Source organism: Sinohyriopsis cumingii, chromosome 12 (genome assembly GCF_028554795.1).
Source record: "Sinohyriopsis cumingii isolate HCF-2022 chromosome 12, ASM2855479v2, whole genome shotgun sequence".
Lineage (NCBI taxonomy): Eukaryota > Metazoa > Mollusca > Bivalvia > Unionida > Unionidae > Sinohyriopsis > Sinohyriopsis cumingii.
Window position 1 is genome coordinate 90,352,772 of NC_142972.1, and position 124,358 is coordinate 90,477,129.

Consider the following 124,358-nt stretch of genomic DNA (forward strand, 5'->3'; position numbering starts at 1 on the left):
ATCTCTGCAAAATCCAAATATATGAGACAGCGGAATCACACATGAGAACTGACCATCACCATTTAACATGGCTTTACGTGCTGCAAATCCTAGATTAAGATTCGGGTTTGGAAAATATAAATCTTCAACATCAGCATCAGCGGCTCCAAGATTGTTGCGTGGTTGTCTAAAAATATAAGGAGTTTGATCAGCAATATCCTGGGCATCCTTTGCAAACATCATTGACGGTCCAGCTGATCTAGTATAATCATCAGAATATCTTGCCAAACCGATAATTGTTGTGGCAACGTCGATATTATCATGAATTGTTTCAATTTCTTTTCCATCTATCATGTATATGGCGCTCTTAAATAACGCCATGATGCCGTTGTTAACAAAACCAACTTTATCAGCTGCGTTATAAAGGGTGTTATCATTTTTTGTTAATCTACCTTCGACTTCTATAAAAGCCTCAGCGGGTAAGAAATATCTATTTGTATCCTGGACTTGCAGTTCAACTCGCCCACGCTGATCAGGAGTACGAGCATCATAAGAATAATATTGAAAATCACGTAAAGAATCATCCCTAAGTATTGGTTTGGACATATCAAACCCGTCATTGGATTTGTGTGCAAACATTTTATTATGAATACAACGGTCTAAATAAAAAATGTTGTCATCGTCGGAAACCACTACCGGCTATCAAATTAGCGGTTAAATTATCTTGCAGCGCTTTGGAGGTAATTCCCGTTGTTGCGAGCTCAGTTAATTTCTGATTTACAGCCTTATTTACTACGCTACTAACATTTGCCGGCATAGCTTCGGTGGATGGTAGTTTTACTGGCGGTTGAACCACACGTGGTTTTCTTCGTATCAGTTGTGCTATTCTATCTTTGATTGATTGAAATGCTTTCCCGGCAAGATTACCAACAGCGCCAATGGATTTATCCTTGACAACATCAACAGCTTTCATTGCGAATTGTTTTGCTAACGGTCCTGCCTTTGGAGCAATCCTTGTGACTAAATCTCTGACAACATCACCGACTCCATCTCCGTAAACAACCTCGTATACTGGTAATCGTGAGTTTACTACTCTAACCATTCTTGGTCTGCGAAAAGAATCGTGTAGTATCATTTTATTTAATTATTGTTTCTCTAACTAAAATTATTAGTCGCTGTAATAACCGTCTGCGAGTTCGTTAATAAGTTCTCGATAGATGTGAGAATCCATGATGCCGCCGCGAAATAGTCGCTGACAGATATCAGCAGCTTCATTAATTATTTCCGGAGAGTTATTTCCGGCACGTTTTCCTCCGATGAGAACTTCTAGCCGCGATACATCATCGATAACATTATCAGGGCAAACAGCTAGACCAGATCCGGTTTTTGGTTGTTGTTCTGCAATTCTTGGGGCTAAAACATCTTGCGGTAAACCTTCAGGAGACGTTGTTAAACCAATTATCGGCGACCTAGTTGGCTTGGATTTTTGACCACGTGGACCTTGTTCAGATGCAACCTCATATTCACTTAATGGGACTAGGTCAGTATCTGCTATCCTCCGCCGTTGTTGTTGTAAAGGTGTAGAAGATTTCTGCTGGGAGGATTCTAGTTGTTTTACCTGTTTGTTATAAGCTTCTCTTACTTCTTCAAGGAGACCTCTGTATTCTAAATCATCGTCTCTGGCTTGTTTTTTGTTTTTATATATGCGATATATCCATTTGATAAAATTATCATCATTCACGGTTTCAGAACCGTGTCTTAATATACTAGGTTTATAAAACATACCAATTAATATTTTTCTGGGCAATTCTCTTCTTGGAGTATTTCTGATATCTTCAACAAACCCTTCTCTAAATTTTGCAATCAGTCCAGTATTTTCCGCTATTGGTTTGGACGCGAGTTCAGTACAAATTTCCCCAATACCTTCAAGTATTTCTCCGACGGCGGATGGAGGTTGAGTTGTTGGATCTCGTAAAATCTTTTTTATTTGTTTGGTTCTTCTAGCAATTTTTTCAGTCCGCGCAGCAGTTTGTTTTATCGTTGGAAGAATACCTTGTTTTCGTTGTTCTTCTTGTTCTCGCAGCCTCCGCTCCCGTTCTGCAACATCCGCCACCTCTTCAAAAGTCTTGGGTTCTCCCAGTAAAGCTCGCTCAGTGGCCACCGCAGCTTTTTCAGTGGCTGTTGTAACGGGTTTAAATAATTGTTCTGTACCTGTTGCAAATTCAACTTGTGCTAGCTGCCGTGCTTGTAATTTTTCTCTGACACTATCACGAACAGGAAGAAATTTTTTTATTGCTTCTAATCGCTCTCGAGCTAGTTTAGCGGAATGTGCTTCTCCGATGTTGGCCATTATTGTTAACCCAAATTTTTAATTCCACTGATACGTTATTTTGTTAAGAGCAGCAGGGAGGGCGCCACCCCGAGTTGGTTTTATTACGTAACCGACGCAGCAATAACATTTCCAAGATCAGATTACACGTTTAAACCCGTTATTTGCCAAAGAGACACCCTGTGTGTCATGGGTGCCAAAATAACGGGTTTGTTTGTCAAAATAAGAGTTAGGGTTGTGAAAATTATTGATGGAAGGGTTTTTTTTGCCTAAAAACTTGTGAGATTCGCCCTCCCTGCTGCTTTCTGTGTTCTCGTTAAATAAAACACCCACATTTGTCATTCTATTTCTTTATACATTTTAAAAAATTTCATGTTCAAACATAAAAGAATGTGAAGATTTCTAATGAAATAACAGTCCGACTGTATAGAAGACTGACCTTGAACTCTTGCTATGTAAACACTGTTCACAACTTACAACCATGGATAAAAGTTAAATGCAATATAAATTAAATACACACAACAATCAAGAGTGAAAAACTGTATTTTTACCCACAAGGCCAAACAAATAAATATGCTTGCTCCCAGTTGGTCAACCAAACCCTGTCTCTCAACACCAAACCAAGTACTGTATCCCCATGGTAGAAAGAAAATATAAATAGAGTTTTAAAAAATCATATAATATATATATATATATATATATAGAGAGAGAGAGAGAGAGAGAGAGAGAATCAATAACAGGAAAAGGAAACTAAACAAAAACTGCCAGAAGATTTTTTTAATATAATTCAGCTTTTACAATATCTATTGTTTGTGCACAATGCCTACTGTATGTTGAAATTTCAGAACTGAACATTACATTGTTACGATATTTTTTTGAAAAGAAGATTACTGAATGCAGAAATACACATATTTACTGTAATGTATTTGTGACTGGATATTTGCAGTATTTGATTTGGAACAGTAGACTATACAGAAGACATAAACAAATCTCTGAGTTGGAATTGCACCACATATTTACCGCATAAATATACTGTGGTTGGACAAAGTTTGTCGGTTGGGGAAAATGGTTTATATCTACAGTCTTCTGTGAACAAAGGTGAGTTTATTTACTTCTGTAAGTTCATGTTTGAACCAAGCTTGTATATAGGGTGCGTTCCATGCTACAGCTATACCCAGCCATCCATCCCGACCCTCATTATCATCCAAGCAATACCGGTAGTTTTACTTATCATTATTCTTGTCTTGGGGTTTATGCCATTTTTCGTGTTATGATATGTTAGACATGAAATAACAAACCCCTGTGGGGGATAAATTGGCAATATTGAAACAGATGAGACCATTTCTCCCCAATTCCCTTTTGTGAGTCAATTCAATATATCAAGGCCGAAAATATTCAATGAAAACAAAATATTCCAGCAGGCGGAGTTAAAAAAGCTTTCCCACGATCTCAGCCAAACAGTAAAGAGAATACTGCACAATAATTTCAAGGGCTTATTTGGACCAATCAGAATCGCATAAAGTGATATGTTCACATGTATAATATCAAAAATATTAAACTGCACACACTATAGGCAAAGTGTACAGACTATGTGATAAATATTAATAATGATAATAAATTATATATACTTTTTTAATTAAAAAAATACCTACCTACCCTAATCTTAGAAAAAGTGCAATAGGAAGCAATTTATTGCCTAACACTGATAAAAATTGTGAAAGCATGGCAAATGCATTAAAAAACATTTTCCTCTCCCTCTCCCTCTCTCTCTATATATATATATATGGTCTGAGGTTTTGCCTAGCATTTTCATGAAAATATTATCATAACGGCTTTGAGACGCCCCCTCAAAATAAGAAAACATGCATTTCATATTTTTCTTTTTTTTTTTAAGTTTTTTCCCTGGAGGAAAAAGTGCCTTTTTTGTTTTCTTTAGCCTGACCATTATACTTTTGTCGTTGGTCCCAGTCACAAGTCTAGACCAGTCTGTGTCATCTAGTTTGATACTCAAACAGCACAAAAAATAGTGGCATTATCGCAGTTAAAGATTTTAAGAATGATGAACATAATGTTTTCTTCAAGTTAAAAGAAACAACTGTTCAACTAATGCTCCTATAAGGCGCTCCTCTGAAAAATAAATTTTTGGTCCGTTTTTCGTTGCCGACCCTAACAAGCCCCCCTCCACAATTCCTGAAATTCGAGTTCTGCATCTAATTTAACCGGTTTTGCCCAGTACTTGGAGCACTTTGTACATTATATATACTAATGTTAGTACACTGTACCCTAATTTTGAAACCAGTGTAACCTCTCCACTGGCCTAGTGGTTTAGAGTCCACCTCAAATGCAAGAGGTTGTGGGTTTGAACCCTGACCAAATCATACCAAAGACTGACAAAATGTTGCTACCAGCTGCCTCACTTGGCGTGCAGCATTAAGAGGTTAGTGTTAGGACTGGTCAGCCTGGTGTCAGCATAATGTGACTGGGTGGGGACATCATGCTACATGTCTGCGGCATGATGCCCCAGTGCTATGCATCACTACAAATTGGTATACTGCAGTCATCATAGCAATGTGGCTAAAAAATTGTTAAAGCTCCGTGAAATATCCAAATCACACACACATTCACACACACAAAGAGTGCAATAGGAATAGGAAACATGCATATTTTGAGGTGGTGGGCATTGCATAATTAAACTAATCATCACCATCAATTCATCTGTTTACGGAGATTTATACAGTTTTTTTTTTTTACAATTCACCTATCAATCATACACATATGAATGAACGAGGCATCGATAAGAGAGTCTCTGTCTGTGTAATACTTTGTTTCATTAGTACGTCTTTAATTGCAAACAACTGTGAGCTCATTTGGCCCTCAATTTGCAAAGCTGATCAATGTCACTAGAAATAGAGCGCTTGTCGTCATTTTTTAATGTACTTAATTTAATAACCATTCTAGAGCACAAAATATAATGCTGACTTTAAACAGCTTTGTTATTTGTATAAGCATATAATAAAGTCTCTATTAAGAAATCAAGCTTTTAGAGGACTTATGGAAAGTTTAACTCAAGCTTTTAGAGGATTTACGGAAAGTTTAAATGAAGATACTGACTCTCAACAAGTTCTCTTTAATACTGCGTTAATCATCATTAACTCTTTACGCAATATTTAGGCCTATTGTGAAAACAAAATCTACATGCAATAATGCAAAATCCATTTTGTTCCCATTGTGGCCAGATATGTACAAAGCATTACCTGAAGTAAATTTAAGAGATGAAAATCAAACTTTACAAATCCACCACAATTTAATCTTTCATGCTTGCACTGAAAATGTCAATTCGGTAGCCATTTACTTACATTACTTTGTACTCTTTCTGTCATCATTTCAGTCGAGTAATTAGGTCAGGTTTATAGATGGCTTTTAAAATTTCAAACTAACAATGCCACTAAATGGCAAGAGATATTAAGTGAACTAAACCGACTTTGTTAAAAATTAATAAAAGTTCAACATTTTATAAAACAAAATTAGCTATTACATGAAAGAGAAACAACAATGAACAGGATGTAATGTGTTTATAACTTCTCTTTTATAAGGAAAAAAAAAACACTAAAGAATTTAGAAACAGACTATAGGCCACAAAATAATGTTGAGAATCCCATAATAGTGGCAAGCTGACATGTTATAACGGATGATAAAATACGTGGGACAACTTGCAAAAATAGAAACTTGGATTAATATGCAATATGTTTCTATGGTAACCATTTCCATCTCCTAAATATTATGTTTATTTGTATGATTTTAGAAGATAAATATTAAATAGATTTTTCTGGGATACAAGTTCAAGGTCATGGAGTGGGTTTTCACGCTGACATTTTGAAACCACATTTTCATATGCATTTAAAGTACAAATGTGGGCCATTCTTGTAGTTTATGAGTATCACTTTCCTTAATTAAAGGACTCTCGTTCTTTCTTGATACAAATTGGATTTTCGACCACAAACAACACATGATCCAGTGTTTACAGAATGAACGTATCATTGCGGAAAATTAACCGATGCGCAGAATTACCCAACACAGTGTCATATATAATGGTCAACATGTATAATGATTTTACAATAAATAAATTATAGCAAGATTTTGAAATGATTATTTTAATAATTATTAAATTATATACAAATTTAGCTTGCTTATCTAAATTTTTAGGAACGATTTATGTTGCATTCCAATACTACAACCAATAATAATAATAATACCTAAATTGTGGATTTTTTTAATCTGATCCTACTGTTAATCTATATTGCTCATTTTTAAATGTTAATCCACTCTTGTGGAATCCAAAATGCCATCAAAATATAAATTAAACAAATTCAACAGTATAGAAACTTCCATTTTAGATGGCCAGAGTTTTTGTTTGTTTTATATTTGGCCATTTATGTTAGGATGTGAGGTCCCTACACCCCAACTTGTCCAAATACCAAAAATGGGTTGGGAAGGGTCAGAGAAAACTCGGCTTACATTTCAGACATCATTCATAATAAAATGAAATAAAAAATTCCAATCCCCCCAAAAACACAAAAAAAAAAAAATTGCTGTTTGTTCAAGGAGACAAGACATTAATAATAATAATGATTTTTTTTTTCTTCAGTTTTTATTTTGTCCAATTTATTATATGCCAAAAATTTCATAATGTAGTCGGAATATTTCAAATTCACACTTTAGTAGTATTTAATTACATAAATTATTATTATTATTATTATTATTATTATTTTAGACGTCGAAAAAACGTAATTACAAATTAAAATTAAAATCATAAAACGATATTTTAAAAACAGTGCAATTAGAAAATAAATATATATATCGAATAATGGTCAACATATATAATAATTTTACAATCAAGAAATTAATCAAGATTTTGAAATCAAATATATTAATAATAATTATTATTTATATACTAATTTAGCTTTCTTGTATAAATTTTAGGAACGATTTCTGTTGCATTTCAATACTACAACCACTAATAATAATAAATAATAGTGATAATAATACCACCTAGATAGCGGATTTTAAAACGTTAAGTCAATTGTTAATCTACATTGCGTATTTTTAAATGTTAATCAAAGCTCGCGGGATCTTACATGCCACCCTAAATAGAAATCAAGCACATTCAAAAGCAGCGATTTCAGACAGTCCGAGCATCCTCAGAAATTTCCCAATCTATTTTTTGTTGTTTTGTTCTTGTAATTTTTGGATGTTTATGTTGGCGTGTGGGGTCACTACACCCCAACATAAATGTCCAAACATCAAAAATGGGGAGGGAAGGGTCAGAGGAAACTGCTTTTATTTTAGACTGCATTCTACATAATGAAATGAAATTTTAAAAAGGTCCATGAAGAAAAACAAACAGTAAATGATATAATTCTACGTCTGTTCCTTAGGCACGACATAAATAATAATAATAATAATAATAATAATAATAATTACTGTATGGATATTATTATTATTATTTGAATCTGTAGTTATTTAGATTTGTAATATTTTCACTTAATTTTGGAGCAGGGTAATTCTGAGAAGAGCGATAAATAACGTAATAATCGAGCAAAATTTCTTTTTAAAAAAATAGCGCTCAATATGTAAACCGAATGCGTGAAATTACTGTAAAGCCCTGCCTTGCTTTATTTCTTAATTCAATCTTTCCGTTGACCATGAAGTTATTATCCATCCTTTGTTGTGTCTATTTTGCCAATATATTCAGAAAATTCTCCCGATCTCAAACGGAGTGCCGAGATCCCTATCCACCGAACCAGTTCAATAAAATACCCAGATAGGTAAGTTTATACTCTACTAGTCCGATAAATCCACCCCACCCCCCCAATCTTTGTTGATACTTGTGGACGATAACTCGGTGAAGAGCTGATTTATCGGCATAATACTCTACTTGCAAGGTATAATTAGAATTACAGTGGACTGCATATGTACGTGGAATCCGAAGATAATCTACATAACGACATGCTGCCTTTGTCCGCACTTACCTCACGTGTTTTAAAATTTGTATTCCATACAAAAACTTTGGAATGTGCCCCGCTTAGTGGCCATCCATTTAGTAAGTAGGCTCAATTCTGGCAAAACTTTACCTCTCCACTTTTTTTACCCTCCCACCCCACCTGGGTACTTAAGCTTGATGTACACACACACACGCAGACACACACCAACGGCATATATTTAATCCACGCAGAAACGATCAAGGATTAATAATATTAATGTGTTTCATAAAACAGTCAACCGACACTGAATGTCTGGCTACATCAAAGAAATAAGCTGCGTAACTTGAAAAAGTTTGACTAGTGTCCGCTAAAATTTAAACGCCGACTGAACCCAGTCGAACTGGTGGCGTATTAGACAAATTATTATCGACGTTTCACCCCCACCCACATGTGTCAGTAGACCCACACACACAAACACACACACACAAAATAAGCAAGCGTATGCATTTGGGTTAAACCCTCCTCCATGCTTACGTACTAAATGGACACCCCTTAGGTCCAATCAAGGTCGCCTCTGATCATAAAAACTTACTTGATTGTGAAATGCTGTCGCTGAAACTCAAATATTCGTGAGATGGTTTGTAATCCGTATAAGCCATTTTTTTTCCGTTAATCCGCTTTGACTTGCAGAAGAATGTTACAGACGACTAAATATCTCTTGGCCAGTCTCGAAGTCTTCTTATCTGGGTTTGGTTAGGTTTCACGTATAATACAGGTAACAAGCCGAACTTTTTGTTCTTAACATCTCGGATTTAATCGGAAATGATTTCTTCATATGTTATCACATTAATAAATTACACACCACAACAATGGAATCTATGTTACTGACCTTAATGCGAGTAACTGTTTAAAGTCAGTGTTATAAAACTATCATCCGGCGACCCCTATCAACAAATGGAACTTTCCAGAGGGTTACAGTCCAGCAAACTCGTGTATACGCTGTCCTACAAAGTAATAATATTTAAAGGAAGTCAAACATTCAGCCGACCCAATTGTGTCCGACACAAAGGCGCTGAATACACGAGTATTGTTTTTGTCGGTGTCCTCGTCATGAAGCAGTTAACAAGTAAAACACATCAAACGTGGGGTCACTCCGCACTTATAGTGTGATTTTTTATTATAAAAAAATTATGTACGTTAACCCTGTTGCTCCCACATTTATGACCTCTGACACAAATAAAACCTACTTCTGGTTAAAATAATAATAATAATAATAATAATAATAATAATGATAATAAGAGAACTCACAACCTACTAAAGTACTTTCAACCTCAGAAAGCCGAATACTCACGAACATTTACGAGCAAATAATTATGAACACGATTTACTGACCTGAAAATAAATTCTAAACTCAGGATAGAGTGGTTATATCATTCTCCGTAAGGAAGATGGCACGCCAAAACGAAACTGACCGCTCTTGTGATTAATCTGAATTATTTAAATATGTATAAAACTAAACTCATAAAAAGACAAACTAAATAATCCACACATTTTAATGTAAAAACATTTATAAATCAAATAAATATCATAATTAAAATGCATAATTTCCTTTTCATAGATTCAATAAATAAAAAATAAAAAAGTTCCTTTCAGGACGAATAACATAATTTATTTACCTTTCATGCTACTTGAAAGTGATATACTCACACAAACCTAATAACGAAATTAATTAAATTACGTTTATCTTAACCGCATTTGCGTAGAAATGTTACTATTATGATATATTGCAAATTGCATTGATAGGTACGTTTTGACCTTGGTACCTTTCGCCGGTCAAGGTAGCTTTAGACTGGTACCTGGTCGTTCCGTACCCAAGTCGTTTCGTACCCAGTGGAAATTGGTCGTTTCGTACCCAAGGTGCTGGTCGTTTCGTACCCGAGGTGCTTGTCCTTTCGCATCAATTAATTTACAAGTGTACAAGTATTTTCATATTTACAGCTCCCTTTTCCTAACTTAAACAAAGCATATCCGGGCAAAAAATTTACCAAACACAGATAATTACAGTAATTGTATTGTTTTCATTGTATAATAGCATCTATATACAAAACGGAATTATAAAAATATTCACATTGCCAGTATGAAAAAAAATAAACGTTGGCCAGGTTTAAATAACTGGATAAGTCCATTATTTTTTTATAGTTCCAATTAACAATTACTTGTCATATTTCTTGGTATTATTTAGTAATGACTAACGTGTCCGATAAATTACAAATGGTTATCCCCTCAAAACAACTATACATTTGGCGATCTTTGATAATGGGGCTGAATGCAGATACAGTAGTGTCGTTTGTGTAACTTTCTCTTCTCCAAGACCCAATACTGGTGTTAATTTCAATTTTTGTCGCCTGCTTTTAAAGGGGCACGAAACGACCAGCACCATGGGTACGAAGCGACCATTGTTTTGGGTACGAAACGACTAATTTGGGTACGAATCGACTTGGGTACGGAACGACCATGAGCCCTTTAGACTTGGGTACGTTTTGAGTGTAAATTCTCTGGCTTTAGAGCCGGCCTTTATGTATTGGAAAACTTTACGAGGTGATTCCTTTACACTCATTGGTCATAGGATGGACCATGTGTAAACCGCTTCATCAATTTATTTCAGGTTAAATCTCTACAGTCCAACCTGCAACGAATCTGAATTCAATGTGATCAGAAAGATATATTCCGGAGAAAAACCAGTCAGGTGTGAAGTTCGTAATAAAATGTGCTCCAAAAGTTCAGACCTGAAGGAGCACCTACAGGTACACGCAGCTGAAACGACATTCTTGTCTGAAGTTTTTAATTAAATCATTTCTGGCTTAAAAGGGCACAAGAGATTACGTGGTTATGAAAAGCCATTCAGTGTGAAGTTTGTGATGTAACGTTCCACAATGATATTCCATATGAGGGTAACTACTGGTGTGAAGTATGTACTAAAATGTTTAGTAGGAGCTCAGATTTGAATGCCTGCATGTAGATACATACTGGAGTAAACAACATTCATTTGTGAATTTTGTGATAAACTGTTTAGAGATAAATGACACATTCAAGAAGTAGATGAGAACAAATTTTTGAGGAAAACCATTCAAATGTGATGTTCGTGATAAAATGTTTAGTGCAAGTGATGAGTTCTGGGTGCACTTCAAGATACATACTGGAGAAAAAAACATTAAATTGAGAAGTTTGCAATAAACTGTTTAGTAGGCATTACAAGTTGAAGGAACACACGAGGTTACATATTGGGGAAAGATCATTCAAATGTGAAGTTTGCTATGAAATGTGCAGCTATTGTTTTAATGTGAAAGAGCACAGGAGGGTACATACTGGAGACAAAACATTCTTCCAGTGTGAAGTTTATGACAAAATGTTTAGCCACAGTTTTAGCATCAATGCTCACAAGAGGTTACATACTTGAGAAACAACATTCAAGTGTGAAACTTGCAATAAAATTTTCAGCGAGGTTACAACCTTGAACAGGCACATGTGGATACATACTGGAGAAAAACCATTTTAAGTGTAAAGTTTGTAATATAATGTTTAGCCAGAGTTCTAGTCTAAATATACATGTGAAAATGCTTACTTGAGAAAAAACATTTATATGCAGTGTTTATGATAAAATGTTTAGATAGAGTTGTGATTCGATGAAACACATGGAGGTACATACTGGAGAGAAACCATTCAAGTGTGAAGTTTAGTAGAATTGATCCATAGAAGAAGACCACAATGACACATGCAAGTAAAACAAACAAAGATGCGTATGATACAATCGTGATAAAATGTTTGAGCAGTGTCCTTGCATGGTCCTCATGAAATATCTAACATGCAGCATGGATGACAAAAGTACCCCCCATGAATAAAGTCGACCTTTTGAACACATATTAAGTTGTGTAGCCAGTCCTAGAAATGATTACTGGATGCACTATGGAGTTGGTTTTCACGGTTTTCAAAATTCATTTGAGAATATGGCTGGAGTAGAAATTGTGTATATGAAAATAATTACTAGAACTACAAAGAGACACTGTACAATAGAACAACATCAATCTCTAGTTTTATATGCCTGTTTTGATCATTAAATCATGAATGTAGTCCACCTTGACTTCATATCAGCAGAACAGAAACTATGCAATGTTATTATAATATATATATATATATATGCAGACACACACACACACACACACACACACATATGCATGTACACACGCACCTGAGCATCCATTCAAGTTTCTTTCCCATTTTATAACTTTTTAACTTTAACTTTTAACTTTTTATTTTCTTTTCCATTTGATACTTTTTGTAGACTCTGTGAAGTGAAACAATGCTTTATGTTGGGGCATGTTACTATGCCACAAGTATTAAATCAAATTCAGCATTTTTGTCAAAACTAGACAGCAGTAGTTGCTACACAGTTTAACAGCACATCAGCACAACCCTGGTTTAACAGTGGGAAATTTAGGTGTCCTCGGAAATATAAGAAAGAAATCGTAATGGGTTATATCATTAAAATACAAAGTCTATTGTTTGTAATGGGTATCATTAAAATACAAAGTCTATTGTCTGTAATGGGTAATATCATTAAAATACAAAGTCTGTTGTTTGTAATGGGTAATATCATTAAAATACAAAGTCTATTGTTTGTAATGGGCAATATCATTAAAATACAAAGTCTATTGTTTGTAATGGGTAATATCATTAAAATACAAAGTCTATTGTTTGTAATGGGTAATATCATTAAAATACAAGTCTGTTGTTTGTAATGGGTAATATCATTAAAATACAAAGTCTGTTGTTTGTAATGGGTAATATCATTAAAATACAAAGTCTATTGTTTGTAATGGGTAATATCATTAAAATACAAAGCTTATTGTTTGTTCCATTTAAGCTTTACTCTTGAAAGGCAAAGTCCAAGACTTTCGCATTTGTAACATCATCCAGAATAATGAATAGATGCATATCCTTGTACATTGTATTTTGACAATTGGAATTTAAATGTGACCCATTTCTAATGCATGGAAAATCCAGTGTGTACAATGATTTGATCCAGAACATTAGTCTTAATTACTCATGGTATTCCAGCATAATTTCATATTGAGTTTGTGTTCTCCATTGCAAATTTACTGTACATGCCCATGATCAACATTTGCTAGACTGCTGTTTACTTTTTATTGGCCAATAATATACCAGTTTAAAATCATTATGAACATGGCAGAGCTAACATTTCAGTGATGTTACACATAATTTAATCAAGGTCAGTTTATGACTTGATTGCATTAATATTTCATCTGATATCAGCATTTGTGTGATTGTCCATTAAATTATAAGCAATTAGACCAAACTGGAATATATGAAGGATCATAAAGTCAGTTGTCAAAGTAAAGTCGATGAATTTTTCAATCCCAAGCTGGTTTCCAATGCTGAATATAACGTTGAGTTATGGTAATGAATGGCATATCTTATTTTTTATTTATGAGGGTGAACAATGGAATTAGACTGGTGATTTTGTAACTTTGTTATCAGCTGTTAATTTCTTGTTTTAACTTTGCTAAATCACCTTCTTGGGGGATTAATTTGTCTAGTGCTAATAGATGCACTTTAAATGGGTCATGCAAATATTTGAATAGTTCATGATCCATTTCTAAAATAAAACCAAAGATTGTCAATTTGTTTGTTACTTTTCTATGTTCTTCATTTGTGCTCCTAATCCCTTTTAGCATGTATTGGCACATTACCCACCATGTAATAATTACAATAAAAAAGATATTAAAGGATTCAGACAGAGGCCTTTGAAACTCTATCACCATTGTAAGAGAATATCAGAAAATATGAGAAAAATACAAATTTTATAGGACTTCGTATTGTGATGCACTCAATTCGGAACATCTGTGACCCTCATCCTGGTTCTACTTTTATGTCAGTTTTTTTATAATTATATTTACTAAACAAATTATTCAGCCTTGCTATAACATTTGAAGCATAATCATATGGATTGTTGTTTTCAGTGTATGACTTGGATATATTCAAATTGTTATTCACTGAATTGCAATGTTTAATAATATTTTTTGAGATGAACATTTATTTGGAATTATAGTAAATTCAGACAAGGACACATTTGGATTATATTAGTGGGATACATCAAAAGACTGGTAGTACATAGTTACACTACAGGTTACTGGCACATTATCATATTCGAGATGACAGGCACACCGATGTATTTAAAGCTGGAACTTGTTTGGAATACCACTAAAATTCAGTTGAAACTTTATACATTTGGACTTGTGATAAATCTCTTAGGAATATTTGAGATTTAATTCACAATACATTAAGTCATTGTTTTATAATTACATTGTATTATATGTAGGAAAATAAATTATTTGTTGAATTTTACAAAACTTGTTGGTTTTGTCTCTTTTCTGTTACTTAGTTTAAAACCATAGAATCGTAACATTATCTTCATAGTAATTATGCTAGGGTTCTGTGTATTTGCCAAAGATATATGTACTTCCAATCACAGTACCTATTCCATCAAGTGAAAGTCTTTCAACATAACAAAAATGTAAACTGACTTGAAAGATTCAAATCACAGAAGGAATGATACAGGAACAACGGACAAATTGGATGGATAGATTGCCCGGTCGCTCTTTTTCTTAAAGAACGCAGTATGTGGTCATGAAACATAACCAGAAGAGAAACATTTAAAGTTCAATTTTAGTTATTTATTTCACGGTTGTGTGCATATAACAATGGTGTACAATGAAACTGAAGAATATAAGCACTTATGTTCGACCCATCAGTCGAAAGTGAGATATAAATAAATATACAGAGAGAGAGAGAAAGTGAGGGAGATACAGAGAGAGGGGGAAGGGAGATACAGATAAGACAGAGAGATGGGATTGGTGGTTTTTCAAATGTGTTCATATTTAGCTTGTAATACATTAAAACATAATGCAATCTAAGTAAAATATCCACACAAAAATAAAAACGATTGATGACTGAAGGAGGGTTACATGCATATAGCAATGGTGTACAAACAGACTGATGAATATAAGCACTTACATGCGATCGTGAGTGAGAGACAAGAGATGCAAAAAGGAGGGGGGAAGAAAGATGGGACTAATCGTTTTTTCAAATATGTTCATATTTCGCTAGAAATACATTAAAACATGATGAAATCTAACTCAAACATCCACACAAAAACTATGATTGATGACTGAAGGAGGGAATGTGAAATCATGATTTAATAATCAGTCATAATGCCTTCTTCTCCACCAGTCTGTGCATTACAACAATTCTTTATCAAGCAGGTAAAATACAATTGGACGGAATAAATCCACCTATTTTCTTCCTCATGATCCTTGACCTCCTCCGTCCATACACCATTCCCATGGAGTTGGGAGGTGTCAGCTGCTCCACCAAGTCACCTAGGGATAGATAGATGGATGGACACCGTAACACACAGTGAACCCAGCATAATAGCGACATCAACATATGCAAATGCAAAAAATTGACAACATTGCTACTTCCCATCAGAGGCGTAGCTGGGGGGGGGGGGCAGGGGGTACATATGTCCCGGGGCGCCAAGGTACAGGGGCGCCAAAATGAGGCTTACAACGTTACATTATAATAAGTAAACAAGGGTAATATTCAAAAATGTGATTAAACGGGGAGGGGGCTGAGGCGCCAATTATATAGTTCGTCCCCGGGCGCAAAATATCATAGCTACGCCTCTGCTTCCCATTGGCGAAAAGATTTTCAGAGAATATAGTTCGGCAACATTTTCAAAGCTTCTACTAGCTGAAATGTTAGGATTCAAGTTGATGTATGTGTTGCTGCAGAATGTGCAATGATAATAAATTTGATAATATAAACGACAGTTAGGGATACCTTAAAATAACTGACCCTTATGGGAAGTACTGTATAATCTACTATAACCGATCTTCTTCAGGAAATATTGATTTTGAAATATTGTTTTAAGGAAAAGTAAAAGAAGAAGTAAAAATTAAAATAGGAAAATGTTAATATCTTCACCAGGTTTGATATCCATTTCCAGACATTCAATATTTTATGCTCATTAATAGACACGGCCTTTACACATCGATTCAGTCTTCTCTCACCTAAAAACAAATGGTTGAGTCAATGAAGAAAGGTAACAGATTGTAAAGTACATTGGACGTATCTATAACATAGGGTGTTGTTCATTTATTATTTGGATTGGATGTTTTCAATAGAAAGAAGTAACCTTAACAGAAATATCTAAACTTGAACGTATTTATGCATCGTTATTGATACTTCTTTTGTTCATATACAAACAAAGCACAATCACATGTTCGAGGAGTAGGAGCTCAAATTTCCATATACTAAACAATCCCGTGTTCAAGGTATAAGATGTCCAAGTCCCATGATAGAAACAATCCCGTGCTCGAGGATTAAGATCGATGAACTTTTGAAATACTTTACAGACCTTATTTAATTGGGGCCCTGAGTGGCCAAGTGGTTTTCGTTTTTTTCCGCAGAAGAAGTTGTAGAAATGGTCCAAGGTCATATACGCTAAATATAGACATTTGACCTTTCAACCATGAATACATTCGGATGCAATAATGTCGGCTTTTTACATATTAAAGCGGAAGAAGTACCGGGTGTAATGAGGTTGACGTTTTGAGAAAACGTTAATCTTGATCGCCAGTGCCCTCTAGCGGCGTCCCCTGTTGCTAATAAGAGACATTTATGAATGAATGTGATAAACACCAACGCTGCTGTGTTATGGAGCAGATCAAATGCAACACACAAGCCTGTTTGCCTGAATTGCAATTTCCAGCAAAAGTCACAATCAGATTTTATCAAGGTTAAGTTTTCCAAGCCATCGCCGACATTGTTACATATAATCATCCCTGAGCATAATCGAAACACCTATGACATCTATGTAACTCCGCAGTATGCAGGGATCCGGAAATTCATCCACAACAACGACTGCGCCAATATGCTAATGATGTTTAACGGACACACGCATTAACAACATCTATAACACTCTGGCGCATGAATCAAAGTCGTTTCCAACACTTCTTCGCATATACACTGGCGATCTCAAACTTATTTTTCGCCATAAATTAATCTGATGTACGCGTTGCAAACTTCAGTGCTGCTGATAATACCTACGTGAGAAATCAGCAATGTTGTTACTTAGCTTGGCATGATAAAGGATATCCTTGGCGATGTTACTTCCCTGTTGGGTGTCGTCCTCGATTTCACTGCTGAAATACAATGGCACACAACCATATATTGGTGTTATTGAGATCTGTAGAGAATATATATATATATATATATATATATATATATATATAGATATAGATATCCACGTGTTATTCACGTTGTCATACACACCTGGTCGAGAAAAGCGAGTGACAAGAATTTTAATTAACAGATCAAAAGAGAAAAGAGAATTGCGTTTACAGAATCAAGATGATGTTCATGTCGTGATTAATATCAAATATAGGAAACATTCACCATGAAGTAAGCGTTTGTTAATGAACCACCCACTGGTCATTTTTTTGTGTGGTCAGCTTTTATATAGCAAATCAAGTATGTAATTATAATATCACTATAAAACGTATCATCTCATGTATGATCTTCAACACAATTTCTAGCAAAATTCACAATCAGATTCTATCACGGTTAAGGCAGTTCATAGCAGAAATCCAGTTCAAGGTAAAAAGCATATCACTGGCTTGGCTTTTGATAAGCGCGTACCATAAAACAACTACTGCAGAAGCTAAGTCTGTCCATCAAAGTCACTCTCTTGTGCACTTAGATCAGAATGAGATTGAAGCTATTGTTTCTTTCAGCATGACTAACCGATTAATCTTAATCTCTTACCATGCAAACTGAGACCTGCAAAAAGAAAAGAAACCAGTGATATTGATGTACTTTTAACATTCAGTGAAAACATAAGACTTTCAGAGGAGAAACTGTATGTGCATTGTCAAATGCATGAAGCTGCCACTTAATTTTAAGCTTTTCCCCCTTTGTTAACTGAACCTAGACATTTCAGGATATATACATAACACTGAAACATTTTCTATTATCACCCAAGTGTGAGATATGAATCTCTTATGTCAACTTCAGAGTGGGATCACGAAGGTAGAAACTATGTCAGAGTGCTAAAACTTTCATTCTTTTCACCAAAATATAGCAAGTAATATGCCATATGCATCATTATTTCTAAGACCGTTCAACTGGTGACATTCAATATTCACAACAGTATGTTTATGTATGATTCCTTTGAATTCTATCTGCTCCTGTGGAGTTAAATTACTTCAAAGAATACATGTTGACATGCTATGCAATTGTTTCGGTGTGTCTGTATTGAAATGTGAATATTATTCATAAAAACAGGGGTGCAAAACCTTGACAGCTACAGAAAATGCAAAACAATAGATTATGCTTACCATTTTGTTCCCATATTTAGTAAGTTAAGTCCAAAATATGCTACTTTGTCATGATGTAAACAGTTCTCACATGGAGGTACAAAACACAGTTCCCTCCCTCTCCAAAGAGCATTACGTACAACACTAAGTGATATATGGAAAAAGGAAGGAGATATAATAAAGTTAATGCATACAAATTATTTAAATAAACACAAAGATACCAAAAAGTATAACAGATGTGGCTGACTGCACCATCAAAAAATTATCAATTTTCCTTAATTAAGAATTTGGCTAAAAATGGTTTATGTCAAAAATTGTGTACATATCACATATTTAGGCATGATCTAGTACAATGGCATAAAGGAAAACTTTTTGTGCACAAAACTAAAAATGGTATTATGCTTTTGAAAAAGTTACCTCTTTGCGGCAAAAAGCACTGCATTATTTACATTGTGAATTATGACTGACTGCATTTCTTGAAAGATTTCAAATTGTTTGCAACCTACAATGCTTTTGGTCTTTGTTTACCACCATAGCATCAGTACAAAATCAAAATTCCTTTACAATGTTTCATGAATGTCAAGAAGAGATCTGGAAGTTATAAATTTTAGGAGGGAATAACAGAAATGCTATGTTAGGTGTCAGTGACAGAAGTGAAAAGTTTCTCTAAACTCTTCTTGCAACCTTAAAGAAATAACACATTTAAGTAAATCATGTGCTTTAGAAGTACTCTTAGACTGATATAAAAGAAGCGGTTCCTAACTTTTCATTATCATTCTGGAGATGCTAATAGCAACATCAGTGTTGTGTCAGTGTATATTGTTGGGGGGGGGGGTAATCGCAACACAAGTCTAGCTAGTTTGGAAAAGTCAAAGTCTAATCAATTAACATTAGACAATGCTGAAATATTGATATACTGATGTGTGGGACCCTAAAACTTACAAAGTGACATATCAAATAAATTCATTGATACATAGCCAATTAAATTGACTATACATATACAAATTACTCAATACAATATTAACAGAGAAATTTCTTCTCAGACACCAATTTACTTACAACTGACTTTAATGTTTTCTGGAGTTTACAAAATCATAGTAAATAATAAGATAAGGTATAGAACAAATATTTAAAGTGGAAAATCCAGTTCAAGGTAAAAATCATTTCACTGGCTTGGCTTTTGGTAAGCACGTACCATAAAACAACTCCTGCAGAAGCAAAATCTGTCTGTCAAAGTCACTCTCTTGTGCACTTAGATCAGAATGAGTATCTGGATGAGATTGAAGCTATTGTTTCTTTCAGCATGACTAGCCGATTAGTCCTAATCTCCAACCATGCAAACTGAGACCTGCAAAAAGAAAAGAAACCAGTAATATTGATGTACTCTTAACATTCAGTGAAAACATAAAACTTTCAGAGGAGAAACTGTATGTGCATTGTCAAATGCATGAAGCTGCCACTTAATTTTAAGTTTTTTCCCCTTTGTTAACTGAACCGAGAAATTTCAAGATATATACATAACACTGAAACATTTTCTATTATCACCCAAGTGTGAGATATGAATCTCTTATGTCAACTTCAGAGTGGGATCATGAAGGTAGAAGTAACTATGTCAGTGTGCTAAAACTTTCATTCTTTTCACCAAAATATAGCAAGTAATATGCCATATGCATCATTATTTCTAAGACCGTTCAACTGGTGACATTCAATATTCACAACAGTATGTTTATATATGATTCCTTTGAATTCTATCTGCTCCTGTGGAGTTAAATTACTTTAAAGAATACATGTTGACATGCTATGCAATTGTTTCGGTGTGTCTGTATTGAAATGTGAATAGTATTCATAAAAATAGGGGTGCAAAACCTTGACAGCTACAGAAAATGCAAGACAATACATTATGGTTACCATTTTGTTCCCATATTTAGTAAGTTATGTCCAAAAAATGCTACTTTGTCATGATGTAAACAGTTCTCACATGGAGGTACAAAACACAATTACCTCCCTCTCCAAAGAGCATTACATACAACACTAAGTAATACATGGAAAAAGGAAGGAGATATAATAAAGCTAATTCATAAAAATTATTTAAATATACACAAAGAAACAGAAAAGTATAATAGATGTGGCTGACTGCACCATCAAAAACTGATCAATTTTCCTTAAGGGGGCAGGGTCCAGTTTTTATGTACAAATTTAATGCCGCTATCAGTGACCTAGTATAAAAAAATCATAAAAAATCAAATACACAAGTGAGGTCAAAAAAGTCCATATTTTTAGATACCTATATTAAAACAAAGCATAAGAATGGTATTCATTTGACCAGAGAAGTCAATGGCAGTTCATAGCAGAAGAAGTTTATGCACCCCAACCCCTATTTTATATATGCATTTTTCACATCTAAATGCCATTTTTGACAGCATGTAGTGCTCACAGTGCAAATGCAAGCCCTTTCCTGGATGAAAATTTTGAAAAACATTGTCTACTAAATAGTTTGATGCAATTCAGAAAAGTTGTCATCCAATCCGTTTTAGAGATACTCTAGTTGCCTTGAACCCACGTGTCTACTGCTATGGGAGGCTAGCTCTTCTTCCTAGCCAGCTATTGGTATTTCACTATCAACACACTGCAGAGCAACTATGGAAGGTGTACATGCCTGACATCAATTTCAAGAACAACACAAGCCCAAAACATCATTATTTCTAAGACCGTTCAACTGGTGACATTCAATATTCACAACAGTATGTTTATGTATGATTCCTTTGAATTCTATCTGCTCCTGTGGTGTTAAATTACTTTAAAGAATACATTCATAAAAATAGGGGTGCAAAACCTTGACAGCTACAGAAGATACAAGAGAATACATTATGGTTACCATTTTGTTCCCATATTTAGTAAGTTAAGTCCAAAATATGCTACTTTGTCATGATGTAAACAGTTCTCACATGGAGGTACAAAACACAGTTACCTCCCTCTCCAAAGAGCATTACATACAATACTAAGTGATATATGGAAAAAGGAAGGAGATATAATAAAGTTAATGCATACAAATTATTTAAATAAACACAAAGAAACCAAAAAGTATAACAGATGTGGCTGACTGCACCATCAAAAAATTATCAATTTTCCTTAATTAGGAATTTGGCTAAAAATGGTTTATGTCAAAAGTTGTGTACATATCACATATTTAGACAAGATCTAGTACAATAGTATAAAGGAAAACCTTTTGTGCACAAAACTAAATATGGTATTATGCTTTTGAAAAAGTTACCTCTTTGCGGCAAAAAGCACTGCATTATTTACATTGTGAATTATGACTGACTGCATTTCTTGAAAGATTTCAAATTGTTTGCAATCTACAATGCTTTTGGTCTTTGTTTACCACCATAGCATCAGTACAAAATCAAAATTCCTTTACAATGTTTCATGAATGTCAAGAAGAGATCTGGAAGTTATAAATTTTAGGAGGGAATAACAGAAATGCTATGTTAGGTGTCAGTGACAGAAGTGAAAAGTTTCTCTAAACTCTTCTAGCAAACTTAAAGAAATCACACATTTAAGTAAATCATGTGCTTTAGAAGTACTCTTAGACTGATATAAAAGAAGTGGTTCCTAACTTTTCATTATCATTCTGGAGATGCTAATAGCAACAGTGTTATGTCAGTGTATATTGTGTGTGTGTGTGTGTGTGGGGTAATCGCAACACAAGTCTAGCTAGTCTGGAAAAGTAAAAGTTTAATCTATTAACATTAGACAATGCTGAAATATTGATATACTGATGTGCTGGACCCTAAAACTTACAAAGAGTGACATATCAAATAAATTCATTGATACATAGCCAATTAAATTGACCATACATATACAAATTACTCAATACAATTTAAAAGAGAAATTTCTTCTCAGATACCAATTTACTTACAACTGACTTCTGTTTTCTGGAGTTCGTAAAATCATAGTAAATAATAAGATAAGGTATAGAACAAATATTTAAAGTGGAAAATCCAGTTCAAGGTAAAAATCATTTCACCGGCTTGGCTTTTGATAAGCACGTACCATAAAACAACTCCTGCAGAAGCAAAATCTGTCTGTCAAAGTCACTCTCTTGTGCACTTAGATCAGAATGAGTATCTGGATGAGATTGAAGCTATTGTTTCTTTCAGAATGACTAACCGATTAATCCTAATCTCTTACCATGCAAACTGACACCTGCAGAAAGAAAAGAAGCAAGTGATATTGATGTACTTTTAACATTCAGTGAAAACAATAAGACTATCAGAGGAGAAACTGTATGTGCATTGTCAAATGCATGAAGCTGCCACTTAATTTTAAGCTTTTCCCCCTTTGTTAACTGAACCTAGAAATTTCAAGATATATACATAACATTGAAACATTTTCTATTATCACCCAAGTGTGAGATATGAATCTCTTATGTCAACTTCACAGTGGGGTCATGAAGGTAGAATCTATGTCAGTGTGCTAAAACTTTCATTCTTTTCAACAAAATATAGCAAGTAATATGCCATATGCATCATTATTTCTAAGACCGTTCAACTGGTGACATTCAATATTCACAACAGTATGTTTATGTATGATTCCTCTGAATTCTATCTGCTCCTGTGGAGTTAAATTACTTTAAAGAATACATGTTGAAGCAGCTATGCAATTGTTTAGATGTGTCTGTATTGAAATGTGAATAGTATTCATAAAAATAGAGGTGCAAAACCTTGACAGCTACAGAAAGTGCAAGACAATACATTACGGTTACCATTTTGTTCCCATATTTAGTAAGTTATATCCAAAATATGCTGCTTTGTCATGATGTAAACAGTTCTCACATGGAGATACAAAACACAATTACCTCCCTCTCCAAAGAGCATCACATACAACACTAAGTAATATATGGAAAAAGGAAGGAGATATAATAAAGCTAATGCATAAAAATTATTTAAATATACACAAAGAAACAGAAAAGTATAATAGATGTGGCTGTCTGCACCATCAAAAAATGATCAATTTTCCTTAAGGGGGCAGGGTCCAGTTTTTATGTACAAATTTAATGCCGCAATCAGCGACCTAGTATAAAAAAAATCATAAAAAATCAAATACACAAGTGAGGTCAAAAAGGTCCATATTTTTAGATACCTATATTAAAATAAAGCATAAAAATAGTATTCACTTTCAAGAGCAACGTGCTGAGCGTCCTTTTGTACGGGTCAGAGTGTTGGAAAACAAGCTCGACGTCTTCCAGATCAAATGCCTGCGACGGATCATGAGGATCTTCTGGCCAAACATGATCTCGAATGAGGAACTCCGGTACAGAGCGGGCGTAGACACCATCGCTGAGACCATTGCAATTCGTCGATGGAGATGGCTCGGCCACGTCTGCAGAATGCCCCCTGACTCACTACCAAGTGTGGCACTGAGATGGACTCCACAGGGGAAAAGGAACCGTGGCAGACCCAAAGAGACCTGGCGCCGTACCGTGGAGCGAGAACTCAAGACCAGAGGCCTCACCCTGCAGACCGCCCCCATAACAGCAGCCGACAGACCAAAATGGTGCTCCCTTGCTGTCGCCTCAAGCACCAGACGGCGCAGAAAGGATTGATTGATTGATTGATTGTAGTGCTCACAGTGCAAATGCAAGCCCTTGCCCTGGATGAAAATTTTGAAAAACATTGTCTACTAAATAGTTTGAATAAACACCCTAGGCTGTGAAATATAACCCTATGGGGCAACAGTAATAGTCTCTTGAGATGTTTAATATGTTCCAGATTTTAATTTTGTGCTACATCTCCACTTGAGACATTTTCTACATTTATATCCATCTTTCCAGTATTAAATTCCAAAATGTTGCATGCAAGCATCATGCAACAACTTGGAATAACTCCAATAAGTTCAGTGGCACAACAATAACAAGATCCTTAGACCTTTAATATGTTGCAAATATTGTTTCTGCAACAATTCCGTTGAAGACTTTTCCTATATTTACAATATAATTTTAAAGGATTAATTTTTTTAAAAATTGCATGTATGCATCACACAACATTCACTGAAATAACCCCCATAACTGTGAAATACAAGTCTATAAGTCAATAGTAATAGATACTTTGGACATTTAATATCTTCCTACTATTAATGTTATGCAACATCTCCCCTCTAGGTATCTCCTACCTTGAAATTAGTCTTTTCAGAACTAAAATTTAAAAAAAAAAGTATGGCGGCATGATGCAACAACTTAGAATAAACACCCTAGGCTGTGAAATATAACCCTATATGGGAACAGTAATAGTCTCTTGAGATGTTTAATATGTTCCAGATTTTAATTTTGTGCTACATCTCCACTTGAGACATTTTCTACATTTAAATCCATCTTTCCAGGACAAAATTCCAAAAATGTTGCATGCAAGCATCATGCAACAACTTGGAATAACTCCAATAGGTTCAGTGGGACAATAGTAATAGTCCCTTGAGATGTTTAATATGTTTCAAGACCTTTCCTAGAGTTACAATAGTATTTAAAAGGATTAATTTGTAAAAAATGGCAGAAGACAGAAAGAAACAAAGAATACAAAATACATCTAAATTTAAATATATTATTATTTTATTAAAATATTTTTACAAGCATATATTTTAAGCACAAATATTTTTTGGAAACATATTTAACATATTAAAAAAATGCCTTGGAAACAAAAATCAGATTAAATAAATATAAAGATTTTAAACAAATAAATAAATCATTGAAAACTAATATGAAATAATTAAATAGCAGACTAGTGCTTAGAATTTACAAAAGTAAAGACGCCGATTAATGTGGAATTCCAAGTTGTTGCACGCAATTTCTCGAGAAATGGCTATTCCAAGTTAGAGACAACTACCCCGCAATTTCTCGAGAAAGAGCGCAACAATTAGAAATTCCAAGTTGTTGCTCGTAATTTCTCGAGAAATGGCGTATTCCAAGTTGGAGCCCAATACCTGCACTTCAGAGGTAAATTCTTAGGGAAAAAAATACCTTTTTTACGTGTCATATATTTGGTAATTCATTCATTGTACTTTCATAAGTTAATATTGCCTACTCTGGAAAAATTCGTTTTTCTATTTTAATAACTCGTAGAGATAGTGTACTTTTGACTAGGTTTCATATTTTTAGCGCAAGGGAGCAGTCATTACAGAAGTGGAGTGCTTACATCATTTATGATTTCCACGAGTACGATATCCAAAGAAATGTCAGCAACAGGACATGAAAGTAGAATAGACTTATACTAACATTTTCTATATTGTGCATGTTGCTAATATAAAGAACTTTACCTTACACCCGCCACTGTCGGAAGTTCATAATAAATGTAGAGCGCCACCTATTTGGGACTATATAAGACACCGCCCATGACCGCTTCGGTAGATGAGCGAATCTGAGAGGTGGGTGATGGTCGGTTAGTTAGTTCTGATGATGATGATTACTGATTAAGGATAAATGCACATGTATTTAAATGTTTTCCGTATATATATGGGTGTACACACATGAATCATTATTTGTTTATCTTTGAATAATAATATAAAGCAACATAAAATATGATTTGTGTTTTTGATATGAATTATTTTGTATTCCTATTTTATTGGTAAATTCATGTACACAGTAATGGCGTCACTCGGTCGTACATGATTCGACAGAAAAATAGATAATCGTTACAATACATGCACAGAATGAGAGCGAAAATAATCGAACGTTTTCGCCGACATTATGTTATATATTTACTTTAACGTTTTGAGCAGTATGAATTAAACCGACATGCACCGTCTGTTCTAGAGATTACTATTAATACTGGCCGCCATGTATAGCCTGTCGTGTGCTGCAAAATGGCGTTAAACCCTACAAGAACAACAAAACATGCTGAGAATATTTAAGGTAGGAAACATTATTAGGTCTTTAAGTTTGTTCTTGCAGTTGAAATAAGTGAGTTTTGAGAGCCCTCTTGAATGAGCAGCAGGGAAGTCGTACAGACCAGGTGGCACAGACTAAAATAACCCTCCCAAACAAACTTTCTCCGTAGAAGCCTCAGAAAACAAAAATAAACCTTCCTGCGCAAATTAATCCGCGAAAATTCGACCCGAAGTGCATTTTCGGACATAAAAAAAAACAGCATTTTTTTGGGGGGGGTATTGTAAAATTTGTTTGTGATTGCAAATTCGGACTGCAATTTTATGAGTAAATTTGATCAAGACCAACTCGATACCTACTACGAGGATCATGAAGATTAATCGTGATAAAACCGTGTGGTGTTGCCTGAGCGTTACTGAAAAAATTTTTGAATTTATTTATATCCATATCGCCGTTGCACCAAGTTTGATGAATATTCCTCAGCGTATGAGTATCAACGCCATTAAAAACTGATAAGATATTACAATTATCTCTGATCACCTTCGGAATTTGCGTATATCGCTGCGTCACGTAAATCACATCGGTATTCTTGTGTCGGCCACGCGAGAATATCCTAGCTGGGTTAGTTTGTTTATCCAGCATCACATCATCGAAAACAACAAGATTATTAGCATCGCCGTCTAAACTTTCCACTGATGGAGCTTCATTGATATCCGTTATAAATTCTATCGTGCCATCCTCAGTATTATCGCTAAATTCCTTTAGTACTTGATAACATCGCTGATCGTCAACGGATGGCGCAACCAAATACAATTTGTCCCATTTTAACCATCGCATAATCAAATTTAGCAACAATTGCGTTTTTCCAGAACCAGATGGTCCAATGATTATCATTCTAATCGAATTTGGTAATGCCGCGGTGTGTTTTACTTGCTCGCGTTTCTTTGTGGCTGAAAAATCAATTACATTCATGTTATTAGAATATTATGGATTCATATTGTGTTAAGTGTCGCACTCGAACTGCTACGATAAATCCAATCGAAGTCGTTACACGCAACAACAGGAATGCAATTAAGGGAGAATGTGAAGTTTGTAAGACAATTAAGTTTAGATTTGTAAAAAAAAAAGTAGAACCGGAGGAGATATTGCCGCCTCCTTAACAAATCTACCTGGAGCTCCTTGGGCGAAATATCCCGGAGAGAAACATTTACCAGGATATAATTACTGCGGACCTGGTACAAGGCTAGATATAAGACTTAACGATAATAATCAACCAAATCCTGGCGAGGATCCAGTAAACGCTATCGATAACGCATGCTACTATCACGATCTTGCATATCGCAGCGGAGATTTACAACAAAGACATCTCGCTGATATTAAATTAATTCACGCAATAGATGCTATTCCTGATAAAAATTTCAAAGAGAAATTGGCAACTTGGTTAATAAAAGGAGCAATGAAAGGTAAATTAGTACTAGGTGCTGGTAATTTATAATGGAGCAAATATATTATTCTCCGCGAGGATTTTGGCGAGGAAAATCAGCAATTGCCAAACTTGCTAAGGCAGCAAAAGTAAAGCAATCTGTCGCTGAATCGTGGCTATCGAGACAAGCAGTCTGGCAAATTTATCTTCCTCCGCCTAAGAAAATATCATATGCGAGTTTCTCTGTCAGCGTCCCTAATGAAGTCCATCAGGCTGATCTTATGTTTCTTCCTTACGATACCGTCGACGGAGTCACATATAAATATGTTCTGACGGTTGTTGATATTGCAAGTAGGTACAAGGAAGCAGAACCATTATCGAATAAAACAGCAACGGAAATAGCAAAAGCATTTGAGAAAATTTATTCACGATCTCCATTAACATGGCCGAAGCTTCTCCAGGTTGATCCAGGTCGAGAATTTCTTGGCGCGGTTACTTCACTGATGAAAAAGAATAATGTTAAAATCCGTCGCGGTATTGTAGGTGTTCATCACAATCAAGCTATCGTTGAAAGATTCAATAAAACTCTTGCAGAACGATTATTCGGATATCAGTACGCGAGAGAATTTATCCAGGATAAACGATCTCACGATTGGGTAACAAGATTACCTCACGTGATTAATGCGCTAAATAACGAAGTAACACGAACAATATCAATGAAACCCGCAATTGCAATTACAAAGACAAAAATACCACTAAAGCGAGATTCTACTATTCCACCTGTGCTAGGTAGCGTTATTGTAAGGTATTTGTATAAGGAAGGAGAAGCCGAGGGTGGCAGAAAAAGAGCAACCGATCCAAACTGGAGTGTTACAACGCATAAAATATCGGCCGTAACAAGATCATCAGGAAGGCCAGCGATTTATTTTCTAGATTCACTAGCGCCACAACGCGGATTTACCAAAGAAGAATTACAAATAATACCAAAGGATACTCAATTACCACCATCGTCGTTAATGTGAAATTTAATTCTACCTAACTGAGATAATTTTCTTACTCGAGACACGGCCAGATAAACTAAATTTGACCAGGAAATTCTATCATCGACAATCCAGACTTGACCATCTACTGTTAATCCTTGTGATGAATGTATCGTTGCTGCGTATCCGAGTTTCCATGGTGATTTTTCGGCATTTATCGCATCATTGACAAGATTAATATCAACGAAAATAATATCATTTAAAACCATTATTTTTTCTTCTCCACATGGCAAAGTAACATTAATATTTTGTTTCCTAGTATCAGCTGGCCTGTAGCACAACGGAACCTGCAATGTTGGAAATTTCTCACAATGAAGTTTGAATAGTATTTCCTGAATAGTATCGCGAATAATTTTTCTGCTAGCAACAATCAAATGATCTGGACGCCACAAAGTTAGAAAATTATCCATCGGAGTCTCATCAATTATTTTTCTCATCACATCACATTGAAACTTATTAGGTTGCAACCGAATCATTTTTTTAAACTCGGTCAGTAAAATATCATTAGATCTATAATCAGCATCAATCTCTTCATAATAATCCACAAAATTTCTAAGCCATCTATGAGGAGATTCGCCATCAATAGGATCAGGTTGGCCGTGATCGCCGCACATTATTACTGCGGTGTTTTTCTCTTCCAACCAACTTAGGAATGATTTTAGTATAACTAAATTTACTGTGCAAATTTCATCAAATATTATAATCTTGTTGATATATTTATTTCCCATTCGAGCTGAATCCCACAATCCACCGCTATACTTGAAATAACTATGATACGTACAAGAATTAACGCCACGCTGTTTTATTTCTCGCGCTAATCTATGAGTTGGAGTCAACACGATCATATCAGAGTTTGAAAATAAGTTTATCGCTCGTGTTGTTTTACCGCTACCGCCAGGACCATTTAGGTAAACGAATTTGTTTCGTGAAATCGGATCAAACACTGATACTGCTGTTGATACTTCATCGCATTTATCTTTATGAAATTTATCGCAATCTTCCACATCAGCATCTTCGCAATAATCTAGAATATCCTCGTTTTTTATTCTCCAGGTTCCCCAAGTCCCATCGGTGATTAAATTTTCCAATCTGCATTGATATTTTTTATCGATATAAAACGAATCCGTTGCAACTCTTACCGCGATATCAGCAAATTTATTTATCATCGACAGTAAATTAATACTGACATAAGCTAGCATTGACGATCTCAAATGCGTATATTGTGCTGACTCTCCATCAAGATAACTAATCACGGTACCCAATTTTTCTCCATCAATAATAATATTTTCTCTGTTGCAAAATATTCCACGCGATACTGTATCAGCAATAATAAAATCCATCTCGGCATCATTGATAAATAACCTAGCGTGGCGATGTTTATGATCAACTGATCCTCCTTGAGTAAATTTACCAATTATTTTTCTTCCAATATCTTTCGCATTTTCACAATCTGTCGGCAACCATACCTCGGTTTGCTTTCTATACGATATAATTGCTTCACTTACCGTCAACGATATCAACATCGACGAATCCAGCATATATCTCAACAATACCGTAGGGACCCATCTTCGCTGAGATAAATGCCGACCAAACCAAATATAGCAAATCTTATGCAAATTTTCAGCGAGTTCGAACGAAGTAACATGAGCGAATCCTGTCATGACAAAATCAGGTAACGGTCCGTTAATTGCAACTCTAGTCATCTCGCTGGTAGGATGGCCGAATTTAGCAAAGTAATCCGCACAATCGCCATATCCGAGAAAACTTCCAGGATAGCAAGCGCTCATATCAACGGAAATCATATCCTCGAAATAATATTTGGTATTCCATAATCCTCCATGGCCGTATTCGATACAACTAAGTTGAATATCATTGAGAAACTCATTCCTCGTAGGTTTCCACGAATTTCTCTCTCTAGCAGCGTGAGCCGCAACAGACGGAACAGTAAAGCAGTTTGTTAATAATCGATCTGGATCTGACGAATATTTCTCCGCGATATTTTTCATCGATTCGTGTAATATTTCATCTCGGTAAATATCTCCGCGTGGCAATATAAATTGATCATATCTTTCTTCGCTAGAAAATAACCAAACCGATATTGGATCGGACTTGGTTAATAATTTGATATACCTGAACATTGCATCAGAATTGTCTTTGGATTCTTCCACGGGATAAAATTTAACAACACGATCTCGTGGAAATATCATCACTGACTGAGTCCACGCATGTGAATTATGATCAACAATTTCGATTGGTGTTCCTCGAGAATTATACGGCGACGAATATAATATTTCACCCGATAACGTTTTTACTGTGATAGGAAATTTAAGTTTTTTACTCAACGCAGCAACATCGTCAATTGATGCGCCATCAGTAACCGTCCTTGCCCATAAATTAATTTTATCCAGTCTTAATTGAGTCAGACCAGATCCACGACGAGCGTTTTTCATATGCTCGATAACGCGTTCAGCCACGCAATTTATCATCGGAGATTCTTTCATCGCAGGTAAATTTTTCGCATCAGGATTATTATTCAGCCGATAAATTCCATACACTACAGCACTAGAAGGATAAGCTCTAACGTAATAAGGACCATCAATCCCCAGTAACAATCCCGGATTCGAATTTTTATCAAGAACAACATTTTTCTTACCGCCGCGTACTGGATCTCTTTTATCGCGAATAATCCAAGTGTCATCGGGCATTTGTGCGATAAATTTTATTCCAAAGATAAATCGCTCCTCTTTGTGTTCAGATTTTATATGTTCGATTATCTTCTTCGCTCGCTCCAGATTCATCGTAGCATCAACAAAATTAGTTTTCCATGTCGACCAGGTATGAATCGCTCCATCATCGAAAAATTCTTTCTTTGCACGATCTACTTCAGGAATGATATATTCTGCCTCATCAAGATCAAATAAATCCATTATTATATTTTAGACAAATGTTTAAATTATAATATGCAATGCAAATGGATAATAGTCGGATCAACAAAGTCATGTGACAAATCCTGCAGAGGTGAATATTGCGGCGCTCATATATACGAAGTTCGACGAGGTAACAAAGGACCACAACGATGCTTAGTTTGCCAAGTTGGCATTCGAGGAAAGACTCGATTGTGTTTTTCTTGTGGTGGAAAGAAATATCGTGAGTTACGAAGATATTATGAAAAGAAATCTTTATCAGTAATTTCTTGTGAAGAAGATTATATTAATCGTTTCAAAGCAAATTATGATTTAGACTTATAAAATATTATATATGGAAATGAAATCAACGATTCCCATGAGTGAATATAAATCACATCCCATCATTGATGGTTACGAAGCATCCAAGGATGGAAATGTCAGACACATCAGAACAAAGAATCTTGTTGGTTTTGTTGATATGAATGGATATCTCAGATTTACAATCAATAAAAATAATATACGAAGAAGCACACATTACTTCGTTCATCGATTTACATTCGAATGTTTTCATGGACTCATCAATGATAATTTGGTTATAGACCATATCGATGGAAATAAACTCAACAACAAACTTTCCAATCTTCGAGCTGTGACTCAAAGTGAAAATTGTTCCTCAGGTAATTCTGGAAGGCATCCGAAATATGCCAAATCAGTTGAGTCGATAAATCTAGAAACAAATGAAAAAATTATATTTGAGTCGATAAATGCTGCTGCAAAGTATTATGAAATTAATGTAATATCGGTGTGGCGAGCAGCGGAGGGAATAATTCACAGAACATTTTCCTACAATCTCGGCGAGTGGATCAGATTCTCTTATGTACCAATAATATTCAATGATGACGAAGATCATTATGACGAAGATCATGATGATGACGACGACGAAGAATAATTAAATACTACAAAATTAATATAATGGACGAAGAAATAATAAACGACATCATTGCAGCGATTGATGATCTGAAGAAAAAGATAAATCTTCCATCGGAGTTAGACACAAATAAAATTCGATCTGAATTTGAAACGATTGTTCAAGGAAAACTTGAATATAAATATACGCTGCCGTCGGAATATAAATTAATAAAGAAAATCCAAATCGCGATATATCAATCACTTGCGACAGTCAGCGATGATCGCATCGAGGATTTTGTTAAATTATCGATGCTAGTAGAAAATGCTAGATTGATTTTATCAGACGCTTATGAATCACGAAAAATTACAAGTTCGCGTGTCAGGCAACTGAAAAAACTTGTCGATGAAAGTAAAATTAGGGAATCATCTATATCCTGAATAATTTCTGCAAAACAAAAAAAAAGATTAATTTTGAACATTCCCCTGGTTTTTATTTATTTTTTTCGCCTATTTTTCCCACGGATACAGATTTGAAAATCTCACTCACGATTTCACCAAAAGATTGATACTCACAGTTTCCCCGCGTATATCAAGTAAATTTCCTTTCTGATCCGTTAGTTTGAAATTTATTCTTGACAAAAATCGATTATGACATCGCAGGTAAAACGGATTCATTGGTTCCTTGATTATCAAATAACCAGGAGATGCGCTAGGTGAAAATGAATACAATATAAAACCCTGATGGGCTTGATTTGACTCTGACGCATCAACATTGTAACTACCCTCGACAACATCCGCGTGAAGATAAATCGCGATAACTTCCGTTATATTAACGATACCCGGCGAGATATGTCGTCCAAGTTTGGAAGGATCATTATTGTGTTTGAGAATCAATTCCGATTGTATTTTTTTAGTCCATGTGGCATGTAATTTCGGAAATAAATCATCAATGGTATCAGTGACGGATTTTCTCATCGCATCAAAATCAGAATTGGGGAATTTGAAATTTGGCAGTGTTTCCTCGGTTAAAACAAATACTCTCATGAATTTTTGTTTCTCACCTGAGTTCTTGATCAACTCGAATTTGCTAATAGGAAGAACATACTCGGCAATTGATATATCGTCGACTATCGCCTGAATAAACATATCATGATAATATTCAATATCATTCGCAAGTTGATTTAAAATTTTCACGTGCTTTATAATTTCGCTACATGAACCAGATTTATTTAGGATGCATTCATGAAATGATCCGCGCAATAAATTTAATTGTAATTCGTGTTCTTGAATAAACTCGTCGAGGGTTCTTCTTACCAAGATACCGTCTATGGGGGCTATTATCCTGTTAATGTGGGTAGCGTCGAAGATTTTCACATCTGGGGGGATTTTAGGAAGAGGCAGCCATGAGAGAATTCTTTCGTTAATAAAAGTGAAAGCGAACATTACTAGGTTAAATTTGTGATTATTCATGAGATTGATGGCGCTGTGGATCAAAGATTTGTGTTTGATATCTCCATACCATCCTTCGTTGGTTGTAAAATCCGATTTTTTTGGTTCCGGTAGTTCTGGAAGGGTTTCATCATACCAACCTGGAATAATAACATCCGATTTCTTTGGTTTTATCAGAGGTGCGACCTCGGGCCAACCTAATATATTTCTGATCGATGATTGGTAAATATCTACCATGTACGGTGATTTTACTTCGATGATCGATGACAATGTTGGTTCGTGCGCAGATATCTTTATTCCCGGAGTAGCATCGCCGGTTAAATTTGATATTCTGGTAGTAAACTCATTATTCAGCTGATCAATTTCATAACTGCCTGTTGGTATTCCGACATATGTCCAATCGGGAGTTCCATCGGGTTTATTTTTATTTGCAAAAACAAGTGAATTATTTGACATCAAATTACCAAATGATTTTGATCTAACATTAGGCCAGCTATTGTAGACGCGCAATTGTGTTAACGCAATTTCATTAACGCTAATTGGTGTTGAGAAATTAATACTAAACTCGGGTTTCGTTGAACTTAGCGATATTAACGTTGTTGTCGGCGGCGTCGTGTTTGTCACGATCTTGGCTAACTCGGACATTATTAATATTCATTTGTTCAATCTCCGAGTAGATACTGATCATTGTAGAAAATTCTAGATCGGATATAATACCATCGTTGAGACTCTCCGAAAGTAACGATGATAATTTTGAGTACGCGTCATTGATCTTAGTTAGTTTACTTTTGTACGAAGATAATTTTTCACTTGTGCACGATGATATTTTTTTCGCGATGATATTAAGAACACCCGCGATTGTTGTTGTTGACGAGATTATTATTGTTGCTACGATTGGCGCTATCATTGTTACCGCGGATAGAATTATTCCTGCACCAGCGACCACAGCAGATACCGCGTACACTGCAACATCAATGATAACTAATTTGCGCTGGTATTTATTTATTTTTATCTGATAATCGTCAAGTTGTTTTCGCAACGAATCCTGCCATGATCGCGCCTGATTGTAGCGGTAATCCGATGCGGTCATTTATTAATCTACGATATCAATTGCGGAATTGCCTATATTCGTATAAAAATTCGAAAATTATAACATAACCGTATGGATCCATGTTGGTTCTATCTGGTTGTTCTAGCACAAATGTGACCTCGTAACCTTCTGGCATAAAGTAATTAAAATATTCGTCGTGGGTGCCACGTGGGGCTTTTATTTTAAATTTTGTCGAGGCGAAGAAAAATATTCGATATATTCCAGTAATTGGCGGTTTAAATCTAAATGTGTTACTCTCGGGTGTCCATATCCCCTCTTGTGTCTCTACCACAAATGGTACATGGCAGGATAGATTTTTTGTTTCTACCTCCGCTGGTATCGAAATTCGCGATAATCTTCCAAGGTTCATTGACGATATTTTTGTGTTGATATTGTTAATTTTTGTGGTTGTTTCGATAATTTCCCTACCTAATTGTTTTACGTCAGTGGCGTGACCAGTTTTATCGGCGGATTGATCAATTTTTGCTGTTGCAGCAAGAAGTTTCGTGTTTAAATCTCGAATTTCTCCGTCGTACGTTGATGTATCGACTTTTTGACGCGCTAATTCACGTACCACGTTAATTTCATCGTTGATGGATTTTATTTGTCCTTGCATCACGTTAATCCCCTTGGTAAATTCAGGAACAACAACATTACCGAGTTTAATAATTTCCTCGTTGATTTTTTTGTTGAGATCGTCGATTGATGGTTTCTGACCCATCGAGATATTTACTTCGTTAATTTCGGCAAGAATATTAGTAATTTCCTCGTTGATTTTTTTTATTTTTTTGTTGAGATCGTCGATTGATGTTTTATCGATTTTCTGACTCATCGAGATATTTACTTCGTTAATTTCGGTAAGAATATTAGTAATTTCCTCGTTGATTTTTTTTATTTTCTCGCTAAGATCGTCATGTGTTGCTTGATCGGCTTTTTTATCTGATGCGGAGGAAGTATCACTGGATGTTTTTATATTCTCGTCAAATTTTTTGCTAAATTTATCTAAAGCATCGTCAAGTTTTTTAAGGTCGTTATTTAGCCTGTTAAGTCTTTTTGTCATTCTATCCTGAAGATCGTCGTGTAATGCTTTATCGGCCTTCAGGGGTAACTTTGCTATAATATCGGCGATATCAGCAATAGATTTTAATACCATCTCCGATTGTGGAGTAAATTGACTAATGTGATCGCGGTATTCGTCTCGCTTGATTATATCAGTTATTTTGACGTTGCTAGTTTGTAATCGCCCTTCTGCATTTTGAAATACAGCAACTTCGCCAGGATCCACCTCTGACAGCGATAAAAGATTGTTAATATCGCTCTTGGTTGCAAACTTTGATGTATCGATGTCGACTGCGTCTTTTTTTTCTTTCCTAAAGAGAGACCTACCGTAAATGTCAACCATGATATTTATCTACGGTATATTCAAATAAAATTTTGCGATAAGGATTGGATGATTTTGAAATTGCATCAAGGACATTAATTGACTCCGGGCCGCATATTGGTGGATCTGCTAATGTTTGTGTTGGAAGCGTTGAATACCAAACCGGAAGTTTTAGTTTTGACACGTATTTGATAAATTCATTTGGTGGTGCTAATCCGTATGAGTCGAAGTAAATAACTTCGCGAGGATTAATCGCGTAAGCAACCCAGTGAGTGCCAGGACCAGAATTTTTATCAAGATTTATTATTCCTGTCTCGGTGAGATTTGGTTTATCTGGTAGTTGATCTCGCATAAATACGCCCCTGAAAAATTTTATTTTCTTTTTTTTTGCTTCACTTATTAAATCTAAATTTGAGGCTGGTAGGCTCGACTTAGACCGGATCCGTACGGGGGACGTCTTAGGTAAAGTCCTAATCCTTGTTGCGGTTGCATCAATTTTGTGAGAAGGGGGAGAAGAGGGAATATCCCTCCCTTTTTTTTGCGATATCTTCCTCCGACGATCTTTTTTCCTAATACGGTACCCATCCCACCAAGTGCACCTAATCCTACTGCCTTTGCAATCATGGGAGCCGCTGCAGCTATTAATCCTGGAATAGCGGCGAATAAAGGAAAAATACCACCTACTTTGATCATATCTCTGATTGCTCCTATTGAGAGATTCAGGCGAATACCAGTATTTGCTGATCTGGCTCTGGTGAAATGTCCGTGTTGATTTTTAGTTAACGATAGTTTGTTAGGTCCACCGTGAAGTTGATTATTTTTTAAGGTTAAACTTAAACCTCGTCGCGCTGTTGTTGCCGATTGAAGCTTTTTCACCTGACCGGGGGTCAGAGTTACACTGACGTGATCGTATGGCATATTAATAATCACTTTATCTAAATTTAGAATTTATCACATGTTTTCTACGGGCGCGTCGATGACTCTCATTCTTCCACTAATACCTTCTAGGATCATCGTTCTATCACTAAGAATAACCGCGATTGCTCTTGCTGGTCCTCCTGTGTTAATTCTGGCTTTGAAATGAATATCGACAACCGACTGCTTTACCAAATCAAGATGTTCCAGGGAAAAATAATAGATAGGATAGAGTGTATTAAAATCTAGTTGTGATATTTGCAATCCGGTATCAATATTTTGATCGCGTCCCATAAAACTTAGTAATCGATGATATGCACGTGCCGTAGAATTGGTGGCATAATCGATGGCTATTTGCTCGGATGGCTCTTGTTGGCCGTTTATTCTCAACGATACGTTTGTTGCCCCAAATCGATCAAATATCATGTGACTATGCAGTTGATCATTTCTATCTACAGATTGAAGGGCAACAAAGATATGTCTAGGTGCGGAAGAACCTTGTTGTGAAGCAATTCGCCAGGTAAATATTCCGTTAATATCAATATCGTAGGAGTCAGTCATAGTTGTCAGCCAGGACATAACGGATTTTCCACCTTGATTCATAAATGATAATAATTTTTCTTCAATGATCATCGATGGTGTTATTGCTGGCATCCACAAGGTAATTCTTTCAAGGACAACTTTGCCGATATCAAGGGGATCTGCACTTAAACCTCGCCAGATGGCTCTGTCATCATTGACATCTCGAACGAAAGATATCGTATGCTTCGCTCCGTAAATAACTTTTCTGAAATGTCTGCAAAATCCAAAAATATGAGATAACGGAATTGCGCAGGAAAATCTTAAACTCGGACCAACCAACATAAGTTTTCGCGTGGCAAATCCGAGATTGTAATTGTCATTGACGCCAGTTATTAAAGCCATCTGGGTGGCTGGATTAGCACCAGCTGCATCCATTGGTATAGCGATGTTATACCGATTATGTTCAGCTTCATTAGAATTATCCTTGGCAAACATCATACTAGGACCGGCTGATCTGGTAAAATCATCCGAGTATCTTGCTAATCCTATGATCGTCGTTGCTATATCAACATTATTCGTGATTGACTCAATCTCTTTTCCATCGATCATGTAAGTGGCACTCTTGAATAATGACATAATGCCGTTATTGACAAATCCAACTTTAAAATCTGCTCCAAAGTTGGTATCGTTGGCTCTAACAATTTTACCAACAAATTCGATATACGCCTCAGATGGAAGAAAATATCTTGTTGTATCGTGGACTTGAATTTCCTTCCGATTTCTTGAATCTGGCTCAACTACCTCGTACGAGAAATACTGGAAATCTCGCACTGATGTATCCCTACCTACTGGCTCGTCCATATCAAATACTTCATTTGACACTTGTGCAAACATTTATTATTAATAATATCGTCTAAAACGAAGACCGCTGCCTGAAATGAAACTTGTATTTACAAGATTTTTCTTAGCAACATCCTGTGCTAGATTTGTATTAGCAACTTCCTGCGCTAGATTTGTTATAGCAGCTTCCTGTGCTAGATCATTTATTTTTTTATTTGCCGCATCATTTATAGCCTTACTGACTTCAGGTGGCATTTCGCTGGTAATGGGTAATTTGACGGGTTGTTTTTTACGTACTAAACTTAATATTTTATTTTTGATAGCGTTGAAGCCTTTACTAGCCAAATTACCAATACCAGAAACAGCAGTCTCACCTATCTTTCCTATTGCTTTTAATCCTAGTTGTTTTACCATTGGTCCAATTTTAGGTATTACTCGCGTGACAAGACTTCCAATGATATCGCCAAATCCATTACCGTGAATATATTTGTATACTGGCAATCGAGAGTTTATTATGCGGACCTGATTAGGTCTGCGTTGATGTTTATGAACAATCATATTATTTCAATTGTGTTGATTTAATCGATGAGTTCATCGACAAACTCTTTATAAATGTGAGAATTAATGATACCACCACGAAATAATCGCTGACAAATATCTGATGCTTCGTTGACTATCTCACGGGAGTTATTTCCGGCTCGTTTTCCTCCGATTAATACTTCGAGGCGAGATACATCATTGACAACACTGTCAGGGCAAACTGAATATCCGCTTCCTGTTTTTTTTTCTGGATCCTCAAATACTTCTCCTGACGAACTAGACGACGACGTCAGTGGTAAATATATTTCTGGTGGAGGTGAAGGAGAACCGCCCCTAAGTGTTTTACCCTCCCCGGGGTCAATTCCCCATCTTAATGGTTTTTCAGTGGGACCCCTGTAGTTTGACGCTGTTGGTTCCACAGGTGGGGGTCGCCAAGAGGGGAATGCAGAAGGTTCCCTTGGATATAATGTGGGAGAGAGAAGAGGAGAGTGGTGAGGTTCAAAAGGGAATGATTCAGGACTATCACTTTTAGGCGGTGAACCTTTATCTTTAGGTGACGAACTTTTACTTTTGGGTGACGAACTTTTACTTTTAGGTGGCGAAATTGTCTTTCTCGCACTCGAAAATCTGTATTTAATAACATCTGATGAAAATTTTCCAAAATTTTCATCATCATATATTATTGGTTTTTCTAAACTACCAAAATACATTATTGCTAGCCAATCAATTTCTTCAATTTTATCAACATCAATATCTTTTCGCAAAAGTAATCTTTTATTTTCCGGAGAATTATCCGCAGCCATCTGAACTACTGAATCATAGTTGCGGGTTAAATGCAGCATTTTTTCATCCAAATAATTTCTAGCAGATATTTTAGGATTAATTGTAAACAAACTACTAGCCGGTGATAATATATGTTCGGGAACAATTATCGGTTCATCACTCTGATCTTTTTTCTTTTTCGATTTTCTTTCTTTTTTCTGTGGTGGAATATCTTCCTTTGGTCTAGCTCCTAATTCCTCTGGTTGAATTATTGGTTCCTGCGGTTGAATATCTTCCTGTGGTGCTGCTTTTCTTCCTCGTTTTTTAGTTTTTTCCTTCTTCTCCTGTTGTTTTCTTTCTTTCTCTAGATTTTTTTCTTCCTTCTCCTGTTGTTTTCTTTCTTCCGCCACTTGCTTATTAAATCTTTGTGTATCTCTTGCCGCTTCTAAAAATCTTCTGTAACGTGGATCCGTTACTACACTCACATGTGTTTTTCCCGTATAAACTTTATATACCATGCTGTACCAATTATCACGAGTCCCATATCTTTTTTTTCCTATTGGAGTCAAATATTCATTTCGATCGCTAAAATAATTTTCCGCAAAATCACCAATTTGTTCTATAGTATACAGTGCCGAGAGAGGTCGCGATATCATCTCCCATCCCTCCTCGGTAAAATTTTCTCTTAAATTCTCAATATTAAACTTTCCTTTTATCATTAAAGGTTTTCCTCCTCCAGGTTTTTTTCCTCCAGGTTGTCCTCCATCAGCAATTGCAAGTTGTTGCGCCGCTGCTGCTATTGCTAATCGCTCGGGTAATGTTCGTGATTGCTCCTCAATACCTTTCAACATAGGAAAGATTCCGCGTTTCCTGGTATCTGGATCTTTTTCGTCGCCATATACAACTTGTTCAATTGTTCCGGTCACTGGCTTCAACCATTTTGCCGAAGTTTCGGAAATTCCATGTTGCATATCTTCGTAACCACGAACATTTCTCTTAAATAATCGCTTCGTCGGAATGAACTTCTTTAATGCCGCTAATTGCTCTCGCGCTAATCTAGCAGAATGAGGTTCTCCAACTGTGCTAGTTTTCCGGCTCATCTTATTTTCAAAGATATTGTTTTATTGTGAAATAAAATTAATATCCGCAGTCCGAATTTGCAATCACAAACAAATTTTACAATACCCCCCCCCCCAAAAAAAAATGCTGTTTTTTTTATGTCCGAAAATGCACTTCGGGTCGAATTTTCGTGGATTAATTTGCGCAGGAAGGTTTATTTTTGTTTTCTGAGGCTTCTACGGAGAAAGTTTGTTTGGGAGGGTTATTTTAGTCTGTGCCACCTGGTCTGTACGACTTCCCTGCTGCTTGAATGTAATCACTGTGTCTTTGTGTCTAAGTTCAGTGGGCAATTCATTCCACGTTGCTGGGCCCTGGTATGCAAAAGAACACTGTCCATATGACTTTGTTTTCATAGTGGGAAAATTGAGTATACGATTGTCAGAAGAGGAACATAAGTATCTTGCTGGTGTGTACACATGGGTGAGGTCAGATAGGTATGTTGGACTAGAGTCAGACAGTGAAACGTAGTACAGAGAACAAATTTTGTGTTTGATTCTGGATCAAATGGATAGCCAGTGTAGGGTACAGAGCAGCGGGGAGGTGTGCTCTGATCGTGGTACTTTAAGTATGATCCGCGTGGCTGTGTTTTGAAGTTAATGGAGCAGATATTGATATGAACCAGACAGAATTGAGTTACAATAGTCCAGTCTTGAAAGTACTAATGAAATCACAAGTGTTTTAGCGGCATCAACTGAAAGATATTTGCGAATGAAGCTGATGCGTCTCAGCTCAAGATATGCTGCCTTGCATATGTTCATGACATGTTGGTGCAATGTGAGAGTACTGTCCAGAGTAACACCTAGGTTTTGTACTGATTGTGTGAATTTAATGTTGGTGTTGCTGATGTTTATTCTTTGTGTTGTGATCAGAATGGCCTCAGTTTTATCATCATTCATCTGCAGCTTGTTACATGTCATCCATGATTTCACATCAGAAATGCACCTCTCTACGCCTTGGATGGTAGCATCAATTTCAGTTGGGTGGCTAGATTTGTATATTTCGGTGTCATCAGCGTACAATTGGTGAGACACAGGATGATGATCTATGACACTTGAGAGTGGCTGAGTGTATAGATTCAAAGATCCAAGAACAGACCCCTGTGGAACACCACAACAGAGATCAACTGGGCTGGAGTGTATTCCATTTGCAGACACGATTTATGTCCCATTGACCAAGTAGGACTCGAACCACAATAAGGCTGTATCATGAATGCCAAATACATACTGGAGACGGTGAAGTAATATATCATGGTCTGTTGTGTCAAATGCTGCAGATAAGTCAAGGAGGGTGAGGACTAATCTTTCCACTATCCAACGCAGAGAGCATATCATTAACTACTTTTAGAAGAGTAATTTCAATACTGTGGCAAGGGCGATATGCAGATTGTACATTGCTAAAAAGGCTGTTTGAATTCAGATGAGATACAAGCTGGGATAGAACAACCTTTTCAAAGATTTTTTGTATGAACAGGAGATTAGAAACTGGGCAGTAGTTCTTTAACTCGTTATAGTGTAATGTTGGTTTCTTCAGCAGAGGCTTTACAATGGTAGTTTTGAAAAATGATGGGAATTCCCCGGATGAGAGAGAGGTATTAATAACATCAGTTAATGAAGGCAATACTGGATCTAAGCACTCAAGCAGCAGTGATATTGGAATTGGATCAAGTTCACATGACTTTGGTGCACTCTTCATCAGGATTGTATGTACGAAATCCGTAGAGACAGGTTCAAATGCTGCTAATGGTTGCCGCTCAGATTCTGTATCCCAACTGTATGGGACGTCGAGTCGGTTGAAATTGTGGTGTCAAGCTTATCTGTAATGGTTTGTACTTTGTCATGGAAGTAATTTGCAAACAGATCCGGAAGGTCGACTGGAGAGAAAGTAGTTGGAAGTGGTGTAGATTTGTTCCTTGACATTAGCTTGTTAGTAATCTTGAAGAGCTCTTTGCAGCTGGAACATTGCATGATCTTAGTAGTGCAATGGGCTGATTTCACTGCATGGACTATATTTGTGACATTCTTCTTAGCAGCTTTATAGATTTGCTTATGAATAGTGAGTCTGGTGGAAAGCCAAAGCCTCCCCATAGCTGCCAACCCTCAGGAATTTGGTGTGAATTTTACGACTTTTTCAGCGATTCAAGGATTCACGCCGTAAGCTAAAAATTCACGAATTTTCCAATCCTCAATTATTTTAAATCTTAATAAAATAACCGATTTCCCGTTAAGCACTAGTCGTGATATTCGCAGTTGCCGAAATGGTCTGGTACTGCTGGTCACCACATTAGTAGATCTACAGCCGATTATTACATTTGGCCCGGTAGCAAGCATTTTAGCCTATTTTAATCATTATGTATAAGAGTAGTTTTTCAAATGCTTTAGAGAGAAACTGGGGCCTGACCGGAAATTTGCACCGCGCATGCGTCAAAACACTGATTTTAGTTACTGTTCAGCATCGCATGTAAGATCTTGAAAATGTCTTCACCAAGGAAAAAGAATTGTATTACTCAAAAAGTGATGTTTAATTTGGAATATATCAAAAATTGGCCGTGCATTCTGCCATTAAACATTGATATTCATTCATACTTTTTGCACTCAGTGTGCCATAACAGAGACGATGTGAGGAAGAATGTTGGTTGCAAAAAACACACAGAAGTTGGGAAAATTAAGAATTCGCATATTTCAGCTCTGGAATATTTTAAACCATTGGCGGAAGACCTGCAGGCTACCAACGCTGAAGCATTATTTGTGAGTTTTCTTGTCGAACACAATCTACCTTTATCAGCTGGAGACCATGCTAAACATTTGTTCTGACAGACGTTCCCGGACTCGAAAATCACTTCCATATTTTCCCGTGGAAGAACAAAAAATGCTGCAGCTCCTGTGCATTCCTCACAGCAACAGTGACAACGAAAGAGTATTTTCTTTAGTGAGGAAAAATAAGACAGACTTTAGGGCCTCCTTAGCTGCAGAAAATTTGTCAGCAATTTTAGTCCCCAAGAAGTCGGAACTGTTTAGAAAACAAATTTACGATCAAGCAGTTGAGGAAGTTCAAGTCTGCCACATTATCATGTCTTGATAAATAAATATTTCTGCATATATGTAGTGTTTTATTTTTATTTTGCAAACTTGATATAGTATAGTATTGATGGTCGGAGTGGATGGAGTTATTGTCATGGTATTTTTCACGAATTCATGTCCAAATTCACGACTTTTTATCCCTATTTTCACTAATTGTGAGCCTGGAAGGTTGGCAGCTATGCCTCTCAGCTTTATGGCGGTCTCTTTTAGCAGTGCGAAGCTGGTACCTAACACTGTATACCATTGAGAACACTTTTGAATTGATACTCTGCACTTGGTAGCTGGTGCATGTTTGTCAAGCAGTGAACGCAGTCAGGTATCGAGTTGTTGTGTGGTAGGAGGTAAGCAAATTGTTAGGTTAGCTTGGATGTCATGCATTAGTTTGGTTCTATTTATCATACAGAGGTTTCTCTTAGTAGCAGATAAAGGTGGAGGGTTAGGGTCTGATACATCAAGATGGCATATAATGCAGAGGTGATCTGATGCAAGGTCATGGGATACCAGGGAGGACCGTAGAATGTTATCGTCAGGTCTGTGAAGAACCCAGTCTAAAATGTGACCATATTTATGGGTAGGTTGATTAACTGACTGTTTGAGGTTGAAAACATTAATGGAATCTGAGTTTTGATGTATTTGGGTTTCCGGGACAGTCAGAGTGAAAGTTGAAATCTCCAAGAATAATCAGGCTGCCACCTATCAAATTTCTGTTGTCCAGGAGATTCGGAAACTGCTCCAAAAAGAGAGTCAGCCAGCTTGTTTTTTCTACTAGGAGGAGGGTGGTATAGGCAGAAACAATGGACTGACCTTTTCTCCAGTGTGAGTGTGGTTTGGACTAGTTCAAATGATGTGTGGTCGAAATTGAATGTTGTGGTGTGTTTAAGATGTTTTATCCTGGAGTTCTTTGTGATGACAGCAATTCCACTTCCGCGAGAATTACGGGTGAACGACTTAATGGAGTAACCAGTGGGTGTTAGATCCGCCCACTTGGGCTCATCGCCTGATGTTTGTAGCTGTGTTTCTGTCAGGAAAAAGACGTCATTATTCTGGTCGTTAATAAAATTAACTATTTCTGTGTTTTTCCTGTGGTCCTACTGACTGGGCATTGAATAATGCAATACGCAGAGGTATCTCCTGGATAGTTGACACAAAAGTTGACGAATTAATAGGGATTTGAATTAGGTTATCTAAAGTAATGGTCAAATTTGTTTAAAAATTGTTGAGTCGAAATAAGGGAGATAACTGGAATTCTTCCTGTTCTACGCCGGCCAGCTTTGAAACGTTTCTTTTTTCACTTCTGTTTACATTTCGGTAATGATGAATGTAGTCCCAGTTCATTTAGTCTTGAGCACAGTGTGTGGAGAGCCAAGGAGTGATCATTTAAAGCAATTAATGAGGGTCCATCATAGCATAAACGGGTTGAAAGGTGAGTATCACATGATGGCGGTTTGTTCAAAAACAGTGGAGCAAGACAGCTGAGAAAAAGTCTAATTGTTCTCATTTCCAAAACAAGGAGATGAAGAAACATGTACGAACTGAACAGCCCGTACATAATGAACACAATAATGTAGATTAAAACAGGCAACAAGCACAAATATCATGAAAACGGCAATAAAAATGGAACAGCTGCTTCAAGCCGGTTAAGCGATAGTGGCCATCTTGTCTTGTTAATGGCAGTGAACCATAACGGAGAGCGCTTTTGACCACTTGGTAACTCGGGGCCTCCCAATAATAAAGTCTTTATGAAGGCAAGATATTATTGTCATGCTGTTATAGTTTCATTTCCCTGCTAGTTCAGTGACTGATGGTAAAAATACTGCACCTGAATGAGTCAGCTCATTTCATTGATGAATTGCAAGGGTTTGATATCTGATTCAAGATGAAATAATACAAATTAAAACACTCTTCATGTTTCATAGATGTTAATAAAAGGAATAGAAATTTATGCTTCATTAAAAGTACCTAAAAATACCTGATTCATTTTAAATACTACATGTGAAACAAATCAGGTACTTTTAAATACATTTTGTGATGTGTACCTAAAAATATAGCGAGTAACAAATACAATTCATGATGCTGTGTGGAAAGAACTATAGTGTCATGGTGTTTACTAGTGAGACACTGGCTATTACAAATGCATCCCCTGTAAAGCCTTTGGCTAGAAACTCGTTCATTTATTCATTTATGTGCCTTTAAGAAATGTTTACAATATATGTTTTGGAGTTGATGCAAGTGATGAACCATGCATTGATGAGATCGGTTGATTAAATTTTTACCATCACAATTTTGTCTTCTATATACTTTAGCACAACCCTAGTGGAAGCAGTGCTGATAAAGATTTTATTTGGATTTAATGATTAGAAAAAATTTGTGAAATTGAGTATTTTTTTTTCATTGCATGCCTGTTTCATTCACAAATGATAATGATGTGATTTCGATGTTTTTTTGTTGTTGTGTGTCAGACATGTTCAATGTAAACTAAAGTTCTGGTTATGACTTTATTGAGAGGTGAGTTCTCCCGATAACCTAGCCGAAAGAGGGCATGGGTTTACTGTCAGCTTTGTGCTCACCCTTGATGTGTAAACCATGTTTGTGGCAACCTCATAGACTTGCACTGCTCCGGTGGCCTAGTGGTTAGAGCGTCCGCCTCGGATGCGGGAGGTCGTAGGTTCGTTCCCTGGCCGAGTCATACCAAAGACTTAAAAAAACGTTACTAACAGCTGCCTCGCTTGGCGCTCGGCATTAAGAGGTTAGTGTTAGGACTGGTCGGCCTGGTGTCAGGATAATGTGACTGGGTGGGACATCATGCTACATGTTTGCGGCATGATGCCCCAGTGCTAGACATCACTATAAACTGCCACATTGCAGACATCATGGTGATATGACTGAAAAATTTTTAAAGCTACGTTAAAAACAAAGACCCAAATCCAAATCCAAATCATACACTTGCTTTAAAATTATGTCATCAACTGGGTCAATAGTGTTCATTGACAGTGACAGTGAGTTGCGATTAAGAAATATTGAAATAAGATTTGAATATGTACTATAATTCAGATCAGAGAAAACATATTGCAAATGCCAAATTTAGCTGATGTTATATTAGACCAACAAGATTTTTTTGCACAATTGGGAAGCGTGCTATCACAGGTTTCTCCCTGAATTGAGTGCCTGTGTTTTTCCACCAATGGTTTCTGACATTACTTTAGAATTAAAAGTATTAAATGAAGGACAACAACCTTATTATGTTAATGTTTCTTCATTACATCATAAAGCAGTTCAGCAAAGTAAAGTTAAATTTTTTATCTCGCAATTGAAACAACTTGCCAATTTATGAATTTTCATTAGTTGCACTTGCTTCCTGTGATAATCTTGCATTTTGGTCTTGTCTGATTCAGATATTGTGGAAGGTTATTTCAATAAACAGCCAAATGCACTTTAAAAAGAAGGAATATCATCCTGGAAAATTTGTTGAGGCTTTCTTGTAGTAATACAGCTATTTGTAATGTTTATTCTAGTGAGGCCAATCTAGTTATTACCGGTGGAAATCCGGATGTAAACCTGTGGCATAGGCATCGTTTTCTAAAGCAGCCATGTCATTTTTTCTCATGACACAGTGTGACACAACCCAAACCAAGGTTAAAAGTTCGCATCTGGGAAATGTAATTTGATTGCAGTTTACACTTGTGTAACTTTCTTTTACCATTCTACTATTAATTTCAGAAATTATGCTTCTTTTCTTTGTAGCTTAAATACCAGTTTACTCAAATATGGGGTACTGTACAACTATATTTTACATTTCAGAGATGATGATGCAGACTATCACAGTGACCCCACTCTTACAGGCCAAGTAAGAGCTGGGGTGAACTTGCAAGTGAGTAATAATTATGTAAGCAAGTTGCAAAAAAGCTGAATCACTTAACACATTAACCCCTGATCCAAACAGACATTCCCCTGCAGCATACTTGCAGAGATCACCTACAGCAGTGTTAACCTTACCAGTGCCTGTATCCCTGAGACTTGATGAGAGCACTTGGCTTGCAGATTTTTATAGAGGGGGTTACTTGCAATAACTTTGTTAATATTTTATTTGTATTCGTTTAATTAAGCTGAAATTTGGTACAGCAGTTCTCAATAGAATTACATACATAATGGTATAAATTTCATGCTACATGCAGAAATAAAAGTGAAAACAAATGATGTATTTGCCAATTTGCTTCTGTTGCCATGAATAATCCATAAAATCCATTATGAATTTACACAGAATTATTAACATATTCAACACATGAAATGATTCTTTTTTATGTACACAGAAATTCCACTTGTCATCTCTTGCAAACTTAACATCCTGTGAATACTGTACACAGATGGGCATATTTCCTTGCTCTTTACTTACTTTTCTTCCTTATAATTCTCACTGAAATTTTAAAAATTAATAAAACACTTAACAAACCTTGAATTATGAACACTCATGCTAATAAAATTCATTTTCCAAACATTTTTTAACGATTCTTCAAAAGAACTAACGGTCCAAAAAATTAAATTCATTTACATCAGGGTCTAAATCCGTTGTTGGTCCCATGTATGGCGTCCTGTCAATGTGTGTTTTGTCATTTACGATCGATCGATCAGCTCTTTTCCTATTTTCTTCTTCTTCTCCATCCTCTTTAACATTCGCATTCTCATCACTACCGCTGTTATCTCCAGTAGCTATTTTGATGTCACTATCAATCTCGTCTGATTAAAATCCTGAAAATTCTCCGTCAGAGTCTGCCAAGTAAACTTCTGCTCCCAGTGGCTTATTTTCCTTAATTTGCATCATTTTGAGATCTATATATTTTCACTATTCCTGCTATCAAAGTCAAATTTTTTTCTCTTTCTTTAGCAATGTTCACTCTATATATGTAAGTTAAAATTGTATTGGTTAAACTGCCTGCATAATTAGGAAGTGGCTTCAAATCAACCAATGGTTTGCGCCAATTTAACTCGTGTGGGATACAGGCCTAGACAAATACTGCCACTCAAACTTGGCGCACAGGATAGAAGCTGGGTAAACAAGGCCACGTTATCGAGGCACTCGGGAGATGAGGGAGGTAAAGTACGATAAATTATCGAGGCAGCAGGGGTTAATGTGTTAATAATGCTTGGCTAGTAAATTTTCGTTTCATCCACTTATCCCAAAATGTCAATCTCTTGCCTAGGTTGGATAAGCGGTATGCATTTTAGTCCATATTAAAAAGGAAAGAAACCTATTTATTTCTTTAAAGGGCTTATTTGTTTACTTTTTAAATGTCAATATATCTTGTTTACTTTTTTCTCTAATATGACAGCACTAGTACTTGTACCAAGAATGGAAAAAAAAACCTGGAATTCAGAACCTTCCAACTTCTTCTTTCAAGACTTGGTCATTTGATAGAAGAAAGTCACTTGCCCCAAGTCTGTTCCTTTAATTAACACAGAAGTTTATGTCTGTTCTCCATTAATGCACAGCAATTACATTTCAGAAAGTGGTTTTCCATACTGGGCTAGGGTTTGGACTTTAGTAAAGAGAGCTCTCGTTTTACTTTATTTTTTCATTTAGTTCTCATTTTGTTTTAAAATGACCTTTTCTAGAGTAGTGTCAGCAACTTTAGCTTCATTGATTTTCTACACCCGGTTTACAAGGTCCAAAACGGCAGTTAGACTTGCTTCATTTAATCATGAATGCGTTAGTTCCAGATACCCTGACTGAATTTCCAACCAGTGCCAGTTTGGGATATTGTTTGCAAGAAATGCAAAACATTTCCTTAAAGTCTGTGAATTCAAGCCATGGTTTAACATCTGTCTCGTCATATTTGATATTTTTTGTAGGAAATGCATTTTGAAAGCTATTTCTGAATAGATCCGAAAACACCAAATCCCATGTGATCTGTCATTAACATACTGCCTAGTTGTGTTAGAAACATTGTTTTTCATTGGCTATTTGGCTCGCGCATGAGCAGAAGGTTAAAAGTTGGAGTTATTTATTTTTGCTAAATGGAGCCATTATATTTGTATCGAGACCACTCTTTATTCCAAATCCCCATATTATCCTATCATATAATAAAAGGTCGCATCATCAGATTAAAACTTTAGAGTTCTGTGACATAGTGTTTGAATTTTTAAAATTGTTTTCCCTTTATCATTAAAATGTCTTGATTTTCTGATTGTATCACATGTGCAGCATTATTTGTTGCACAACATTAATCCGTTAATTCTGAGAAATGCAGCCATGCATTTTATATTAGTTCTTGACTGAGGTTATGGGTACCTCTGCTACTAACTGAATTTAGAGTGAAACAATTATGATAACAGTTTATAATAGTATTAATTAAAATACCTCCATCATGCACCATCAGCTATCATTATTTTTGCTTCTGTTGATGAGAGCAAAATAAATTTTTAAAAATTGTCTATTTGTATACCACCATTTTGTTAGCCATCATCTTCACCTACCTTGAAGCAGCTATTTGTAATTTAGCAAAGTTAAGAGCAACAAAATGCATCATTAAGAACATATTAGAGACAAAATAACATATAATCAAAGGCTAGAAAAATATGCCTTTAAAAGTTTGCAAACTTTAAGACCCTGAAATATTAGGTCACTTGTATAACTCGTATCCACCAAACTTTGTACTATTTATTCTCTTGTATAGTTGCAACAAAGACACTGTGAATAAAATAATAGCTCACATATAATAAGCAATGCTATTATTACACATATACAGCTCATAATAAAGGTTCATAGTTCTGAAACGACAAGCCATAAAATGTACTGAATTCTGTGTCCACAGAGTTATGTGAAATTCATTGGTTCACATGGGGACCTTTTCTGTGGCACTCAAATAGTTCTCTAAACATCACCACTGGGGCACATGACAATACCTTACATCATTAAAACATGAACAGAAATCGCCATTTGACCACAAGCACTTGTGTGTTTGGTAACATGTGTTACTCCAGACAAAAACAGTCTTCAACATCGGAGTCTCAAAATTTGTGCAATGCTTCTGCCAGTCTAGGAATTCCTTAGGAAAGTAGTTAAACATTCCACCTTTTGGAATGCTGTGCCAAAATATTATGGATAGTATTGGAGAGAATGATGATCACTGTCAAAGGAACCAAAACTCTGATTTGGATAACATCCTTTTTTTTAGCTGTTCTTCTAGTATATTCTCTCCTGCTCAAACTATGGCACCTTCCTTCATGCATGTTTACAGAACCATACATACCATATAATTTTTGTGAACTCTTTCAAAGACATTTTACATAATTGGTATATCAGGACATTCAAGTCTTTGAAACTCATTCTGTATTATTGGACTTGTAAAAGGACATTTAGAATTACACCTCTCACTCGATAACTCGTGCACAATGGGATCCCAAAACATAGACTGCTCTATATGTGAGGGTGTGAGTTACCGAGGGACCTAAACAAATCTGATAAACATTGAGAAAACTGCGTGGGGTGGGTGGGTAGGGACTTGGTTGTTTGATGCAGAATCCTTGTTTTGCAAGCATGTCGATAATAATTGTTAATAAAGCACATTTTCTAATGAAGTTGTTTGTTTCAATGCATGAATTACATTTAGTTTCAAATTGTCCAACATCTAAAAGATCGTTAACTTTATTCGAACTGTTTTCAACAACCATCACATGTACGTGAAAACATTAGTGTATTATGTCACTGCTTTTTGATTCATTGATTAGTCTGGTTCATTGAGTGGTATGTAATAGTGTAGTGTGAAGCATGGGGTCTATGAAGCAGGGAACCAGACTAACTGTTGATACACTATCTAACAAAGTTCTTTTTTCCCCCAAAACTAGCAACATTTATTTTGTGAGACAATTGTCAATGTCGAAACTCAATTTTTGTATTGTTCAGTTAGTACAATATTGATGCCATGATTTCATTTCGAGTAATAGTGAAAATGCTTAAGGATATCTCTAAGTGCCAATTCAGGAATTCTTTGAAACTTGTTTGCCCACATAGGTCCATATCAGTGAAACAAAGCTCTTTAGTTTATGAAGTATTAATTTCACTTGGTTGCCTTGCTGTCTATGATCAGTTATGAATGAGTCTTTAAGTACACAATAGCATTTGTAACAGTGATCAATTGATCAACTGACATAAGATCAGCTCCACTAGATCTTAAGCATGTAGGATTTACATGACTTTAACTTTTCTTTTATTCAACCTCAAGGATATCATAATTCAAAAAGGAGGCCAGTTTTTTATTCAGCAATACAACAAATACTTCTGCAAGTCAGAAATCAAAATGGTTGGCGATTTAATTAGGTTCTCAGAGAAACGCTCGTGGACATAGTTGTTACGGTAGATTGACACATTTTACCTTTAAATACATATTGAATTTATGATGATTACACTTAAAAGGAAATTAAAGATAAAACTAAAATAATTTGTCTAATGTCAAATTGGTCATATAATACAAAGTTAAATATTTAAAGGAACTTGGATTATTGACAATTAAATCCCAAATAGACCTAAAAGTTATACCACAAATCCAAAGGTATGGAGTGTTCTGAATGATTTCCAGTATTGAATGTGCTACTGTGCCAATAGTCTTGGATGATGAACATAAGTACATGTACTTATCTTAATTTCGATAATTTTTATTTGAAGGCACTGAAGTTTTGTCAAGTTTATGCTATTTCAGAAATACAGAGATTTCTTGTTTAAAGCAAAAGACTTTCATGTCCATTGGACCGAAAAAGACTTTTTAAAAGCAAAATCTCTAATGGAAATGAACCAGAGTGGCATGGTTCATTGTAATTTCATCGCACTGAAGGGGCAGATGGATGAAAACTTGTCACCTGATGCCATGAAGATTAAATCGACCCCAAATGCAGGGGGCAGCTCTGTGGTATCAGAAACAATGGCATTTACAGTACTTCATGAGTCTTTCCAGGCCAGATTGATAAAGGTACATAGTTTCTGTATCACTGTTCCTCTTTATCTCTTATTTCTTGTCTATGTTATGCAATTTGTTGTTTTAATCTTGATGCCTCTATGTTTGTCTATCTCCCTTGTTGATATTCAAAACTGTTAAGACTCTATGGTCTTAAACTAAGTAACAAAAAAGTGAAAACCAACAAGTCTTGTAAAGTTTAAAAATATAATTTATTTCCCTAATGTACTCTTATGTATATTTAATTTTCATTGTTAGATTCTTTTTAAATTCATTAGATGATGTGGTTTATGTAAAATTATGCCTTTTCCTTGATTTTGGACATTATCTACCTCACCAAGATAACTGGTAGTTTTTAAAATTCTGTAAACGACTATGCATAGTTTATATTTCACTGCGAGTGCATGTTAAATCTTAGGATTATTATCTTAGTATGAGTCATGAACACTATGTTTATCATGTTCTTTATTATAATTTGATTAATAGATCTGGTTATAACTTAAATTGTTATAGACATTAACTTTTAGCCCTCATCAGGATTATTATTTTGTGTTATTTTTTATATATATAATATTGTTTACTGGAACAATTATTTATTCCTGTGAAAACATCTGGGCAGAAATCATTGTTGTGTTCAGTAGTTTGATTTGGGTGAAATTATTTAATTCAAATTATTCTTTTCTGGAAATACAAAGTGCTCTAACATTCTTGGAAAGAGACATGAACTTGGAAATAGAGTGAATTCAAACAAGGAAACCTTGGATTATATTATTTTTCAAAAAAGACTGTTGGCACATAATTACAATTCAGGCAATTGGTACTTTAGTATATTGGAGACTACAGGCACATCAGAACCTTCAGTGTTGGACATTATGTGGAATACCATTACAATTTATTCAAAACTATATTCATTTGGACTTGAATTGGTCATTCTAGGATTATTTGGGATTTAATTTACAATACCTTACATTCTTTGTACATCTTCACTATGTATTCAAGGAAAGTTGATTAGTTGTTGAATTTACAGATCTTGTTGCTTCTCACTCTTTTTTATTACTTATTTTAAGACCATAGAGTCGTAATAATACAAAGTGAAAAATTGAAAATGAATTATAGGATGGTGAGTTCAATCCGAAATAGCAATAAATGTTCTATCAAAAGTATTGAGTAATCCAAATGAGATCCAGCGTGTTACGAATTAAGTTGAATCTATTGTACTAATGTGCCCATAGCATTGATGAATCACAATGATTTAATCCTAATGTATTTAAATCACTTTACAGTAATTTCGAAACAGCTGTTAAATGCAAACCTGAGCACTTTATAATTCCAATGAATAATTGAATTAAATAAAATCCTCCAGCTGGAACACATATTATTCTGGAGACTGATTATTATGCTAGGAATACATAATTTCCATCAAATCATCTCTCGTATAGAAAGCTAGGATGCAACAGCTAAAATAGAAAGACGGTCAACGATTCATTTATATACTCAAACTTATAAACAATGACAGGTAAATTATCCAATAGCCAATCAGGAATTAGCCTTTTTGTTTTGAGAAAACATGTGACCTGGAATTGCATCATAATTTTTATATAAATAAGAGTACATATATCTTCATTGAAGCTTCTGTGTTTATGAATATGTCCTCATCTTAAATTACAATCATAAAGGATAGTAGTATTTAATATTGTAATTAGTAAATGACTCTTACAATTAATAAACATGAAATTTAACACACATGGTGTAAATATATACAACAACTACATGTGACAAAATACTGATGATAGCTCTGATATTGAAGGAATATGTTCATATATCACATCCAATGTCTTATCTCTTTATATTTCTGTGACTTTTTAATGACAGTTTCAAAACCACACAATACGGGGAAAAACATGGATCCATGTCTTCTATTTTACACCAGGATAGCTCTTGATGAATAGAATTCCATAGAAGACTGGAACACAATTTAGTCTTTGATAAGTTCTTGTATTCTTATTGTGACCTAAGATGTGGCATGCCTTTAAATTTAAACCTCTAAGTGGGATGGCAGAAAGGGGGATAATCAATACTAATTTACTACACTGAGTCAAAAAACTGTGAAAACAGTCTTTACCTAATTCATGTTGATGGAATTAAATTTTCCCATTTTTGTTTATATTCTAAAAACAGAAATTGTCCCAGCTTGCATTGTCTTTGTGCAAGCTTTTCTTATGGCAGTAGCATGAAGGCCTTCTCAAATTAAGCAATTGAAAGCAATTTGTGGACAAAAACAGTTGCAGTCCTGCCAACCCTTATGATTTTGCCATAAGTCTTACGAAAATTACCCTTAAAATTTGGACTTACGGAATTAAAGTATAAACTACGGAAAAATGATTGTTGCCGAAAAATCCAGATGGTTCATCTGTATTCTATTTGGTTCTGGGTGTTTTATTAGAATTAGTGGAATTAGTCAGGGAACCAGACTAACTTTACGGAAATGCCTCAGATGCTTTAAACTACACATATTTTTTCATGCGAAACGTCTGATTATAGAATTTTTAAAAATGGTGTCCAGCATGCAGTACACGTTGGAGACGAAACAGAACTAGGCCTCTTAAAAAATGTTAATAATCAGCACAGAAGAAAAAAAGGTATATTCAGATTCTTGTGAATAAAAGCTGGAAGGACACAATTATGTTTATTGGACATGATGTGTCAATTTGAGATATGATTGTTGCATGAAATGGAGAAAAAAATATGAGTCTGACATCAGGTTGAGGAATAGCAACAAACCATTGAGCTGCACAGGGTTTGGAACTGAAGTTTATGGAACTAGCGGTAAATAAGGCTTACATGTACTTTGCAAACTTTTCAGTTGAACATAATGTTTACCGTTGCTGCAGGTTTCAAATAATGAACTTTTAAAGACGTTTTTCAGTTTTACAATAGCAGTTTATGCTGCTTTGTTACACCTTACTGAAAACTGGTAAAACTTACGGACACAAATCAACTGCCTTACTGAAATGGTCTCATCAGGGTTGGCAGGTCTGCAGATATTTAAATATGTTAAATTCCCATCAAGCTACATGTGCCCAATACCAGCAGAGGGTGTGACCAGACCATTGTTTATAAGGTCCATTTTGGAAAACTAAGGCTTCCATACAAAAATGAAAAGAAAAAAAAACGCTGATAATGTGAAACCAAAGCATCTAACTTTCCGAAAGTGTGTCTCTCACTGGGTTAGTTGTTTTTGTTACGTTTCTTTTTGTGTTAGTGTTTTTCAAAAAGGTACGCGCCCGAGTTTACCCACCATGACACATATCTGTGGCTGCACCTCCTCTGCTGCTGTCAGTTAAAATAAAATTTCATAATGCCACCAGCGTTTGAATCTCATACATCTAGATTAGCTCGAGAGCAACTAGAAACAATTAAGAAACATATTCCATTATTTGATTCTGTTAAACAGAAATTACAAGTGAGACAAAAATCCAAAGGTGAGTTTGCACGAGGTGCAGAACAGTTATTTAGACCCGTTACAAAAGTTACTGAAAGAGTCGCAATGGCTACGGAAGGTCTTCTTCCAGCATTAAAACAAACTGCCGAACAAACTGGAAAAATAGCAGCGAGAACTAAAAAAAACAAAAAAGATTATACGAGATCTTCCAACTGAATTAGCTGTCGCACAAGCTCCACCCATCGATGAAGAAATACTTGAAGGTGTTGGCAAAATTTGTACTGAAATAAGTGATATCAAAGATCGTATAACAGAAACATAAGAACAAGCAAGGGCCAAAGTTGATATAAACGATACATTTACCAAAGTCAGTATTAACAACATAAGAGTAATTGAGAACGTAGATTTAGCGGAGTTTGCGGTGAGAAGTTATGATACCCGAGAACAAATTTTAAAACCCGAGTATATCGATGATCATGTAAGTCGTGATAACCAGTACAAATGGATATTTCGTATATACTATGATGCTGATCAGGCCCGTGCCAATGATTCAAGATACATCAAATATCTCGATAACATAAAAAGATACAACATATTGTTACAAACTAAAAAATATCCCTCCTCCCTATTCACCATCACAATTACTTCCTCCTCAGCAGCAACAGATAAAACGACCACAGTCTCCAGAAGAATTTTACGATGCACCTGACACCGGTGTTACTGGCAGTGGTATTACAGGAAGTGGTCTTGCTACTTGTCCTAACAATATTCTTGATGATGTGTAACGATTAGAAATTCTCATAGGAGGAATACGAGCCAGTAATAATTCTCCAGAAATAATCAATGAAGCAGCTGGTATTTGTCGACGATTATTTCAAGATGGTATGATGTATATTAATGTTTATCGTGAATGTATTGATGAACTCGTTGATGACTATCATACTGACTAGTTGTTACCATGATTAAACAAATAAATAACAAATAAGATGATCATACACAACAACGGTCACCATAGTTTCCCAAAATGGTCTTCGAAGGTCTATGCGATCGTGAATTAAAAAAATGAGCAGTATAATAAAGGTGTTATAACATTTATCCGGCACAGCATCCAGTATGGATGAACCAGTTCACAAAAATTAATCCGTACGCAATTTCCAATTTTATTCTTATGATACAAGACAACCAAATCAACGAAGACGAATTAAATTGCATGTCCATGATACAAGCAGATATTTTCTACCCTCCGAGGCATTTATTGAGGTAAAAGATGAACTTGTAACAGATGTTTCTTTCAATACAGCATACAGAGTTGATGCCATAGCTGGTTTTGTTAATAATGGTATTATGGCGGTATTTGACAGCACCACATATATGATTGACTGTAAAAAAACATCGAGACAGTTCAAAAGGAAGATGTTTCCACAACATTAGTAGGGTTAGCAAGATACTCCGACGATTATACAAGATCAATTACTAATCATCCTGGTCACAAGCAATTTCTTCACGTACAATACTGCGACTGACCCACAACCAACTACAGTGATAGATAGACCTGGTGCTGAATTTTCGATGTTACAGAGCACCAACAACAATTACAATTATGGATCTGCTGCACGTAAATTAATGTTAAAAGGTGACCATAGAAGATTTTCATGTGCGATTCTCTGTCACATATCTTTGGATTTTGCAGACATGTCAGAAAAGTTATCTTTGGAGCGAAACACACAGTTGTGCTTGTACGAAAAGGTGATGACAATGATGCTATTTGGCGGTCAGCTGCAGCTGCTGCTGTTAAAGTAATACTGTTTACACTTTCGCTATGGATGCCAGTAATGACTCCATCGATCGCTGAAGAACAACGAATACTTTCTTTCATGAATACGGGTGGTAAGTCGTTGCTGTTATGGTTTACAACAACCACAGATAGTATTCAGATTAATGTTTCCGGGTTATTTACATGGCAAATAGTGACTCAGCAGGGTGTTTCTGCATCGAGACATGTATTTGTTGCACTGCAAAATGTTGATCGGACAAATAAGAATGCAGTCACGTTTTTTGACAACCTTGCAGTCAGTGAGGTTTCTTTACAAATAAATGGACACCATGAACCATCCGAGGACATAACTTTAAATTTTGAGAACAATCGTGTTGCGCGCATGTATCATCGATTGTTATCGTATATGGGACGTGGTCAAAACGTAGACACTGGTTTACAAGTCAGATTTTGCAACACTGTAGCCGATCTATTGCTTTTCACTGGAACATTTAGATTTATTTAGGCAATCTGTCATTGATATACACTTCAGAGCCAACTTGAATTCAGGTGGTGTTAATTACAGAGCAATCGCGTCATACTTAGTGACAAAGAAATGCTGCTTGAAGGTGCTGGTGACCGAATGAAAGTCATTGATGCACCAGTGGAAAACGTGTAATTGTTTTCCAAACATGTAACCGCGCGATGAATTAAAAATACGAGTATAATCATAAATGTCATCATACCATCATGTTAGTGTCAATATGACTCCTGGCCAGATTAAAAACCTACAATCCACATCAATAAAAAAAATGGAACCACAATAACGTTAACAAACAGTCAAACCACAGGCATTGAAAATAAACTGTCATTGACGGAATGCCAGCGAAAACATCTTAATAAACGTAAACAATCCAAGACTGGAATACAACTTGAACTTTTGGCCGATGCCATTAAAGATACTGCTAAAACAGGCAGGATATTTCCACTTCTCACAGCAGTACCAGCATTGAAAGCCACTGCAGCACCAGCCATTGCAAAAGCAGCCGTGCTAGATGCTGTTGGAACAGCTGCTGGAATGTCATTAAAAAAAGCGACAGGAAATGGCTTAAGGCTTCCAGGAACTCATCCTCGGGGAAAGGGTCTAAGACTTCCAGGAACACTTCGTTGATTTCACCGTTGACAAATTTTGATTTACTTGATGCTGCTAAACAATGAAAAATAAAAAACAACTTTTAAGAGGTGTTGTTATGTACGATCAGTTACTGCAGCGACCAAACAATGCCGAGACAGGTATTATTAATCTCGATAATAGTACTGGTGCAGGAACTCACTGGGTAGCATATGCAATTGATCAACGTGGAATTGTTTATTTCAATTCGTATGGGCTAGCTCCACCGCAGGAATTCATCAACTATGTTACGCCAAGCAACTTCCCGGTTTGGTACTCAACTCTACCAACACAAACACTAACCGATCCACCAATATGCGGCCATGAAGCAATTGCTGTACTTGACACTATTTCAAAGGCGCCATCGTTACCACCTCACAAAGTCATGCACAATTATACAAGTGTGTCGTTCATGAATAATGGTTGATATTTATGGAAGATCTTGCGGCTATATGTCTAAGAATTAAAAAATGTTTGACGAAATAGTTTTGTCAAATTCCGCGACTGAAGATGAACTTGCTGATATCATGAACCTCTCTGGAGTTGACTGAGATGAAGCTGTTTTTCAGGATAAATATGGCATTTTGAAAACGAGCAATATCAAATAGAATGATATAATTCGTAGATTTCTCGGTGCTGCCATGGATAATATCCCTGTGTTTACTGACGGAGGTAGAATCAGAGACTTAAATATATCATTTATATCCAACATCCGATGAAGATGTTACAACAACAACAAAAAATGGATTACGAAGGTGGTAAATTATCCAAGTTGCAGGCTGAGTGTGACTTTCACATGGGTATGTTTACAAATCTCCATAGAAACTTTAGAAAACCTAATGAAATCGCAGATGTTTTCTTTGGCACCCCATTGACCACTGACTTGAAACTCACTGATGTCAAGACGAGCATTGAAACAATTAAAAAAAGACTAGAATATGTCGAATTCCTGATATCGTTAACAAAATTAATCTGATTAAAATCCCCCACAAACAGATCATCAACGTAGTATACACAGTGTCATCGGGATTCTTAACATGTTCGCAGCAAAATAGTAGTATCAAATATACCGCGAAAGTGACTGGTGTGTATATATTGTCTGTGTTCAGCGCTACAAAATTTAGTATATACACTACATATCCCTGGCGGCATTGAACCAATACGTTTTCCAGAGTTGTGTCTATCGTGTTAAATAGTGAAGATGAAGAAACATTTATACTGGAATCAGCTGATAAGAAATTAACCACAGTATCTTACTAGTGATGTCTGGAATTTGTTGCTGAAATGCCTCAATTGGTTACTGTGTAAAATATAATGTCCGTTAAAAAATTTTGATATGATCAAGTACGTGAATGGCAAACAGCACTAAAAACCATCGTTGACAAGTAAACAACAAAAGTAAAATAATATCGAAGACGTGCAGTTCTCATTGATGTTGTTGTATACTCAGTATCCGCGCTCACTACTGGTACTGGCATAGTGTTATCAGTGCTAACACCAGCGACAGCAGCAGTAGCAGTGACAATATGGGTTTCATCATTGGCGACAATTGCTGGTGTTTTTAGTATTATCGCAAAAAGATATCCACGTGCACAAGCACAAAACTGCATGATTACTCTGTAAAATTACACATGGCAACAAATGCGTACTCGAAATTATCGTCGCTGATATCATCAAGCCATAACGATTCAACGATATCAGATTCTGAATTTGACCCAATGCTTAAGACATACAGTGAAGTAATTGATTTAGAAAACCATATGGGTTTAAATAATGACAGAACTACTTCAGCAGATAGTCGCAAATACAAGTTTGCTGAAAACCGCGATGATATCAGCAAGCTCAACCAACCTTGAATTCAATATTAATTTTCCAACCACGATTCCAGTTAAAGAAATTGCCCTTGTGCAGTTGCGTGTATACTACAGTTGGCCCAATATCCTGTCAAAATCGTTTGGTGGATTGCCACCAAATAATTTGTTGGTATTTGCAAATAAAAATAAACCAGATGGAACACCCAGTTGGCAGTTATTGAAATAGCCACAGGGCATTATCAAATCGAGCAGATCAATAATAAATTCCAGCGTAGTATTAATCTGTTACGGGCCTGGAATCTAAGATAGCCATAACAGTCCATGAACCAACGCTATCATCCGTGATGGAGATAAATTCACCAGATATATGCAGCTGATATATATCAATCATCGATTAGATCAGTGCTAGGATGACCTGAAGTAGCTCCACCAGTGCCTCCACCAATACCTGAACCAACTCTGACTGATTTTACTTCAGTGGATCATTCATACAGGGTTATTGTTTCAAAATATTTAGATAAATATTATAAAGCATTGATTCTTATGGTATTGGTAAATTATTGCTCAGTGGAGGTAATTTATTATGGGAGTATAGTTATTTTACCATTGGAGTTGGTACTACACAAGTGGGTACCTCAGCAAGCAGTATTATTAATTTACTTGATAAAATTAAAAAAAACCACAATACCGAGAAAAATTAAAGTAAAAATTTTACAGAATATCTTCTTGATTTGTCATCGCCGAGGGAAGAAATCATTAAACAAATAGATATTAAATCAGATTTTATTTGATTTTAGATTTATTCATGAAATTTTTGTAAAAACTGTAGTTGATGCAGAGGAAGAACCGAAGCTAGAGTTTCTTAGGCATTATTCGATAACAGAAGTTAATTTACCAAAATTTAAACACCTGGGTATAATCCAGATGAGTAAAAGAAATCAGTCAACGATATCATTGATGAGTTTTATCCTAAAATACTTGCTGAATGGAGAAAAATATCCCTGCCATCAAGTATTCTCAGATAAAACAATAATCCACTCTGGGAATTGTAAATATAACCTCAACGATCGTGGTCAATCTTGTATGTGACGTAATTGATGGCAGCTATCAGACAAACACAGAAATATCAAGTCAAGCACAGCACGGATATATTCGGTGTACTTTTACACCACAAGTACCACCCAGATATCTGATTGTGCAAGAACCGATCAATCCGGTCCAAAATTAAATTGATGCTGATCTGACATCCAATATAGCCACAGGCAGCCATTTTGAATCACTATTGCTCTTGAGTGGATGGACACATCAACGTAATAAATAACACCTGTGAAGTCTAGTTGGTCCTTTATAAAAATGGTGCCTATTGGACATCCAATATGGCCAACACAATTTTGAAAATCTTATCACTACTCTACCTGAAAAATGGTCATATCAGTATACAAATTTTCACAAAGTTTTATGGTGATGTTGGTCTACGATGAATGGACCAGAAGAGCTTTTCTGGTGGTCTTTTCTCCATTGTGACTGTTAGCACAAGTTTATCCCTACTCCTAAAATACTTAATGTTGCATTGAGACTTGTTACATCTTGTTCCTCCTAAATGAAATCTTTTGCAGCTTAGACCAAAGTGCCATCTTGATAACCATGTTGCTACTCCATCTAACTGGATGATCATATGGGCAAGGGGTTCTCACTAAAAAAGACATGTTATGATGTCTGGCTAATAGAAAATTATTACTGAAGACTTTCACAGATAGTTTTAACACAAGACAAGACAGCTAAAAGAAAGAAAATGCTTTATCTTTCATTCATAGATTTTTTTTCCAGTAGTGCATCAGTCCTTTTCCAGGGACTCTTGCTGTTGTAGCTTTTATTATTAATATTATTATTATAATTTTAGACCGAGATGGAGATTAAATATTCAATAGAAGGACCAAAACGGGAAGGACCAAAACTGGACTTTGTTTGCAATATATTTAACAAAATATCTGGAGTCTCGGTCACAAGGGCAGGTGACTTCTCCAGAAATCAAACAAGAAAGAAAGCCAAGAAGACCCAGAAGACCCCGAAGACCCCAAAGACGAAATTGGAAGGTACGTAAACACTCCAACTTCTGCCATCTTAACCCCAACCATCGTTTGTGCTTGCAGGATTCCCACGCTATCAGGAAAAAGTCAGGAGAAATTATAATTTTTTTCCCGACTGTGAAAAATCCTTCAATTTTGCAAATATTGATGAAAGTTAGGAAAAACCTGGGAATTTTCTGCCAGCACCTGACAGCCGAAACAGTAACTTATTTGAGTCATAACTAAACTGATTTTGAGTTAAATTTATCGAGTTCTAACCAGAATTTTCGGAGGGTGCAGTATGGATTATTTGGGTGCTCGCAATAAACATATATGCTGAGTAAATCCAAACACTCATTGGATTAGATTCGTCTAGTAGACTTATATTTTCAAAGTCAGCTCAATATCCGTATCTTTTCTTGCATGGAAGGTATGAAAACCAGTGTAGCATCACAAGAGACCAACGTGGTGGTGGTAAAGCGTAGCCACTTACCGAATTTCCTAGCAAACATTGAACTATGTTAGATCGAGTGATACATGCATGAAATCGATATGAAAAGTACCTATTTTCTCAGAAATTGTGATATTATAATCTTTGTCTTTAATCTGCTGAAGGACGAGATAAAATTACGCCGTTGATGAACTCTGACCTGTGATTTGCATTGTTAGTCGCTTGAGTATACAAATCTAACAACCCACATTTTTAAATGTTGTAGAGAATTTTTTTTAAAAGAGTATTACATGAAAGTGGTATACTGGTTGTAATAAAAATATAAAAATGAAAGAACACAAAATTTTTCATATTTATATATTCCGAAAATAACTTATGGAGTTTTGTTGTAAAAACGTGACTACCATGTTGACATGTGCTCTCTGCTTGATAAATCAGACTGGACAGATTGCTGGTTTGTACAAAAATGATCAGACTCTCATTTAATATAATTGAATTTCTGTACAACAACATTAAAAAGGAATTTGTTGTTGATATCACATCACTATTGGACTTCGATGTCGTTGTTTGAGATTTATGAAGTCATGTGACTAGTTATGCAAATGGTGAGTACAGGATCAGGTTTTATCTGTGCCGTAGTTTTGTCTAGTCTGTCAGCGGATTCTGCCAATGTGGGTATGTGAAAAAGCTTGCCAGTAGCTTCTCGTGGGTCAGTGGTTCTTTCTGGGGTTTTCCTTATTACTGGCTGTCATGTATAGCCTATCGTATGCTGAAAAATTGCATTAAACCATACCATAACAACTGTCAGCGGATTAAAAACATAACGATTATAATACTTGCCATTTTTGAGAAAATAAATCATTTTCCTATCGATTTCTTACAGGTGTAAATTGGTATAACAAACATTTAAATTTTATAGGCCCGCTAGTAAGCAACTGCCATATGACGCTACCGCATGGTGGTAGTAAATTCCAAATTGTCTATATGCAGTTGCAATGACCCCACACCCCAATGTCCAGATATGAAAAATGAGTTGGGAGTATTCGGAAGAAACCCATATAGCTAATGGACTGCTATTCGCTTTAAGCCAAATATGTAGTCCAAATTGTTGAATTTCGGAGCTGAAATGAGAAATTGTCGTCCCTTGTATTATATATTAAAAACGATACGAGCCTCTGTATCAAAACAGGCTTGGGGACTGGTTTAATGAGTTACAAGAAGACAAATTGCTTTTACAGAAAATTCAGTCCTTGTTTATACAACAGTATATAATTTGAAGGTCTTTTGTCAAAATTTAAGTCAACCCTTTTGAAAATGTTTTTTAAATGATGGATTTTTAACCAGATCATCTTAAGGAGATTAGGTTGTTTGAAAAATATATATGTATATTGCTATAGGATTAGGTTTGAAAGGAAACAAAACTAATTTATGTTCATTATGTTGTTCCCACTTTGCAAGATAATGCAGGTCAGCAAAATCAAGTTAGAATTTTTATTCTGTACATTGAAATGACTACATGCCAGTTTATAGGAGTATAATCAAACTCCTTTTGTGTGATACATTTTGTGGTTTTGTATATGATCATCTTTTCTGACTTTGATGTTTTGGAGAGTCCTGAAAGAGAAAACATATTTAGATTTAGAAAATGCTTGCTTTATAATATAAAATGTTCTTTAATTCCATTCAGTGATGGTCATTTGTGAAATCTTGAAAAAATTAATTTCATCCTGGAAATTTATCTTTAGAAAAAGTTTGGGAACGATGCGCATGATTGTGACACGATATCTTTTAAACTGTTGTCATTGGCACTTTAGAGAGATACTCCTATACTTTATGCTGTCAAGACTTGGAATTTTGGCCATTTTATATACATAGACACAATATGCAGCATTATGATTAGTTGGACTTAGCTATGTGGCTGGATTATCAAAGTTACATAGTTTTATGTACTGTTGATGTTTATGGCCACTAAGTATCGGTCTTTTACTGACAAAGCATAATAAGCTATAATGACTTGTAACGCAGGTGTAGATAGATAGCAGTAAATGAAAAGCTTCCCCCTGCGGGTCCGGGGTTGTAGAATTGGCCCGACGTGCCTCGCTACATGTCGTAAAAGGCGACTAAGTAGAGGCAACCTGTTTGCTGTGGGTTGCGTCCCGTGTCGGGGGAGGAAAGGATCCTGGTAGTTGAGCAGTGGCTTTCCCTGCAATACACTACTTTGGCCTCTACTTCTCTTAGACGGGTGGTCGGGATGGGCCCGGTTCCGACAAATCGGCTGGTCACGCCGAGCCCTAGGAGGTCTTTATTAACTTTCTCACCTTCTTTCTCTCTCTCCTTGTATCTCTCTTGATACCACCGTTGCCCCTATATTCTTTTCCTTTATATTTCCCTTTTCCAAGTCTTAGAAGGCGGTGGCTTAACGGGTCAATCGGGGGGTAATTTTACCGACCTTAGAAACTGGCGACTTCAAGGTCAATCAAAGGTAATTGTATCAACTGAGTATGGCATTTGTGTATCCCTGGCACTTGAAAAGTGTCCCCTTGTTGGGCTCCTTGGTGGGTGGGGAGCACGGGTGCTGAATTTTTAATCTAGCCATCATGGATAATTCCAAAAAAAATCAAAATAAAAGATCGAAACCCTTATCAGAGTCTGACGATGGACCATGTAGTGTGGAGTCATTTCCACGCTTCATGATCATACAGTCAAAAGATACCACGAAACCGCTTGCCGCACTATCTCCATTTGTCATCGAAAAGACTATCACAGGATCGATTGGCACACCTAAAAGTGTTAAAAAGTTGAAATCGGGTTGTCTTCTTATTGAGTGTGAGCGACGAGGTCAATCAGACAATATCAGGAAAATGAAAACGTTCTTTGATATCCCAGTAACCTCATTCGCTCACACCACACTGAATACGTCCAAAGGCGTGATTCGCTGCCGTGACTTGGCTGGAGTCACCGACGCTGACATCATCGAAGGAATGAAAGATGAAGGTGTCACTGCAGTCCGACGAATACGTATTAAACGTAATAACAATCTGCAGGACACCAACACCATTGTACTCACCTTCAACAGGCCAACTGTACCCAAAGTGGTAAAAGTTGGCTTTTTGCAAGTAAAGGTAGAGATTTACATTCCCAACCCCCTTCGGTGTTATAAGTGTCAAAAATACGGCCATCACGAAGACCGCTGCTCCAAGAGCCAAATATGTGGCCGATGCGGAGACAATGCTCATCTGGAATCTGATTGTAGAGCAACTCCGCATTGTGTCAACTGCGGAAAAGAGCACCACGCAAATTCCAAGGATTGCGATACCTGGAAACAGGAGAAGGAAATTCAGAGGGTAAAATACACAAATAATATTCCCTATCCAGAAGCCAGAAAAATTGTACAGGCAAAAACAGCCCATCCTGGCCCATCCTTCTCCACTGTAGTGAAGAGCAATCCTAAAACAACGAAGGACGCTCAAACACAAACAGAAGCACCCGATTCAACACCAAATTCGAACACCCCCCATTACCAAGCACAGAAAAACACGGCATCTACTCAGACTACATTTAATAATACCCAACAACCTAAATCACCAAAGAGTAAAAAATCTCACGGAAACAGGCAACAAAAGGGGTCAGATGACCCCATCAAACTTTATAACAGGTTTGGAGACATCGAGAGCATGGATGCAGAAGAATCTGCTCCATGTAAATAGAAGACTTCATTTCCAGACACGATTTGTGTCTATATAATACCAAATCACCGACATATTTACACCCAGGAACTGGTACATACACGTGTATTGATTTGACAATTTGTACCCCATCGCTGCTTTTGGACTATGAATGGAAGGTCGCTGATGACCTTCACAGCAGTGATCACTTTCCAATCTCTCTTAACAATACCAACGTTACAACTGACGAAGCAGTTCCACATTGGAATTTAAAGAAGGCCGGCTGGGCCAAATTTGAAACACTTTGTACAACTAGACTTAATAGGGATACTGTCTTAAACGACAATGACCCTTTTCAATATTTTACTTCTGTTTTAATCGACAATGCAGAAGAATCCATTCCCAAGTCCTCACCAAACGGTAAAAAACTCTCAAAACCATGGTTCACAAAAGAATGTAAAGAGGCCATTAGACAACGCCGAGAAGCACTGAAAAATTTTAATAATCGTCCAACACCCGAAAATTTAACTAAGTACCGTATTGTTCGGGCCAATGCTCGCCGCACGATTAAACAAAGTAAAAGAACATCATGGAAAAAATATGTTTCAACTCTAAACTCTCGTTCCTCTGTAAAGAAAGTTTGGGACACGATCCGCAAAATCAATGGAAATAGGAAATACAATTCCTTTCGACATCTCAAAGTAAACAACAAGAATATCAATTCCAAACATGACATTGTTAACATACTTGCTGATGGCTTCTCAAAAAATTCCTCATCCTCTAATTACTCAGAAGCATTCAGAAGATTAAAAACTCACAAAGAAAAGACACGGTTGAAATTCACATCGAATAACTCAGAAAGTTATAATCAACCGTTTACAATGTATGAGCTGAAGGAATCTCTGAATAAGGCCCACGATACATCCATTGGGCCTGACGAAATACATTCCCAGTTTTTGAAACATCTCCCAGAACCTTCATTAACAGCCCTTCTAGAAATTTTCAACAATTTATGGATTACTGGTAATGTACCTAAAATCTGGAAAGAGGCAACAGTAATACCAGTTCCCAAACCCGGTAAAGATAGCGCAGATCCTAACAGCTATCGACCAATTGCACTTACAAGCTGTGTGTGCAAAACAATGGAACGAATGATCAATTCTCGGCTTGTATGGTACTTGGAAACTAATAATTTAATATCTCCTTTCCAAAGTGGCTTTCGATATGGCCGGAGCACCAACGATCATCTGGTTAGACTAGAAACATTTATTTGAGATGCATTTATCAAGAAAGAACACTTAGTAGCGGTTTTCTTTGATTTATAAAAGGCCTATGACACGACATGGAAGTATGGGATACTAAATGACCTGCACGATCTAGGTCTAAAAGGCCGTCTGCCCTCTTTCATATCCAACTTTCTCTCCGACAGAGAATTCAAAGTACGAGTGGGCTCTACCCTCTCAGATCTGCACGAGCAAGAGATGGGTGTGCCCCAGGGCAGTATTTTATCTGTGACGCTCTTTAACATCAAAATTAATAGCATCACCAAGTGTTTGACTCCTGGTGTGGATTGCTCCTTATACGTTGATGATTTTCTAATATGTTATCGGTCAAAGCACATGCATACAATTGAAAGACAACTGCAGCAAAATATAAACAAAATTCAAAATTGGGCCAATGCAAACGGTTTCAAATTCTCGAAATCAAAAACGGTATGCATGCATTTCTGTCAGTTACGAAAACATCATGATGAACCGAACCTCACGCTGGATGGAACACCTATTCCAGTTGTTGAGGAAACCAAATTTTTAGGTATAATCTTTGACAGAAAACTGACCTTTATTCCACACCTAAAGAACTTAAAAGCTAAATGCTTAAAAGCACTTAACCTACTTAAAGTAGTAGCGCACACTGACTGGGGTGCTGATAGAAAAGTCATCCTAAATTTATACAGAACGTTTATTCGCTCCAAACTAGACTATGGTTGCGTTGTGTATGGTTCAGCCAGAAAATCGTATCTTAAAATGTTTGATCCAATTCATCATCAGGGAATAAGACTGGCTCTGGGAGCATTTAAAACATCCCCGTGTGAAAGCCTTCTAGCTGAGGCGAATGAACCACCGTTATCGCATTGTAGAGAAATGCTTTCCGCACAGTATGCTCTGAAATTAAAATCAAACCCTCTGAATCCTGCTTTTTCGGCTGTTTTTCAACCCAAATACAAAACTTTATACGAAAATAAACCAAACGCCATACCTTCCTTTGGCATTAGAATATCATCCAGCCTTGACACTACAAATATAGATCTTTCTAAAATTCAGAAAACATCCATCTCCGAAACACCACCCTGGCTAATTAAACAACCAAAAGTACGTTTTACGCTACACGATGGAAAAAAATCCGAAACAAACCCTTCTATCTTCCACAACTCTTACCACGAACTCCTCACCGAATTTAAAAACTACACCAGAATTTATACTGATGGATCAAAGGATGAGGAAAAGGCTGCTGCAGCCTCTGTTTCTGGAAATCACACAACGCAAGTTCGCTTACCAAATGGAGCATCAATTTTTACAGCCGAAATCAGAGCAATAGACCTTGCTCTGCAACATATAGAAAAGAACCCTATTTCAAACTGTATCATCTTCTCCGACTCGCTATCAGTACTCCAGTCACTACACAATAGAAAACTGGAGAACCCATTATTGAAAAACATACTTGTAAAAAATGCCGAGCTGAGTGTCTCCCACAATATAATATACTGTTGGTTACCTAGCCACATTGGTATTAAAGGTAACGAAAAAGCAGATCTCGCTGCTAAAATGGCCCTTTCTCAAGAAGCATCTAATTTTAAAATACCATATACTGATTTTAAACCTTGTATCAGAAAGTTCTTACGTCAGAAGTGGCAGGCATCATGGAATGATGCTGTAAATAACAAACTTCACGCAATCAAGCCAACTCTAGGAGAATGGACTCCTTCCTACAGAACCATTCGTAGGGAGGAGGTAGTCATTGCAAGAATTCGAATTGGTCATACTTATATCGCCCACACCCACATACTAAAAGGTGAAGACCCACCAGCGTGCGTTTCTTGCAGTGAACCATTCACTGTCAAGCACTTTATGATAGAGTGCTTTGACCTACAACCTACGCGCGATCGTTATTACATTGTGCATGACATGAAAGAACTTTTTGATAATATAAATATCACTCGTATTATAGAGTTCTTGAAAGCCGTAAATATTTACTCTAAACTCTGACTTTTATGCTATCACCTTGTGCAGTTTTATGCAATATATATACCGTCCCATTTTAATACCTATTCATCATTTTTACATCTCCTGTTGATCGGGAAGCTTTATTTTGCACCGTTATCATCTTACCGTTTTTTAATTTATACCATTTGTTCTTTTATATCGCTGGTCGATATAGGACCTTTTATAAGTTTTAAAAGATTATAGAAATAACACTTTGTTTGGCGCTAAATAGCCTAACTGTGCCGATGTGCCATTAAAAATCAATCAATCAATCAATCAAATGAAAAGCTGATAGGATGATCTGTTGTGTGTTGTCCTACATCTGTCCATCAATTAGCACAAGTTGTCGCTGCTCTCCTTCACGACTTGGATGATTGCCTGGTAACTTTAAGCATACATTCATCACATGGTATCACAACATAAGCCATCAACACAATTTGTTTCATTTGTCACTTGAATATGTTCATTTCGTATGTGACATGACAATATAAAATCCCCACAGCTGTTCTTCTGCTGGTCTGTTTCCTTTTACCATTATGATAAATCAGTGATGTACTCGGGGGTTAAGTGAACACTTTTTATTGTTGCATGACCATTTTGTGTAATCATACAGTACTGTATAACTCATTGATTTTTGTAACAGAACATTTGGTGAACTAATCAAACTAGCTAATATCAGAATTTTAACTATTACATCATTTCATTGCAAGGAGACTGTTGCAGAATTCAAGATATTTCAACTTCTTCATGTCTCCAATTAGCTAGCGGAAAGATCTTGGTAGTGCATCAACAAACCCTGCATCATGTATGATTTGTTTCATAGTTGCATTGTTTATACAAGTGCCAAAGACTGTCAGAGCTCTTTGACATCTGTGCTGGAACTGGTAATATCTTTAATCAATACATTTTCAGTGATTTGATTGTCATGATCTGAAATATCACGCTGAAATTTACACAAACGCTTACAAGTTCAGTCCTCAAGAATTTATTGCAGATTACCACTCTTATTTGTATCCACTATTATATAAATATAGGATCCAAATCACTACTGCACAAGTTATCATAATTGATTGCATATTAGAAGCATATTTGTTTGTACATGCCAAGCTTTCAGCATCGTTCACCCCAAGGCAAAACTTTTCTGGTATGAAAGATGTTCATTATCTTGATTTGAAGATATTCTCACCAGTGTTCATTTATAATGTAATGCTAAAATGTTTATCAATCCTAACCACTTTCAGGAACTTAAATATTAAAATTTAACCAATGATAAATATAGAAAGGTTCAAAACTGAAACTTAGAAAGGATCATAAGTGGTAAGTAAATAAATGCCATACTAGATGTAGCATCTTGGGTGGAAAAGAAAGAATGAGTATTCGTGCCAGTAGATGAGAACTTGCCTCATGTTCTTGAGTCAAGTTTGCATGTCTTGCACTTTATTCAGTTGGCCACAGTAGCTAGCTCAAAGCAATATACCACATACATAAACATGCCAAATACTATTCAATGAAATTAGCTGGCATGTTTGCTTCTCTGTCTTGATAGCCTATTGCATTGTCACAAACAGGAAACTGGATACTTTAATATCTGCATTAGAATAATTGTAAGAATTATATGTTTGTTACAATTAAATATATTTGTTACAACTAAGTGATTGACACATCATTTCCACATAATTATTTTCTTCTGTACTGATAAAAATTGTTTTCTTATTTACCCCTTACAAAAACGAGCAAATAATAAGATGGATACATCCACACAGAATGCATTGCATTTTTAGTTTTATTACCTTCTCATTGATTCCAGTCATATAAATTTGTGAATATTCTTTAAAAGGTGTCTACTGCATAAGAATAGAGTTGGAGTACTGTCCTTATTTGTTATTTATAGTATCTGTATCTGAACCCCATTTTTAAGGAAACAGACCGGTTTCTTCAAAAGTGATCTTTGCCTAACATTCATTTTATTGATAAGCTACTTAGGTGTAGAACAAGCCTAAATTTTTAAAGATGTTAAGTGAAATGTTTTACAGTGTGAGTTTTGGATATTATATAACGGAAAATGTTAGAGCAGATGGATCTTTGCAAGGTTCAAAACATATCAGATCAGAAAAAATGAACAATCAGCACTGCTTTACAAACCTTAAAAGAAGACTATGAGAATAATGTAATACAGCACTCTGATCACCTGACCATGATAAATGCAGAATTCCAGTTCATGATCATTCAGCAAAAGTTGCTTAGTAGACTAGTTGAAGTGAGTACTGAATATAAATAATTTTCAATATATTTTGTGTTCTAATCAATATGGATTTTCCCTTTGTGACAAGAAGTTTGACAAGCTGCAAAACCAGGTTAGTAGTAAAAATGTATCTTTTTCATACGTGCTGTAATTCTGGCATGTAATATATACATTAACCTTTTTAAGCCCAAATTACGCTTGTTTGCCACTTATAATAGCAATACTTACGCTTATACCTCATGGTATTTTTTTTTGCATGTATGCATTGAGGTCAGTTTATTACTTTCGTCGTTAATAAAAGGACCATATTGGATCTGTCAGATACAATAAGCCAAGTCAGTTGGGTTTGTGTGATAGAAACACACTTTTTCCAAGCTGAAATTGACATCCTGGGATGCTAATATTTTGTAATGTTGGCAATAGTCGCTGCTTTGTTTTCTGCAGAACATCCACTGAAGTGCAGTCTTTATTAGAGAGATGTCATTTAATTTTTTAGGGGAATGATAAATGCTTGAAAACATTGTCTCACTCTGATTTGTAGTCTACAAAATGGACAGAAATCCATTCCTTTCCTTACCTGAAACAAATTTATCTTGTGATGCATGAAGCAACCAAAGACATGCTGCATTTGGAAAGAACATTTATTAAATAACCAGTCCCTTACAGTACACAAGAGTTGAACTAATTGCAATTCTATGTTTTTTATTTTAAAGCAGCCATTGGCAGGAAATTGGCTGTACCACAGATTAGCTTTCATATTTAAACATGTTAAGGAGAAGCTCAACAAGGAGAGCATTTCTTCAAGTCAGTGTTCACATTTCTTTGAATAAAGTAAGAGTCAGTTTCTTTTTAAGAAATGTCAATCAACCTTTCTAAATGTACAGAATATACAAGACTTGAAATTATGTATTGTCCAAATATATGATCAAAACAAAGATAACTTGATCTTTACATGGGTTATCTTCATTCAGTGGCTTTTCAAATGTTATTCTGTAATGTCGACCATACCCTCTACTGTGGAGTTACCATTGGTGTGCCTGCTGCAGCACAGTGATGATTTGTAGTTATTTATTGCTCTGTCTCGGAGGGGATTAAGTCCCCCACTGTGACATGTAAGATTTCAGAATATTGTTAACCTGCACTGTATTTGGTCCTAAATGAAAATGGTGTAGCTAGGACATTCAGTATGATCAACACTGTGACCATCTTGAAATTCTTGAAAATCCTGAATGGATGGTCATACTAACATGGGGTTTTCGCTGAGAAACTTCATGTGATATCTAGTTGGTCCTAAATGAAATTAGCCCAACCTGATGCCCAGTATATTGCTGCAAAAGCAAGCATCTTGAAAATCTTAGCATTGCTTTTCCTCGTAAATGTATGGTTGTATCAGCATGGGCATTTCACTAGTAGACTTCTTGTAACGGTACTAAATGAAAAAGGTACCTATCAGACATAAAATACTTCCATCTCAACTGTTATGTAGCAAATCTTTAATGCTGTTATGTCGACTTGGCTCCAAATGAAAATGGTGCTGGTCTGGGGTTTAATATGGCTGCCACAGTGGCTAGCTTGAAAGTATTATCACAGTGGCTAGCTTGAAAGTATTATCACAGTGCCTAGCTTGAAAGTATTATCACTACTTCTCCTGGCTGGTAATATCATCATGGGTATTTAACTAATGTAATGCTTGTTTGGCTTAATTAAAATGCTGCTGATCTGACGTTCAATATATGGCTATCTTGAAAATCTTGTTATAGCTTTTCCTTTTAAATAGTCATTTCGACATGGGATTTGGCATTAGAAGAGCTCCAGTGATGCTGTGTTGGTCCTGTATGAAACTGACAAACCCTCAATTTGGCCACAATGCTGGCTGTCTTGAAAATGATGATATCTGTACTCCTGAAAGGATGGCTTTATCAACATTACATGTCGTGAAAATGTTATTGTCACTACTACCACTGAATGGATGATCATGACATGGTGTTTTGACCAAAAAACTTATGACGATGTCTCCTTTGTACCAATCTGACACAAACATCCAATATAGCAGCTAATTTAAAAATGTTGTCATGGAAGAATATCAGGTGGTTTCAATATTCAGCACTTAAAATAAAGGAAGGGTCTTGTTTTAAATTCCTGGAAATTCTGTCCACCCAGTTGAACATCAGCCCCCTGAAGGGATTCATTTTAACTGTTCCCAAGTGACCCAAGATCATGCCAACGTCCTTTTGGAAGTATTGCTAAAGTATTGCTTTCCTTGTTTCTTATATTGATTTTTGTGATAGATCATTGTTGATTATTTATTTCTAGATCTTGCCAAATCTTGTGGGAATATTCAGGAGAAATGTGACCTGCAGCTTTTGGTTGTTTGGACTTCAGATGACCATAAAGATACAGTTGCCATGGAGTTTGACACCCTCCCACCAAACACTTTGGTAATAATCATAACAACTGAGCAGTTCAACTTCATATGGGACAACACCTGGACAAACAAACAACTGCTGGCAAAGGGTGCATGATGGGCTGATCAGGTAAGGCCTGTTAAATTCTAGCAAATGCAGTACATTGTTTGATACAACCGTTCTGTTAGAACATTTCGCTTTAATTTCCCAGATCCTGGGTGGCCAAGTTGTGTTAGGCGCTCAATTATACCGATCACTGACATCTCACCTTCATCCAGATGGATTTGATTTTAAGGCTTAGCCAGCTTGGTTATGTGAGAAAGCTTTCCAAGCTTCCTGTGGGTGGTTCTTGGCAGTTCTTTCCCGTGCTGTTTTGTTGTTGTCAAAATATAGTGGTTGCCATGTACAATCTCGTGCTGAAAAATGGCTTTAAACCTATAACAACAATAATATCTACAACTTTAATTTTCCAGGCCAAAGTACTAATCACTAAATACCAAAGTCTTTATTGCAACATTTAATTAATTATATAAGTTGAATTGTATGGTTAGATTGGTAAAACAGCTCAGTAGTGACATTATATCACTGGACACACCAAAGCTAGAAGAAAATGGTTTACAAATGGTAACAAAGGCTTGATAGCAAAGACGCCATGTAGAAAAACTTTCATAATTACATACCATTTATAATTTTTAAATAACAAAAGCCTAAGAAAGACGCTGGGTAACAATGAGATGATAATCAACCCCTGTTCATTATTAGTAACTGAGAATCACAGGTTGCTGTTTTATTGCAAGTTACTTTTGAATTTTTTTTTTAAAGTGAATAATTTAGAAATATCCTTTGGCTACCAATCTGTACCTGTTTGTTGACTGAGTGCAGCTTGAAGTAAATCTCTTCATGTGTTCAGTTTAAATATTGACTGTTGTGAAAATGTTTGAAACTTTGTTGGTCAGAAAAAGATAAATCTACAAATGCAAAATGATTGAAATGATGTCAAGGTACCAATGTACATTAATTCAAAGATGAGGAAAAAACCAAACATGATCATGAAATCAATGTTTGGTCTGCATGATCAGTATGATTGATCATGCACGGCATGATTTTTGTACAGATGGTAAACTGTTCTGAGGGCAGGGTATAGCGAGCCTGCAGGTCAGTCATACCTATCTTAGATTCTGGTTTCTCTGGAATCATTTGATTTTGGAACCAAAAATTCCACATTCCAAATATGCTGTTAAACATTCCAATTTTTATGTCTCGAAGTTAAAACATTTACTTTATAATCTGAAAGTTGCTCGCTAAACTAACTAGTTTTGCATGGCCATTACTTTTCATAGCAAAAGCTATGGAATCTGGTAGTAGAATGAATTCATATTTTACAACTTTCACAGACTACAGTGTAATGAATGCTGAAGTATTGTAATAAATGCTGAAGTATTGTTTGCAGAATTTATTGTGGAACATGGACTTTCAATATTTGTGGCAGATCATGCCTTGAAACTCCTTCAAAAACTGTTCCTGGATTCTCCATGTGGAGCTTACAGAACCAAATTAACTTGAGTCATCCACACTTGAGGAAATAACAGATACTAGATTGTTTAAAGAATAGACCATTCGGTATTGCCATAAATTGTAGTAATGAGTATTAAGATATAAAATTGTATCCAGTATTTGTGAGATGATGAAGAATTGTTACAGGTATTATCTCTGTTGTTATGCGTAAGGGGATGTATGAAAGCCTCCAATGGTGAAACCATTTTCTAAATTCTTGAAGAAGGGATGGAGAATTTTAAATTCCATGGAAAAATGTAAAATGCTTTTCAACAGGCAATTCATCAATAATGATTGGAATGTAAAAGGCCATTGCAGTTTTACTTCGGCAGAAATCACCTTGTATTTGTATTGTGGGCGAGTGTCTGTACTATACTTCATGACCTTAATTTTAAATAAACTTAAAAGAAATTATAAAAGTAATTTTCAGAAAAGAATTTCTGATTGTATAATCACAAAATGTTAGTTTTTCATCCAGCCTTTATTTTTGCGTATAATACTGTCTATATTTTGGTAACATTTGATTTTTTTCTCTTATACAGTCAGTTAGAAAAATGATATTGTGCAATATATTTGTATGCTTTCCATCAATCATTTTAAAACATTAAATCTGGTATTATCAGATTGTCTTTGGACCTTTTTGTTTCTGTTTTATTTTTTATTTTTGGCTTACTGCCACTTTTAGCTTCAACTGTTCCAATTTTTGAGAATTGTTTGCAGAAACATGAACATAGTATTAATCTGCATCATCATTTTTTAATGGGACAACCTATCATTTACAACCACAATCACAATGCATGGATTGTTTTTATTATATGAACTCTGTCATCAGCGATCAATTGCTGAATGTGACCAACAACCACGATGTTTTGACAAAATATGCATGTCGACACTGCTGTGAACGCCCACATCACAAAAATGGGGATAAACCCTACAGACATTTAATCCTTCTAACAATGACCGCTTACACTGTTAAACAAAACAACAGAAAATTAGGTTGACTAGGGAGTTTATTGTGTTTAATATTTTTTTTGGTAAACAAGACTGAGGGCTGTTCCTGTAAAACATATATCACCCCCCACCCCCACCCCGGGAGGGCACTTAAAAAAAAAACTTCTGTAGGAGGTTGTGTTTCAAACTATTTTGATTCTGACAGTGGAAGGTTGGTTAGGAAAATCACTTCTGTTGTGGGTTCTGTTAACAGATTGAGAAATCACTGGTGGGGCTGTCAGAAAAAAACGAATATATATTTAAAATCGCAGCTAACCCCCTCCTAGTGGTCTAACATGAATAAAACATTGGGTCAGAAAATGATGCCAGTACACATGATTGTACGTAATTTGTACGAATTCATGTACTTTTAAAGCAGTGATACAAGTTCTGCAAATTACGTCACTGTCACGGATATTAAATATGTGCTTTGCACAGTATGCAATTATTATTAAACTTTGAACTTTAAAAGTGCATTTTGTAATGTAATTTGCACTGCCAGTAGCGGTCTTGTAGCACTTGATGCGACATCCAGATGGCTGGATACTTCGGTTCGACATGAAAGTCTATTAAACAAAATTTGATTGGTTCATTTTAACCCTGGAACAAGCATTAATGGTAGTTTTAACCTTATTTTCATCATGGAAGTTTTACAGATGCGTGTTTCGATTAAGGGCCACACAGAAAACCAAAATGGCTGAATTACAACAGGGTTTGTCTTCAGACGACGTTTTCAGTCGGCAAATACTGGCTGGTGATACCTTTGATGACAATGAATTTCATGTATATCGGTCTGTTGGACATTGGGAAAATGTCACTGGAAATACCAGTGTGTGATTCCGAGCCCAAAAGTTAAGCTGAGTGTGAGTCCGATGTACGTGTTGGAGGGACAATATGCCAGTCATATTTGTTCAAGATACCCATGTTTGAACAAGCAGACTATGCGAATGTTGGACTTAAAACCCTAATACAGCATTATTGAAGAGAAAAGTTCTGGCATAAGAGGCAGTAATGCACTGATTCAAGGAAGTGAATCTTTGGCAGAGTTCATGTTAGTGAAAACTCAGAGGTCTTGGAAATGCTTAATCACGCATATTTGGATGCCAATTTTTGTATTGGGGATGCAGAAAATCACTTAGGCGAAAGTCCTCCATACACATGTAATAGGTGGGTGGCAAAATTCAAAGACTTGCCAGTCATGCTTTAGCCACCTGCTTATTGGGAAAATGTGTTGATCAATTAGCTTTGCAATATTTACAATGACAGAATTTAGTGGCTGAAAGCCCCCCCCCATGTACATGTCACCATTATAAGAGTTCATCAAAAGAACATGCTGCAATAGCTGGGCGGCAAGATCAAAGGCTTTGACTGGCAGCTGGATGGTAAAATTTACTGATATTTACAGTGCTTGAATTCAGAGGCAAAAGGACCCAGATATGTACGTGTGGTCATTTATAACAGTACATCAAATAAACAACTTTAGCTTTCATTCTTGTGTTCATTTCCAAATGTAGCGGAGTAATCAGTGCACTTGACCTCGGAATCATGACATGTTGAGACTTAGACTTGAATGAGTATTTGGGGGTTCAGAGGCAAACTGACAAAGATTGTAACGAGATTCAGGAGAGTGCTAAATTTGTTAGAACTGATACTTTTGATGGGACAGTAGCCAAGTGTAAGAAAGTGCGTGATGCCTAGCTTGGTGCTTTGAATAAGATCTTCCTTGGATTGACAAAATTCAGACTGATGGACAAACAAGAGCTATGTTAGTGTTATGAAAAAATGTAGAAATTAAACTCAATGGCAACCAATAGTTCTTATAATTTGCTTAGTTTTCTGGGAGGGGACTGCAACTTTTGCTGGTGGGACTCATATTTGTACCAAAATGGGAGTCCTGGACTCCTGTTTAAAATCCTAGTGAGACCTCTGTAAAACTTTTCTATTTGGAACAGAGATATCCAAGATAGAATACCAGTAGGGCCATACCTGTGAGTTGTTGAAAATTGCACAACCATAAAGAACAGTAACTTGTTCAAGCTAGTTATGCATATGCGTTTCAGACAGCAGGCAATGAAAGGAGTTCACAGCACAGAATAATATTCGTACAGAGGAGGAGGATCATATTAAATTCAGAAACATTTAACAGATTAATGCTCATAGGGAACATCAGATAATCCCCATACAATATAATTATGTGTGTGTAGATCTCTAGTTGGCAGAACCACTATGGCAACAAAAGAATAATGAGACAAACATTCATATCATGCAGATGTATTACCAAATGAAGTACATGCTCTCCATGTGCAAAAATTAAATGACATTAAACATAAGAGATTGACTGATCTGTGTAAACTCAAAGCAAGATGGCTAAATATTGTCCTGTTTGTGTTATTTTCTGCAGACCTTTGGCATTTAGTTCCAGGCCATCATTTGGTATTTGTATTAAAATTGGATTACTATTATCTAGTACACAACATTTTGAAGCAGTGTCATTAACTAATCATGAAATTGATGCAAAAATACTTGATGTCATTCTGATATATGAATTCTTTACTACACTACTAATCTGTTGATCCTGATTTATTTTTTTTACTGGTACCAGTACTTTTAATAAAATTGTAACTTCTATTTTCTTGCAATCTAAATATGTGTAATCAAGTATTATTGTCAAAAGGTAAAATGTGCTTAGTTTTGTTGTAAAATCTAACACTATTAATTACCAAGGGACTAAAGTAAAAAGTGGGTCAGCTTTATGTGTGCAGAAATTATTGCCATATTACAGTGGTGTACAAGATGCATTTTGCAAAGTTGTAGAATCAGCACTCGTATTGTCACCACATATTCCATTTAAATAATATCATTATTTCTGTATATTCGGGGCCTCAAGTGGTCTAAAGCGCTCTCCGTTGCGGATCACTGCCATCTCACCTCTTTCTGCATGGGTTCGAGTCTCGGATTCGGCTAATGTGGGTATGTGAGAAAGCTTGCTAGTAGCTTCTCGTGGGTTGGTGGTTCTTTCCGGGGTTTTCCCGGGTTCTTCCTCCACCATTAATACTGGCCGCCATTAATAGCCTATCATGTGCTGAAAAATGGCGTTAAGTGAGGCAGCTGTTAGTACCATTTTGTAAGTCTTTGGTATGACTCGACTGGGGATGAAACCCATGACCTCCCGCATCCGAGGCAGACTCTCTAACCACTAGGCCACCGGAGCAGTCTGAAACTATGAGTTCTGCCTTTAAAGTCTCACATTAGATAACATTTGAAGTAGCCATGATAGTAATTTTGGATGCATCTGTACTAATTTCACCTCTGGTATATTCAAATCATGAATGTGATGGAGGAACATGTCTCCAGAATAAACACATCAATTTTAGAACCTGTTCATTGAATACAAATCAAGTGTATAATCCGGGTCCAGCTGGATTGTTAGAAATTTTTTAATTCTTTTGACAACATCATAATTAGCTGTCAAATATGGAGTAAGCCTATGGTCTTTCTGCCATCCTAACCAAGACCCCACCACAACCAGATGACCATGCTCAGTGACATCACAGTAATAATCGCTTTACAACTAGAGATGACATCTGAGTATTTTGATTTCAGTAGAGCCTTAACAGAGTGGAAGAGTAAGAAAGAGTGACAGATATTTAAGTATTAGGGAGATATTTAACAATGGTTATTCCTCCCCCCACCACTTCCTCATTGGAGATCACACACACACACAACTTAGTAAATCCTGAAATTCTGGCAGCATCCATGCAGGGGAGATAACTTGACTATTTTATTTGATTGTATTGGTCTTTGGTTATCCCATGGTATTTCTGTTACGTGAACATTATCTTACAGTGTGTCCAGTCAGCATGGTCAAAAAAGGTTTATGACCATTGAGAGTTGTTGAAGGACACACATTACTAGATATGAAAGAACAAGAACCATGCTATAAATCAGTGAAGATAAAATAGAGTCTATATGGATTTGACTATCCCTGATTGGATTGATAATGAAAGTAAGATTTTAGTAAAAAGAATCTTTTGAGAGCTTGTCCTACTAGTAACTGGAAAAAGTGAGGGACAATGTTTTATTAACATAATTTCCCTCACTTGACAGGCTTGAGTTTGGAAGACTCATTACTGAAATCAGTAGCTGGCTGTTTGGTGCAGTATTGAAAGCACACATTTCAAATTTGTGTAGGTCCAGAAAATGGTGCAGCTGTTACGGTTTTCTTTTCACAAAAGCTTTTGTCATAGTTGTGCTTATGCTGATATAAATTTGATCATGAGTACTTAAAATTTTAAGTTATTGAATTTTAATATTATGGTGTTTGCACAGGTTTACAGGGAGAACTGAATTAGTACAGCAAGTCTTTAATTCTTGAGTTTTGTGCAGAAACGTGGAATCCAAACACAATACATCCAGAAATGTAGAGGTTTTCAATCTTGGATTTAGAGTCCCATTTCATTTCACATCTGATATGCATATTCACAGACAATTAGTATAGAAGTAGGAAAAGTAAGTGACAAATTTAGATACATATCGTAGACAAGACAAGCAGTATGTGGGGGGACAAGATCATAAGAACAGGCTGGAATGGAGAATTATACTAAAAGCAATAAAGAGTAAAAGCGTGACTCTTTATTTAATGTGCAACATTATTTTGTCAGCTTCAATAAAACATTACATCAAAGAGAAGACAAAATGTATACAGTTAACTAAGCCAATGTGAATTTAGCTACTTAAAAGATGTATCAAATTGATTTTAACTTTCTGTTTATATCTGTTCTGGTCTGTTCCTGTCCATTCTGGTGATTATGTCCAATGAATCAGTATGGTTGAAATAAATATGGCAGATTATGATTACTGGTATACACTGTACTTCTGCCTGAGAGATGTGAATAATTTTATTTCTTGGTTTGTTGATTCTGGTTGTTGCTCATTTAAAATGCATCATTGAAAAACATAGATGCATTCTCATTCTTTGTTACAAATATTTATTACAGATGCATATCTCCAGAAATTGGTGAATACATCTTAAATAAGTTATAAATATTTCTAGTTGGAACACTGGACATTATTAAGTGAGCTAAACTGTAAATTTTCGGCAGCATGTGATGCAGGATTGCTTAAAACTTCTCCATCTCATATGCTCACCATAAAAAATGCATTTGTACAAACTGATGATAACTTTTTGGTAACTGTCAGAAAGGCATAATTGACGATATTCAAAGGTCTACAAAAATTACTATAGTCAAAATTTATAAACTCGTACAGCTGTGGCAGAAATGATGGATTGGTACCTTTGCTGTTGTTGCCACAGTTGATTAGTTGGTTGATTTAGTTTGGTTTTTTTTTTTTGGGGGGGGGGGGTAACGATATGTTAAGTGGAGGAAGAACCCAGAAAGACCACAAACCCAAATTGGTTGATCTGTGACAAAAAATCACTGTGTGAGATGTGCAAGTGATGTAAAAGTAAGCACCTTAGTACACTTGGGCATATGGAGCCTCTGTTGATTTGGTGTTTATCTTCAACAGCCGAAGTCATTTAGACATGAGATCTCGAGTTTTGGTAGATCATTATGGCCTTTACACTATTTTCAGATGAAGAGAATCTATATATGGCAGCCAGAAGAAAATCCAAGTACTTTTGAGACACCAAACACCACTTATGTAGAACCACTGACCTTCCACAAGTAACTGACAACATTCTCATTTGCACATAGGAGGTAAGTAATGACATGACAAAGATCTTGTACCACTTGAACATGGAAGCCCCTTAGATCTTTATCACATATTAGCATCTTATACCACACTGCCATGAAAGCCCCTCTGGCCATAGGTACAAGTCTCATATGAAAGACTATAAGTGGGAGATAGAACCTGTGACAACTGGATTGAAAGTGTAGAATGTTACTGCTAGGCCATCTGTGATGCTGATGATGCTGTTGACAATACAGTTAACTGCAATAACATTGATTTTACGAGTACTCTGGGAAAAATTATTCCTTGACTTTCATCCATGTTTTAAAATATAATTAATGATATAAAAATGTTTGACTTACTATATTTCTTTTGTTTTTTTAAAACTTTATATTACTCATGCAACAAGCATCAAAATAAGACATCAGTAACTGAAATATATGTTCTTACAAGAGATGATATAGTGTAAAAGTAGCGATCTCATAGCACTTGATGCGACATCCAGATGGCTGGATACTTCGGTTCAACATGAAAGTCTGTTAAACTATATTTGATTGGTTTATTGGACCCTGGAACAAGCATATATGGTAGTTTTAACCTTATTTTCATCATGGAAGTTTTACAAATGCATGTTTCGAATAATGGCCACACAGAAAACCAAAATGGCTGAATTACAACAGGGTTTGTCTTCAGACGACGTTTTCATTCGGCGAATACTGGCTGGTGATACCTTTGATGATAATGAATTTCATGTATATTGGTCTTTTGGACATTGGGAAAATGTCACTGGAAATACCAGTGTGCGATTCCGAGCCCAGAAGTGATGTTGAGTGCGAGTCCGATGTACCTGTTGGAGGGACAATAGCCCGTTATATGTATTCAAGATACCCATGTCTGAACAAGCAGACTATAAGAATGTTGGACTTAAAACCCTAATACAGCATGTTGAAGAGAAATCTCTGGCATAAGAGGCAGCAAAGCAGTGATTCAAGGAAGTGAATCTTTGTCGGTAACTGAAATATATGTTCTTACAAGAGATGATATAGTGTAAAAGTAGGCAGAAATAATGTAGCAACACGTCCACAGGCATAACATGTATTATAAGTTTACCAAAACATTTATTGAAAAAAAATAATAACAAGGAGTCAAAGAATTTGACCACACATTTAAAGCAATACAAGATTCAACTATTATTCTAATCAAAAGCAGCATGCATGAGAACAAAGAACAATAGCAAAACATAGTGATCACTTTAGGAAATCAGAGTTTAGTAAGGATACAAATTCATATATTCTGTATTAGAATATAAATCCCTATTATAAAACCTGTATCCATGGATATTATGTTAGTAGGTATTAAGGACTGATCAATGACATGTACAAATAATAAGCCACCATGAAAATTTGTGATTTCACAGTATCCGAGACATACATGGCTGACAGACAAACAAACAAAAGGACAAAAGATTGATTATAATGAATGAATACAAATACAAATATGCAGTAAAATATATGATCTATAAGAATTCAGTAGATTACTTCCAGCCAGCTATCATTTAAATTGCTTCTGTCCCCAATCCAACATTAAAATCGCTTCTACTGCCCACTAACCCATAGCCAGAAATTATGTTTTAAAAAATATGCTTCTGTAGGGGCAGTGTTCTTCGATTAAAACAAACCTGACGGTGGATCATAATTTTTTTATATTGCTTCTGTTGTGGGTTGGTTGAATTTGAAAGTGCCTTCCCCTCTGGGGGTATACGTTTTACTGGAATAGCCCTGAAGTATACTATACGTAGATTGTTCCAGTACTTAGCATGGTTCCATGCCTTATGTAGATACTGCCCATATTTAAAGTAAGGCAGGAACCAGTCTATCGAGACCGATGAACGACTGTATTGCGAGAACACAGACAGACATCAATAGCCTTTATGCAATCATTTGTGACAACGACCACTTGAATAGTAAAGATTGTTCTGAAAAAAGCAAACATAAAATGAACACAAAAGAAGGAAGCCTGGCTACCGCTTTGTAAATTTGGCAAGTCAGATATACAGTGAAATATATGACAAACTGTAAACCAGGTTATACGTCACAAATTGCCGTTGTATTGCCAAACTAAAGGTAGTGGTCGCGGATATTGTTTGTTTTTAGAGTTAATCTGTATTGCCTGGGGGTGAATAAGGTCTTTGTCTATTAAACCAGCTAGTGAAAATCGTTTCCGGGATTCGATTGATATTGTTAAAAGCTTGTACATGTGATCTTCGAATGTAAATGAGATTAATGTTTAATGATAGAAGTATATCCTTATTGTTATGTAATTTGTTTTTAGATAAATGCATGCAATATTTTAGCAAGATCTATTAATAAAGAATAGAATATATGTACAGTGATTGTTGTTATTGTCATTTAAATAATTCTGAAACAAGACCTTGGTACTGGTCTTTTTGAGCAAACCTGTTATGAGAGAACACCTGTCTTGAGAGACTTTTTTTATTGGCAGAAGGGGCAGTCTTTCATAACAGGTTTCACTGTACAGAGGCTCGGTTTAAGAATTCTGCACTCAAGTTCATCACAAAAGGAAAACATTTACGTGCAGCACTGTAACAAGCATGCACATCGTTATAAAATTATGCTTCATTACATTTTGATTGTTTCTGCTTTATGTGTAAGTTCTACAAGAAAGATCAGTTTTAGCCCAAGAAAGGCCTGCATGAGTTACGGATAAGCAGTATGAAAGAAGACCATGCAAGTTGAATAATTTCCCACTTGATCTACACTGATGGAGCACCTAACAAAATTCTTAGTTTTTCACATTATAACTGAATATTTGTAGAAAATCTTGGAACACCATGAAAACCCTGGTCCAAAAATACCATTTCTGACACACGTACACACATTGCAAATGTTTTCAGCAATCTCATCATTAGTTCTCATTTTTCCAACTTTTGTTTTGATGAGATAAAAGGGAGATAAATAAAAGCAGGCAAAAGATTTTGTAGAACAACTGAATAATTTTTAGCTTGTCAGCCAGATCTTAAAAGATGGTCTGTCAGTTTTTCATCCATCCCTTAGCTTCAGTTTATCACTACTCATCCTAAACTGCTTGAAGAATGCTACGAACTTTACTCAGATTAATCCCATGGTCTGGATGGTCCTGAATACAAATGGTGCTACTTGGACACCTAGTGAGGCTAGTTTGAAAATCGTTATCATTAATCCTCAATGGATGTCTAAAAGACATCTAATCATATCTAGATTTGGTCCTAATTAAAAATGGTGCAGATCTGATGTCCAATATGGCCAGCACAACTGCCATTGAAAATATTGTTGCTGCTCCTGAATAGGTTGTCATATCAGCAGGGAGTATTTTCTGCAAGACAGGCTTTGATATCTACTTATTCCTCAATGAAAAGGGTGCTTATCTATTATCCAGTATGGCCATCACTGCAGGTATCTTACATTTCTGTCTCTACTTCTCCTATATGGATGGTCATATCAACTTGAATTTTCAAAAAGTTATGTTAAGTTGTTCCTTAATTAACATAGTACCCTTCTGATGTCCAAATAATGGCACCATAGTGTGGTATGTTGTGCGTTTGAACCCTGGCCATAACAAAGAATTATAAAAATGGTTCCAGCAGCTGCTTCACTAGGCGCTCAGCATTAACAGGTTAGTGTTAGGACTGGTTGGCCTGGTGTCAGGAAAAATGTGTCTGGGTGGAACATGATGTTATGTGTCTGCTGCATGATGCCCGAGTGGTAGACATCACTATAAGCTACCACATGCAGACGTCATAGCGATATCACTGAAAAATTGTTAAAGTTACTTTAAAAATGCAAATCACACACACAAACAGAAAGACTTGGAATTTCTTAAATACCTTCATGCTTCATCTCAGACATTATGAATGATCATTATGACATGGGGATTTAACCCATTGACCTTGTCTACTTTGTCCTAAATCGAAATGATGATATACCAGTAGGTATAATTTGAAAGTATTGCTATCACTGAAAAGTATCAGAGATGGTTTTAACACTGGACAGTTAAGGGAAAGATATAGTCGTAACTTCATCTCTGGAAATTCCTTTTGCCTGGTGGAGCAGAAGTTCATTTGAGGAACTTCTGTTATATTTCTTTCTAATATTTGTATGTTTACCTTATTGCACTTTTTATTTGCTGCATTTAATTTTTATATTCATATAATCAATATTTGAATGCACAAAAGGTTGATATAAAATCATACATGCCAACCATTACGTTTCTCACGTGATCATTACTGATTTTCACTAAATTATGCCTTACGCTTGATGGTATATGGATCACACTGTTTCAGTGTATCGCCCCCCCCCCCCATCATTGAGTTGTTTTCTCATTTTTTTTTTAACATCCCATTAACCCCACAGATTATATTCTAGAAATGTTGGTTTCTACGTAGCTATGACATAAACAGTACACTTGTCTGTAGACTTGCGTGCACTTTCCTAATGGTATTAATATGTACTATTTATAGCAGCTGTCGTGTTTCCTAGATGAAATTTAGATGAATATGTTCGCTAAGAATAGCTGTTTCTTTTCTTTTCTTTCCAGCCCACCTTTTTTGGGGACGACGATTTGTTCAGACTGGGAACAGATGATAAGTTGAATTTTAACTATTCCTTCAGACAATGGTAACTATTGTTTTTATTACCTTGAAAAAAGTTCTATAGTCTTTTCCGATGATGACATTGAGTTTATTAATTGTACCCCCATTAACATTCTATGAAACATCTCTGGAAAATGTTTTCACTGCATACAAATCTTGTTAACACAATATTTATTGGTGTAATTTTCTGTCATTGGATTGGTCAAGATAAATACATGCATTTTTTGGTTCAGACATCATCGAACTTGATCTGATTCAGTTCACTGGCTCTTGAATGATAAGAATATTTTGCTGAGTATGAAATATGCCAAGTGTAATTGTTGCTTAGATTGATTTCAACCTTCATCATCAATGTTCTTTTCTTTGACATTTATTGTAGTCATTCATCAACAACTTGTGCGTGCAAGCTGTTATAACCATCATAAATTCAAATCTCCATTGTCTCATTGTTGTCTTTGATGTAACCAAAGATGTAAAGTGGATTGGAATTGTTTTAATATCCAGCACCAAAAAAATCTTTAATTAAATGGGCAGTTTTTCATTTTTTCAACAAATTTGATTTACAAATTAAATTCACAAGAAGAGCATGTTAAGTGTAACAAGGATTGCTTGTATTGTGGTTCTCATGTCTTGCAGAGTGTGTTGTTATAGTTGTTTTGATAATATTTTGCAGTCTTCTTTGGTGTCCCACAAACTTACTTCATATCACTTGTGTCACGTTATCTCAATGTATCAGTCCCTAACCCTCCATCCTGGTTTGCTACTAAGAGTAACCTTCATGCGATAAATAGAACCCAGCTAATGCATGACATCCAAGCAAACCGTAACAAATACATTGCCTTCTACATCAGTACTACTTGATAAGTGCTCGACTTTATTGGTTAACAAACGTGCCCTAGCAACCAAATGCAGAGTATCAATTCAAACATATTATCTGTGTATAGGGTCCTTACCATTAAGCAGATCAATGAAGCTGCTAAGGAGCATGTCACACAGTTCATGCAGCAAAATCAGCCTTCTAAAATCACTAAAAGCTCAAGCTACAAAGAGATTGTGAACCAGCTGATGTCAGGGAATAAATGTAAACCACTTCCATTGACCTACTCTGTGGTCAACATTCCAGACCTGTTTCAGTGTTTTGGTAGGGGTGTAATAAAACCAGTACTTTGTAGCGGCAAGTACAGAAAAGGTCTGCACAAGACCAGAATTTACCGGTACAAATGCAAATCAATGAATCTCATCAATGCATAGTTCATCACTTGCACAGAGTGGAGAAATTACGTTGTACAGAATACTTTAGGGTAAGAAACTAAACAATGAATGAGTTTCTGACCTTACAGGCGCTGCGTTTGTGATGGACAGTGTCAAAAGTCCACACCAATATACTTTTGTTCTACAAAACATCACAAAAGTTATCTCTGTAAATTATCAGGTCAGTGTCATTAAATGTAGCTTAAAGTACCTAATTTGTTTCACATAAAATGTTTAAAGCGAATCAGGTACTTTAAGGAACATTTAATGTCGTTGATCTGAAATTTTATCGAGTTTCAGATAGGATAACTTGGTATAAGTGAAAGACTTCAACATCAAAATGTCTGCTTCAAAAATGAGTCACTTGTATACTATTCTGACAATATAAATGATGATGCTTTGCATTTTATATATGCAGTAAAATCCGACTTCAAAGAAACATTTCCGCTGTTCACAAACTTGTCAAAAATCTATAATACATATGGCTTCAACATTCACATTCATAGCAATTATATGTAATAACTTTTGTTCTCCTACATGTATCTGGCATCTCTTCGATTTACCTATTTTGGGTTGTTCAACATCCTGATTGTACCTATGCAAATTACCACAACGGGCTCACCCACTGCAGTCTTAAAACAAATGTCACTAGCTCTTGTCAGCTAACCAAGTAATACGTGAAATGATGGATTAGAACTGGTGTGCATTTATCATTATTACATTTTTTTTTAAAAATTGATGACCTGTTGATCACTGTACCAATGTTGCTGATTCTGCAATAAAAACTGAATGAAGGAGAATGTGACTGTCTGGATTTGTATCCTTGCTTTAATTTGTATTATTCTGTCTTGAATTAAATATCAAACCCTTGCAATCCATCAAATAAATAAACCAACTCTCCTTCTTTGTTGTTTGCGGACAATCACTCGTCAAAGCTGGCAGGGATGTGGGACCTCAAGTGTAGTTGTATGCAAAGAACAAGTTGGCTACTTACAGACTCTGATGTTGAAATGCTTAACCTTCAAGACTTCAAACAGGTTTTACAGTTTGTTGGTACATAATTCTGCGTCTCGTCTTTTTCTGGTACAAACGCAAATGTTATTGGTCAAAATCAGCATATACTGGTGTAACGGAACCTCAGATTTCTTCCGTGACAATGTACAATACATTAAACCTGAGCTTGAGAACACTTTAAGTTAACTATTATTATACAGTTATGATACAGAATGTCAGCGGCAAGCTTTCTTAATGGATTTAGTAATTACAGTTGTGATGAAGAGCGCCCCAGAGTCATGTAAACTCTATCAGACTCCATTTGCTGCTTGAGTGCTTAGATTTAATATTGGTTTCACTAATTAATGTTACTAATATTTTCCTCATATCTGGGAAATTCCCATTATTTTTCTAAACTGCCATTTTAAAGACTGTTGATGAAACTGACACTTGACCATAACAATTTAAAGACCGGTTTCTGACCTCCCATTCATGTAAGAAATCTTAAGAAATGTTGTTCTATCCCAGCACATATCTCATCAGAATTCATTGTTTTTAGCATTGTACACTCCAAGTATTGCCCTCGCCACATTACTGAAGATGCCCTTCTGAGAGTAGTTAAAAACGGTCTATCCACTGTGGATAGCAGAACTATTTCAGTCCTCACCCTCCTTGACTTGTGTGCATCATTTGACACAATAGACGATGATGCATTACTTTACTGTTCCGAGATCCCATTACACCTGTAAATGCCAGATTTTACTGGTAGAATTTGCCCTTGTACTGAAAACATACTATATTTGTGAACTGACAAACTCTATAATGTGTCTTAAATCTTGAACGTTAACTGTATCAGCATCAAAAGCCTGTTGGAAATTGATCTGTTCTTTCATGCAGTTGTAGTCCCATATCCTAACCGATGTGGATCAGTGATTGGCAAGTTGCAGATGAATGATGAAACAGAAGCCATCTGATCACCAAGCAAAGCCTTTTTTGTTCACATCCTTTACTTCAAACAATAGGTATCGACAATACCAACATTAAATTCAGTCAGTATGAAACCCCCAACTGTACACATTATACCAAAATGTCATGAACATGTGCAGTGTTGTATGTCTGGAGCTGAGATGCATAATCTTCATTCACAATTTTATTTCAGTGATATGACTGAAAATTTGTTAAAACTACACTAAAACATGCGTTAAGCTTATACCCTCCCAAACATGCATGCATTTCTGGTCAGCCAACTGTCTCGGTTTCTCATTGCCGACCCTTTCACTTATTCCACAATGGCAAAAAAAAAAACAAATGAACACATTTCCAAAATCGATTGGTGTGTCTAATTGAGATGGTTTATCTTCAGTACTTTGAAGCGCTTAGTACGTTAAATATACTAATCAGTATAATATATAATATGTACCTACCATAATTTTAAAACCAATGCATAGGAAATGTACATTTTTTTAGGTCTTGGTACTTTCAAGACTGGACTATTGTAATTCACTTCTGTCTAGTTCATCTGTATTTACTTTAGAAACTTCAAAAAGTTCAAAACTGTGCTGTTCGGACTATCATTAGAGTACAAAGAACTAAGCACACCCAGAGCTGCCACTTGTCCCTATTTACTCAGGATCACTAACTTCCTTCAAAGAGAGTAAGAGTGATACAGAAATTCTATACAATAAAACGTTGCCCTTTATTGTATAGCTTGATGAATATCACACCAGATGTATTTTTTGTTACATATGAGTGTATTATGGTTGAAAAGTCAACTGTATATTTATCGTATGCCATTGGACCTTTTGTACTTCTTATTTGGCTTAAACGAGAACATTATATTTTATAAATAACTTAATAAAGCAATATATATTCTGACCTACAACAATTTTTTAAATGCCATTGGAGAATTGCATAAAATTTGTTTGTCTTTCATAAAGATCACTCATGCTAGCAAGAACGATAACTCTTTCCAGCACATCCATACATAAAAAAATCAAATTAATGACACCAATACGACATAAATTGAGTTCAGAAACATACAGAAACTTCATTTTAGGAAAAAGCAGACTTTTATACGAAGGAATTAGATCATACAAATGTATTGTTTTGCATTCAACTAAACGTATTACAAAATGTTGGTTCAGCTTGTGGAGTGTAATGTATTTTCAACGTTAGACTATGATCATCGGATGACCCCAATCCTAGTGACAATTGTAATGACGTGTTTGTGATCAACTTTACTTTATAACTATCAGATCATCCACTTTAGGTAAGAGACTTTGGTATTTAAATTGAAATTTAGATGTTTATTACAGGCAAAAATGAGTTGCCATTTAAACTATTTTGAATACTTTTGAGGAAAACCATTTCATCTGTTCATATAATTTCTTGTGAATATCAATCTGAATGTATATCATCATTGTACATTATAGAAAATCTGTATGTAGCATTTCTGGCTTTTACTTTCGTAATGATATATTTGTATGTGTTATCTAATATTGTTAGTATCTTAAAGCTCTACATTATTATTATTCTTATTATTTATCTAGCAGTAAAGGCTGCTTGAAGACTAGGATAAATCTCATAAGCAATAGAAATTGACAATCAAGATTAAGTTGCACCTTTGACTAGTGCTACTACCATTAACCGATTCAGCCCCGATCCCGTCTGTAGGCGTGATGAGGCTGTACCCTACTTCAAAGCCCTGCAGCATCGAGGCCATTTAAGATAGACCAACGTGGGTGGTATTAAAAAAAAGCAGATAGATATAGCTCTAAAATGGTATCAAATAATCTGGAAGTTCTAGTTGCACTACAAAATACAGAGAGAAAAAGCTCATTTTTTGGACCCGGTTTTTTTTCACCCAAAATTTGCTCGAGATCGGAATGCGATTTTGTGTCCGGATTTTAGACCTTTTGGCCTCAGATCTAAGGCATACCGGTCTTAACTGAACACAGACAGGTGAACCTTTGCAAAAACTAGGATAAGGTGGGCATTTGGAATAAATTGTGGTCTCCATACGAAAATGATGGGTCTATTAAGCAAAAAAAAAAAAAAAAAAAAAAAAAAGAACTCCAACTTTTACCCTTCTGCTCATGCGCAAGCAAAATAACCAATGGAAATTGATGTTTCTAATACAACTAGGCATTATTCTCATGGATAATCTGTTGAACACCGCTGTATTACGATGTGTTCAGAAATAGCACTCCAAATCTCGTTCCTACGCACATTTCAGACAAAAATGACAAAAACCTCTGGGGCCGAATGAGTTAATGGGTGAATTTTCGTGACATCACTAAATCGGAATATTACTTATTTATTTCATCATTTGTGAATCAGTATTGCACATAAGTTACAAAAAGAGCCATTCTTTGACAATTTCTAAGAAATTTCCATAAACTTGATTAACCGATTCAGCCCCGATCCCGTCTGTAGGCGTGATGAGGCTGTACCCTACTTCAAAGCCCTGCAGCATCGAGGCCATTTAAGATAGACCAACGTGGGTGGTATTAAAAAAAAGCAGATAGATATAGCTCTAAAATGGTATCAAATAATCTGGAAGTTCTAGTTGCACTACAAAATACAGAGAGAAAAAGCTCATTTTTTGGACCCGGTTTTTTTTCACCCAAAATTTGCTCGAGATCGGAATGCGATTTTGTGTCCGGATTTTAGACCTTTTGGCCTCAGATCTAAGGCATACCGGTCTTAACTGAACACAGACAGGTGAACCTTTGCAAAAACTAGGATAAGGTGGGCATTTGGAATAAATTGTGGTCTCCATACGAAAATGATGGGTCTATTAAGCAAAAAAAAAAAAAAAAAAAAAAGAACTCCAACTTTTACCCTTCTGCTCATGCGCAAGCAAAATAACCAATGGAAATTGATGTTTCTAATACAACTAGGCATTATTCTCATGGATAATCTGTTGAACACCGCTGTATTACGATGTGTTCAGAAATAGCACTCCAAATCTCGTTCCTACGCACATTTCAGACAAAAATGACAAAAACCTCTGGGGCCGAATGAGTTAAAGTGTTTCATTTTAGACTTGTTTTTTGTACATTTCCCAGAGACAATTTTATTCTTCGTTTCTCCCTTATTATTGTTTTCTAATAATGTTTTCTTTATTGGTGAAGAAAATAAACTCTTAATGGTTTACTTCTTTTTCCTTGTTGCTTTGCTTAAAATATTTATGTCTGTATATTTCACTTCTGTGATGGCTATTTGATCATATTTTAAGACCTATTCTTTTACAAATAATTTAATCATTCATCATATAACTCTGTCATTCTCCGTCTCTTAACTTTTGTCCATTGTTGTGATAGCACATTGAAACGGAAAAGTGTAGCACCTAGAATACTGAAAGGTACAGCTCTAAATGGTTCTAATTCCTCTCCCCCTTGCCAGTTCCATGCTAATTTCATCCAGTCAGCATGTTCAGATCAGCCTTTGATAACATACATTAATGTGAAGGAGACATTTCAGACTTGTTACATGAGATAAATACTTTACTGATTATGTGATAACCACTTTTAATCTTGTCACTAGGATTGAATTTGAATGCTACACTGGCAGTGTGTCATGAGGTTGCATTCAGTTTTGATTGGTGGTTATTGTTTAAGTTCATGGTAAAACAAGAACCACTAATCATAACTGGGACTTATTCACTGCTTGATATACTGGAATCACTGAATCAAGACACGATATAGATACAAAGCAACATAAGTTTCTTCCAAAAGTGGCTATTAAATGACCTTTGAGTATCCAAGTCGTACATGGGGACAAAGTTTGAAATGCCTACTTTTACAATGATATATGCAATCAGCGAATGACCATGCCGACAGGATAAAAAATATTAGCAAAGAATTGGCAAGTGAACAATTTTAAACCACAAGTTTCATTTACTGTATTTATGTTAGGATGGATTTCATTGTTTACAATGTCCACTCCCCCCACACTGAGACTTGATCAAGACAAAACTTTGTGGGTAAAGAAGAAATAACACTATTTCTTAAGTTTTGAAGACAAGAACATAATGTCTTCCAAATGATCAAATGACCATCACTTTGATGTGTGTTGAGAATACTGTGTCATAGGCTGTGTATTGTAAATTATATCAATATGTGGCACAGATATATTGTTTCTTTCCTTAAGGCTTTTTGTGTCGCATTTGAAATCGACAAAACTTTTATTTGCTTCTTTGTTTTGTAATTCAACTACCTGTGTCTCGTCTATTGATGCAGAGATTGCTATATTACCTCTTGTAACTGTTAGAGTCATTATACTATGTATATGGTTTTGTGCCATGATTTATTTTATCAAAAATTATTTCATTTAATATACTTGATTTTTTTCGGAAGACATTACTGTGATCTAAAGGAAACAAAGTGTATTATATAAAAAAATGAGTCCCCTTGCATCGTCAAAGGTATGATGTAGTTGCTAGTGAAATTCCTTGTACTGTTTTTAATAATGGCACTTGAAAGACTTAAGTGTTTGAAACAAATCCTTTACCATGTACATGATGGCAAATGCACACCTGTCTCTTGATTTTAGTGTTCTTTCTAAAACATTACCATAACTATTCGTACATAACACACTTAAATGCATAACATTTAAGCATGGTTCCTTTTATTGGTAAATTAACTAAACCCTTCATTCCAGCCAAATCAGCATAGACATACAAGTCCATCTATTTTTTAGAAAGAGGGGTTTTTGTAATGTAACCAGTCACTTTATATAGCGTCATTACAACAGTTCATTGATATGATTGCAAATTTATGGTTTTATTTTTTGTCTACATACTTCTGGTAATATTAGGCTTTGGATAAATAACATTTTCTTCTCTTTTTTCTGTATTTTCACCAATACAAGTCCTGTCAGAAAACATGTTTGATGGTGCAGTGCTTCTAGCGATTTCCAAATGATAGCATTGCCCCATATGTTTCTGACTACATAGTTGCATTTTAAAGCTAAATCTTCATTCACTTTCTACCTTGGTTTTGCTTTTCATGAATTCTACCTTTTTTCTGAATATATTTGGCCATTGGTTTATGAAAACACAATCTAATAAGCTGTTACTTCCCAGACACAGGGATGTCCACCATTATTCACTGTTACAGGTTCACTTATAGTTGGAAACTAATTTCATGACAAAATAGTGAACAAGAGGCAGTTGAAGTATACGGTTGACCGCTTCTGTTCTTACAACACAAATTGCTTTTTACATACTATTGTTACAGTTTCGAAACTCAAGTTTTTATATTTTTATCATTAAAGAATAACATGCGGACATTGGGAAGTGATAGTTGCTAACTTACTCGGGAAAGGGCTAACGGTCATTTGGCTTTCAAAACACATGCCTGTGAATGAGCAAGAGTTGTATAATTGATATCAACACTAGCTACTTGATGGCTTGATGAATACATTTTGCTAAGACACTAGAACAAACCTGGTTAAGGCGAGGGGGTCATATCAAAAAAAATATGGTTAGTCATTGTACTTCTAAAGAAAATCACAGGGTGAAATCGTTTTTCGCTTTCCAAATTTAATATGACGAAGTTTACATTTCTAGGTGACTTATTCGCCCACTTTGCTTGGTAGTGTGACACCTGATTGTGGAATCTTGCTCTCCTAATAGTCTCACAAAAGTTTTGCATAAATTGACTGTTGTGTATGTTTTTCCAAATGCATCAATTTGTCCTCGTGCAACCACTCATACATCAATGTTTTTATACCCTTATTTTTCAGAACGATGCCCACGATTGCAGTCCAGAAGACACGTTGTACACGCGATTCAAGTTTTGGCCCTTGTCCATGTACAATGTCTTGCTTTTTGCAAGAAAATAAATTTTGCACAACACCATATTTTCAAAGCTTTGTTATTGCTATTCCTATTGGTTATCAACATAATGTTTTAACTAAAATACTTTGTCATATGTAATTGGGTTTGAATGAGAATGGTGCCAATCTAATGTCCAATATAGTCACAACAGCTGCCATCTTGACAATATTGTTATTGTTGCTGCACCTGACTGGGATGTCTTATCTTGAAAATGTATCTACACTTTCACCCTCTGATCTAGGTGCATTTAAATTCCCAATGACTGTCGTTTCTGTTTAAAAAAAGCAACAAAACAGAAAACACAAAATGTACAGTTCAATACAAATGCATTTAGTCCTTGTAAAGTATACAAATGCACCACTACGAACTTTAGTTCAATTCTGACTGCATTTATACTGTATGGAACTGGTCATTTAATATATTGTTGTTTCTTCCCGGGGTAATCATTTTATAATTGGCTTGAGCAGATGTTCTGCAGAAATAAAGCCAGTGACAATTGCAAACACTGTCGTAACATTTTAGCATCACATTTCAAATTTTCAGCGTGGGAAAGGTGCATTTCTAACACGAAGCCATTTGATTTGCAGCATTGTACTTTACAACTCAAATTATCTTCCTGTCATTAACAGCAGAAGTTTGGTAGTTGCATGTAATTAATCTAACCTGTGTATTGTTAGAAAGAATAATGATGTTGGAAATTGTCCAACCTTAATGTTCAACAATTTAAGGCATTCTACATGGTTGTATCTACATGTATGCTGTTATTTATTTGTTCTTGTAAGGAAAAATATAAAAACAAAATTTTGATATGGTAGGAAAAAATTAATATGTCATATTGTCATGATGAATAATCTAATCATAATTTAGATTTTTTAATTATTTCATTGCAGTTCCCTGCTTGTGGCTATTGGTGATTTTGGCTAATGAGACAAAAAAATTCAAACATGCAAACAAATTTATTACAATAGTATTTAGCGGATTTCTGTATTTGGTATACTGCTCTGCAGCTAAAATGTATTAAGTGGAAGACATTGGATCGATTCCCCGTCTCGCGATTGGTCGATAAAATGACAGCAGTAAAATTTACATTTCTTTAACACGATGTAATGTCTTTATGCAAATAAAAAGGCCTATGAGTAGCATTAATACCAAATCCGATCTCTGCAGTTATCACAAACTGGCTTAGTGCTTACTGAATATTTACGGATTCAGCTTTTTAAAACAAAACAAAAACTTTTAAAAAAGTGTTAATTGATCTATTTTAAGAACATTCAGCGAAATTTATCTGCTTTTTTAAATTCTCAGTATTATCTTATCGGAATGTTGTTGTTGTTGTTGTGGGGTTTAAAGCCATTTTTCAGCACACGATAGGCTATGCATGGCGGCCAGTATTAATGGTGGAGGAAGAACCATCGACCCACAAGAAGCTACTGGCATGCTTTCTCACATACCCACATTAGCCGAATCGGAATGTACAGATGCACTGATTTCCTTATTTCTGTTGCAGTTCCTGCAATATTCTTGAAGTATCATATGAAATTCAATAGTATTCCGACAAAAAATTTCTCCGTTTTAAAGCGGAATTCTGCTTTTCTCCTAAGTTAAATGCAGTTTTTCTTGATATAGTCGGTGGTTTTTTTTATCATTTCTGATCTGGTTTTTCAATGCTCGGTTTGGTCCCATTCCGCAATGACCCTTGTAACGTATTCATTGCATATAGCCCACGACTCTCATAAAGAGTATTCTGATTGGTCAAAAGTTTAAATTCATCCAATGGATCTTCGTATAAAGGAAAGTGATGGCAATGGAAAGAAGAAGCATGCTTGTAATAAATGGCGTCCCGAGTTGTTGAGAGAGACCATGACACAAGTTTATATAAAGATTTAAAAAACACATGGAAATGGGAATGGCTGGAGTGAAAAGTCAACGAAAATTAGTTCGTCAGTTTATAAGAAAACTGAATGCTTGAGGACTAGCATATTGTGACCTATGCAATAAATTACTGAAGTCGTTTCTTTAATGAGTTGCTAGAAACTGTCATTATATTTATCCATGGGTATGCTCACTATATATATATATATATACATACATACATACATACATGTATATCATTGCCTGATCTGCATAACACAGAAAAAAGTTAAATATCCAGTTGCTTACATTCGAAATTAACTCGGCAATGAAAGAATAAAAACAATTTGTCTATATTAAAATCTGCCATAAACTGGTTTACACACACACACACACACATACATAGTTGTGTGTATGTATGGATGTATGCATGTAATAAGAATGGTCAAAAGGGAAGAGAACAAATTTCACGATATTTCACTTGTAAAATGTGCTAAGCGACACTATTTTCATTCACAGATGATAATCATTTGTTCAAACCTCTGAGGTGGCCAGGGTGTCTTAGTAGTGCATTGATTATGTAGCACTTTGGTAGAGTAATTATAACTGTGCAGTAACGAAAATGCAGTTGTCCGCGCATTTTATACAATAATGGAATCTGCAATAAAAGAAAAAGACATATTCATGGTGTTCAATGTGTGAAATAAATATTAAGCCAGTATAAAGTGTAACTAATTTTTAAAACACAAGTTTTGTTAAGTAGCACAAATGGCACTACTGTTGTATGTAGATATACATGCATGTACGTAAGTATGAATGGGTGGATGGATGGATGCATACAAGTTGTGAATTGTTGGAGGGTGTACGGTAAGAGGTTGTGTGATTGCCTGGTTGTCTTTTGAGCCTCTGTGTGTGTCAGTAATTTTTGGACATTGGTTTTTAAACAGTTTGTAATTATCTGTCTTTGAGCTCATTAGTGTTGACATCTGTTGTGAATGAATTATGATTAGGGCTGATGTTGGGATCATCATCTGAGCTGTGGTCTGAGAGGCGATTATAGTAGTCGGAATCATAGTTCTCGGAGGAGATGTTTGAATCGGAATCATCGTCTGGGTTGATGTCATCATCACAATCAACAGACTCACGCTCATCATTGGAGTCCTCTGAATGGGCCTTAGTATTTGCGCTGGGACAAGCTGCATGCGCTTGATGGTCCATCTCCCAGCTGTCATGCCACTCCGGTACAGGAGGTAACTTAACAAAAAAATAAGTTCCTATTATTAGTGAATATATATTCCTGTAATTGTGAAAGTAATTCATGTGCAACTATTTATATGAACAAACAAACTGTAATATAACCGACGTTAAAATTATGTATGTGTTTATGTGTGCTGTAATTTGATGCGTACTATGCAACCACACCTTAACAATTCAATCTAAATTATTGAGTCATTAAAAATTAAAATGGGATGATCCCTATAGCAGACCTGCCAACCCTGACGAGTCCATCTCAGTAAGGCAGTTTATTTTTTCGCAACATTGACCAGTTTTCAGTAAGGTATAGCAAAATATCAATAACTGCTATTGTAAAGCTGGAAAACGTAATTGAAAGTTTGATGCATCGACGATAAACATTACATTCAACTAAAAGAGTTTGTAAAGTAGGCGTAAACTTTATTTACCACTAGTACAGTTAAACAGACTCTAGTTCCAAACCCTATGCAGCTCAATGGCTTGTTCCTATCTCTCAACTTCTTGGAAATTATCATTTCACTTGACGGCAATCATATCTCCCACCATGAGACATACTCAAATTGGCATGTGATGTTTAATAAACGTAAATGTGTCCTTTCCAGCTTTTATTCAAAAGAATCTGAATACTCCTTTTTATTCTTCTGTGTTGATTATTAACACTTATCTCAATCAAAATCAACAAGAGTCCTTCACAGCAACAGATGCTCCAATCAGAATCAACAAGAGTCCTTCACAGCAACAGATGCTCCAATCAAAATCAACAAGAGTCCTTCACAGCAACAGATGCTCCAATCAGAAATGCCAACTATATGATGACCTCGGTAAGAAAGTCAATGCTTTTCCCACAAGTTTGACAGTTTTCAGGAAGGAGAAACAAAATATCATGTACTGCCATTGTCATGGTGGAAAACATACATGAACAGGCCATAAGTGTGGTTCAAGACAGATGTCGGTGAATATTGTGTTCACCTCAAAAGTCTGTAAAGTTTACTTGAACCTCACTTACCTCAGTACAGTTTCACAAACTACTATTTCAAACCCTACAGAGCTCAACGTAATCCTTAAAACAATGTGGGCAGCAGCAGCGTGATCATCTTTTCTGCCACGTGAAATAATCAAATCAACATATGTGAACTAAATGTAATTAATCTTTAAAAAGAAAATACTAATTGTAAACGATGACATGAGCCTGTGTGGCACATTACTCCATCCAATGACGGGAAAATAATTTTCAAAATTCCTCACAATTGTTGGCACATATAGACATCTTTCAATAAATTAAAGTCTAGTTGCTTTAGTCGGACTATCTTATTATTGTCTATTTCCTAATAGATTCAAATTCTGACAAGAAAATAGAAGAGATGTCAAGTTCACCAACATTTATTTCAGTGGGTTGAAATGTAATGTGAGCCAATGAATATCGAAGTCAGTTTATGTTGAAGTCTGTTTCTTTAATGAAATGAATATAATATATCAATATTAAGGAAATTGATAATTTGGCTTCATTTACTCGAAGATGCTTATCATCTCCTTAACAGTTTTGAAATTCACTGCGTTCCTCGCATTCCACAAGTGAAAATCCAGGAATTAATATTCGTTGAAACGAATCGAATTCATTCTACGCCTCCGACCAAATCAGAATAGTTGGCATCGCATGATGATCGCTGTATATCGCGTAGAACTTATGCGATGGATACGTTACAGTAGGTGGTGCAGAAAATTTCTTTATGAAGTTGAACACAATGCCATTTAATATTTATTCACACACCCAACACAAATTGCATTCACAAACACTTATTGCACGAGAAAAAGAGAAAAATCTTCATTATATATTCCTTTAAGAATATGTAGGAACTTCATAAAAAAGTTTATGATCTTAAATTGACTGAAAGACTTTGGATGTTGGATCAGAAAGATTTATTTACGACAAGCTAGACAAGTCTTTCACCGACAGCCCATGTTTTAGGACCATCAATTCACAAGACGTACCAACAAGTAGTTGAGGCCATATTTGACATCAGATCAACATTTCAACCTAGCACCAAATATACATCACAAGTATTGTGTTGATACAACTATCCATGAGTATCTATAACAATATTTTCAAGATGGCTGACATACTGATGTCAGATCTGCACAATTTCATTTAGGACCAAACAGTCATTACTTGAAGTCTTTTAATGAAAATCCAATATTCATGGGTCCATCCTTGTAGAAGTAGTATTAATAACAAACTTTTAAAGATTGCTTTGTGGCACCCATATTTAAGCAAGTAGTTTAAGACAACTGATAAACGTTTGATAATAAACAATCAAACGACACAAAAGAGACCATACAGTATGCTAATTGGGTCTATGACCAGTACAGACCTGCCAACCCTAAAAAGATCATCTCAGTAAGGCAACTGATTTTTTCCTTAATATTTGACCAGTTGTCAGTAAGGTTTAACAAAGTATCATGCACTGTCACAGTTAAGTTGGAAAACGTGTATATATAAAGTTCAGTGTTTCAAACTGATGCATCAATGGTCAGGATTATGTTCATATGAAAAGTTTGTAAGGTATACATAGAAGTTATTAACCGCTAGTACAGCTGCACAAACTTCAGTCCCAAACCCTAAGCAGCCTAGTGTCATGTTGCTATCTCTCAGCCTGATGTAATTCTTCAATAATTTTTCTTCATTTCACATGAAAGCAATCATATCTCCTGCCATGCGACAAATCCAAATCGACACATGATATCCAATAAATGTGATTGTGTCCCTTCCTGCTTTTATTCAGAACAATCTGAAGATTCCTTTTTATTCTTCTGTACTGTTTATTAAAACATTTTTCAAAATCTTACTTTTCCTGTTCATCTGTTATATGTATAGGTAGCTAGGGGCCATTTTAAAAAATATGTAATCAATAATTTGATCATGTGAATGCTTGCATGGACAAATATGTGCAGTTTAAAGTGTCTGAGGTACAAGAATAAAGTTAGTTTGGTTCTATAATTCTGCTAAGAATAATTTGAAACTTGGATCCAACTCAAACCTGGACAAACCAGTTATCCAGATTTTAACAAACAATCATTTCCCAGTAATTTTCCTTTTATTCCACACGTCCATTCTGTAAGGGACATTTTTGTAAGAATTGCGGTAAAATCAAAAGGGTTGGCAGGTCTGCCAGCATAGTGAACTCAAAAATAAAATTAATAATAATAAATATGTTAACGAGAGTTTTTTCTGCAGCTAAAAATGATACTCATGGTCACTTTTCGTCCAATTTTAATGGCCATGACTAGCATTAACTACATAGGGTTACAATTAACAGACTGAATATTAGCATCAGAGAAGACAATGGGAAAACAACTAAATTTTTCAGGGTAACAAAAATAACAGCTACCTCCTCTTCTTTATTAAAGGAGGGAAGAAAATCATCTGTCTGGTCTGAGATGGAATCTTCAGTTGGGCTTGAGACAAGTGTGTCATGGTCGCAGTTTGCGAAGGGTAACTGGAATGTAAAAATGAAATGGTATTCTTTGTATATTGTATCAATGCATTGACACATTTTGATAATACGATATAAAACACCTAAATTGGTCATTTTAAGTCATATTGGTCACTTTATAAGCTATCAATACAGTTATGCACTTCAATAAATGGCGTGAACGAGGTCTTTGCAGTGTTCATCATATCAAAAAGTAACAGATTTTTCCACAAAAGTAGGTTTTTAAATATTTGTTTCAACTTCCAAAGAGTTTAGCCATTATCTGAATATAGGCAGATGCTAGCGGTGAAGTTGCCAGGGTAAATCCTCAGATGCAGACCTAATGACAATGCTGTCTTTGTATCCATTCCAGATGATTAATGAAAGCATGAATTATGAATGATTGTGATAATTAAAACACAAGTATTGTTAATCTAGATACATGTCTGACATTTTTTTGCCAGAAGGACTGGTACATTTCTAAATCTACTAGTTCTTCTAGATACAAGGGAATACTTTTTAATTTCTAGGCCTGCAAGAACAAAAAAATTAACGTCTTGTAAGGTGATCTCCAAGGTTATGGCAATTAAGGGAGATGATACCTATCCAGAATAAAACAAAAAACAAATATGAATAAAAGTACACACCACCCATACTGGTGTACGAGTGTGTTTGTGAAAGCCTTAGATTTAAAAAAAAATGTTTGATGAATTCATAGCAGCTGATCAGTGAAAAGCATCTGACCTATTTGATATGGATATTCTTGTCAATAACTAAATATTTTTCAATGTGAAAATTTTACGAAATATTGGTTGACAACATATTTAACAAAGAGAAAACTTGAAACAAATGCAGCTTTCCTAAAGAACCAATCAAATACGGCGCATCATGGGGATCAATCATGAACCTTTCAGGTTTGTAAATGATCTGCCACTAAAAATAAAGAACCATATTTATCTACCAGCCAACAAGCAGATGCCACCACTAACAGATTTCAAATATTTCAAATCAGTGTCCCTTTTGAAAGCCTTCCTTGGATTACATTCTTAATGTAAGGAAACAGGCCTGAAAATATACACATATGAGACCATGTACATTCCTACACAAATATATTGACATCACTTGTGTAGACAAACCATCAAAATGCAAGAAGACAAGGAATAGCTTTAAATTTTGTCGACTATTTCTAGAAATACTCATTATTTCTAGATATGACATTTATTTGATATTGAAATATCTGTTTCAGAACATTTTCATTTTGAAGTGCGAGATCATAATTTAAAGCTCGAATTCCATTTTAAAATGTTACCGATTTCTCCTCTCTCTCATTTTGCTGATTACTGTACTGAACTAGTACACATTTACATTGATTACCATAAGGCATTTAATTTTGTATTTACACCACCAGATGCAAAATTAGGCGATTTTCATACTGAATGACAGTCAAGATACGGAAGATGCCACACAAAGACTAAGGATGCACACATGCATACTAAAACAAACATGTTTGGTATCTGCTAATAGCTATCTAAGTGCAGTTTTAGCCACGGATGAGAATAGTGAGAGAAGAATAGGACTTCCTTCCCCTCCAAACACATAGGTCAATCCTCAAAGATTATGTGCAGTTTCAAAACAATGTGCAGTTTCAAGACAATTTAACCCAAGACAGCACAATCAATGATGATCGGTCGAGACTACTATTGCAGATTCCAGAGAAGATTATGCACAAGGAAAGTGATAATAAGAGTGACACAACTTGTGATAAAGTGGTAAACAGTCAGCTAAATAAAATTATAATACGAACTGTATGGTTGCATTTCTTGAAACTAATGGATTATGGCTGTACAGAAAATAATGCTGAACATGATCACAAAATCAAAGAACATTCAAAACAAAGACAAAAGAAAAGCATTAGCCAAAACGAAATTCAAAAACAAGTCCAATAAATCTAAAGGCTTATTTCAATTTGTTCACTGGTAATGTGATCATTATTGTAATACAAGACAAAAACAACATACGAGTAAGCGTGCAGGGTTGTTTCAACAGTTTGTAACACTGATTTAATAACATGCATGTGAATTGACAATAAAAATATGCAACTTTCTTATCTTATTATTACTCACGCAATAAAAGTTGATTGCAACTCTTGCTTCGCCCACCTCCTGCGCTGGTGTTGAGCGTCCTGCAAGGAGGTCGTTGCTGTAATTGACTGTGTCAGGATTTCTGGAATGAAAAATGTAGTTAAATTGTACATTTGAGGAATTTGGTATTTAAGCTTTAATCTTTCATATGCCTGTAATAATAGTGTTGTTAAAACAAAGGAACACAAGTCTGAATTGCAGGAAAAGTGCATTTCAGAGTCGTGATCTTCTACCTTTTAAGCTGGCTAACAGTTCTTTTATAATTATACATTTGTTGAATGATATGTTCTGAAATTGTTATATTGTGCCAGTTTGGTCCAAAAGATGCTCAATGGAAGTACAACTTTTTTAAAGTATGCAAGAACAAAATCACCAACTGGATTTTTTTCCCCAAAGAACTTCAGGATTAATAAATTTAATTACCTTTTAATTTGGAGAAGTTCCTGAGGCAGCTTGTTATTTATTCAAGAACTTATTTATTCCAGGACAATCTTAAATGATATGTGATGACTAGTTTTGAACAGGAGCCAATTTGGAATGGAAATGTCCCTGGTGAAGTCTTAGGCAGCATTCCACAGTTTTATATTTTGCATAGGGTTAGATTTTTTAAAGCATAAGTATTTTCCAGGATTTCCTCACTGGTTATACTGGCTATTTAATAAAGACTCTGTATATCTTGCAATTGTGGGTATTTATGATAAGCAGATATCCCAAAATCTTCCACATATGCCTTCCTATAAGTTTCAAAACTGCCTGGGATACACCCATGACCTGTCTGACAAAGGACTGTCCATTGTACTATAGAAGAAAACAGGGTAAATAACTTCTAAAACCTTCGTTCCTTATCTGACTTTTGAAGGCACACAGCCATATATGGCTTATTTTACTCCTGATATACATTTCTATTCATAAAGCCATCACTGACTTTTCTGTGTTGCAACAATACTGATGTTACGGACTCTGAAACGTAAATATAATTTTTTTCCTGCGGGGACAAAGTTACACTAGAGTGCAACCTGCTTTGTTTACTTACAGTGCATTTGTATACAATACATACCTTCATCAATCTGAGAACAGAGGTAAACAAAAAATGAAGTTCGCATTATCATTAACTCGATTTAACTTTAGGAATCCGGATCCAAAGGGGAAGTCCAAATAGTTCATATACAAGAGAGCAGAGTATGCTTGGCTCAAAATGTAAAAGCATGAACCTGATGCATCAATGTTATTGAAGTATTACCTTTTGAGCCAATCAAATTTTGCAATTAAAGTGTGGCTTAGAGTATCTGTGGGCATCCGAGGTGATTTGTTAACTTGGTACGATTTTTCCTTCATCGGGATATTGCTGTTTTTCAACATCAAGCTCGCGTCAGTCATATGTGGTTTCAGGGTTAGTAAAAGATCGACGAAATCTTCAAATTTGATCCTTTTAATGGGTGAAATGGCTTGGGTGTGTGTTTAAATATTAAATGGCATTGTGAGCAACATTTAAACCATATTAACATTTTGGAAAATTGTATATTTTGCCCTCCATTGCGATTGAACTTTAAACTGAGTGCACAAGAACATCTTCAACGTGGAGAAGGCAGTGTGTGTGTGATTTATATTTGTTTTTGTAGCTTTAACAATGTTTCAGTCATATCGCTATGTTGTCTGCAGTGTGACAGTTTTATAGTGATGTATAGCACTGGGGCATCATGCTGCAGACACGTGGCATGATGTCCCACCCAGTCACATTATCCTGATACCAGGATGACCAGTCCTAACACTAACCTCTTAATGCTGAGCGCTAAGCGAGGCAGCTGTTAGTACCATTTTTGTAAGTTTTTGGTATGACTCAGCAGGGGTACATTGATACATAGGGTACTGATCCAGTTTGTTTGTTTAACATATATTCATCCCAATGTGCATACACATGTGGAAGTTTGTTTTCGTAAATAATTTTTAATATATCCGAGTAATGGCCATTACAGGAATAATAGACATAATTTAAGAATTTGAATCCTCAAACCACTAGGCCACCGGAGCGGTGAAAAGGCAGTGACAGACAACATACCAAAGTAGTACCTGCATATAATCACTGCCAAGGACGAGTCAGAAATAGTGAATTTGGTGCATCAGGTATGTATTTGGCTGTGAAAATGAAACAAATATTGAAGAAAATGGCCAAGTCCATTTTTTATTTCAAAGTTACCAGTGCCAAATTTCGACATTAAAAATGCCATGTCTGATTACATAGTGTAACAAAGTAGCTGTGTACCTACATCCATTTGTTCTCTTGTTTGAATTAAGTCCTATATTTCCCAGTCTGCATATTTGCTTTTAACGTTGTCTTTAAGCAATACTTTAGAAAATTGTCTGAGTTGTATACATGTACTAAATACACATTTGGTTTGTATATACAAATTATATTCATGTATTTTCCCCAAACATATAGGAATGCAGATGTGCAAGATTTTGGATATCTGCTTTGCATATTTACCCACAATTCCATGCAAACCATTATCAAATGATCACAGGGTATGTTGAAGAAAAAAAAGTTTTGATCTGGTCAAATGTCAATTTCCCAAAACATGTAGGAGATATCCATACATTACTTGCGCTATGAATTTTACTTTCGCTTTTCTTTGCAGACTATAGTTATTGTCCACCTTTTTACCATAAACAAGTGTACCCAACTACCAAAAGAAGAAAGCAAAAAGCATCAATAATATAAAAAAATGCAAACACATTAGTCATTTCACCAATTTGTTAATTCTAACATGATTGTTGCCAAGGTGTCACAAACATAGCTGACTTTTTGGCGCTTTTAAACGGTAGCTTCTTTTGAAAAAAGATTGCCGAATTTGCTTGATCCAGTCCTTGTATTCAAACAACAGATGTGATGTTCACCATCACTGATAATCTCAATAATTCTGGAAATTTTATAGTTATAACTTGTATGCCGTTGAACATGTGTATAAGAGGTTTCTTTCTTTTATTTGTTCAGTTTCCTTTAGAAATATTATAAGTATACAAATGGATGCAGATGACGGCTTTTGCTGATATAGACTATTCCAGAAACAAGAAATGGACACTGATCACTCTCTCTCTTTGTTAACATCCAGATATTCTGTTTGCATTGAAACGTGATTAATTTGACAGTGTTAGGGGTCAATTGATGAGAGATCCAACCTTTTCTTTTTACCAAAACAACCAGGAACAAACAAAAAATTCCATAATTAAAAAAACTGAAAATACAATATTGTTTTGTGACATACAGCAGGGATCGTCCTGGGCTTCGCCAATGTCGCAAATTGCGATTTTTTTTCCTTATTGGCGACAAAAATATCCCATCTGGCGATTTTTTTGGCGACAGACTTTTTGGTTATTTAATTTGTATATACAATCATGGATTTTGACTGGATAAATTAAAAGGAGAATGAAAGGAAGCCACAAACTTTACTAAGCAATGCATTGGAATCAATCTGTTACACAAACGATCCTTTGTTCGTATTGACAACCCCATCTTTACAGTGCATTGTTACATCATAATCTGCTTATGCTGACATCTGGGCTGAGTACTGTATGCTGTGTTACAGTCAATCATGCTACCGCACTATACCTACAACTGACCGACTTCTGAAGACGCGAATAGAACAAATACAATTAATTGAATGGCTAATCCTTCTGTTGTTTTTTTTTTTTACACATACCAATGCAATAGTTTTGCTGAACCTTCATAGAAAACTGATAATCAATGAAGTACCGACTATTGCGTATAAATACAAAGCAAATGGAAAAAATCTCAATCACAATTATATCTGTCGCCAGTGCAGCATTTTACTCATTGATCTTTTTCTTTTGCCATCAATCCGTGTTATGACTGCAGAGACTTAGACTCCGCAACAAGAAATAGCAAAAAAAAAAAAAAAACAGTTTTGCGTTTTGCATAATTAATAATAATTATTTATTTAACAAAATACAGGAGTGAAAGAATTCCTAAATTGGGTGTGAATTTATGCTTATATATACGGTCCAATATTGCCAGGTGTTGACTCATGTAAGTTTCATTCGTGGGAATGGAGATCCTAGTTTGCTTGTCGAGAAAATTTATACAGCATTCAGTGATCATTCTTGGGATTTAGGAATCAATTGACTTCAAGCTTTGTGAAGCTAGCCATAAGGGGGAGAGGGGGGTGGGGGCTGCCGAGAGACTACTGGTGTCACCTGTCAGCACTGTTGACTGTGAACGTGGATTCAGTAAGATGAACCTCATAAAAACTGACATCAGAAATAAACTCTGCATTTCATCTCTCGAGAATTTAATGAGAATCAGCATGTACAGATGTGAAAAATTAGACTTTGAAACTGCATTCAACAAGTTGGCAGCCCTAAAATCGCGACGGATCTTCATATAACACTTTGTAACATTTTGTTAATGCTTATTGTAATTAGAGTATTAACTAACCCATCTTTTGTAATTTTCATTGCCTGTTACATTAATAGACTAAATTAACACTTCAAAAAATGTACACTACTTGTTCTGGCGACACTTTTTGAAAATTGGCGACAAAATATTGAGGTTGGCGATTTTTTTGGCGACAGCTTTTTAAAAGCCAGGACTAGCCCTGCATACATGTTAATTATGCTTGATCTCTAAGGAGTCTGACGTGATGTTGTATGATTCAGTTATAAGAGGTATACATGCATAACAAAACTGTCCACAAGATTTGTTTTCAAGGAAAATAAAATTCCATATACTGACAGAGGTCTCTGAAACGCTTAATCATGCGTATCTGGACGCCAATTTTTTATATGGGATGCAGAAAATCGCTTATGCAGGAGCCCTCCATATGCATGTAGTAGGTGGGCACCAAAATTCAAGACTTGTCAGTCCTGCTTCAGCCACCTGCTTAGTGGGAAAATGTGTTGATCAATTAGCTGTGCTGATATTTACAATGACAAAATTCAGTAGCTGAAAGACCCCATTGATGTACAAGTTGCCATTATAAGAGTATATCAAAAGAACGTGATGCCATAGCTGGACGGCAAGTTCAATGACTTTGACTGGTGGCTAGGTGGGAAAATATACTGATATTTACAATGACAGAATTCAGCGGCTGAAAGACCCCCTGATGTACATGTTGCCTTTATAAGAGTACCTCAAACAATGTGATGCAATAATTGTGCAGCAAGTTCAAAGACTTTGACTGGCAGCTGGGTGGAAAAATATCAATATTTACAGTGACTGAAGTCAGAGGCAGAAGGACCCAGAGATTACATGTGGCTATTTATAAGAGTATATAAAAAAACAACCTTGGCTTTCACTGCTGTGTTCATTTCCCAGTGTAGCAGAATAAATAGTGCACGTGACCTCGGAATAAAGACATGTTTGAAACTCAGACAAAACACCATTCACAAACTTGGATAAGTATTTTGTGGTTTAACCGCAAACTGGTGAAGATTGTAATGAGCTTCAAAAGAGTGTTAAAGTTGCGGTAAGTGACAGTTCGGACAGTAGGAGAGAGTAACCAACTGTGCGTTATCTTGCTTAGTGCTTGAAATTGGATTGGCAAAATTCAGCCTCAGTCTGATGGACAAACTGTGTTATAAAGAATGTAGAAATTAAATTAAACCAATAGTTCTTCTAATTTGCATAGTTTTCTGGGAGGTGACTGCAACTTTTGCTGGTGGGACTTCTATTTTTACCAAAATGGGAGTCATGTAATCCTAGTTTTAAAATCCTAGCGAGAGCTATTGAGAGCATTCATTTATAAATAAAATGGGGTAAATTATTGGTGCCATAATTGGTGGCAAGATATTGTTGAACAAACAAAACATATTTTCACTATCAATTTCTAGCAGCATTTCAAATATGCTTTATAGTCTTGAGATTATTTCTAATTTACAATTTATTTGAGTAAAGCATCAAAAGTAGGTTAGTGACTGTTTAATCATTTAAGAAACCATGTTTCCAACCGTCTTCTCTTTAAACAACATAGATAACATACGAGAAATATCACAGTCTTCAACTAGTTTGGATTTGAAAAATAATAAAATTGAAAGTCGCTGTCTGAACTGTGCCTTTCACAACAGTTAATTCATCTGGAGATTCACACTGACGATAACACCTACATTTGAGATACTGCTGAATAGCAACAGAAGTAAAAGGTGCACAATATGAAAATAAAAAATTTAAACGCCCTGGGGTAACAAGTACAAGTGAATAATATTAACTGGTGATTTGACGAATATTTGTCTAGGATACATTGCAACAATCATTTTCTGACGGCTCAGAAATAAAAGCAAACAGATGAAACAACACACAAAATGTGATGCAGACGTGTGCACAGATGTGAGAGCACCATTTATCTTCTTTTAGTACTTTTTTCATTATTTTCTACAAAGTAAATATTGCTGTTATGATCATTTCATGTCTGTAACGATGATACTTCACACTGAAAGTTATTTTTGGCAAACTCTTTGTACGTGTTGTATGTGCTTGGAATAAAATATCTTATACTTTCAGTACAGTAATCAAATTGCAATTGACAATAATAGTTTAGTACCATTTATTTACATTATTTTCATCGCTTTCTATGTGGTATGTACAATTCTTAAATATTCATTTTTCATGTTTTAAATTCTGAGATGATGAGCAATACAAATCTGCTATTTTAATAGACCATGTTTTTATTCATACACAATAAAATGAGCTGAGTGGTTAAACAATAATAACAGCTTATGTGCACTATTGCAAACAATCATAATATACCAAGTTGTACTGACCGATCAATCCGTTTTTTTCACGTGAAGTCACAAAACGTGTGCACTTCCATATTCGCCATAATGATTCCCTAGTCATGCAAACCGAAACAAAAAAACATTGGCCCAACCATACAATTATGAAGGCATGTATAATTATGTGCATAAAGATATCTTAATACACCACGATCTATTGTGTATGTCAACTGTTCGAGACCGAATTAATGACTTTGTCCCTAATTTCTTCAATTAAACACCGACATTTCAGTCATCTTTGTTATTCTTTCATAAACAAATAGATCCATCAATAAACAAATGCATAAACAAATGGAGACACAAACAAGTACAAAATGTAATGATTTTCAATTTTCATGGGCTGAAATCAGTAATTTCCTTATTGTTCAAGTTAAAAAGTCAATCATTAATATGTAATTTCATATTTCTATAAGCATTTCAAGAATACTCGATTCTGACATTGGACACAAAAATGTGTTCCGTTAGGCACATGCTTCATTTTAATACAAGGGTTCCAGCCCAAGTTAGAAAAAGATTTAAAACCTTTTCCAGACCATAAAATAAAAAATTCCATACCTAACCATGTGACAAGTTTATTAACCTAATCAGTAATGATAGCAACAGGGGGTGAAATTTTTAGAGTGCGAGGAACTGGCAGAGTTCTCATGAAACATATGATTATTTTATTTTTTAAATAAAGTGATATTTACAGATCAACTGTTTGTACTTTATAATATCAATATTCAGAATAGATTCATATTCACAATATATGCCATGAAGTGTTTTCTTTTCTTCAAATAATTTAAATTTAACCTCTTTCTACATATACTAAACAGTAAAATTTTAACTTAAATAGGCTGACCAATGCCTTTAGATATCACGTGTCATTTATAAATACAAGTCCGATCCTAACCTCGAAAATATATTACACTAAAACAAAACTTTACCCAACGTTTTTAAAACAATTAGTATAATAAAAACGTGTGTATCATCTCATTCCTTGGTATAAATGTTCGCTTTGCCATAAAATTTGTTTATAAACTCAATGCCGTATTATTGCCATTATTTACATTTTTATAAACCCACATGCAGGGAACAGTTACTGTTCTTGCTAGCAAAAGATAGGTCCAAGAATACCAAATCAAATAAAAACCAACACAATTAAAATCAATACTCACTAGCACAACACAAATCTTAAAATTACAGAAATAATCCATGAAATGGAAAAGATATATTAATCATCAACAAGTCAGCAAACACCAGTCAGAACTGCGTGGCCTTCTTACACGAATTTATTAGTTATACTCTGTAACTCGCCTTAAGATGTTGCGTTCTACAGTGACAAGCAGAGCGCTCCAGCAACAGCAGTCATGTTTCTGGAACAACAAATATTTATGACTTTTTCCAGACTTTGTAGTCATTTTAAAATCTTTCCAGACCTTTTCAAGGCCTGGAAAAGCAATTTTCAAATTTAACACTTTTTCCAGAATTCCAGACACGTGCTGGAACCCTTTTCCAGAATTCCAGACCCGTGCTGGAACCCTGTAATACACTGAAGATGAAACATCTTTGAACAGTTCTTGGTTTGATTCAGTATCCTCCTCAGTTAATGATGTGCACCACAAATATAAGAATTGACTGTATTAATTATAACTGGTTTGTCCGCTGTCTTTGGCACAAGCTATGAAGTTCCATATCTGATATTGTATTCCGAAGATCGTTGTTAAGAAATAATCGTTCAAGATGACAATTTTGGGGACATGATACAAGATAATTTAAGGAAAAAATAAACATCAACCATACTATTGCCTGTCAGTGATAACTGCATTTCTGTTTAGTAGTAATATGCGCGATTATTATATATGCTCATTTTTCTCCATTAACTTTACATTCTCATAATCCTTCAGGATTTTATGATATTGCACTCGCGCGAGCTTCATATTGCATTGACATGTGCCCAATAGTGTATTAGGAACTACTTTGTAAACAAATCATGTACACTCACGTTTTGATTGATTAAATTTGTTTCTGAACGAAATACAGCAGATGCTTCGTGGGCTGCCACATGCAAGCTGCTTTGCCACATTCCGCGTTAACTTTATTGAAACAATGTTTCAGATTTAGGCAGGCAATAGAAGCCAGATTTCATACAATTGCTGGTTCCCTACAAACATGCAAGTGACGAGGCATAAACTGTCTTCTTTAGCTGATAATAAGAATGGCATAAAATATACTTAGTTTTACATATTTTCCTCAAAATGCACTTTCTTAGTTCTGCAAATCCGAATTACATGAGCCATGATGAGTTCTCACGCTTGACTACACATTTTGAAATTGTTCTGTAATTTCGACTATATTCCACGTGCAATTATATCCTCCTTACTGCACTCAAAATGAAAGAAACATATTCCATAGCGTCTTTTTGATAATTACAATTGAAAGACTTCATATTTCTCCCACATTATGATTTCAAACATTCAACGACAGAACAGAAACACTTGCAGATATCAACACGCTGCTCCCTAATGCTGAAATCCAATGTACTTCATGTGGAATTGGCACAGATAAATCCATTCCATAATCACAAAATTTTGTAGAATCAACAAAAAATACCACAATCCATTCATTCCAGATCAAATGGAAAAGTTGTTGCAATGTGCATTCATTCACAACATGAATCCAAATTTCAATTTTAAGTAGAACAAAACGCCATTTTCTTTCTAAAGTTATGTGCGAATATAATTAATAATGTTGTTGTGTAATGATGAATCTGCGTTTGTGTATTTAGTTTGGAATACAGCATGCATTCAGTTATTGTTTTTTTGCAGTACATTTTTGTTTTATTAATTAAGCCTTAGGCAGAAAAAGAAAATGAGCAGAAAATAAAAAGGTTACTGCATTTATATGGGAAAACATGAACTCATTTTTTCGGATGGATATACTGCACTCCAAAGGTTGTGCAGTATTTCCATCCGAAAAACTCGTTCATATTTTCCCATACAAATTCAGTAACCTATAATTATGGTTCAACTTCAATATTCCGTCTTTCGATTTAAGCCTGGTTATTTCCAGCTTTATTTTATCTTTCGTGCTATAAGGGCTCTTAATTTCATTTATAATCTGTGTATCATTTCTGTTAATCCTTATCGAAGATTAAATCGAATTTTTATCTTGAATATACGTGATGACTGATGGTATAACGGTACCAATTGCGCAAGTTCAGGTGGGAGGAGCTTAAGGTGCAGGGAACATTGCATTCAGAAATAAAGAACAACACTAGCTGTAATTGGTGCATTATGTAAGAGTTGTACTTTCTGTTAAGCTTAAAAAAGTTCAGCCTCCCGGCAACAAGTGAAATTATGTTAATTTCTATCTAGATCATATTTTGTATTTTTTATGATTTTTTTTTTAAATGTGGCACACATGGCTGAAACCGAGTCTGTTGTGACTAGATAACTCTTACCCCTGTCTAGTTCCAGCAGAGTTATCTCTCTTAAATACAATGGAATACCTGGATTTGTCCTTGTCAAATTGACAATCTCTATGACACTGTGTGACATGCATGCTCAAGTAGGATAGAAAGTATATTTATTTCACAAAACATCAGCATTGAGGTATATGGAAAAACAATTGGTACCGTGATACCTGATGTTGAGAACGGGTTGACAGGGACTCAAAATGGCGGCGCAAGGTGCGCGCGTTGCATTGTGGGTATTTGTGTACCGAATCGTGACATCTGTAAAAACAACCCATACAAGCAGATGCTTGCCAAACGTGATTTACGCAGATATCCAGCTTAGAATTTCGATGATTATGTCTTAATTTACGTCCTAGTACCAGAGTTATCATCCCCTAAATAAGTGTCCTCCAACATCAAAGTAACAATTATAAAAACGACTAAGCATAATCTTATAAACACACGAGTCGGACGTTTTATCAATAGAGTACGATGAAATCTCTGACAACACGAAATTACCTTATTGGTACTATAAACTAATAATAAGGTGATTTCGTGTTGTCAGAGAGTTCATCGCACTGTTACGTGTTTAAGCTCTCATAAACAGTAACAAGAAAAAAGTCACGCTTCCTTACCTTTCTTCTGATCCGGACATTCTAGAACATTCTGCGTGCGTTGTGGTACGTTATATAGGCCCGAACCACGTGACGACTCTGACGTAAGGGATCGATGAAATGGTACTGTTAAAATGTTTTAACCACAGGTGCTCGTATAGTTGCTTACAATCGACCGGTCATACATGTACAATATAATGAATACAAAGGAGGACACTTCTCTCCTTTCTAGCGCGACCCATTTAAGAATAAACGCTGTTATTTCAAGCCACATTTCGCGTAACGTAATAAATTTGGTACCGATATTTAGCTCAGGCATTCGACTGTGCATCCCTCTCAAAAGTTTGACTAAATATCATATCTTTAAGGAATGCCTAATCATTTTCCCACGGTACCGCTCGACATGTATCTGATCGCGCCCGCTTAATGTTCAAGAACAACGCGCTGAATGGAATACTGCACTTTCACTGGCCAACCGAAAATGACGTACGCGCCTATTTATAAGTTATTCCTGGAAATTTAAATTACTCGATTGTAAAGAAGAAGCAGACAAAAAAAAATGACGGAATCACACATTGTTTTATGGTAAGAATGATCAAAATGTGAAGATCATCTTTTGTTTTAAATGTATTAAACAACAAAGATCATAACTGGTTGCAAACACACACACACACACACACACACACACACACATATATATAAATAATCCTCATGAAAGTGATCTATAATTGTTGTCATAAATATCTGTCAATAATAGAAAATGTAAATAAAAGAAAACCTCTCCATTTCTGAAAAATCTCTGCAGATTGCCCAAAGCACCCTTTCAGACTTGAGATTTAAAGCATGCGTTGATACATGTATCATTGTATATGAAAATTCATCATGAGAATACACTTCCTTTCCTCTAAATACAGTGACATGCATCAGTTTAGTCCTAATCATTTCTGTTATAAATTATGTGAATGTTTTCAGCATTTGTTTGCAGAATGCAACAAAAATATCCATGCATTCTGAAACAGATACTGCAGTGTTGGGCTTCAATATATCATTAACTAATTATATGAGAACATTTACAACATGTATTTTACAGATTTCTAAAATTGTAATTATTTGGTACCAAATGTAGGGTGGTTTGAGAAATTTAGCATTCCTATAGGTATTCCAGCTTGACTGGGGCAGTGTTAGAATTGCTTTCCTAGTAACTGCATGTCTAAAATGTTAAGATTTTAAGCATAATATCTTTACATTATTCATTGTTTATAAATTTTTCCCTTAGTACACTAGATTGCCAAAGTTTAATTGTCACTGAGGCATTTCATGAGGGTCTTGGGTGCATGATCACAACTCAATCTCTGTTTTGAAGAAAATATATTATTATAGTTTTTTTTAAAGATTACACAGGGGCAGAAGATATTGTCGCAGCCCATGTACCATTCTGTCAATCCATCATTCTATTAATAAATGTAATATCCTTTAACACTGCTGAATATAATGGCATGACACTATGGAATATGATTGATGTTCATCAGAAATGTTCATAAACGTTTTAGAATTTGATATTATCTCTTATGTGGAGAAAAGTGGATAGCACACTGTTTTTCAGTATCTTCAAATTTGTCTGCATCATAATTGAGAGCCATTATATTTCCTATATAATGAATTTTAGGATAACAATGTGTAAATACATTTTCCTCCTACATTCATAATGTTGCAAGTTCTAATTAACTTCATATTGTAATATACTGAATGCATGTAGGTCATAAATATGATCCAAACACTATATACATATTTCCATAGCATGAAGTTACTCCCATTGACATAGCTGGGAAGCACAGGGATTTGCAATTATGAGAAATATTGAAAATGCTAGTGCACTTATTGGTAGTACTCGAACTAATAAATAATGACATTGCCAATATTATTCCTTTATGACGTCACCTGAAAGTCTACAGTCTGGACATATCCATTCCTCCTCCTGAAGCTCCTGTTCATCCCCGAGCAAACCAATGCACTCATAATGATGCCATGTATCACACATGTCACAACAATCACTATCAACTATACAGTCCTCCTGACATCTTCCACATGGCCACTTAGCTGTCTTTGATAGTTTCCCTTTTATCTTTCCCGTCTTTTTCTTTACTGCTTTCCTTTTTACTAGTTTATTCAGGCTTCCTTGCGGTTCTGAGGTGTAAGAATCATCTCATCTGTCTTTCCTCAACTGACTTTGCTTAGAGCTTACTTGTGCTTCTGAAGAAGAAGCTTTTACTTTACTGTCTCTTCTCATTTGAATTTGCTTCCTGTGTGCTTCTTCCTTCCTAGCCTTAACTTTTCTCTTGAATTCTCGTCTAAACTGTGCAGATGACATTAACAAATACTTACTCGCTACCTCCTCTTTTAACTTCTGAACTTGTACAGAGAAATATTCATCATCTTCAATGTTAAAGATCTGTGACCACTGTTGGTTCAGTGTCTCATTTAGCAGAACCCTTGATGTTACAAAGTCATAAAAGCTTTTGCCATACAAATTTACATTTTCTACTGTTTCAAGTTTTCTGATGACTTTGTCTAACTCTTGGAAGAAATGAAAGGTTTTATCACAGCACAGACCACTCCTTACATTTTGCTTTCTCTGTATCTCAATCATGGAAACCTTATCTTCTGATGTTTCCACTGGATGAGTGTATCTAACATTGTTGCTTGGTAGAACAACTGGTTCACATATTCTCTGAATTATTGCTGTACAAGTTTTTTCTCACAGCACTTCTTTTTCTATGTCTGAGTGATGCAACACACCAACCCACTATATATCTCAATTTTGCTCTTCCACTGTTTGTATCTTCAAAAACATTTCCTTCTTTCTGTGACTGTTTTATTGCTTTTGCTTTTAATGGATCAGAGATATCAGCCACAAGTTTAGCTCTCAGTGTCTTGAAATAAGCATTTGAGATTGAAGTACATATTTCTGGCAAAAGACTCAGAGACATGCTTGTTGGCTTTAATACCATGTATTTTTGTATTCAAGTCATTCTGTTCCGGAGTATGTGGAATCTTATAAGTAATCATATCTAGCAGTTCATCTATAGTTATTGCTGCAAGCATTGGACTATCAGAAGTTTGTTTGAAAGTACTTTCTAGTATATCCATTGTTTTTATCACCTCTTCATCTTCATCACTGTCATTTTCAATATCTTTCTCTTCCACATCATCTGTATCATCACTATTGTCAGCATATCTGGTACACTCCTGTTTATTCTCAGGACAGTTTGAATGGTCTACAGAAATAAGCTTCCTACAGCATGTTTCATCAACTGGACAAAATCGAGACTCATAAAATTTCTTGATAAACTGAGGTTGACTTCTGACTAGACAGAATCTGAAGTTCTTCACTCCCTTCGTTGATTTTGCCCTGCCAACAGCCACCCCAATTTGTCCAGGCATTGTCATGTTTCTGCAATCGATTTAAAGTCTATCTATTGTCATTCCTTGTGCTTTATGCACTGTTAATGCAAATGCAAGCTGAAGAGGTAAATGTTTCCTACAGGCAATAGTTTTTCCTTCCTCGGGTTTATAGACTAAAAATGTATCTTTGTATTTCAGTTGTCTTATCAATTCTATGAAACTTCACTGTAGCACTGTCCTTTTGCATCTCAACAACAATCCCTGTGAGTCCATTTACAAGTTCATCTGACAAATTCACATTCAGAATTATAGGAGCTCCTACTTTAAGGTACAAATGCTTCACAGCTCGACAAGACAATAATGCTGCTATATCACCTTCATCTGCGCTGTGATATACCTTGACTTCACCTGGATAAAAGAACAGTGCTTTCCCAATGTACCTGAGGATATGAAACTTTTACTTAAGTCTCAATCTGCTGCTCTAAAGGCAAATAGTCCGAATGGAAGACGATGGAATAAGAGAGTGATTAGCATTTGCCTGGCACTATGGGTAAGGAGCCCACGAACATACCAGGATATAGTAGACAGTACCATGATGATCCTTCCAACAGGTCGGCATTTAAGAAGGTACAAAAACAGAGTTCCACAAAAAGCAGGACCACAGGATGAAGTTTTTCTGTGGATGTATCAGGCAGCAAAAAATGCAAATGTTCCTGAGGAGGGATGGGCTGGTGGTTTGATTCATGATGAAACAAAAATTCAACAGGATATTGTACTGAATATGAGAGGTGGCAAGCCTCATTTATTGGATGGGTTGACACTGGGGATGAAGGCAATGATCTGAGAACTGTAGAACAGGAAAAAGTTGAACAAAAGCTAGCAACAGAAGTAATACAGATATATTTCTTGGGATACAATGGCTTCAGATTCCCAATTTGTCATTATCCAACATGTAGGGTGAAAGCTTATGAACTGCAAATCATGATATGGGATGTCATTGCTAGGTTGCAGGATTGGGGATTTTCTGTAGATTACATCTTACAGGATGGTGGTGAAGAAAACAGGCAATTTATAAAATCTCATTTCAATGGGAATCCATTAGATAGTACATACATGGCTGTAAACTTAGTGAATCCAACTAAATCAGTTGCACTGTCCCACGTCTTTTCGCATAATATGAAACAAAACAGAAATGGTGTAACGAAAAGTGGTGACATAAAGGGTCTTCATACAAGGAAGCTGAAACTGAATGGAAAGTACCTTTTGTGGAAACACTGGATCAGTGCAGTTCACTGGGATCAGGAGGTGCACAGCAGACCAATACATCACAAAGTTTCAGATGCTCACTTGTACCCAAATTCAGCAGAGAAGATGCGAAATCATCTGGCAGAAGAAATGTTGGATTCTAATGCTCTGTTCCTGATGAAGAGTTATCAGGCAAGCTTACCAGATGGATCACACCTTAACAGTACAATATAACTGCTAGAAAATGCCAGTAAAATGATATCTATTTTCAGAGATCATAGGCCTGTAAAGATTGTTGATGATGAGCATCTGCAGTATTTGTACCATATTTTGCAATGGTTTACAAATTGGCGTATTTCAGCAAAGAATGATGAAAGCATAGCCAAGGGTGAAAGATCAAAAGGTTTATTATCGATTCAATGCCGTGATGATGTGGAATCTCTGTTAGTAACATTTCCTGAGATATGCAAGAGACATCTTGAGGACTTCCCTCATGGTGGGGTAGTGCCATCAAGGTTTAATACTGACATATTGGAAAATCACTTCTGTCAAGAATGTGGCCTTCACAATGGGAATGCTACAAATTATTGTTCAACGGTCAATTCTGTCATACTGGGACAGTCACTGAAATCTAGAGGCAGAAAATCAAATAGTGGTATTGCTGCAGCTAAACCATTTACTTTTTATGTGAATGAACCTTTAACAAAGAGGAGAAAAAGGCAGGAGTATCTAAGAGTTTAAGTTTGCTGCTTTCATACAGCATGCACCTTAGAAGAATATTTATGTATACTGTTAAATGTAACCTTGTTTGTGAAAAGAAAATGGGTTTAATCAGGGCTGCTGTAGTGTGTCATGTGTGTCTGTGTGATTTGGATTTTTAACGTAAGTTTAAAAAAGTTCAGTCACATCACCATGATGTCTGAAGTGTGGCAGTTTACAGTGATATCAAGCACTGGGGCATCACACCGCAGACATGTAGTATTAGGTCTCACCCAGTCACATTATCTGACACCAGGCTAATACTGATTTCTTAATGCAGAGCGCTGAGTGAGAAAGATGTAAGTACCATTTTTATAAATCTTTGGTATGACTTAGTCAGGGTTCGAACCAGCAACCTACCACATCTGAGGCTGATGCTCTAACCACTAGGCCACTGGAGCAGTCAGGACAGATGTAGAAAACATTTTCAAGAAATTATTCTTGATGCTACAGCGATAGTATAACAGCAGTGGTCTGACTTTAATTGAGAGCTTAACGAAGAATTTAATGTGACTCAGACCTGATTTCAGTGGCATATGGAAAGTTGGAGTCCATAAATAGATATAGAGAAAAGCATATTTACTGAACAGTCCCTGTATGGCAGCAGTCTTTCCAAAAAGTTGAAATTTATGACAGGGACAATAAAAAGCTACTGCCAGCAGTTGACATTTTAAGTTAATAAGGGATCTGCATTTACCTTCCATATCCAGTAAACTGTCCGAGTTGCACTTTTCAACATCATAATTTAGGGCAAACAATTTGATGGGCTGATCACCAGGTGGTAGTGGATATTCCAATCTTTGTAGCAGACTTTCTGTGTCTTTAGATGATGGTACACCCTCACTTAGTTCATGTACAGCTTTGATTAAGTCTCCTGTAAGGTGTTTAGAAAACAAGTATATGTGAACTCTGTATTTTGTTTGTTTATTTATTTCACAAATATTTTGTTTATTTATTTCACAGGCAAATTTAAACATATCACCTGTGTAAAAATAGCAATGTGAAAATTTTGCTGCAAATGTATTTAGGAAAGGCTGTGTTTGTATGCATGTGTTCCCATGCTTACCTGCTCTGACCTTCATCCCATAGTCCCAAGTTTGAGCCTATTGCCTCTTGAGCAGGTCCTTAAAGGATAAAGAGCTGGATGTGTGACTTCATCTTTACATGCCCATATATATGTGTGTGTGTGTGTGTGTGTGTGTGTGTGTGTGTGTGTGATCTTAACAGTTATAAAGATATTATGGGGGGTAGAATAAGAATGTACCCCCATGGTCAATTTCCTTTGCATGCATGCATTTTTCTCAATGATCAGTCATTTTATATATGGTAACATAGTGTGAATCTCAATAGTTTATAAGTTCTGACATAAGGGATATGATCCTTGGGTATTGACACTGACCTATTCGTACAAGTCATCTGCATGTTTTTATTTGTCTCTAAATGGCCATCAATTCTATATATGGTTATATGATGGGGATTTAATTGTCATGATGAGGTTTGTATAATCAGCATTATATATGACACCTCATATGCAAATCTGTACTAACCCATTTTGATCATATCTGTAACCAACTACATAAATCATAATATGTGTGAATGTTTATGCATTTATATTAATTTGCATCC

At 35.7% G+C, this 124,358-nt stretch overlaps 2 protein-coding genes and 1 long non-coding RNA gene across 12 annotated transcripts; 1 reads left to right on the forward strand and 2 right to left on the reverse strand.

Annotated features, from left to right (window-relative positions):
- Positions 1-15,019: 15,019 nt before the first annotated feature.
- LOC149786951 (uncharacterized) lies at positions 15,020-23,041 on the reverse strand. 7 transcript variants are annotated; one of them, XR_016425045.1, is made up of 7 exons: positions 22,800-23,041; positions 19,942-20,094; positions 18,768-18,890; positions 18,196-18,210; positions 17,479-17,573; positions 16,354-16,439; positions 15,020-15,746 (listed from the first exon to the last, which is right to left on the reverse strand). It is a non-coding gene; the product is annotated as an uncharacterized LOC149786951 (long non-coding RNA). The 7 variants fall into 7 exon arrangements; XR_016425044.1 differs by lacking the exon at positions 16,354-16,439; XR_016425043.1 differs by having other exon boundaries at positions 15,020-16,439.
- A 3,086-nt stretch (positions 23,042-26,127) lies between these two features.
- LOC149786952 (AAC-rich mRNA AAC4 protein-like) lies at positions 26,128-97,800 on the forward strand. Of its 4 annotated transcripts, none has more exons than XM_089977500.1 (8): positions 26,128-26,159; positions 48,391-48,475; positions 53,283-53,549; positions 63,615-63,807; positions 75,712-75,932; positions 83,943-84,067; positions 88,635-88,714; positions 97,684-97,800. In XM_089977500.1, the coding sequence occupies exons 1-5, from the start codon at positions 26,143-26,145 to the stop codon at positions 75,918-75,920; spliced, it is 771 nt and encodes a 256-aa protein (XP_089833626.1). In that variant the 5' UTR covers positions 26,128-26,142; the 3' UTR covers positions 75,921-75,932; positions 83,943-84,067; positions 88,635-88,714; positions 97,684-97,800. The 4 variants fall into 4 exon arrangements, with proteins under 4 accessions (XP_089833626.1, XP_089833628.1, XP_089833627.1 ...); XM_089977502.1 differs by having other exon boundaries at positions 48,391-48,460; XM_089977503.1 differs by having other exon boundaries at positions 26,132-26,173; positions 48,391-48,460; positions 53,249-53,549.
- Positions 97,801-98,714: 914 nt separating this feature from the next.
- Positions 98,715-117,488, reverse strand: LOC149786953 (uncharacterized). The gene is made up of 4 exons (XM_089977504.1): positions 117,348-117,488; positions 106,476-106,575; positions 104,269-104,376; positions 98,715-100,882 (listed from the first exon to the last, which is right to left on the reverse strand). Exons 1-4 carry the CDS (start codon positions 117,365-117,367, stop codon positions 100,583-100,585), a joined length of 528 nt encoding a protein of 175 aa, XP_089833630.1. The 5' UTR covers positions 117,368-117,488; the 3' UTR covers positions 98,715-100,582.
- Positions 117,489-124,358: the final 6,870 nt, after the last annotated feature.

Coding starts and splice junctions, on each gene's coding strand:
- LOC149786952 (XM_089977500.1), top strand. Junction 48,476..53,282: donor TGCAAGTGAGTAATAATTAT/GTAAGCAAGTTG, acceptor ATGCTATTTCAG/AAATACAGAGATTTCTTGTT. Junction 63,808..75,711: donor CCCAAAGACGAAATTGGAAG/GTACGTAAACAC, acceptor ATTTATTTCTAG/ATCTTGCCAAATCTTGTGGG.
- LOC149786953 (XM_089977504.1), bottom strand. CDS start 117,367: ATGTCCGGATCAGAAGAAAG. Junction 104,377..106,475: donor TTGCAATCAACTTTTATTGC/GTGAGTAATAAT, acceptor TTTACATTCCAG/TTACCCTTCGCAAACTGCGA. Junction 100,883..104,268: donor CCTTTAATAAAGAAGAGGAG/GTAGCTGTTATT, acceptor TTTTTTGTTAAG/TTACCTCCTGTACCGGAGTG.